At 39.7% G+C, this 144,179-nt stretch overlaps 2 protein-coding genes across 5 annotated transcripts; one reads left to right on the forward strand and one right to left on the reverse strand.

Moving 5' to 3' along the window:
- Positions 1-2,640: 2,640 nt before the first annotated feature.
- TSSK6 (testis specific serine kinase 6) lies at positions 2,641-4,875 on the forward strand. Its single transcript, XM_086465984.1, is given in 3 exon segments — positions 2,641-2,721; positions 3,655-3,750; positions 4,030-4,875. Coding segments are annotated over 3 exon segments (1,023 nt in total).
- Positions 4,876-22,135: 17,260 nt separating this feature from the next.
- MYO1B (myosin IB) lies at positions 22,136-117,919 on the reverse strand. Of its 4 annotated transcripts, XM_086466137.1 has the most exons (30): positions 117,785-117,919; positions 103,149-103,264; positions 83,236-83,330; positions 79,935-80,039; positions 77,074-77,120; positions 74,474-74,537; positions 65,312-65,410; positions 64,851-64,954; positions 63,847-63,994; positions 63,048-63,166; positions 62,149-62,235; positions 61,762-61,827; positions 49,981-50,085; positions 48,434-48,496; positions 47,492-47,692; positions 45,189-45,415; positions 44,820-45,020; positions 43,485-43,578; positions 42,905-43,054; positions 40,758-40,826; positions 39,024-39,110; positions 38,646-38,732; positions 35,890-35,976; positions 32,722-32,796; positions 32,179-32,313; positions 31,130-31,236; positions 27,483-27,615; positions 25,835-25,987; positions 24,797-24,924; positions 22,136-22,259 (listed from the first exon to the last, which is right to left on the reverse strand). In XM_086466137.1, exons 1-30 carry the CDS (start codon positions 117,917-117,919, stop codon positions 22,136-22,138), a joined length of 3,411 nt encoding a protein of 1,136 aa, XP_086322263.1. The 4 variants fall into 4 exon arrangements, with proteins under 4 accessions (XP_086322263.1, XP_086322264.1, XP_086322265.1 ...); XM_086466138.1 differs by lacking the exon at positions 38,646-38,732; XM_086466139.1 differs by lacking the exon at positions 35,890-35,976.
- Positions 117,920-144,179: the final 26,260 nt, after the last annotated feature.

A 144,179-nucleotide genomic window follows, 5' to 3' on the forward strand; every position in this document is an offset into this window, starting at 1 on the left:
CCAGCGGGACTCCCCACAGCCCTGCCTCAATGGATCAGGATGATGGGATCACAGGGGAGAGGGAGAAGTTTCCAAAGCTTACATGCTGTAATGGCCCTCTTGTTAGCTTGGTTGTTTGCCATACTGCATGACAGCTGGCACCTCAGTCCAGTAATTACACTGATGTAGCACTGCCTTGCTGAGGTTCGGCAAGAGAGCAGCCACCCAAAAAGGCACTGCACAGACGCGTTTGATTAACCCTGATGTTCAGATAGCAGACTGGTGATTTCCCAGCCAGGATTTTCCTGCAAGAGAAGACCTACTTATTAGTGAAAAAAAAAAAAATCTATGGGATGATGCAGAAAGAAAAAAAAAATAATACTCCTCTGTTATGTCTTGTGGCTTGTTTGTTCTTCTCTGGTTGAAGGTAGCTGTATACAGCGCAGAAGGTTGGAGACCTTCAGCTGCCTTAGCTTCTTGGCAAGGTTGAGTCACCCCCAGGGAACACCATACTATGTAATTGTAATGCACCCAGGACCCCGGCAAGGTTAACTCAGAGCTCCTCCTGGTTTTGGTGTGGAGCAATGCCCAGCACAGCTTGGTCTCTTGTGAGCAGTCCAGCCCTGGGCGATGCAGGACTCACCCTGGGTGAACTTACCCAGACAGGTACATTAGCTTATGCTGAGTTTAAAACCGGTGAGTTGCTTCTAGGGCACCTGGTATCTCTCTGGTGTCTCTGCGCTGCACGGCAACATGAATGATCCTTCAGGAGTTGATCAGCCCCTTGGCAGAGGAACCAACTGGGCGTCAGCCTGATGCACAACTGTGCCATCACAGTCGGAAAGCATCCCCAGAAAAAAAACCTTGACAGTGAGCTCCAATAATTTATACCTCTGCTGACCAGCTCCTCCTGCTCACATACCAGATTTAACAGACCAGTAATTGCTGCCTGATTTCTAATTACTCTCGCTTATAGGAGCAATGAAACAAGTCAATTCTACAAACACAGCTTTGATGCAAAAATTGTACCAGTAATCTCAGAAGCTCAGCATCTTTTTGTATGTTGGTACTGAGTACCTTACTAAAGTATATCGATGTGACCTAAATATGTATAACACAGGTAGCGGTACTTGAGGTGGAAGGATTGAAAGCAAAAGAGATTTCTTGGTGCATTTTTATACCAATAAATGTTGACCCAGCAGCTAACGAGGCAAAAATGTGTTTCTCTGAGATCTAACCACAGCACAAAAAGCTGAGCTCAGATACCTTTCCTCCTCATCCACCTGACAGTGACCTGTCAAACCCAAACCTCTCATTCATGTCTGTCTTTAGAGCTTTTTGCAGCAGTGCCAGGCCATGCTGCAAGCTGCGGGTCGGGAGCGCGGAGATGCACAGCAATGATCTCAACAGAAGGTTAGCCTGGAGCGTACAGGAGGGGGAGTGTTTGCCACAATAGCTGCTCCGTCCCCGCTTTCACCAGGGCTTTCTTCCCTGTCTCCTTCGAGGCGCTGCTCAAGCCCTTCAGTCCCGGGGATGCTCCTGCAGCATCTAACTGCGCAGTGCTTTTTCTGGGCTTAGAGTAGGGCTTACTGCGTCTGAAACTGTCCACCTCAGCCAAGCTTGCTGAAAAGCTCCCAAAGCAACAAGCTGCCTCGAGCAGATGGAGAGTTACCAGCAATGCAGGACTCCACAACATTGCTTCTTACCATCACAACACGTTTGTAGCTACCTCTTTGGTTTTTCCACTGCAGTTTGGACAATACCTCTTCTGGTTATGTTATTATAGGGAGCTTCAAAGAGGTTTCCCATAAATGAGGATTTTACCTGTAGGCTTTGGGAACATGCCTATAATGTGAACTCCCATTACTGTTTTAAAAAACACACCAAGCATCAGCCAAGCCCCCATAGCTAGCTACACACACATCTTTCTATCTGTCAGAGCATGTGAAGACAGCATTTTCCAGAGGTGTTCTGGTAGTAAGCAAGGAAGGGTTGCCTGGTCTAAGCGTTTTCTCATGTAAAAATGCCCACATTGATTCAGTTATATTTAGCCACCTCAAAGGTCTCAGCTCCTGCAAAAAGTCCAGCTCAGGCCTCTGCTGCAGTCACTGTGGTTATGACTCATGGGCTAAAGAGAAGTGCCAGGAAATCATGTGTGTCCAGCGAAATGGCTTTCTGTATCTGGCCTGATTGCTAGGTGGGATTTTTTTGTGTTTAAGTAACAGCAGTTTCTGAATGGGAAGTTCTGGAAATTACTTCTTTCTGGTCCACTTCAGAAATAAGAAACCTGGGGGCATTTATTCGATGTCCCAACCAGAACAGGAGCATTGGCTGAGTCATGTCCTGCACCTCTGCATGCATGTGGGACTCTCTGCGCTTGACCTCCAGGCGGACATCAGCCCCAGGCAAAGTCCTTGCTGTCAAATGAGGCCTCCACTCTCTTCAGAGGAGATAAGGATGGACTGAGGGCATTCCTCAGTGGCCAGCATAGAACCATAGAATACTTTGGGTTGGAAGGGACCTTTAAAGGCCATCTAGTCCAACCCCCTGCAGTGAGCAGGGACACTTTTAGCTGGAATGTTTCCAGGCAGGGTAGCCCCTGCGCAGGAGCAAATCCTCCATCATACAATGTACATGCCAGTTGCCTGGCTTTTTGACAGCATGCCTGCTGGTACGTGCCTGGAAACTGTGCTTCCACAGCATGTTGAATTTCCATACTGGCCTGTAGAAATAGCATCTAAGGTGAGAAAGTGGTTTGGTTTTGACCTGTGGCATCTACAGCAGATAAAACTCAACATGATGATTACATGACTTGCCCTTAGGAGTCAGTGCAAAGCACCCCCGTAGCACATATAGACCTATGTTTGGAGTTTTTAATTAATTTAATTTTATCAAGTGACTTCAGAACATTGACAAGATGGACTCACAATGAAAATTTTTTTCGGCCTTTGATCGAATCTCATTCCTCTTTAGAACTGATTTGCAGAATGAAACATATATTCAAAAATTAAAAATAGCATTTGGGTTGGTATTTAGGAAAATGGATGTTTTGTGGTCCTAGGCTCCTTTATACAGCTGGAAAGGAAATGTGGGCTCCACAGGGAGGACAGGATCCTCAAGCAGCTTAAAAAACAGCACAAACCAGAAACAACTGTTTTCGAGAGCCAAGGACCCAGAGGAAGGAGCCGACACTGGCTGGGGACACAGCCTGCAATGGGAGGGACGCTTTGCTCTGGAGTGGATGTTGCGACCCAGCCCAGCTGCTCTCTGCTTCTGCCCTGTGCTTAATTTGACTGTCACCTTGTGGCTACTAAAACTGACTAAAAGCATTTAAAATCTAAATTACAGAAGCTCTCCGAAGGATCTCTGGTCTCGCTTCTTCTCTGTAAGACTCCAAAATATCATTTTGAGAAAAATAGAGGGAGAGCAATTCCAAGTTCAAGAAACTGAAAAGCTGTTTCTTCTGAAAGATGCATTTAAAGTTCCCTGTCCACAGCACACGAAGTCAGAAAGCCTACCTACTCAAATAGCTCCCTGCACCATCATAATAAAAGAAGTAAGTATTTACAGCCAGCCAAGGTGGTGTGCAGTTAAGGACAGTAGGAATCACCCCTTTGTGCTACTCTGTGCAGTCTGATTTTAATATAACTAATACCCTGCATAAAACTTGTATAGGTCCCCAAATGGATTCCTCGTGTCAGAAAGATGGCATTTGAACTCTCATCATCCAAAAAGCCCTATTTTAAAAACTCAAGTGAAGAGGTGGAAAAGGTAAAAACTCAAAAACATCCACCTGTGCAAGTCCTCCCCTGACGTGTGCGTGGGCATGCCTGGGACACCCATGAGCGGAGGGGACCCACCAGACACCCTTGTCATCTCACAAAGGTGCTACCACACAACATTCCACCCCATCACCATACCTGGGTGAGCCCTGGAGCCCAGAGGCACCCATGGGACCATGGAGGAGACAAAGGTCAACAGCTGCCACACACCATATATTAAAGCTTTCAAATCCTGGAGCAAAACACCAGCTTTGATTAAGCCCGTCAGGGTTGCACATCCTGCCAAAAAAACAATGCAGGATAGAAGCTACTTTGTGAGCTGGGCTACTGGCTGGGTCACACATTAAGGGAGGGCAGCTTCTTCCAGGTGAAAGCGGCCACCTCCAACAAATACAAGGGCCCCTTAGCCATCAAGGTGGTGGACTGGCAACAAACACCCCCAGCCTTTGTGTACAAGTTTCTGCCCTGGGAGCTCTCCATCACGCATGAGATCCAGCACCTCAACATCGTGCACATCTTTGAGTTCATCGAGGACTGCAATGGGAAACTCCATATCGTGATGGAGGCAGCAGCCACTAACCTGCTGGAGCTGGTGCAGCAGCTGGGGAAGCTGCCCTGCGTCCCCAAGGCCTGGGATATCTTTGCACAGGTCCTGGGGGCTGTGCGCTACCTGCATGACCACAACTTGGTGCACCAGGATCTCAAGTGTGACAACATGCTGCTCACCATTGATGGCCACCGGGCCAAGCTTACTGACTTTGGTTTTAGCAAGGAGGCCAACAGCTACCCCATCCTGAGCACCACATTCTGTGGGTCAGCAGCCTACGCTTCCCCAGAGGTGCTGATGGGCAACCCCCACGACACCAAGAAGTACAACATGTGGAGCCTGGGGGTGATTCTTTACGTGATGATGACTGACTACCAGCCCTTTGGCGATATCCACATCTGCAGCATGCCCCAGTGGCAGAAGAAAGGGGTGCTTTACCTGGAGGGGCTGCCCCCACTGCCAGAGCCTTGCCAATCCCTCATTGCCCAACTGGTCCAGTTCAGCCTGGCCTTGTGACTCAGTGTGGAGCAGATGGCCAAGAACAGCTGGCTGAAGGGAGACATCTGAATGAGGAAGCCCTCCCCAGAGATTCTGGGAGAGCAGTAACACTTTAGCATAATCAGTGCTGTAGTGGAAAAGCATTTCTGTGGTTTATTGATCATTTTGGTTCCTGGAGTGCTGTACGTGGAGCTGATTGAACTTCAAGCATCAACAAGACCATGGGCTCTCAGAAGGTGGTCAGATCCCTCCACAAAAGGAGACACATGAGCCTGCTGTGGGTTGAGTTTCAAGACACAATGACCATGTTGAGCTAGCAGTAAGAGGAAAGCATAGGGCTGCGTACACCAGCAGTGGCTGCCTGACTGCAGGGGGGACCTGCACCCTGCCATCAGGCAGGTTGGGGCTTTCCCATGGAGCCAGCATAGCCAGGGCAGGGTGGCAAGGTGCAGCGTGCAGCAGCACAGTGCTTTATGTTGCCTGCTCCGTAGTACATGTAAAGAACACTGAAACTCTTGCACAGCTGCCCCTCTCTGCTGCTCCCCACCCTCTGCCACTGTATGCATAGGGCACTGCCCAGAACTGCAGGAGGAAAGCTGTTCTCGTGCGGGTCTTGGCTTGTCCTCAACCTTGTTTGCCACCAAACTATATTTGAGCTGGTGGGAGGGGAGAGGTAGTGGTCCTGCAAATCACTACTGCAGAGAAAATTCCACATTTTTTTCTATACCACTGTTTAGATCTCACAGTGACATTCACAGCCCAAATTCACAGCAAGATCTTTCCAGGCAACTGGACAGAATTACTGAGCAAAAGTTTTGGTGTGGGTTTGAAATCCACACCTTACATTCAACTACATCTTTCATATATTGATTCTTGACCACATTTGAAATCTCCACCAAAAGAAATGCGACTGGCCATAGAGAACCTGTAACGGGAAAGAGATAAAGATTCAAAGAACTGCTTTGCTAACACCTCCTGTCCATCTTCAACGTAGAAATTTACCAATTACTCCCAAAATCTACTACAGATCCCTACTGGCAAGTCACATTTTCAAAGGGTTAATTAAAGATAGGAGCTAGCATCTAAATTGTGTTTTCATGAGACATTTCAAATCCCTTTAAAATAATCTCCAATCTAGCTTCCACCAAAACTGAAGTCAAACAGAAGATTTCCAGTTGGGTGGTCCACCAGTCTTCATGTTTCTGGTGCTGGTGCGAGCTAACACAACACAGCCCTGGCAGCAGTTCCCACAGCTAGGCTACATCTTACATGAACAAACCAGTGCACATGGTTCTGCTGGAAAAGAAGGAAACATCTTTGGCAAAGCAAACATTTTCTGTCTATTAAAAGCAGCAGTTTAAGTAGAACAAGATGTGGCAGCAGAGCCAGACCAAGGCTTTTCAGCACGCAGGCTACAGTGAATTTTGCCACCCCCAGAATGAAGATTTATTTTGTTCTCCTCCTTGCAGCTGCAAAATAAAACTTCATAGCAGCAGCAAAGTCCAAAGCAGACAGAGTAAGGGATAGGAAGGGTGTCTTGGGGCCATTCATGGCTGGGGAAACAGGCTTGGGAAGGATCAGGAGGATGCTGGGGACGGAAAAGAAGGATAGAAGTCATAAGGATGTGAGAAGCGAGGAGGCGGATTTCAGGGCAGTGAGATTTTCAGCAAGGTTCAACTCTCCTTTTCCTACTCACCTTCCAACCACCCTGCTAGCTTCATGCCTCTCCAAAGCCACCACCTTCCTTTGGGACACCTCCCCAGTCCATACCCCAGGATATCCAGGTACCTTTTCATCTCCATCTCCTGCCTCACTCCAGGCCTTGCTTTCCTCCAAGTACCTCCCCACAACCTGGGAAGCAGAAACCTGGTGCCAGACCTGGTGCTACTGTATTGCCTGTCCTTTTGCTTTCTTTTAATTTTCTTTCGTTAAAGACAAAGCTAATATAAAATGAGTCGTTCTAAAACCCAGACCCTATTAATCTCCCCTCAGCACCACATTCTCCTAAACAACTGCATCTGTTGAGGACACGAGTTAGGACAGATGACTAATGTTTTGCAACGATGTACCCCCTGGAATGGCTTGGGAAAGCAGCCGGGGTTGCAGTGGCAAGTGACGTGAATGAGCCACACGAGGCTCGTACAGCTGCCCCGCAGCCCTCGCCTTCTCCACACAGATGGTAATCTCAGAAGGCCCAGCACTAACGATCTCAGAGCAGTCCTGAGACTATGAAAATAGTCCATTACAAGTCTAATTATGCAGATTAAAAATAAAAATTACAATTAAAGACTCTGAACCAATTCTTATCTAATTTGCATCAACGGGAAATCAGTTTTGAAGGAGAGCGGAACCAGAGGCGTTCAGCAGGCTGGGAAGGAGGCTCCTCGGCCGTGCCCCTGCAGCGGGGCCAGGGCTGCACTCTGTGGGCATCCCTCCTCTCCTCACTCTGTACCGGAAGGACCCCTGCGGTCTCTGTGTGTGCTAAGCCCGCCGCTTCCCTGGGCTTATTTCCTCCTCAGGAGGGTAGAAATGCTTTTTAACCTTCCTGGGAGGTGCACAGTCGATGGAAGTGCCCCTTCCCTGACTTCTGTCAAATGGGCCCTGCTATCCTAGCCATGAATCACAGCACCCTGCATTTATGGGAGAGCCCTTGAACTTTGAACGAGCACCCACGGGAGGCATAAACAGCCACACTGGGTTATCAATATCCTGATCAGTCCCACCGGCATCGTTCTGCAATGTGACTCTGTCCTCCTCAGGCTGTTTGTAACGTACTAGTGCGATACAATCTGGAAATGAAGGGTCCTGTCTAATACCAGCACCAAATAAATAACTTCTGATGGGGGAGCTGATCACCATGCAAGATACAACAATAAATATATTTAATCCTTCTTCAAGGACAAGGAGGGAAACATTCAGAAAGCATATGAGGCAGCTCCGTGGTATGCTACCATCTAGCTCTTGTTGGCTTACTACATGGTCTGAGCATCACCTTGTCCATAGCCCTGTTGTCAGCTCTTGTCCCACCCTATGTCACCCAACAGGCTCACTGGAAGGTCTTCCAGATATTTAGACCCATGTCTTGAAATCAGTTAGAGGGAGTCTCAAAAGGATACTCAGCAGAACAGTGTTTAGTATTTTCTCGAGATATTTTCTAAGCATCTTGAAGCACTTTTACCCCATTTAAACTGAGAAGAGCACTAATAATTTCAAAGACGTCTTTGTGACTTCTAGTATAGCTTTCCTTCCACTGCTTTTTTGTCCAAATTCAGCATCACCTTGCCTGAAATAAAGACTGCATTTCAGGCAAATGAGAGGAAGAGAGAGAATTCACTGCACATTGACATTAAAGCTCCCTTTTCAGCTAAGAAAAATTTGCTTTCAAGATTTTAGGTCATAGCTGATGTGTTTGATAAGCTTTAGGACTCATCTGTTTAAAAGGCTACATGTTACAAAACTCTGGAGATAAGTATATTCATGAATTGTGGGAAAACACTGCTAGGTAATCAAACACCTCATGTATTCCTGCATTAACTCTCGAGCTGGCTTTCTCAGGGCTGTAAATTTCTGCCCACAGCGAAGCTGGGCTGCCCAGCCTGCAGCTAATCACCTGCTGCAATTACCCTCGGCTGAGCCAGTGCGGGCAGGTTGGGTGAGAGACATACCTGAGTGACCCTGCCTCATTAGGAAGGCAAAGCTTTCAACAGGCAATTTAGCAAATAAATATACCTCACTCTGCTTGAATACATTAACCTTTCCATAATTGTAATCTTTAGCGCTAGCAGCCTTTTATCCAGCTACCCAGCATCCTCCCTTCCCTTTTCAGACCCCACGCTGTACCAATTTATGGGTCTCCATGCTTTTCTGTGCATCTTAACCCTTATCCAATTTAAGATCTCCTCTTTTCATAGTCCATTGCTCTGCGGGTCCCTACACTTACTTGTCTGTTGGAAGAGACAGGGAGGGAGAAAGAGGGCAGATTTTCCTGACTTGAGCCATTTGATTATAGGACGCATAATTAAAAAAAAAAAATCTAACAAGAGGTTCTTGCCAAAGGACAGGATCCTGAGGCTCTTTGTGCATATAATGACAAGAAGCTTTCTGTGAATGTTTTCATTTTCATAGCACCTAGCAAACATTAATCCTTGCAGTAGCACCAAATGGTAAATATGATTATCCCCCTGTTATAGTGAGCAGACTATGTGGCTTACCTCAAGCCAAGAGGATTCCACTTTACATTACAGTTCAAAACTTCCCTGGTCTCCAACCTTTTGGTCAGATCATGATTCTGTCTTGAAATGGTAATAAATTCAACAATATTTGATGGCCTGGAAAGACATGTGAATTCCCTCTCCCAAAACTGCTTCCAAATCAATCTCATTTTATCTCATAAATGAATGAAAGGAAATATACTACAAAAGCAGATGGATGGAGCTTCTTTTCCATGCTCTGAATAAGGGATCCAAATTTCTTAACTGCACTTAACACCCCTCAAGTTAAGGCAGCACCCACACTGTGGGATGTAACATGAGCCCAGGTTGCTCAGAGATGTTGTGTGGTCTCCATCCTTGGAGGTTTTGAAGGGCCAACCAGACAAAGCACCTGGTCTGATCTCAGAGCTGACCCTGCCTTGAGCAGGACATTGGACTGGAGACCTCCAAGGTACTCCCCTGCCCAAGTTACCCTGTGATCCCACAAACCCAGAATTCTGCTTTGAGGTGATGCCTATTATTTCTGTCACAGGTACACAAACTTCTCTATAAGTTTGACTGCAACAGTGATAAATAACTATATTTTCTAGACACATGAAAACATGGGACAGCAAGCAGTGCCTGCATCTGCCACTTACCTTTTGGTTATTATTGACTTATCTTACAGATGGCAAAATGACATAAGCACCTAAGAATGCAGCACACAGGGGTGAGCATGGTTGTTAGGTGAAGTTAAAGAGCTGCACAAGGGTGGGTGGGGTGTCTGTTCTCCTTCCTTCCTTCCTTCTCATGTTGTTATCAGCCACAGCAGCAACCAACAGATTCCTTGAAAGACATATGTGGTGTTATTTCTTTCTCTTAGATAACAGGTGTTCATTATATTCGGGTAGAACCTAAATATCACAGGAGCCCTATTGGGAGAGGTCCTGTGTACAGATGTCGTGATTGATCACCCCTGCTTCAGAAGATCTCGCCTCTTAAATGAGTGGCACCTTGGCCACAGGAGAGGACCTTCTTTTGGACTCTGCAACCCATAGGTGGCCTTACAAAGAACAGACCATGGGGATCTGTTTGCCTCACCTGGCATAGAGAAGCATTTCTGGGCAGCACAGCTCACAGTGTGCTTTACAATAGAAGTGATTCCTGTTAAAATAGTAGGAAACTAATTAAATGCCTCTTAGCAAACCAATTTAACACCAATAACGAGACAAGGTCAATAGCAGCAGCGTCAGAGTCAGCATGGTAGCTGACAGGTTCACAGATCACCTTGTACCCTCTTAGGAGTGTATTTACAAAGGGCCTGGATTCCACAAGATGCTGAGAGCTCTCAAGTTCTACTAAATGGTTGTAAAGCAAATAGTAGCTGAGGGAACTGATCGCCACCAGACAAGCCCTTAAGAAATCCCTGACCACTGCTCCTCCGTGTGGTCACTTTGCTTATTCTCCGTGTACTGTGTTGACCCACTGGAAATGTAACTGGCAACATCGTTTTTTTCCATAATACTCTGCACAGCACTATCATATCAGTACATTCTCCAGAGAGGGACAAATGCGCCATTTCCATTAAAACCTTAATTAAAAATACAGCTGGAGCATTCACTGCCGCTGACTTGGCTTTAGCTTTAACTCAGACATTGGCATCCCCAGCCTGTAGGGGTTTGAGTTCTACCATAAGTACAAGGCAGGGCTCGGTGGGTGGAGGCAAAAGGGAGTTTGCAAAAAGGAGAGGCAAGATTTGCACAGCATGCTGGCTGCTACATCCTCCTAGAAGAGCACAGGAAACAACCAACCTCACCCAGGGTACACCAATGAAACAGACAACATTCTCATTAATTACAAGCAGAAAACCCCAAAATACACATTATTGTCTCAAATATAATGATAAACCTTAGGTCCTTATTTGCATTACCTTGTTAATAGGATACCTATTATGAAACACCTAAAATACACAGTCATGCACATAAGCATCCAGTCATTTATTGTAGCAGTAGCTTCCTCTCTCTCTGTTTGACATATTTCTCCCCTGTCCAGAAAATGGTGCAAACTGCGCCATCCAGGGCAAACTATAATTGATGAATAAATCTTGAGGAAAGCAATTTCGCTTTCTGTGTATTATGCAGCCAATTACCTTTTCCAATACCAAGAGCTATGTTTATTTACTACTGATAGATCCAGGGAATTGCTGGAAGAAGGACCCATGGGAGGGCTGGAACTACTAGCAACCTTCAAATACATACACACAGCCTTCAAATAAATACAGGTATTTGTACAAATACAGGGAAAAATATCAAAAGCAAGTCCTTACAAACCTCCCTGTCAGAGTAGAAGGAAGCTACTACCAGCGAAGGAAGCATCAGGCAGAGGGGTGCCCCGGGCACAGGTGAGGACAAATCTCCCGAGCCCGAGAAGGGAGAATGGGGAATAAGGTGCCTGCAGAAGCAGCACGGCAGCAGGCAGGACAGTTGGCAGTGGCACAGGTGGAGCTGGGGACAGGGAGGCAGAGCTCAGCCAGCCTGGGCAAGCAGGACAGTGGCTTATGTACATCTTGAGGTGATCATGCAATATTTTCTGATTCAGCAGCATGGTTAACTATGAGGATGTGAGCGAGAGACATTACTCAGGGCAGAAAAATATCCAGGACATTCCCTAGAGGAAATTCCTGGTGGTGACTGTATCCTTTCCTGTAGCCACCATGTATTTTGTTTCATCTTCATGGCAGAAAAAGCAGCGTCCATTGATTTCCGTCTTTTGTTAGGCTATTTCAGGCAGCGCCTGGCAGGAAGACATTCATAGAGAAAACTGTGCTGGTGGTTTTGGGATGGAGCATCATTCTGTCAGCAGATTAAATCTATTACAAATGCTATTCTCAAGACATCACGCAGGATCTAAACTTCAGACCAACAGCTCACCACAAACTTAATTTCATTATGAAACTAGAGCCTTTTCATATTTTATCTATAACACTTCTAAAACATTTGTGTTTTTCATTGCACCCTGCTCCATTTCTTTGGTTTTACTCTACCCCTAAATTTGCTGCGTCCTCAGATTTTTACATGGGCAATGAACAGCTGTGCCTCAGATGCTTCACTAGCAAAACTCCACAGCCACACAGCTCCACAGCAGTCAGGGAGGACACAAAAATGGGCATCAGCTGATGACATACCTGACAGCGGGGGAGCAACAGAGGTTTTGGTAAGTGGGTTGGTGGATGTGCAGAATTTCACATTGAGCAAAAAGCATCACAGGAGACTTTGGCACGCAGGACCAGGACTTTAACTGAGTGCATACGTAAACATGCTGACTACCTCAATTATTAACTCTGCTGAAAGTTTAAATATTGCTAGTCTCCAGAATGAATGGTCAGAGAAAACAAATTGCTATATTGAGTTATGTTTGAAATCATCACCCACAAAAAAAAAAACCATCACAATGCATCGCTTAAGTTGATCTCATGTTTCCAAGACCTTCCCCTAAATTTTAAGTAAGTATACATGCCTGGAGAGGTGCAATTCATACCAGAATAGGACAGAATCTATAGCTAATTCCAATATCAGAGAAATACAAAAAACAGCACACAGAAGGGTAGTTTTTGTAACAGTGACATTTTTTCCAGTAGTAGACAGACTCAAATCACTTGCATATATTTAGTATCTGTCAAATGATAAGCTGTCACTGGCTAGCAAAGCACAGGCAATCTCACTCTGGGCACGCCAAACATTTCCATAGCTTGTCATTACCCATGGCTTTTATCATCTCTGCCACCAGGTTTGCAATTTGTTACTGCTACATAAGCAGATTGTAACAAATCATCTCTTCTCACCACCGAAGAATCCACTTCGACTCCTTGAACTATGAAGTTCTCAAGTAGGACCTGACTTCACCAAGCACTGCAGTGGAGGATAGTCCTGGGACACCCAGTGGCCTCAAGCCTTCTGCCTAGGGCACAATACACAGAGTACCCAACCCTTGTGCGGTGGTTGCCCCCCTGGTTGCCCACACACTGAAGAAGGAAGGTCAGTACTGCGCCTTGCAGTGCTGTGAGCGGACAACATTGGAAAGAAATCAGCAGTGGCATAAGCTAGGCATGGTCAGTAGAGAACTGCTGCTGTCAAGGATGGTCTATTGTGGTAAAGGGCTCTTGGCATTATCGCTGTGAGCCTTGTGAGCTGGCTTTCCCCACAGTTTAAAAAAAACGTTCTACAAAGACAAACTCATAACAACTAGTGACACCGGGTAACAAACTATGAGGTTCAAGGAGTGTGGGAGACTTTTTCACATTGATGGCTAGTGGTCAGCTCAGCTGCTGCTGGGGAGGCTGGAAACATGGTTGCTTGGAGCTGGTAGGAGGAGGAAGGGTCATAAGAAAAAAAGCTCACAGACCCATGGAAGATTGAAGAACATACATACAAAAAAAGAGCACGTTGCGTCCAAAGAAAGTTCAACAATTTTCCCAGCTCATTGGATTGTGGGAACTTTGCTTTTTCAGGGAATAACTATGCTATTTTTAGCATTTTTATTATTCAGTTTGTCACGAGCCGTCTCAGGAGACTATCAACAATCGGTTTCAAGCAGCATCTGACCACGAACACTTCTCCACATGTGATTTAGAACATCTGGAGCAAAGGAATTGGCTTTCAAAGCATACCAGCACTGCGCTGCTTCCCCACATTTCTTCTCCTTCCTTCCATCTTCATGTCCATTAGCAGACTGCGATAGAAAAAGGGCTTGAGAAACCAAGCTCAGAGGCCCTGAAAATACATCGTCACCCTGTATTTGCTGTAAGCACGCAGGGAGAGCAGACGCTGCCTGCTTTAAAGAGGAGCGCGGTTGGGGATTGCTGGTGGCACATTCCCCGCATCGCCGAGGTGCAGTACTTCATACGTCACGTCCCCTAAGACTGGGAGATGTGATTCTTGGCCTGGAGGTGGGCCAGCGTGAGGACTCGTGCCAAAGTGTGCACACTGCATATCACATCCACAGACCCAAAAGGAGGCACATACTTTGCTCCTTACCAGCTGCAGGCATTAGCTCTGTATTTGGTGCATGGATTTCTCCAGCAACCTCAGGAAAACTTTTCACCAGAGCTATCTGGCAGGTAAATTGTAAATTCACAAAGCAGTTGTTCAGCAAGTCTAAGGAGGGAACGGGAAGATTTGAAAAAGGAATCCAGGCAAATAGCAGAGGAAATGACATTATGATCCCAGCTGGAAACTCTGTAATGATCTGCTTGGTGTCTGCGCAGAAACCTGCATGAGAACGGGGAGAGGTTCTGGCCCCCGCAGAGCTGATGAGAATTTTATCATCAGCAAGAGGGGGGTGAAGGTTTCACACAATCATTAATTTTGTGTTCATCTTTAATTTCTCTGAATGATCCACATGGATGCGGTGCAATCATACAGTACCCTGCATTCACACCACCTTCTGCCTTGTACGTCTGGCTTCCCCACATGGCTTCCAAAAGCTGAGCTCATTAGGACATACACTGTGGTGCTACCAGTGCTCCCCAACCAAGTCCCATACAAATCCTGGTTTGTAACAATGAAGTCAGCACCGGGAGAGAGAGAAATCTTGAACTGCACTTTGTAAGGAGCTGCTGACGTTGCAGCAGGACGTGCATCTACTTCTTGTTCTCCTTTATATGTTTTCAAAGAACAGCCAGAAAAATTCAGGGACATTTGTCTGTCTGAAGTTAGAAAACCTGGGATTTTTGGCATGCAGTGTCCCCAGGAGGATATGGGGGCAGGAGGAAATCAGAACATGATGAGAGCCAGAGTGGGAAACAGCACTTTCAAGAGAGTGCGTGAAGTCCTTGAAACCTGTTATGACCGCAGAAAGCACCACTGCTATCCCGGCACGTGGTTTTGCACCGCGCCTGAGCTGGTGTCAGAGCTCCCCATGTCCTCTTCCCCCGTTCAGTCTCATGGGGCTGGGCAGGGAGTCCGCCCAGGGAGCTCCTGCTGCAGGGCGACTTCTCCGCCCTTGTAGCTCCTGGTGCCAAGCTCACCCCAGGGTCAGGGTAGCATGGCTGGAGCCGCCGGCAGGAAGGACCAGACCACGCTGCTGCGGTGGCAGGAAACGTGCTGGTTGGGCTCATGCTGAAACATGAAACCACAGCCTCGGTTTTACTTTTCCAGACGTTTTTAGGAAATAAATAGCTATAAATACAGAGAAGTCTCGGGCAAAAGGGAGGGACACGCTGGGGTAATGCGAGAGAAGGGAACATCTGGCAGTGCAAAACCAAGCATGAGGAGAAAGCCACACCAAGGAAAGCCTCTAAATAACACCACGGACTGGGATTAGCACAGTAACACAAAAATAGATCAAATCTACAACAGGCTTTGCTCCACCCTGGCTTGAAGGAGACATAGGCCCCCACCCATGGCATCCTGGGGCCTGACAGCTGGAGAAGACGCTCTCCTCTCTTTGGAAAGGGTTTCCTCACCCCCTTGTACCCTGAAGGTGGGACTGAAACTTGAAGCATGGATCTGTCTCACAGTCCCCTTTCCTCTTCCAGGTTGTTCTTTTGTTTGCTTTACCATAAGAAATCCTACCTCCACCTCAACAGATGGGAAAAAAACACCCAGGTAGGATCAAAACCCACATCCCAGGATGGTATGGTGCTCAGGAGCCAAGCACATGCAACACATCATATGATGTCAATACAGCAATGCGGTCTAAATACAGTATTCAATTAAAGGATGGTCAGGGAGAACATCTCTGTGCCAGTAATGGGCTGACTGTAAGCTGGAAACAATCCTACATCTCTGTTGCAATGAGTTCGCAGTTGGCTTAAAAAAAATGCTTTTTTCCTATATCAGAAATAGCTGAAATTTTTTATTATTTTTTGCATTATCCCCAGAACAGCTCATGAAAACTCTGGAACCTGCCATCATAAGGCCACAATCCCTGTATAATATTAAGAAGTTTGGGATGCAATCAACATTTAGGACTTCCACTGCAAGCTCATCCACAACTTTTGGACTTTATTATTAAAAATTAAATGTTAATCAATAGCTTGTGATGATTTTGATCAGACAGCATTGCTTTGAACACCTGCAATTGGAGTCTTCACTGTTAAACGTGCCAAGGTCTCTCCTCCCACAGCTAGAGCAGCATACAGGTGAGTAAAAGCACACCTAAGTATACTCAAAGCTATTTAATGCTCCTTTGCATCTGAATATAAATGAGTTCCCTGCTTTAAGCACCACAGTTTGAAACTACCTATTTCACATTCTGATGAATTCATTTTTCAGGCTACAAGAAGCATGTACAGCAACCTTGAAGGCTGCATGCCGTGAATCAAGCCAGCAGGGACATCATAACATCACTTCAAGTGGATTTCTCCTCTAACAGGAAGAGACAGAGCGCATAGCAACAGCAGCTTTTCATGTTTCAAGCTTCAGGTTTGCTTTTTGTCATAGTTTTGGGAAACACTCGTGATACTGATACAGCTAGCAAGTTAACTTGAAAGAGAACAAAGCATCTTTCATTAAAAATAGCTTTTGGTTAGAAGGTAAATAAAACATTTCCTGTATGTTCAGCTGAAACCAAGGTGCCATGATGCAGTGGTAGATAATGGAATAAAATAACTTAAAAGCATACTTTGCTGCTTTACCCCGGAGACATATGCCTCCCTTTATCACTGCAGAGAACATTAGAGGCAGGTGGGAATGGGGGCAGGAGGAAATCAGAATGTGATGAGAGCCAGAGTGGGAAACGGCACCCAGCATCTCTGAGACCACCCAGCATCAAGATACCAGTGGGGAATGGCTTCGTAATGTCCAAAAGCAACATTGCCAGGCCAGCAAAAATCACCATTCGTTGTGGCAAAAAGCATTGTCTCCCAGTTTCAGAGAACAGCCTAAAAGGCATTTGATGTTTCAGAGGGTGAAGGTGAGACTTGGCAGTGAAGTCCCAGGCGTCTGGGCAAGGACTCCTCCAGAAGGACTCCCTGCAGATCCTCATCACTTTGACATGATTCCAGGGCAGAAGATCCCTGGCCAGAGGAGTATTTAGCTTTTATCTTTTCTCTAATAATTAAAGACCATAAACAGTAGAATGTTATACAGCAAAGAGATCCTTACCTTCAGTTAAGCGCAGGGTGTAGTCTTGGAAATCAGTTGAATTGCTAAGAAGAGATAAGTCAGATTCTTTGGATTTCTTCTCATTCATGTATAAAGCCTTTTCTGCTTCATACTTCAAAATTTTGCCTAGTCAGTTCACAATCAGATGTCAGTGCCTTAGAAGTTTAGAATAAAGGACAGAAGGAATATGTTTCTAAAAAATCTTCTAGGACTCAATTTCATCAGTTGATCACAAAGTTAACTGCAATGGCCTCAAACTGTCCTAAATCACATTTTAAGTTAAAGTCTTAATACCCAACTCATCCATGTGTGCAAGGGAACAGCAGCAGAACTTGTCCTAGCTGATAACTAGATTAAATTGACATTCCTCTCACAGCCCCTATCTTTTAAATAGCACTAGTTTGCCACAGACAAATACAGCCAGACATGAAATAGTGATGTGTTTCCTTATAACCAACAAATTCTTAGGAGCACTTTTTTCCTCTTTGCATTCCAGCTAATTTTTTGAGACTGGGCAATGCAAATCCACCCTAACCTATGTAAATACATTTTTACAAGAATTATTAACAGCAACTGTATATTCACCACAATCCTCCATCCTCTATGTACTCGGCTTCAAAAGTGCAGAAATAAGAAATTCACCACTGCTGAATGAGCAAGTAGTGCTGTCAGTGTCACCCTGCAAGAGGGAATATGGCTTTTCTGTGCAGTGTATATATAGCGTGTGCTTAGAGCAGCGACTGCTCTTATGTAGGATGTTTCGGCAGAAGCAAGTGCTGCTCTGCCAACAGACGCTGCCAATGAGGGTTTTTTCCCCACACTCTAAAACTCCCTTTGTCTACATGTCTAGGAGGAAACTCCCCAGTTAGTCGTAAAACGGAAAGTCTCACTGTAGCTGGGACTGACATGTGAATGCTGTTCGCTTTGAGGGAGGATGCCGCTGCCTGAGTTAAGTCTCCTAAAACTACTTAACAGATCACACCATTTCAGCCAGACAGGTCTATAGTGCAAATTAGCAAATATTGTGCTGGAATGGCTACAAGATCTCACTACGTGCCAACAATCTCTAGTTACATTTAACTGGAAGGTCATGGGACAGTGACATAACATGTAATTATTTTAAACCACAGGATTAAAAGCAGTATCCAGAGAATTTTGATCACTTCAAGGGGTTTTACAAACATTGGTAAAGAATTGTCCATGTTGTCCCCCTGAATCATACATCTGTGTAAGCTACAAAATACTCCAGTAAAGATGGAAGCTAGACAGGAGGAAAGCCAGAACTCATCTGTTAGTGGTGTCAGAGATTACTTAAAACTCACACTTGTCTGCATCGTTATAAGTTGGCAGCACCCCCATGAAATGCTTCCAGTTCTGTCTTCGAAACACGTGTTTGTTGGGAAGTTATAACGTCCAAAGCATAGACATGTGCATCTCTTTCTGCCCATCACCATCACACTACAGAGCAATCTTTTAAAATAACCGCAACCACTTCCTATGGAATATGGAAAATACGTTGTTCTTCAAGATTAAGGATCTAAAAGCTTAACAGGGAAATTATGCCAACTAGGGAAAATTCCTTCATTTCATATCAAAATTTTGAATTAATTCTTCTTTTTTTTCTCCAGAACTGTTTAGAACAAGGCTGTCATTTTGGCAATGAAAACAAACTTGGATTAAAACTGAAGATGTTTTTTCTGATTTTGCATTTTAGTTTCTTCCATAATTTGTACAACGAACAAAAATATACATAAGTCGGAATAAAACTGTTGAGGATAAAAAGACAGAAAAAGATCACCAGACAAAACATATGGAATATGATAGGTTTGGGGCTCAAAGCCATTAAAAAAAAAAAATCACATTAATCTGTCTATTAATACTGTTCTTAGAGAATCGGTCCAAATTCTAACGTTAGGAAAGTTGAGTTTGCAGAATTTTCAGAGAAAACTATGTTGAGGAAAGGACTTACACAGAAGAATTGCACTGAAAAGGGTTACTGTGAATCACTGAGGAAGAAATGCTGCCCTTTAAGGAATCACATACAAAATAAAAATTTCTTCTCCTTCCAAGTCACACACCAGCGTTATGTATATTTCGCCTAAACCCCAGTCACCTGCTCTTTTTAGATTTGATGGCAGTAAGGAAGATACAGATATAGAGAAAGTATAGGTCTAGGGAGAGATTTTATTTGATTCTGGAAAGTATCATGCAACAAATCTCATTTTTTTTTAATGATCCTTGCCCAGCTTTCAGATGACAAATTTAAATTTACAAGTAAAAGGTTGTGTAAGCTTAGCACCATCGGAGGAATAGCCTTCTCTTTACAACTCCATTTGATAAGACAGTTATAAAAGAAAACAGAGGAAAAGGAAAAAAAAAAAGTAGGTGACCTTGCATTTTTATTTTCAACATCCTAGATACTTAAATCTAAACATCAAGATACCATGACTCTATCTAAATAATTCATGTTCAGCAAAACTTGCTTTGTACATTGAGAAATACTGAAGTGTCACATGGTAACTATCACAAAGTACCAGCTAATATGCAAGGTAAAAACTGTAAAGGTCCAGAAAAAGAAATGAAATGACAGAAACCAAAGTGAGGAATTTGTCACTCATCCAGTCTTTTGCAGGTATGGCTATCATGGCTTGCTACAAAGATTAAAAAAAAAAAAAAAAAAATAGAAGGGATGTGTACTGGGTCTGGCTGGGATGGGTCAAATATCCTAACGTTATCCTGCAATACACTAATTCATGGGCCAAATATCCAGGTGTACTTAATCTAAACTCTCCTGTTTCCTACCTGCAAGCAACTACAGGATTAGTTCAGACTTCAAATGTTTGTTTTCCTTACTTTTGTATTCATTTAAAAAATTTGCTCCTTATGGTTCTTACTGCAAGGTTTTCCAGTTAGTCAACAGTTTTACAAGCCCTCCAAATCTTTACCAAGTAGGAATTCTAATACAGAGTTATTAAATGCCATGTTATTATGTGCTGTCTTCTCAAAGCAATGAACTAATTGCTCTGAAGTATCCTAATTTTGCATTACAAATCAATACTAAGATTTCCTTCGTAAGCATCTCTAATTACAATACATGTAAAATTATTTAAATTTTATTAAATCACTAACCTGACTCAATTATTAAAAGAAAGGTTCAAACTAAGATCATAAAGAAGAGGCAACTTTTTGCCATAGTTTGGGAAATACATCTTTTGATTATTCCCACCTTTCAAGGTCACATGCATGAACTTTTAACAGCAACGTTAAAGCAACCAGTTAAAACCAATGTTTTGTATCCAAATCATAGCAAAATCATTTACTTTAATCCCAAAGCAAAAAGTGGTATAACCCAAGCCAGCTGGTTTTTTCACACCAAGAACCGTTAGCACTAGAACATCTATTGCAGTAAATGCCATTTTAATGCAGAGAGCCAACGCTAACATCGAACTAGCCAGAGGAGCCTTCGCAGCCATGAGCGCTACATCACTTTACCACAGGAGAGTAACGAGACTGAACTTTTCTTTATCTTTCCTTTATTTATGCTTGGACTTCCAGCACTGCACATCAGATACCCAGGGTCTTAATTTGTCCTATATCAGACTGCAAAAGTACAACACTTTCTCAACTGTCCTTGCATCAACAAATCAAACAGTCACATCCAACAAACCTTTCACTTAAGTAGTTGCTTCTATCTAAGAATGCATCTCTCCTTTTAAGGATTTCAACTAATGCTTCTGGCTTATAAAAGATTAAGTGCAATCAGTTACACTGAAAGTTTAACGCAGCTCTTGATTGTATTTTCTGTGCACGCATTTACATCAGGCACACAAGTTATATAAAATAGTTTGGAGTACAAAAATATGGTTATAACATAGGAGTACCAAACAGCACAGAATTAGAACAGCTTTATCACCGTAATACCAATTTATATACAGACCCTCAAATTAAGGATTTTTTAGTTCTAAGTATTCTTCCCAAATTGACAACTGTAGTGTACATTCTAAAAAACTGCAAATTAACAACACAAATCTCTCTTAACCCCTACATTGTCTACGCAGTTTGCACCAATCCTCTCTTGCACACAAAAATGTATTATAAATAATTTTGCACAAAATGTCACGTATGTTTTATTGCACATTGTACATGCCAATATCTAGAAGAAAGGCTCAATCCTTTCACTTGATAACTAGCTGTTTAAATACCTAGCGTTTACTTGTGTTATGAATACTATTGCATTTTTCAGGCTCTAATCTTAACTAATAATTTAAAAGAAAAAAAGCAGAACAGAAAATATGCCTCGAACTGTATAGCTTTTGGGAAAGAAACAAGCTTTTTAAACTTTACTGATTTCTAATGTATAAAGTCATTAAAAATATCTGATCTAATTAAAAAAACACTGTTTCAAAATTTCTGCACTTTTTACTGTAAAATTATGCATATAGCTGCTTGTATAATCATATATTCCTTCTGTTTTGCAGAATTAGATCTTCCTGTGCCGTATGGACTAAAAGATCGAGTTACATAGGTCCTAGTGTTAACTGCTGGAGTTAGTGTGTCAGTCTCCGTTCTGCCAGTCTCCCCAGCAGCGGCAAGCAAGGAGCCCGTCAGAAGACCAGAACAGTTTGGTATAAAAAGACACTGGGCACAAGTGGCCATCAAGCATCAAGGCCACATATAGTTCCTGTTAAGCAGACCGCTAGACTAAGGAATATGAGTAATTTATCATTAATACGTGGGTTTACGGTATGCTGAACTAAAATATGACTGCTAAACAAAAAGAGAATGATTAATGTATGACAGATATGTGCCAGCTGGTAAAAATGCCTCACTGTGTAAAAATCTGTATTTTGAGGGTTAAAACTTCGTCATGAACAAAGAGATTAAAAAGTCGATTCATCATATGTTTTGCCAAGGGTTTCTAAAGCTATTAGCCACCAACAGCTCCGGAAAGGTATAAAATCAGCGAAATCAAACAACTATAATTGCACTATTACAAAGAAACAAGTCCATGAAAGGGAGAGTCACCAGCTGCAGTTAGGGGACAGCCACTTCAAGAAGACGATTGTTTTTTCGCTTGCAAGTTGGGATGTTGCCATTTTTCTGGCTGCCTTGTATGAACTTCACACATACTTTGTCTTGTCTGAACTGGACCAAAAACCTAGGAGAGGGAATAAGATAGATTTTAGTTAAAGGTGCAAAAAAAATCACATGAGGAAAGGAAGTCTTTTCCTCTTGGTTCCGAGCATCACTCCAAAAGATGTCATTTTCAGGTCTGTATTAATAATAAGAGTTGGAGAATAAAAAAAAGCCATAGGTTATGGTGTGGCTTGAGCCTCCTTCAGGTAGCATGTCTTGATCCTTTAGAAAGAAGACTGTTTAAAACAGAATTTCTGAGGTACCAGAAATGCAGCAAAGACCATTTCCAGCTGCTTCACCGTCATCCAAAGTGACTTTTCTGTTTTCGTGGAAGCTAAATACTTCTATAGCCACATCAGCAGTGCTTTTCTGGTTTTTGCTTAATTTAGCATATCTGGCACTTTAGCAGCTCTCGTATTTCTAATCCTTAGGTAGCCTTTATAGCCCCCTGCTTGGCATCTGGGAAAATTCACTTCCTTCCCAGCAATCTCCAAATTTAGATATTTCCTACGGTCCAGGGTATATTAATCTGGGTTTGACTCTTCACTTTTACTGGAAGAGAAATTTCACTGAATGTGGAGAATCGCTTCAGAAAAAAAAAAAAAAAACAAACAAGACCAAAGCCCAACAGGCTCCTGTAGAGCCTCAAACTTGTCACTGATCTGGGTAGCAAGACTGAAAGCAATAAACAGGGCGGCACTGCCTTTTGGCTCACGTGCAGTGGCTGCTGACCTAAAAAGTCCTTTGTAATAGAGCAGATTTTCCCTTTTAGCATCCTTAAAAAGTCCTCAAGCAGAGGCCAAAAACTTCAAAGAATTTGTTCTCCAGCCGGAAACCACAAATCAAGCTGACGGCAGAGCTCAGGGGAGGAAGCGGCCTCTGCTGCGCAGAGCTGCCCTTCGGTCCCCCCTTCCTGCTGCACAGCCCAGACGCTCAAAGATTAACTTGTTCGGTGCTCCCAGCCATGCAAGCATCCGCAAAATGTAAGTAGGTCTTATAGCCATCATCTCTTGTCATCAACGCTGCGTTTTCCTAGACCCATTGTTTCAATATGATCTATACAAAAGGTATGGTCTTGCTAGACATACATCTGGATCAAAAGCATTTTTGCTTTTATCAGCTCTCTTACCCAAAAAGTAGTGTACAGCAGTGAAACTCAGGCCACATTTTCTTCTCAATTCCTAGCTGTGCTTGTATCTAATCTCTAGCTGGGAGAAGAGAGTACTGCTTCACCATCAACAGAGATGGAACTGCTAACAACTTAGAATTATTTAGTCTGGATAAACTCAACAGCAATACACACGTGAATGTTTTTAATCTGCAAGACAAGAACCAAAGCCACATCCCAAAATGCAAGACTCCCAGGAAGCAGTCTGTTTCCTAGACCTAAGGCAGTCAGGCAGTCCAGACTAGTGCAATGCATGCTTAAACTTTGGTTTAGTAGTTTATTCCTTTGTAGCCATCATTAAACTAGAAACTTACTGGGAACAGCCACACTCTTTAAGAGACTAAAAACACACACACTTGAGCAAATTAAATCACATCTGGTAACAGCTCAAAGGAACGTGGCAGACGTAATTTTCAAGGAAAAAGCAGAATCAGCCTTTAAATAAGCCTTAAATCTGAATAGATATAAACTGTACTTGCCGTCATGACTCTAGAATACAAGCAGTGTGGTACAGCCAGATAAAAGGTTCATGTTTTTCTGACAGAAATTTTATTTCACTATTGTTAAAGGGTTCCAAATTTTCTTCATACTGAAAACCCACCAAATCAACACTACTGAAATCAGGGGGCACTTCACACAACAAACTGAGTGCATAACGATGGTGGCCTAAGAGAGGGACTCACTCAGCTGGCTTCAGGAGTTCACAAATGCACACATTTTTATCCCACGGCTATAAACACTGCAAGTGCAGTCCTTATTTAAGGCCAAAATATGAAACTGCACCAAACAGAAAGAAATACTAATTTGAGATGCAAGTTTTTTATCAAACAAAGCTTTTTAACAACCCAAAAACCCAAAACAACAATAGGTGGTTCAAACACCATCAGCAGGAATTTTAAGAATGCATTTTTCACTTTCACAAAGAGAAGGTAGAGCTTTACAGACCTACATTACTAGCACCATCATTACATGTCTTTGGGGGAGAAGCTTTTCATTCTGTTTTGGTTGTTTTCACTAGAACTTGGCACCTCATGTCCACTCTAATCAATAAACATCTCACAGGAATACATGAACTTTTCAGTCACATACAAAATGATTCTCTCAAATGTAGCATCTCTTAATGATTTCTACAGCAGCAATTCTGCTTCATAGCCCTATCTGAAAATACCTTAAGAAAAGCACAATTTCTCTAATGATTTTCAAGGAAATGAGAGCCAAAATTAATATCAGAAATGAGTACACATTGAAAATTGGATCCTTATTTACAAGTATTCTGTCAAGAGAAAAGAGGTATTAGTTACACAACAGTGGTTTGTTTTTCTAACAGTAGGTATTTGACTTTTTAGCATGTTGCATTGAAGGAAACACTTCTAAGCAAACAAGAAACATACTCATCAGATATCTCAATGTTGAGCTTCTGTTTGGTTTGGCTGAGAGTAGTGCGGTAAAGTTTAGTGGCCATTTCAATAAGGTGATCGCTGCTGAGCAGGAAATCTCCTTTACCAGCTGCTCCTGAACCCTGAAACAGAAAGGAAAGTAATTAGGACTACCGAAACCTAGAATATGAAAAATACTAAATGCCCAAGGAAGCAGGAGTCTTCTCTTCCCAGTGCAGTGAAAGAACAGTCTTTTGTCCTGTAAATTAAATAGGGATGCAGTGCAGTGTACAGGATCAAAATGCAATTCACTATCAAAATAACTACAAACTTGTTGAGAAAGTAAAAAACCCCTTCTGACCCTAAAGGAGGGTCCCCTCCATTTGTCTTACAAAACTCGTGTTTCTGTATCCTTTTTCTGGCTACACTGCAGCAAGCTCATAGTATTTTCAAAAAGGAACAGAAACAAATTTCCAACACTAGTATTAGGATGAAGGTGGTCAGTATGAAAAAACACTATATGTAACATTCTTTAAATCCATTTGAGCTAGAATTCAAATGCCAGCTTAATGATTTTAGCAGAGCAGTGCTGACAGTGCAATGAAGCAAATATAGCACTGAAATCAGTTCTTTAGAACTGAGTAACCAAATTAGCTGTGCCATAACGTGGATTTCTTGGCATCCCATAAAGAAGAGAGAAATATTCTGCCAGTGCATCAGGAAGAATTATATGAGCAGCTAAAAAGGAAAACACTGCCACAAGTTATCCAAAACCAGATTAAAGGCCCATATTACACATTGAAAACTCCAGTTTTGAATAGGCTGCAGTGAAATACAAAGTCTGATTTTCACAAGTAAATGATCATTCATAATGTAATAACTGTTCTCATTTGGCTTCAGTAGTTTTAAATCAGTTTTTGCAGATATGTCAAAGTTCAATAAACTTCTAAACCTATGGGCTAACCACTACAATTTAATGCTACAAGATAATAAACAATTTTATATCACTGCATGTAAAACATTGTATTATTGTATTACAAAGTTATAACCAACCTCCTTGAGGTGTACTGCAAAGAAGCCATCATTTTGGGAGCTCATGGACACTTTGGTAACATCTCCCAGTGGAACTTCTGACTTGATATTGCCGGATTTTTGATCCGCAAGAAGAACATTATTTTTGGTTAGTAAGAAAATCCTGGAGGTAGCCTGTGAAAATACAAAACCATAAACCACTATCTACAAAGAGAGAACTAGTCTTTATTGAGCACCTGTTAAGACTACAAGCAGTTCATAGAGTTAATAAGCATGGCCCACATTAGCAAACATAAACATTTGATGTTCAGTAAAAGCTGCACTAAAATCAGGTCAAATTTATTTATGTGTCTAATTATAGTTTGAGAAGCTTAGCTCATTTTGGCACATATGCTTAGGTATAAACAGTTCCTTTAATTACTAACTCACAGTTATAAAACTCAGAAACTGAAACTCAGACACTATGAAAATCAGGATAACCTCATTTCTTATGCTCTGTCAATCCCCAGTCCCCAGGAAAACCAATCTATCTTTTGAGTGATAGCTGATTTAGGACTAAGCCTCACCATTTACTGTTACTCACTAAAACTGTGTTGCAGAACAACACAAATCACATCGGTTTTTTCAATGTTGTCCTCCTTTTATCTATTGGAATTATTCTTTAGGAGGATAAACATTCATATTTTCAAACAACAAATATTTTTAAAGCACAAAAATAAGATAAATAAGAACTTAATCTACATATAGTTTTTTTTCCTCTAAAATTTTAAATAATAAAATCTTAACTATTATAATTAAGAAGTAGCTGTCTTAAGCACAGAGAACCACAGCTCTTTTTTTTTTTTTTTTTTAAATCTTGAGAGTTGTAGCCTATGCAAGTACAGGAAAGATATTGTCTTCATTTAATTAGTTTCTTCTAAACCGGAAAATTAACTTGGCATCAACAACAAGCAACCTAATTTCACTCCTACAAATGCATAAATGAGATCTCCTACTTCTAATATTTAGATAGATATGGTGAAAACAATTACATTTACTAAGGGAGGATAATACTTCCTGTTTTAATAAGTATAATTTAAATGCAAACCAAGTTCTGTGTTGTCAGAGTAAAAAAGTACTCAGCATATTTAACGGCTTTATTCAAATGATACAAGAAACTTGCCTCTTCATTCCATTTTTTGGAATCAGAAGGCAGGCAAAGCTAGCCAAGTATGCCACTCACTATTTTAAAACATAATAAAATGTGATAATCGGGAGCTTCAACAACAGTATGAACTTCAAAGGGTTAAGTTTTCTAAATACTTGAACAAGAACAATGTTTTCTAACTTATTTTCTTCAGTTGGCAAATAGAAGATCTAAGTTTGGTACAGAGACTATGTTTAGTTGTGAATCAATACAATCTGTTACCAGTTGATGAGATGCCATTTTTGTTTGGGAAAGTCACTGAAAACTACAAACCCAAACAAGATTTTAGTAATCTTTATGTAAATCTAAACCAGGTATTTAAAATTACCATTTTACATAAAGCCAACTTTTCCGTCTTGTGCTTAAAAAAAGGCATTTTTAAAAATCCTCAGACTATCACATGACAGGAATGAAGTCTCCCTCTCAGTTCACTTATAACAAAAATGATCTACCCTTCTGGGTAAAGCAATTCCATTTTATTACCTTCCCATTAGCTCTATTGATCTTATTCACGACTTCTGCAATAATAATCTTTTCATCCACAGCATCTTTAAGTTTTTTGTACTTGGGGTTCTTGCTGATTTCCAAGTAAGCCCCTTGGAACGGCTGCCCAACACTGCCCAACAAAAAGACAAGGGAAACAAGAATTAAACATGAATTTCAGGGAACAGGCAAACCTCCTGAAACCATCATGTTCTGCTTCAGGCTTCTTGAAGCCAGGAGATGCACTAACTACTGTTTTCAATGACTCTATACTGCCGGAAGCTTCCTTAAGCTTTGAGACTTCTGCCAGGGAAAGTCATTTGCTGCTTCACTTTTAGCAAAAGAATACTCTAAACAACCCAGATACCTCTACTCACAGTTTCTACCTGTTTTAAACAACAACAATGCAAAATAATTTGCTATTGTCTAACAGAATAATTAGAATACAAAACTAAATGCAAAAAGGGTTCTTAACATGGTGTTCGTTTATGCAGCGTAATTGTCCTCCATCTCTGGAGCCCTCAGCACAAGAAAGACATATATGGACCTGTTAGAGCAGATTCAGAGGAGGGTCACGAAGATGATTGAGCGTGGCTGAGGCACCTCTCCTATAAGGACAGACTGAGAGAGCTGGGGTTGTTCAGCCTGGAGAAGACAAGGCTCAGGGGAGACCTTAGAGCGGCCTTCCAGTACTTAAAGGGGGCCTGCGGGAAAGGTGGGGGTAATCTTTTTAGCAGGGCCTGTCGAGAAAGGACAAGGGATAATGGTTTTAAACTAAAAGAATGTAGATTTAGACTGGATACAAGGAAAAAATTTTTTGCAATGAGGGTGGTGAATCACCGGAACGGGCTGCCCAGAGAGGTGGTAGAAGCCCCATCCCTGGAAACATTGAAGGTCAGGTTGGACAGGGCTCTGAGCAACCTGATCCAACTAAAGATGTCCCTGCTCACTGCAGGGGGTGGGACTAGATGGCCTTTAAAGGTCCCTTCCTGCCCAAACTATCCTATGCTTCTATGATCCTGGTTAGAAGCTGAAAACTGCAGCGCCCTGTGCTCTGCCCCAAGAGTCTTCAGGTGAGTACCACTATTCACTCAGTGTGTTGGTGTCGGCATTAATCTGTGCCATGCAGGCATACTACCTCAGCTGAAAATAACTTGGGAATTGCCACAGAGTATATATCTGTGATATACCAGGATGTATCTCTGATAGATCTCAGCACTTCTCCCAGGAAAAAGGGGGAGGAAGAGCGGTAAGAAACGGTATGTGCATTAGACACAGAATCTTGTATACATTAACAGCACAGCGATGGTGAATAAACAGAAATTTATTGCCAAAGACAGTAACAGGATTTATTTTTTTTTCCTTGCTCTGGAAGTATTTTCCAATTAAATGGGCCAAATTCCTATGGATATTGGAAACAAGTACATCCTTGCATATGCAATCAGTTTTGATTTAAAAATCACCCAGTAACGGTCTCTGTGAAAAAGGAAGTAACGGTCTCTGTGAAAAAGGAAATAAAACTTCATCAGGACAGAAATCTCTGCTCTTTCACAGTATTTCAGAGTGACAGACAAGAACTTGCCTTCAAGATCTGCTGTTGTTTGTTAAATGTGTACCAGCTCTTCACCAAGGCTTGTTGCACTTGCAAATCACCCCGTCTTTACCCACACCTCGGGGTTACACAGTAAAAGCTTTGCTATCAGTTAAGAATTGCTTTGTCTGGAAGTCACTTTAACTAATCATTTTGATTAAATTACAGTCAAAGTACTAAATGCAAAGCTTCACCAAGACTAGAGCCCAGGAGGAACTGATATACTGTGTGGAATAGCACTACCTTTGTAATTGCATCTCTAGCACACAGGGAGATGGGAGAGAAAAGGAAGGGTACAGGTACTTTAGTACTCACAAGAAATTCCTCTCTGTTTTTTAATTACATTATACACAGAAAATTAGCCACATCCTATGAATTGTTACTATACTAATTAATCAGAAACTTTATACAGTAATTTCCTCCACCCTTAGGCCAATAAAAAATGCAACAGGAGCTCTGAATACAAGACAAAAAGAGATGGAAATGTTTCTAAGTGAGTGCAGGGTGGAGAAAGCATTCTAACTTTCTACCATGTTGGAGCTTTGGGGTTTTTTGTTTTTATTAATTACCATTATGAAACCATAGTCACCAAACCAGTAGACTCCCTGTGGACTTTGTCCCTAATCAAATGATGACGACTTACAAGCTAAAACTGAAATGAATCAACAGTTACTTTCTATCACATATACCACTTAAGAATGTCTTGGATAAAAGTAACTCAGATATGTATTTGCTGTATAACATTTCATTGTTCAATCTTAGTGTAAAAAGTACCAAACCAAGGGTATAAATAAAATTTCTTCCTTCCCAAGGAGCTCTATGCTGATTGGATACATACTGACTCAAAGCAAAAAAACCTGCTTGCTCCTAGAAAGTCCAAGGGCAGCATCTTTCTCTTTTCCCAGCCGCATGAAAAGAAACCCCAAAGCAAATGAGGAACAAACCACAAGCTAACATATACAGCCATTAAATAAGTGATCTACTGAAGGGAAGAAAGAGAAACATATACTGAGCCCATTACAGGAAAAAGGAAATGTCTAAACAAAAAAAGAAACAAAACCCATAAAATGCACAACCAACCAAGCAGAGCTTGTCCATGCATGGAACTGCTCTCATCAACTCTTGCAGATTCCTGTTCCTCCCTCTACCAACCCTTGCTTCTCGCTTTACAGCGTGTTGTTCCTGCTCAGCTCAAACTATAAAAGAAAACTCTCCTGAGATGGACAAGACCTTGTTTACAAGAAAAAACACAATTTCTAAGCTCATATTCACTTAAAAAATTCAATTCAACTTCTTTCAAGGATGTCAGATCTCTATTTTGTCAGTTTTATTGCATATAAAAAAAAAGTGCATTCCTTAAGTAAAATCAGATACTGATGTACTTTCTTAATGCTAGCTCTACAGATAGTAATGACAAGAATTTATCGGTTTTTAAAAACTCAGTAATCTGAGAAACCAAAAAACTTATTTGCAGAGATTTCACATTTTTAAAAAGTCTCCAACTAAAAAAAAAATAAAATTCTAAACCAGAAATTAACTTCTAAGCCCATTTTGAAGCATGCTTTCAAAAAGCTATATACCAACGTACCTAACTCTTAAAGTATCTAGCCTTCCCATTAGAGCATTATGCTGAATGTACTAAGTTTGAACATAGGAGATTTCACTGGCATGCCTCATCTGGAAGTGACATTGTCACAGCCTTTCAGTTCACTCTACATTTATTAGTTGCAGGAACCAGCGTGATGGAAACTAGGGGAAAGGATGAGAGTCATTCCCTTCTACAAGTTCTCCAAACTTTTATGCTGTGAACAGGTCACAGGAGGTTAAAACAACAAAAAAATCATGGTTTCTGGACAGAAGTGCACAGTATTGCAGGATTTAGTGGCCTGCAACAACATCTAAATTAGAAGCAAACAGGTCAATCTCCAGGATTGTAAAATAAAATTATGGAGGGACATTGTCAAACAAGGAATATGCAAAATCTTGCTTAGTCTCCTAAAGCTATGTAAGGGTACTGCATTTATCGTACACTATAAGCAGCAGAATAAGTCATTACCTGGCTGGATATAAAGCCTTCTTGTCCTTGAAAAGTTCGCTTGCTTCCAGTTTTTCTTCATATATAAGCTTCTGCTGATCTGTGAACTGGTCTCTGTACTTTTTACACTAAAAAACATGATATATTAAACATACTAAAAAAATTATCCTTCCAAATCTGATCTGAAGCAGCAGCACCACCACAGACTAATGTTTGCTTATTGCTCAAGATGCACATTCTTTGTATACTTCTGAAGTGACTCAGCTCCATCCTACATGCCACTGTAGCCCAGTAAAAAACAGCAGAGGTGTTTTTCTTCTCACCCATTCTAGATACTTCTGAATTACAACAAAACCAATATCTAAACCATCTTGTTTAAGCATGTCGCATTTGAACATGAGCTTAATCTGCATGTTGCATTTAAACATAAGCTTAATCTATCAGATACCAGTCACTGGAACACTGTGCTAAAAAGGTTCACAGAAACATACATATAGTTCCACAATTGTGGAAGTTTGTGTAAACAAAGGAAAGAATAAAACAGCTGGGAGGATGAATTTTGCAGGCACAGAAAGAAAAACTGTTCCTTGACAATTCACAGAAACCATAGCCAACAAGATCAGCAAAATGTCTCATCAGCACTTAAACAGATTCTCGCCGTTCTCTTCATCCGAAGATCCAAACCAAATCTCAGCTAACCACAACTCATCAGTAAAAAATTCCACCCAGCACTTCCAATGTTGGTCTAAGAGTCCCCGTCCTGGCCATGGACATAAGTATTATATGCTACCAATTAACAGGCAACAGGCATACTGCTTTACTGTTAAGTCAAAAAGCTGATGGCAGGAAGCAATCCTCTCTCCCTTGCCCCAGAAAGGAGTAGGCAGGATAGTTATAACCCTTTGCAGGCCAAAGACAATACGATCGAAACCCATACTTCTTCTAAAGAAATAAAATCATCCTGGCTGGAACGGGAAGAAACACATCCTAAAAACCAGGCCCTTCATGAACAAAACTACTGAAAATCATGTGATGAAGTTCTATACAGACTGGACCAGAATGTGTCCTACCCTCCACAAATGGAAAATCCTCTTTAGTTCCTTGTGAGTTGAATCCAAGAAAAGGTAAGGTCTCGCTGGCCAGTTTTTATCTATTGGTGATAAAGAAGGCATCTTATTCTTCATTTCCAGGAAGTATTTTTGCATCTGTGATAAATTTGAAGCAAGATGTTTATTAATGTTCAAATACCAGAGTTATTGAAATAAGCAAGGAAAAGCAGATGCTCTGTGATTAAAAGCACAGTTACCAAACTGTAACTCCCAGCTTTCAATCTGAATATGGATTTAAAAAGCCAGGTATATTAAGAAATGCAGATCCAGATATCATAGAAGTGTGGCAAATGATTGGTTGGTACCATTCCCACACCTCTGAAACACTATCATTATCCTTTCTTTACAACATCAGAAAATTTAAGTTGGCAATTTTCCATATGCTTAGCTTGGACATTTCCTTAAAAGGACTATTAAGGCCATAACACAGCTGTTACTTTTGCTAGAAAACAAAAGTTTAAAACACAGAAAATGTACATGTGCTTTGTATGGATATATACATACAAGTCTCTGAAGGGTAAATTCATAAATTTTTCTTCCAGCATTGGCTCTGAAGAATTTCCTGTACTCTCTACGGACCTGAAAAGTTAAACAAACCCTCAAAGTGAATACAAAGAATGAATTTGTTTGCACAGGTATTCTTTTATAAAGCTTTATGGCAGAAAATACTAAAAAAAACATATAAACATGCAAAGTGTTCCCTGAAATACGAATACTAACTGGCTACACTTAAAATACATGAACCAGACTGTGGACCAAGAGGTCAGAATGTTACCTTGGCTGACCTGAGTACAGTCATTTGCAAATTTAACAGAGAATTTGAAATACTCTCCTCTGAAAAGGCAAGCTATTCAAATATTGTTGAATTCACAGTACGAATCTATTTTGATAGGCTTTCGCATAAAGTTAGACTGGAAAAAGTGAGGTATCAGTGATACATATTTTATTGTGCCTGAAGTGATGCTGAACTGATGTTAATTACATAGTTAACTGATGAACCACTTCTGATTTTTCTCAAGATTCTTAATACATAGATTTTTCTATAATAAAAAAACCCTGTATTTTTTTTTCCAGAGCAGACTTATATATGAAAAAAACCCTCTTTTCACATAAGCAGTCTTCATTCCAAAAGGAAAATAAGGTTTTGGTGCTTGATAAGAGAATCAACACAAAGTTTGCTTAATGTCAGCAAGCTTGATATTTGTTCCTAAAATACATTAAAAAAAATAAAAGAAGTGATCACTGAGAATCATTTTTGCAGGTGATACTCATTTTTAAAACATGCTTTTTTAAATGTAAGTTTCAGAGTACTTGTTCTGCCCTTTGTATTTCTGTCAGTGCTAATTAGCATAGTATCTAAATTCCTCCTTTCAGAAAATGCAATCTGAGAGAGCACACAACTGGTTTGCAGTTTTCTGTGAAGGCCAGGCTCACGTCAAGTTAGCTGAAACATCCCCCAACTTTTTCAAACTTTGGCACAGCCTGCAACACACCTGTTACAAGTTTTGAGCAAAAAACAGGGAAAACATCGTGGCTTTGCATAATTTACCCCAGAGAAAATTTAGTGGTTTTAGCTAACTCGCTTTGTGTTGCTGAGTTCACTGTAACCAGAAAATAAAGGGAAACCCATAGAGGAAAAACCCACATCAACTTCTAAGAAAAAACTTGTTTGGCTTACCCTGGCACATCTTCGGCCCCATACTGTGTCATGCATTTTAAGATAAGCCAGCATTTTGAAAACAAGAATCTGTCACCATTCAGAGGTTAAAACAACTCCACAGATAAATGGGTTTTGCTTAATTACACATTAAGATGCATCAACAAAACTGACAGCTGTCATCACTCTATGCAAATACAGCACATAATTTTTTCCTCCTCACCTTATAAGAAAAATTATTAGAGTTCTTGTTCACTGATTTTCTGTATGTGTACATCCTTTATTTATCATTCAGGGATGGAAATTAACACACTCAAAGCCACTCCAACCACAATCATCCCAAATCTCACCGTGTTCTCATAGACTGTCTTTAATGATGGTGCTTTATATTATTCTTCGTGAGCTGCATGGTGTGCAAATTAATTTGGAACAAAGGGACTAATATACACCCACACATCCTATTGGCGCTGCAGGGAAGCTGCAAAGCAAGCACTGAGAAATGCAAGCCGTTCCAGAAAAGCCTAAATCTGGCAAGTACCGCAAATGCTATTAAAATCTACTTATCATACAATTCAAAAAAAAAAAAAAAGACTGAAGAATTAATAATCTTGATCACTTGTATCAACTTTAAATCTTCAACTCCATATGTCATGGGTCAAAATGCTTTGCCATCAGACAAACAGAAATTGCCTGTAGAACAGTGATCTATTGGAATCACAGACTATGTTCTTATTCAGAAAAATCCACCTGTTTCGGGTGAGACAGAAGTGCCGCTTACACTATTTAAAAAATACATTGAAAAACCACACCACAGACAGGCAGAAACGTATTCCTGCTATAATGTGCCTTAAAGGTTTTGGATTCATCAGTTTTCCTTTAAATGCTGTTTGACATAAAACAGCCTCTGAGTTCTCAAGAGGCACATACTGTTTTAAAATCAAAAAAACAGACCCACTTTGGCAGTAGTACCTAAAGTATGATTCCGATCTGCAGAATGACTTCTTAAAATGGCTCCTTTTTATTTCCAGCTCTGGTTTCCATGTATGTATTGTAATGGATTTTTAATATACATAATATACATAGATTATATATAATTATATGTTTTGTAATGATTTTTCCCATTTCATCATTGTTAGAATAAGTATGAGAACATGAGAGCTGGGCTTTACTCTGCATTATCAAGCAAATTGTTCCCTTTTATACTTCTGCAGTCTACAATATCTCTATTAGCAAAAGTGACACCCAGCCAAACAAAACTGATTCAGATTTCCGTAGTTCTTCAGGACTGCATCTGTAAAACTACATTTGAAAACTGTGTTATGTAAATCGTTTGGGCACAGACCTGAAACATCTCAAGATGCCATTTTCATAGTCTATTTACGGAGTAGAACTACATTTTTCCAGATTACAAATGTGTTTTCTTTTGCCAACCAGTCCTTGAAAGCAAGGGGCAGAAAAGAAAAGACTCTTGTACATCTCAATTTTTCTGGGAATTCATGGCTGCCACCATGCAATGCCGTGCCCTAAAAAGGCTTGATGGAAGCAACAGGACATTATCATTAGCTTTACACCACGCCCTTGACACTGGGGTCAGGGGTCTAATGTGAGCAGCAGCGAGAGTCAAACAGCTCCACTCTACTTCCCATTTAAACAAGCAGAGGTCACAATACAAAAATACATCCTTGTAATCTTTCCAGATAGCATCTTTGCCAACGTAGGTCAGGTTTTTACGTCAACCACCACAATAGAGTCCCTTTAATCTGACATTTGCCTTTTACTTGAAAACTGAAATTCCTAATATGACAAAAAACACCTGATGCCTAAATATTACTGTAAATGAGGCATTTTCAGCTTATGAATTTTTGAGTAAAATCCATGACAAAATTTAGCAATGTAATTCTCTGTAAAAGTCATCCCTACTAGCAAGCCCACATAAATGCTTGTTTATTAAGTGTTAGTAAGATGCCACGCTTTATTGAGTTCATGTTGACAGATGGGAGTGTTTGAGAAAGTACCTTCAGTCCAAGCCAGTAAGCCCAAATGACTGCAACAGCATGCTTACGCCTAGCCTCCTCCTTCAAGTGTTTCAATTCCCTTCGAGCCTAAAAGGTTTGGATAGTGAAAAAAAGAGACAGCGCGATGCAGATAGCACAACGACCAGGAAAAGGCTTCTCCCAAATAGAACAGCCAACTTACAATCAAGATATAGAAAGACAGAAGAACAGCGTTTAACTTTTCAAACCCAACATGTCAGTGTGAATTGGTGTGAAGCCACATAGGAGGTCAAAAAAGCCTCCACTGCTGCCTAAGTGGCACATACAGATAAGAATTTTGTCAGTCTCGTTATTTGCTATCAGTGTTTCCATCTTCTTTTCCGTGCACACCTTGCAATCTGTGGTAAGTATCTCATCACTTGATCCTAATGGAGGACTTTGCCTGTGGTTGCATGATCAAAATGATGTGTATGAAAATCAAGACTTACTAAAATCTCACTATCTAGTCACTTCTTCCACTGGAAAGTGCCTGGGCAGAATAGAAATAACTCTGAAACTATGTATGTAATGATGAATTACTGGCACTGTATTGAAGGCTGTTATTCTGGAGGTTATTTTTTATTTTGATCTTCATGTACTTTAAAAAAAATCTCCAGCCTGGTAAATTATGTCTGTCTTTAGGGAACGAAGGGGTAAACCCCCAACCTAGTGCCTTCCTCATGTACAAAGAGATAAGCACCAATTTACATTTCATTAATCGTTCCCTTTTTAGGAAAGCAATTTACAAAGTATTCTAAACACAAAGGCATGTGTGGGCAACTTAACAGAATCTCACATTTTAGAAGACATAAGTACATTTGTTATTCAGTTATCTGATGATAAAAGTCAAGGAAAATGGAAGAGTTCCATTATTACAGGATCAGTCACAGCAGCTCTAGCCATATATGCACTTGTCAAGTTATATGTCGTCAAACAGACTTGTGCAACAGCAGTTCCCACCTGTGACAGTTAACATTTTTTGGATGCAGCTAGAAAGGTTAATTTGCATTAGATGTAGGCTCTCAAAGAATATGTTTTCACTCATCTGCTTGGAACAAAAAACTCCTACTATACAGCACCGTAAGAACAAGGACTCTGCAAAGCTAAGTATTTGTCTGTCTTGTGAAAAAGAAGGAAACTGAGTACTTGAAGTCTATTGCTCTTTTTTTGGGTAAAGCAATAACTTTCAGAAACTTTTGTTTTAAATAATCCCCTGGAAAAAGATAAAACATCACACCAATAACAAGTATTATCTCTTATCAGATACTGTAATTATTTTTCTAATCTTAATTCAATTTAGATTATAATATTTAGATAGAGATATTATTATATTCAGATTCTTTAAGGAATAAGGAGGCATTTTAAAACTGAATTCCTGGGAGCCAACTGATAAAAATAACTACTAAAACATGTTAAAAATTATCCAAATCTACTAAATATTTAAATGAGAAGCTCTATCACAATTAACACTATTGCATCCACTTTCTGGATGTGTCCTTTTTAATTCTAATGAACATCTTAAACCTAGGAAAGTAAATATCACTTCTGCAGTAGTGAGCAATTTTTTGGTGAAAGGAACTCTAGTTAAAAATAAATTACCAATGTATTGCATTTAAACAAACGTAGCTACGTAAATATCAAGCTAGAACTGAAAAGTTCCAATGTCTCTGTAGTATGAGAGAAATTCTGTACATGTTTTTTGGATTCCCAGGGCTGCCATTTCATTAGAAATCTAATAGAATTGTATCAAAATAGCGAAGGTCAAGCTCAGCATTATGTTCCAGATGTAATCTGAGCACATTTCTCCATATAGTTGGCAAGGTGTTCTGACAACACCACCCCTACAACCTAAATAATAACTGGAAAATATTTTAAACTCGGTGTATTTACTGAATACGGTTTTCAACTCAATTACAAATTTATTAATTGAAATTAAAAAAATTTTGACCTCTAGTGAACAGCATTTCAAATGTTCACATAACCCACAACTGCAAGCTGGGGATTAGCAAGAATCTTTCAGTGGGACTTTGCTTCTGAAAACAAACAGCTGATGCTGGAATTCCTGGGATTTTTCTAGGGCTTTAAGTTTAGAATTGCAAACTAACATCATTTTCTGCTAAAAGATCAGTTCATAAAACTTCACTTTATTTGTACTTACTGAAATTTTCTTACTAGCTCAAATCACAGCCAAAGAATCAATTAAACCAATTAAAACTAAAATTTAGTAAAACTTAATAGCGTTGGTTTGAACTTGTAAATGAAGACTGTCCAGGGTGCAGAATACACAGCCTGGTGAAGGTCTCAATTGGATCACTAACACACTGTCACTGAAAGCACTTGGGGGGGCGGGGGGGGGGGGCGTGGGGAAGGAACAATACACCAAAAACCCCAACCTTCTCTCCCCTCGCAAACCATGCTTTGCATACTTGCATGTAGTAAATGCATTTCCTAATTTGAGAATACTGTAGTCTAGTCATTTTTAATCTAGTCAAATGGCTTGTTAGTGCAAATCACTACTTGGTTGCCATGCAAAGAATTTCCTACTCTATTAAAAACTGACATACAGAATGTTGTCAGATTTATTAAGTGCGCCATGAATGGAAATGGAAGGAATCAATGATCATGCTCTATTATTTTAAAGTCAATTGTATTAGTCATTAATTCTCACTATTTACTACTGATTAAACGTTGATATTTTTGGGTAATGAAGGGGGGCATGTGATGTGTGCATGAAGTACCTTATATCCAAGCCAGTAAGCCCAAATAACAGCAATAGCATGTTTATTTCTAGCCTCCTCCTTCAGTCGTCTCAGTTCCCTTCGCGCCTGTGATGCATTTGAAAATGGGATATAGAAAAGCTTAGGAAGGAAAAGGTTATTGCAAGTTCCCAATTGTGCAAGAAAGAAAGAAAGAAACCAGTCACTACTAACAACAAATATTAAAGTATGTCCCAGCTTCCCAGATTGCACCAGCTAAAACATGTTAGCAGCAAAAGAGAAACAAAAAAAATCAGCAGTTTAAGCCACTGAAAACATTCCCAGATATCTTTATCCTGAAAGGCCTCCTTCATTCTGTGTAGAGACAACTAAGTGCACAATTTGTTGCCATTTTCTTACCTGGGTACCATGCCAATAAGCGGCAATTATTGTGGCAGCCTCATTACAACGCTTCTGATGCTTAAGTTCCCGAAGAAGTTTACGAGCCTGTAAACAATTGAAAACACTATTTTATTCAAAAAAGTCCTATATTTTTAAATGATTTTAAACTAGGGTTCTGCAAGCTACAAATCTAGGGAAAATGAAAAAAAGCCTCCAAATCCCCAAGCAAACAAATTCAGCAATGCTACGCAGCCTAATATTCACTGTTCCAGGGAGGATTCTGTGCACAAATGACAGCTTGGGACTGGCAGTTCAGGAGGTCTCAGTTCAATGTTTAGTTTTCTCCCAGATTTGCTGCACCACCTGAGATACATTGTGCACTGTATGTCTGTCTGCACAATGGCAACAATACTTTTCCTCCACTCAGTATATGTCTATAAATCACAAGTAAATTGTCTGGCTCTAGGTCACACTAAAGGCTGCTGTCACACCAGGTTTTTATCCATGGCAGTGCTACCACAAAAAAGCATGTTCTCCAATGACAAACAGAAAAACGTAACTCAAGATGAGATGATGCTTTTATCCAGTTTTCTTGAAATAACACTCATGCGAAAGGACAGCACATCAATAGTTAAACTGAAAGGATATTTTTAACTCATTTGAAATAAAGACAAAGTAAAAAACAAGAAAAATAGTGAAATCAAATTACACTAGCAAATTACGCTGGCAAATTTGAAAACCTTCCGAGCACAAGAGGGCTGTTTACACCTATAGCCAGTAACTGCAGCCCCTTCCTTCCCTGTTTGACAGGAAGGGAACTGACTCCAGAATTAAAGGTAGTTCTCCCCTAAATAGAGGAGAAAGCCACATTTAGTGGGGTGGAGAAATTTAATAAGAAAACAGAGGAGCCCAGGGACATTTTTTCTGAAGCTGGACAGCAGTAGTTGCTTTAAGCACTGTGGCTGCTTTCATGAGAGCAGTTAACCTCATTTTTACCTCTTATTAAAGCATCACTCCTTAAATCCCTACTACGGCTGCAGGATTATCCCTTCACAAAGTACAAACCTCTCAGAGAGGAAGCAAAGTTGTAGCACATTGAGGCAAGCAAACGGCAATAAAGTACTTGCTCAACACAAGCTGAGTACAGTTCGCTTTCATCCCTCTGCTTAGCGCACAGAGGAGAATTGAAGATTTAACCCAAGAAACATACTGCTCAGGTGACCCAAACTCTTTATTTAAAGCCTGCTTTCAATTTTGTTCATTCTTTGAGAATCCTGTTAACCGTAACATAACCACCACCAACCACAACTTATTTCTTCAAAACCAGTCAAATGGTACCGTTTTCATAAGCCCCGTGGCAGAGTCCTGGACCATCCCACTCTGGAGATGCCCAGCTGCATGGTTAGTGCATACCTAGGTCTGCTCTGAACACCAGACTCCCTCATTCACACTCCAGCCCACGTAAAGAGGGCGCCTCTCTCCAAATTCTCTGGCAGCAGATGCCCCAAGGATAACCCAGTAGCATAGTGTGGTCCCAGCCTTCCACTTGCACCATTTCCAGGGATTTATAGTCGAGGCTGCATGCCTCACCTCTTTTATGGCAAACCCGAGTGTTTAACAACGGCTACGGCACAGCCACAGCTCAGTGGACAGGAGGCATGAAAGCCAGCAGGCTTAGTGCACTTGGAATGTGTTTTCTGACCTGCTCCTTACCTCACCATGCAGACATAGCCGCAGTAACAGGAAACTCACCTTCCATCCTCTGATGTAAGACTGTACTACAATAGCCGAACTTTTTATCTTCTGATACTTTTTTTGTTGCTGTATTGGAAATAAATATGTGATGCTTAGAACAGAATATTGCAACTCTAAAATACTGTATAATAAAACTTTCATTACTAACATTTGAAAATATGGTTAAGGATACAAGCAGTAAATGTAAAAAGTGAACAACTTTTGAACAAGCAGATCAGAGCGTCGATTCTGTGTTCAACTCGAGGGGAAACAAAGCACATCAACAATGCTGCATGGACAATGTCACACTCTGTTTACAGAAACACCAAGTTCATGGTCAGCAGCACAGAAGTGACATGGATTAAATACTAACAGTAACAGCTTTATTTGTCTTTCCCACCAACAGAGTAGCATACAAACCGTCACAAATGCCCAGGTTTGTTGGCTAAGCTTTTTACCATCTTTTCATAAGACTTGTTCTTATGGGACCACAGTCCCGTTATAATACCAAATGCTGATGATAACTTCGGGACAGGAAAAAAGAAAACCCATGGATTCCTGAATGACTTGCTGGAATATTATCCAAGTATTCCAGTTTGAACAATAAATTTCCTGGACAGCCGAGCATTTTCCTTCTAAAAAGCTCAGTTGTCCAGTAGACTAGTAGTTAGCATAATACTAAGGGAACAAGAGTTGACAGACTTTGCAATAAGGCTTTTAGACTTCACGCTCAGCCCACTCAATTACAGTGAAGAACATCTCTGTAAGAGAGCTAGAGAGAATCCCCTCTAGGCCACATTCATGCCAGGACTGACATCCATCATGCCTTGCAAGAGAACAGACAGGCAAGCGCCTACAGACCCTTTAGCCAAGCCTCCAGCACAAGGAGTTGTCAAAAACCTTTGTTCATGCAAGAGATACCTTATGAAACCTTCCAAATCACAGTGCCTAACAGTCACGTTGGGTTAGACAATGGTGCCCTCCATCTACATAGAGAGGCTGAGGAAATATCTCTATTGCCACCCGTAAGTAATTCTGAGGGTCTTGCTATGACTGAAATTCTACATTCAAAGACAACTGCTGCCATGTTTCACCAGTGAACCAATCAAGGTCTACAGTTAAGGAATCAACAATGATGTGAACTTGGTCATTTATTTGTTTTCATTTCTTTATATTAACAGTTGTGCCAATCTAGCTCTTGTAACTGCAACTTTAATTCATTAAGATAGTATGAGATTATAATGAAGCCATATGGGCACAATACAATTTGGTAATGCTGTTTGTAGAAACAGTGCATTCAATCACAGAAATTCAAAGAGAAGAGTCTTTACAGTAACAAAGCATTTATTCATACTTTTTCCAAATGATCTATACTTCTCTCTAATTATCCAAGATAACGGAGCCAAACACTAGCAACTTTCAAGATGATAAACAGAAGTGTTCATCAACGAAAAACAGTGATTGTCAATTCTGCAACTTAAGTTTTAAAACCAATAAATCTTCTTTTATCATAAGTCAATGTTGTTTACTAACTGAGGAAAGGACGTGAAAGAGTCATTTAACAGAACTGTTTAGTTCATGACACAGAACATCCAGTCTACAAACAGATTTGAAACTGTTCTAGAACTGTATCAATAACAATACTCAACTACAAGTCTTATGAGCTATAATTAAAATAGATCCCTGGGACCCTCCCAAGCGGCATTCTTGAGCCTCAAATGCAAAGGTTCCAAATAAGGCAAAAATACAAAAAGCCCTAGGAATGACGAATTCCACAGAATTGCACATGTATATTGCTAAACATTTTTTACACATTAACCATATGTTTTGAAAGCACTATAAGTGCCAGGCAGCACAGCATGTTAGCTGAATGAAAAACACCCTTCCCAGCTGGGCCACGAAATCCTCCTCTCCCAGAGCTAAAAGACTCTTGGTGAGCTTTTTAATTATTTAAGCACAAGCACAATGCAAACACTTAATAGCGGTCTATAGAAAGCAAATTTTCTTTATTCACATTATCGGTACTTAAAATACTGACATAAAATGGAATTCTTTCAACACTTCTCCATATATATCAAGGTTATATGAAATATCATATCATGGGTACATGAAAAAATGTATTAAACAATGAAAAGAACCCCCATTTAGTAAGGATAGTATCTTACTGCATATCTCCTGTACCAGGAAGCAACCACAATCTGGCTTTTTTTCATTAACAAGAAGCGTGTGCGGCACTTCCAACCTCTATAAATCTTCTCAATTAGAGTAGCCAAGTCCTCCAACCGCTGCTTTCTCAGATCTTCTAGTTTGAAGAGCTGGGTGTGGGTTTGGTATTTTTTGACATTGGAAGAAAAACAGCAGGGGAGAAGAGACCAGAAAAAACCCATAAGCACAGCTATTGTAAGAGAAATCTCTCATTTATTCAAGTCCCCCTTCAGACACCTTTTGGTTTATTCATCTCCAGAGCTATAGGTAGATACATGAACAAGGTTTGTGGCAGATACCCTGTCACAAGTCAGCGCATGAAAGTTACACTACATTCAGGCTGACAACTATTTTGAGAGTCACACCAATTTTAATGGGTCTAACATTAAAAAGTGCCTTTTTTAATGCTATATTCCATGGAATACATCAAAGTGCTGTATCTAGACAAATCTGTAGTAACCAGCTAGTGAATTATGCCATTCGTAACAGACTATAGTCATGAAAGATGGCCCGATTTTGCAGAGGACATTTTTCACTTACGGTTCTTGGGTTGCGGATGAATATCTTTGATCTACCAAATGAAAATTCTTCTTCAGGGATTTCCAACTCATTAAACAGTACCTCTACTCCAGCCCTAATAAGAAGTAAATGAGCTTAACAAACATGACTCCCAGCTCTAAAACTTCTTAGTTTACGTATTCACAGATCAATTTCTGGAAGGTATATGAAAGCATATTTTAAATTCTTAAATAGTGCTTGACATAAGAAGATTGAAAACCTAAGTCATTTACTCACTGGTTATTCAGCTAAAGGCAAGAATAATCACTGTAAAGATTCAGAATAATCTGATGAAAAAAGAGCAATTTTTAATATAATAGCATCAGCAATGGCCTATTTTTTTCCTCTTACATCTATAATGATTTTACTTTAAAAAAAAAAAAAAAGGAAAATGAAGGGCTTTCACACTAATGTCAGAATATGAAACAAAGACTGATGAGTTTGACAAATGCTAATGTTCCACACACTACCAACTGCATTTCAGAAATGTCAACAAAGAAGAGGGGAAATTGCACAGATCTTTGTGATGATTGTAACAATGCTATTGTTATCAATACTGCATTTCCACCATTATCTTCACAACCTAAAGATTTAAATTGTAGCTAAAGATATTAATCTATTATGAACAAAATTTAAATCATGTTATCGGTGGCCAAGAATTAAGAGACGCTCATTTGCCTACCCAAGACACTATCTGTAAAAATACACGTGAATACTATGCAATTTAAAATTATATATAAAATACAATTTATTTGCAAGAGGTATTATCTCATAGTTGTTCACTAATCTTTATGTAAAATTATTCTTGAAAGCAGAGGAAGATTGTGTGACTGTCAAAGAAATGGGCGTTCCCACACTTTGGAAGTTGGTTATTAAAGAAAAGTGTCCTTTCAATCATTCCAGACCTCCCAGTCATTTTGATTTCATTCCAGTATCTCTCTCACCCTTTCTTTCAGGCCCAAACCAGTAAAGGCTGCAATACATTTTAAATCCAATGTGCTTCCCTTGCTCACATGTAAAATCTTCTCCATTAGTAGATCAGTTCATCACTAAAATCATCTCCTTTGCCAAGGAACTGTAATTTTTAGCCTACTAAAAATTATAGGTTTCCCAGTGAATGAACTCATCCAAAATCTGGAACAAGATGCTAAGCAAAAACATACAGGTAAAACACTTGAGCACGTTGGCCTACTTTTTACTTTATTTTTTAAAACACTTGAAAGTTCATTAATTAAAAAAAAAATAAATCAGAACATGTGGAAGACAGTAATTTCAATCATTGGAACAGGACAGGTAAGAATACTGATGTTTTCCTACCTGGCTGGCCCTCTCCAGTGAGGCCACGTCTGCTTACACAGCATTTTGTACCTTTCCAGGCAAGGCTCGTATGCCTGCCTGAATGCATAACCTGCCCTTCTGACCCGGACGTTCTCCAGAAGACCAAGGTAGCGGATCTGGTGGCACACCAGGGCATCATTGAAAATGTGTGCAGCCTTTTTGTCATTGGGTTTGATGCATCTGGAAAGGGAAATGAAGAGGGACACTTGTTTGCAGTCCTGTACATGTCAACTACCATTACTGTGAGTTTAAATCACAGATGTCAATAGTTTATCCTTGGCTATCAAGATTTTTTTTTTTTAACTTCACCAAACAAATTCACCAAAGCTTTGCCACAGGGTAATTTACCTGATATAGTTTGGATTTTTTGTCTGAAGATTTTTCATCAGGGTAGCAACCGAAGCCTTGAACTGTGAACCTGCTGTTGGTGGTCTCTTTAGATTGATCTTAGCAGGGTTACCTTCTGGGAACAACGCTTTGATAAGAGAGTGACTGGCCTTCCACATGGCCTGAGAGAGGTCACGGTACAGAAGATCATTATTTTTGTCAACAAATCCTTCCACCTGGTACATAACCTGAACAATAAAGAAGAGTCTCATCAGAGCATGTTTTGAACTATAACATAGGCCAGTTCAAAATTGATCCAAGAAATGGATTTCTGCTTCTTTCTCACTATCCAAAACAAACAAAAGACATTTCAGCTTTTAAAATTTGACATTTAGAAGACTTTGTTGGATAAAATTTCTGTGAGCATACTACCTGAGAAAGATGCATTTTCTCACACTGCTAATGGTTCTTTGTGCTGATCAATTCTGGTTTCTGAAATGGAAAAAACCCTTCTTCCATGATAACTCTTATAAACCACTACTTGTTAATATTCCAAAACAACCTTTTTTTAGCTGACAAAAGGTTTTCTCCCTCTCTTTTGAATCACAACAGGAAAAATACCCTTTCCCTTCAAAGTACTAATGCTTACATTATTTGTCTAACTAAAACAAGATATGAAATATCACCTCTTGATATCACAGCAGCAAGCAGCTATCTGTACAGTCCTCAGGAGACTGTTATTTTAATGGACTTTTACCAGGAAAACAGTCCAACACCACAAGTATGAATGCAAAGCTCTGACCTGCAGCTGGAAACTCAGGAGGCATTCAGGGCAACCTCATGTAGATCTCAGATTACTACTGGCTTTTTTAATTTTTGAGGGTAATTGTGACAAACTTAATTGTGACAAGTCATCTGGCTGGTAATACAGATCCTTCAGCTTCATGATTTGTCAGTTCTGTGTAGATATGTACTATGTATACAGAATATTGAATACAACTAATAGTGACGTAGCCAGTATTACAACAGCAAGTGACTGGGAACTCAGGCAGCATTTTTCTTTGGAGTACACATTTCTGTTCCTGACAGGTGTGGTAAATGCCACTATTGAAAAAACTGTTCATATAAACTTGTATATATTTCATAAAAAGAGTGTCAAACTTATGTTGTCCAGTGACTAGATCAAAATGTTCTCAGCTGAGGATGGAAAAACAACATTCCTCCCAAAACAGGCAGAATTCACTGACTGCTCTGCTGGGTAAGTGAATGCCAATGACAACTGAAGACCCCCACTGCCTGCTAAGACACAATCTGTTTGCAGTCCTTCTCAAAGTACTGGGGTATTTTCAATTTGCTTTGAATTTTCACAATCAAATATCTAAGTATTAATCCCCAATAGATTATATGCAATTACAAAATCTTCTTGGCAAATACATAATGTAAAGTTAATGAATGGCTGCCTCAAAGGCTGAGAGTATGATATTTCCAGAACTACTTTGAATGCTATTCAAAACTGTAAGATTGAGAAAATGTTAAAAACTAGGGAAGCAGTCAACAGTCCTAGGAAAACAAAATATTTCCAAATATTCTTTACTCTGTGAAATTAACAGTTCAGCAGATTCAAACAAGAAGTATAGTTTCAACCCCTACATTTACTTTTATTTTTTTAAATATTCTTTTTACAAATTTAATTATTTTTATTTCCATTAACAAAAAGTCATACTGAATTACACAACAAAAACTAAGAGACTTGTATTTATTCACACTGCTTATGTTGTAAAAAGCAAACACACTTGCAAGCCTTCTGTATAGCTTTCTCTTCCATCTGTTTAAACACACAGACTGTCAAAATAAACTTGGTTCCTTCAAATGTACAAAAACTCCACTTTCTCATCAATGTGACTAAGGACTTAAGCTAGTTCAGTGGCAAAGAACACGTTTTCCAAAATATCTTACCTTCAAACATGGGTGAATTTTTGTCATTCTAAACAATCTTTTATTTCCACAGACATAGCAGCACATCCAGGTCACCACTGAAGCATGTGGGACATCTTTCTCCTTTGATGAAAGGAGAACTGCCCTTGATTTCGGCTAGAGCAGCATGATCTCTGAAAACTTTCCAGCCCAGATCATGGATTTTAGGCTTAAGATGTAAAAGATTAAGACAAATCTGGATTTTTTTGATCAACTATTGACTCAAGCAATTCTCCTCCACTACTGTAACATCATTTAATGGACGAAGAGCCTCCTCATTGTATCAAGCCTAGGCTTCAAACAGGTACAACACCCTCCACACACCATGTATTCCCTGCTTCACCAGGTACCTTGCCAGCATAATGTTGAATCCTGAAGCAGCTGTGAGGCAAGGTGGTGTCATTGAGGAACCGGGAGCACTTGCTCATCCTGCTTTCAAAATGCTGGTGAGTGGCACAGACTTGGTTCAGTTTTTCTAAAAAGGTGTCATCAGTAACAGTTCCTGGTCTCAGGCATTCTTCATCTAGCATGGCCAGGATTCCAGTTTGGTTCTGAAGTTTCAAGACAAGAGGTTTAGTGCTCGTTTCCACCACATTTCCATCAAGGCATAAAAAGGAGACTGTTCTTTCCTGTTTGACTTCTGCTACCCAGAAAAATGTTCTTCAAGCCATCTCAAAGTTTGGCTCTTTTCCTTATCCCTATTTCCAACAGATTTTTACTATCTGCATTTTTGAAACACTGCTTCCGAGATCTGAATCTTGAAATTCATGTTGGAATTTCGTGCCATTTACTCAGACTGTAGAAACTCCAACTTAACTGGAAGTAGCCAGTTTATGGGTAAAACCAGCATCAATTTTATGTTAATGGTTAAAAACAGTTCTTTCCCCGATTGTTAAGGAATTTTATCTTTCTTGCCGTGCTAAGTCCATAGGAAGCCCCCTTATTAGCTACAAGTACTTTCTGTACCTAAAACACTTAGTAACAAGTCACTGAGTTTTCTAGTTTCCATATAGAAAGAATGCAGCATGCGATATCTGCTGTTGAAAACCACACCAAATGTAAACATTTAAGAGTTGTTTGGGGTTAGGTTTTCTTGCATAGGTGCTGCTGAACGACTCTAACAAAGTAACTTACAGCCTTATAAAAAAAATAATTTTTAGTAAAATAAACTTTTACCATACAAAATAAGATGACTAATACAACGAGTGGCTTGTTTTATAAAATCGTAGTGCGTGAGAACACGTACAGACTTTACAGCTAAATTTAATGAGAGATTCTTGAATGTAACTTACATTTTCTATTAGGTCACAAATTATAGCATTATTGAAGTACTCAATATGAGTCCATTCAATCCCCTGTAAGAAAAAAAAAAAACCAAACCAAACTTATGAACACAAAACAATCAAGGGAGCTTTTCTTTTAGGCAATTTGAAGTATATTCCAGTTAACTAAGGTACTACTCTCAAATTTAATTCTATATGCTTACAACATTTTATTTATTAAGAAAGAAATGCGATCATCTACTACTAACATTATCTACGCAAAATGACTGTCCTTGAGCGGCTGCCAAACCCGCTCTCCATTCCTTTCCCCCACCCATGTCAGCTTCCCATGCACTCCCCTGGCACTCTGCCAGCCCCCTCCCCAGCACCGCTCTGCTTGCCCTCCCACTGGGTACAAGGAAATAAGCCCGTTTCACTGCAAGCATCTGAGACCAAAATTTCTAAGCTGTTAGTTGTTGGGATTTTTTTAATGGGAGGAAGAAGAGCACTAAATTTAGATAAGACCATCTGAAAAATCCAGAGTCTGGCTGTTGTTCAAGATACTCCTAATATTCTATTTTTTTCAAATATAAGAGATAAAATTTCCAGGATGAGATGCCAATGCATCAGCAGGCAACACTGGTAGGGCAAAAGACTGGAAAAAGAAAATATTAATTTCATTCTTAATTTGCATTCTGCAGTACTTAATATAGTTTAGTTTTTTCACAGCATTTGAAACATCATTCAAGAACCAAATTGCAGTAATAATGTTTCAAGAGTTTCACCACCGAATGCAGAGACATGCCCAAATATCATATTATCCTCAGAATTATAAGGAAGGAACTTTATTTAATTTTTAAAAATGTTTATCCAGCAAAATGGTATCATCCAATTTGAGTACATACAGTGTATGCCAGTTTGTTCAGCTGTGAGTTGGTATTTTGTCCAAGTTCTGTATGTCATGGAGAGTACTGCTAAAACCTATTAAAACTTTAACCTGATGTTCACTCACAGAATAACGTCAAATACCAGAGCCTGGGCTCCAAAGCAGAGCTTAAATTTACCCATAAAGCCAGCGCAGTTCCCTTCAATACTTAACTGAAAGAAAACTAGAACCAAAATTCTGTTCATAGTTTCTTTTATTTTGCATGCTATTGTTTTACCCACCCAATTCCCTTTTGAAACAGGATTAGCTGTGGCCGCTGTTGGGGTGTATCCCAGATACTGCTGCATAATCCAAAACACAGACTGTAGGGTAATGGCGCTAATACCAGACAGTAATACTAGTCTTCCAATAAATTAATTAGCCCTTGCTCAGAACTGCCAGTCATTGTCACCAATGAAAGACAGTTGGGTCTGGTTTTTACCTGGAGAACTCAGTAATATGAAAAAAAAACAAACCCAACTTTTTTGCTTAATGTAACTACCACATAGTCCTACACAAACATGCTTCATGCCAGGTTTGTGGTCAGAAAGTGACTCTGTTCCCTAAAAGAGGTTCCAGCATGCATGCCTGTGTATCTTTACAAGGACAGTGGGAAGGTGAGAGGATAAGGAAAGATCCATTCAAATATTACCTCACGGATGTATTCCTCCTGCTCTTCTTTGAGGGTAAGTTCAATGAAGATCTGCTGCAGCTTCTCGTTACAGTAGTTGATAATGAATTGCTCAAAGCTGTTGTCCTGTCAGATAAAACATGTTTGTGACAGCTGTTGTGTAAACACCCTGGAACTCAGCTGGAGTAAGTTACTGCAGCAACTGCAAGTCAACAAGCCTTTTTATTAACTACTCCTTCCAGGTTTTTTATGTGATGTGATATTTTATTGAGATTAGTTTGGAAATTTTAGGCCAAATCCTTCCTTGAGGCTTTCCCCATTGGGAGGGGCAAAAATACTATAGGTTATATTCATGACGCCTCTGTATCAATCCCTTGGGACAAGTCATAAGGGCCCCTGTCGTGCCAGGGAATAAACAACAGAAGTTTTGCCACCACTGATCTGTTTCCATATGTAAAATGTAGTCTACTGCAGGTTCTGATAAATAAAATTATGACAGTAGCATTACCTCTTTTCCACTCGGTAGCCAATAAAGCATTCTATTTCACTATAGATCTAGGCCCAAGCTGCTGTTCTGGTAGGAACTGAGCCTGGATTAAGAGATTATTTGCTCCAGAGGTCAACCCACCCCCTCCCTGCCAACAAACCGCTCATGTAATTGCCCCCTGAAATGATGGGAATAAAAAGAACTTTACGAACCAAAAATCCTCTAAAAGGCAAATTCATATAAAACAGGGTTAGGGAGCAGAAGGGACCAGGGAACGGAGCAGACCCAGAAGGAGGGCTGGGCAGCGAGCAGGCTGCTCGGTGTCTGCAGCCACAGCGGCCTACTCCACCCCAGCTGCACGGCAGGATTGCTGCAGGAGCAGGGCTATGACATTACAGCAGCACACTGTGGTTCACCACTTCATCTCTGTTATCTTAAATGAGTGCAGTTTGGAGGCCAGGTGCTCATTTTGAGGACCAGTTTAAAATGCCCCTTTCTAAGAAAAAGGGAACAAATGCTTCATTGTTTTTTTCCAGTGCTTGAAAAAGTCATTAATATTGTAAGAATTCCATACATGTACCTGTAGAAATAACTGCAATCAAGAAGTAATTTTGGATATCTGATGCTGGCCTTCTCAGCTTTAGCATTGTGGGGTTTCCTTTCTTAATTACTAGTCATCAAGAACACTTTTGTTATTTAGGAAGCTTGAAAATGTGCAGAACAAACCATTATGCCTTTTTACACTATTAAGTAAGTCTGATAATACAATACCTGTGAAGTTCACATTATGGTGATAAAACTTTTATGACTAAGGGTAACCGCAATCATTTAAATGTTTAAATTAAGGATCTGGTTGCTAAATAAGATTAGGAACACACAAGCAGATTAGAAAATATTGAAGTAGCACAGATTACTTTTATCATTTTAGTTTTAGATAAAGCAAAATCATAGCTGATCACCAAACCTTCTCAGCCACATCAAACTCTGCCCCTCACACCAACTGCAATTATCAATCAGAGATTGAGAAACTTGCATAGGTCTAGATGAGAAAGTTAAAATTTGGCATGCATCGAAATCAGCACTGCAAACAAGTCATACTTACTGCATTCTGTTGCAAAAAGAAATTACATAAACTGCAGTCAGTACTTATACTAGTTCCATAACAGCACAGAATATAACTATTAGCATTTATTTAGCATACCAAGTAGATCAGTCTTTTTATCGGACTTATATTTGTCTGTCAGTTAAAATGTTGAAGTACTACATAAATTACATATTACTTCTTTGTAGATGAGTGTATCTTTAGGTACCATCCAAAGATTATTAAATAAACCAAGGGAGTGAGGCACATCAGAGTGTAACAGAACTGCATTCTTGCATTGTCACATCTCTAAATCACCCTGTATCCTTTGTCTCAAAAAGCCATATATATATAACCTGTGGTAGATAAATCTCAGTAAAGGGAGAGGAGAATGGGGAAGGGAAGAGAGAGTACTGGAGAAAGAATGAGTAAAAGTTTATTTGCCACGTTCAGATAAGGCCATCACTTTAGATACATTGAGTTTGGAGTAAAAGGCTGCCAACTGACACATCACCTTGACAAAGAGGAAGGGTAAAACACACTCTGCATCCTCCTTCCAGGCACATGCCACCCAATGCAGAAAGATTGTTTCTCCAAAAAATCATGTTATTCCATTGTTTCTCCAAAAAATCATGTTATTCCAATTACAAGTACTACAGGACTTTTTGCTCACATATTATACACAGTCTTTGCCTTCAAAAGAGAATGGAAACTGAACTGCAAATTCAGCTAAACCATCTAACTAAAAGGTCATTAACAATATAGTAAAGTAATTGCTAGATGCTTTCCCGATTTGATATGTATCTGTGATATCTATGGTTTGCCAAAGAAAGGCAAACCAGAATCCACAGAGTTCTTCACGAATCACTCACTTTAAGCTATGAAATTCTATTTGACATAGCCAAGCCACTGAAAACTGCTATTCCAGGAAAAAAGTCATTGAAGAGCAGTAGTGATTTTGTTCTTTATGTACCATACAAAGGAAAAGGCTAACAGTTAATTATAGCAAAGAAAATAAGGAAAAATGTCTGGAACTACTGAAATTCTCAAAACGCTTAACTCTGAACAGACCAGAAGGCATTCAGTAAATTAAACACACTTCAGAAAGAGACATTTCCTTTTACAGGTTTTAAGAAACACTGTATGAAAAATCAATTAGAGTGTTTATCTCTGAGCAAATCTGAGTGAGGCAACAGATATTGTGAATTTATTCTCCCTTATTGTATATCTATAATTTTTAATGATGTGAGGGCTTCACGAAGCAAAGAATGATCACAAATTAACTGTCCCCCAAAATTTTAATGAAGGCTCCTAGAAATTAACGACAGAGCTAGAAGGAATCTAAAGGACTTTTGACACTGTTTTTTAGAAGGCTGTACAGAATGATTAATATCAATGGTAGCATATCACTAAACCCATTCAGGAGAAAGGGGCTGGAAGGACCCAGCTGTCAGAGACTGTACTTGCTCTTTACACTGACCATTAGCATTAAGCGACATAAAGGTTTGGACCAACACAGAAGCAGCAAGGTCAGACCCAAAATTTCAGGAAGAGTTAGTAAATTTAAATATTCTTTGGAAATTGTAGGGAAAAAAAAAAAAAAAAAAGACCAGCACTTCTTGAAGTGTCAGCTTCTCTTCCAAGCTGTAATTCTGCTACTTTAATGTTGAGATCATCACTTCAATCCTTGCATTTTTATAGCAGCATTTCAAACTATCCCTTTGAAATCACTATGGAATACAAGGGACCACCTTTGGGGAAGAAAAAAACCACTCAGTCTCTCAAATTAAATTAAAGGTGCTGGGAAACAGAATGTCACCCAAGATAGGCCTAAACTCACGTCAAATTTATAGATACAGATCAACCAACCAGCCTCTGCTTATCCTCTCAATCTTCTATCAGGTGCAACAATACATTTAGACAAGTAGAAAAATTTACTGACAAAAAAATCAAAGCCTATACTTCACCATGTCACTTCACAAATAATGATGTCTTGTTCCTACAGCTTTCTTTATCAACCTTCAAGCTACCGGGCATCAGGGTGGCATTTCATGAATAGCAAATTTTTGAACTCTAAAAAATTCTGCTCCATGCAAAAATATAGTGCTTATATACACAAGCAGATCACGAGGTTGTACTCGCTCAGGTTATTAAGAGTCAACCATGAAAAGATAGCAAGTTCTAGGTTTGAACGTGCTATCACATGAATTACATACAGGTGCTTGAAAGTCTAAGGATTTTTTGTTCCTTAATATTTTACCTAATTTCTTCTTTGTAAAATTCCACTCATGCGTATCATGGAATCATTTGAAAGAACATATATGGACCTTATATGTTGTTATATCAGTAAAATACCAATAGCAAACTCGCAAAATAGTTCTGTCAAAAAAAAAAAAAAAAATAGGCTGAGAGTCTCTTACTGGTCTTAGACAGAAATGTCTCCATATGCTTACACTGGCTGTTATTTCTTGCATTAGATTTATGAACACAAAACATTTCAATCAGAGCATTTTCCTATGAAAACCAGCTATCTCCTAATCTTCTCTCTCCATAGAGAATTCAAATTCACTTTTGCAGACCCAGACTCCAGAGATTTCCAGAGACACTGAGGCAATTAAGATAGCTACTTAAAAAGGAAAACTGGATACTTTTCCACACTAGTAGGTAGGAATAAATTCTTATCTTCCGCTTGCCTAATAAAGTCCTACTTTAAGTGTTCCATTTTCTCATGTCCTCTCCACTGTTTTCCCCAAATCAAGCATATGTTGTTGATCCAAATCTACAGACTCAGCTATATCATCAGTATCAGACCTATACAAGGTGTTTCACAATATTTCCTCTTTCTTCTTAATCTTTCATCATACCAGTTCTTGTTGAGAGACAATTCAAAAATCTACATATTGCTCAGTCTACAACCATATGACAAAGAGGTGTTCAGCAACACCTTTTCAAATCACTTATATGAACACCTGCAACTAAAAAATACATGAAAAGTACTTAAAGGAAAAGCATAGTTTAACCCCAAACCTAAACTTTTCAAGTTATGAGACTATCTGTTGAAATCAACAAAACTAATGCCATAAAAATGAATTTTTTGATCAGTAGGGTGGGTGGGAAGACATACAGAGATTGATGCTTTTGCTCTAACACATACAGCCTCAGATGGTAACTTTTTTCAAGATCCACACAGCTCCTGGCATGAGAAGTCTCTGACCTTCTCCTAACATAGGAGACCTCAGGTAGTTCAATCAGGCCCTTGACTACTACTGAGGCTCCTAGAGAAAAAGCCAGATAGCAAAACTAACGATGATAAAACACCAACATACTGGCTTCACTGAGATGAATGGTGGAATGAATGGTGAAACCAAGCAGCAAATGTAATTTATACCCTACTGTGGTGTCTGGGAATAGGGATTTTTACATATGACCACAGAAGCATACGAGTTTATGAGATGAAACTAAGAAATACAAATACTAGAAAATGAAAATTGGCAAAATGGGGAAAGTGCATTTAAAGAAAATTTAAAAAAACCATTATTTTTATCTTAGAAAGCAATGAGCTACATGTGACCGAGTTACAACAATTCTTTTTACAGTTTTTGCAGTTAGTGAAGATATGTTATCAATATTTATCCCTTACTTTTCTGTTTACATATACAAACATCCAAGTAATCACACTTAATTGAAAAACATCTTACGTAAACTAGAATAAGCTCTGTGCTTTTGTGTTAATAACTCTATAGGCAAAGAACCAGAGAAGCCTATCATTTAATTGTAAATATTCCACATATATGTAATCAAACTATGTTTCAGTGTATCTAATGGAAGCAAGAAAGATACATGCTGAAGCTTCAGGGATCATCCTTTCCCATATTTGCATAGCACAACGAACTCCAGTCCTTATTGATGCTACTGGCACTAGTAGAGAACCGGGCACCCTGAAATTGACCTTGGTCTTAGCTGTGGTGTCTGGACAGACAGATCTAAATCAAATTTGGAGTTAAAAGGGCAAGAAACTACAGCGAATCCAGTGCACATATTGCATGTGCGATCCCCAGGGAAACTCAGGTACAATCACTCCAACAAACTCAACCTGATAAATTACGGTCCTGGAACAACAGGAATTACAAATAGGCAAGAACCTACTACATAATCATACTCATTTCTCTACTAAGACAGAATAGCTGCTGTAGGGCAAAACATTATTCTCACAACCTGAAGCAGAGCATTTGTGTATATTTGCTCCAGCACTTCAAGTATTTCCTTTGTTGAAAACAGCCAGCCAATGGGATTTACTTCATAAACCTGTGTTTTGCAAAACAAGCCTCTCTAAATACTTAAATAATAATGTGATTCATTAAATGGGGATTAACTTCCCTGGATGCACCTCTGCTTCTGAGCATCCTAGCACTTAAAGAAATTCTTGCTTTAACCGTATTTTAAATCTCCATAGCACCTAGGATTCCAAGCAAGGGTCCCTCTCTGTAAAGCTCCCCTCTTTCATAACACCTGCCAGCAGATGTAGTCGATCAATTACAGATTAAAAATTCAGTTCTCCTCTTTCACACTAGACTGTGCTTTGCCCTGTGCAATTAAATTGAATAGAGGGCCGGGTACACACATTTTGGCACTGCCACACCAGTATATGATATGCTGATGGGCATCAAAAAAGGGTTGAATAATTTTGAAATGGAAATCTGTTGCAAGGCAGAGGGTCTAGAAAGGGCAGCTGGAAATTACAGTCTGGAGCTTTAGGCAACTGCTAGAGCAGATCGCAGATAACAGGTATCTATGGCTGAGTTAGAGCCAAAGTCAACACATGAAGAAACGGTCCCCAAAGCCTGAAAGAATGAAAAAACAAAAAAAAAAAATAAAAAAAAAAAAGAAGATAAAAGAAGATCCTGATAAGCCGACTTTCTCCGTATGCTTTTTTTCCCTCTCTAATAGTTGTGCTTCTAGCAAATAACTAGACCCTGCTCCAGTAAAATCATCCTTTGGGGGTTGGGGAGGGAAAGTCTCTGGGCCAGCAGCAATCTTTCAGAGCTCAGCGTGCTCTTCAACTGTAATTTCCTCCATGTAACGAACAGGCTAGAAAAAGGCAAAGCAACTATTCAGTAACGGGACCAAGCTGCCATATAAGTGGTAAAAATGGAAATACCTCCCCAATTTTTTCATGCTTTAAACATCTCAGAAAGGTATTTTCAATGTTTAACTGCTTCCTTATTTGTTTACCTCCCTCTAAAAACAGATTATTACCACAACTATGAACAAGTTAATATAATGAAACTGCATTCTTCATATTTCTAATGGATTCCCTGAATAAAGATACTGGTATTTTATCAATGACAGTTCATGTAGTACATGCGGTATGACTAAGCTTCTTTCCATCACCACAAGGGACTTCTACACACAAGCAGCAAGCTAATTGACATAAATAAATAGAAGCACTATCAAAGTGCATCACAGACTGTGAGAAATGGACCTGGCTTTACTGCTGGGTGGCTTGTTTGGCTTTCCTGTTGCTGGTATTTTTATTTACTGCTGGGTTTTATGCAGAATGTCTTTGCATGTTCCTGTGTACCTGGAGCAAAAGGAGTTGGTCAGATGCTGTCCCGAAAGACAAGGCATTCACACGACCTCAGGTCAACCCTCAGAAGATGTCCGAGGGCCCAATGGAAACAGTTCCTCTCTTCCTGCAGCCTTCACTTTTGCAGCTCTGTCCCCGGCGCATCCTCGCTTCTCATCAGGCTAAAATACACGGAACAAACTGCTCTGCCAAGGGATTGAGCAGAAAGCATTCACACTCTTTGTCTTCTCAGGGCCTGGCAAGTTTCAAGAACAAGCCTTGTTTGGCAGCCTTAACTTTGATAAAACTGCACTCCAAATCATTAGCTTTGTCATATGGACCAGCTACATAGTGGTGCCTGAAAATTCAGAATAAAGCCTTTAAGCCAACTAGCACAGACAGACGTTTTTATCTCTGAAGGCTAGGCAAAATGAAATATTCACACTTACTCATTTTCACATATTCTAGCCCACCCTCATCTACACAACAGAAAAATAAATGTCCAAACCAAACAGAATGAGTCTTCTGCTCATCTCTGTTGAAACTTGCCAGGTCCTCAGTCTTCTGAGGCCTTCTACAGCCTTTATTTCTTTTTCATAAACCCCACCCCTTCCACAAACATACTCCAACAATTTGCAGAGATGCAGAAACCATTTCTGCCCAAAACCAGAGAATCAAACATGGAATAAAATGGGACCAGCCCTAAACCTACCCCAGCAAGTCTGCAATCAAGCTGGTTCTGAAATTCCCAGTGCCACCAACCATCACCTCTACCCCACCTAAAATCAGAGTCTAGACTGCAGACTGACTATGCATGTAGCCACTCAAAAATGTGGATAAATATTCTTGAAGCAATTAGTGTCAGGCTTCAATCTATTGCTCAAGCTCCAGTAGCATTACACAACCAACCCAGTCCTGTAGCCTGCATTTTCACCCTAATCCTAGTCCCTAAATCCTTGCCCATAGACAATTCACACAGAGACATCCAAGATTTCAGCATTTCACTTTCAAAACATTCAGTCCCAGAATACAGCTTGACACAAAGGGCATGGCAGGATGTAAAACTAAACACAGCTTTACAGCGCCTATTTTGTGGATTGTTTAGCCCAGCTTGCTGTTGACATCTGCCAAACCCACAGAAGATGAGGATTATTGATAGATTCAAATTCCCTAATCCAAATGTTTGGATAGCTAAGGTCTTAAATCTGCTTTCTTGGATAGCTTTTGGGTCCATCTGAAAAATGGGGTTTGTGCTTGATAAAAATACCAGTGGAAACCAAATCCCAAACAGTATATGCCATCATTATCAATATTCCAGTATCTTTCCTTTGGTAACTTTCAAGAAACCTCCAGTTACTTTGTAAATTAACTTCATCTTAAATTACAGAAAATTGCAGAAATTACAGTGGACACTATATAAAGTAATCTTTCAAAAACAGATGAAAAAAATCACATTTATATAAACTGCTATTTGCATATAATAGAACAAGACTGCTATTGTCATCAGAAGGTGCAGAGTAGGATCTTTCAGAATGGTAAATCTGGATTTCTTTACTCTTATTACAGGAGGATTGTAGGATAATCTAAGGAACCACCCAAAAAAGCATAAGACCAAAGAAATATTGTCTGCCCTGCCCATTATGAAACAAAACAAAACCCTCAAACATCCGTAGCAAACTAATGTTTTTGCAGTGGAAGCAGGCTGTTCTATAACATATACCAATAACTTTTAGGTGAGAATCTCAAGCCAAAACAGGAAAATTAGAATATCATTACTTTATTCTTTCAGTGATCCTGATGGGTAAGTGTAATACTAAAAGAGAAGAAAAAAAACCCAACCAACCAAACAAAAAACCCTCCCACTCCTCAATAAACACGTATCTTGCTACTTATTTCAATGGTATTAAGCTTCATGTGTAAATATTTAGCATATGTACAAAAACCTCCTACTACACCGCCTGTGTTTTTTGATATGTTCTGTCTCCAAGTTACAAGGACACTTTAGGTCAAAGAGCATGCACTAATGATAAACCTATCTGCTTCCTGAGTAGAAACATGATTAAAGTAGGCTTTTTTACCTTCAGCATATCAAATAGCTTACAAGTTTAAAAAGCACAAGTTTACAGATGAAGAAGTCTTTCAAATACATTTTTGACAAAAAAAATTCTTTGTAGGGATGATGTCAGTTCTAACCTTCAAGAACAGACATGGAAATCAAAATGTGACTTAAGAATGAGGTTTAAAAGGGAACTGCACACTTTTAGGTAGAGGTTTTAAGTAATTTGCAATTAGATGGATATAGCTACTACCATTAGCTACACTTCAGATAATATTTTGAATGTTTAGCTATCATGTTTACAAATGTACCACACAACAAAACACTCCAAACTCCACTATACATTTTATGCTATAAAGATGTTATTGAATTTTCCTTGAGTAATGGTATTGTACAGTGTTAAATTTTTATTCATTTATTGATTGTTTTAATATGATTAACTTTAAACAATATCTTTTCTGTGAAGCGGTTACATAAATTCCCAATAATAATTATTTTTCTGTAAGCATTTGTTACAAAACTTGACATAAAAATATTTGGCAGGCATCCTCTGAATTGACCTTACTACATGGCATTCATTCAAGCTACTACAAGATGAGTTACACTTTGCCTGTAGAGTGTTCACTACAGAATTCTTTTACTCAGCTTAAGGATTATGGCATAACATCACCTTTTGTTCCAACTAGAGCTGCACAGAAAATTCATTTTGTTTTGCCTTGAAAGAATATCTTTGCTTTTGGTCCAATTAAGTCAGCAGTTTCTGATTATAAAATTAACCTGCCTGGGAACACAGGGATGGCTAAGTGGGTGGTACTGGAAATACAGCTGATTCAGGATTTTCTAATGGATTGTTTTTCTGTCATTCACTCTTTGAATTACAGTACTGCCACGCAGTCCCAATACCAGTAACTGCACTAGTTACCTCTAGAAACCTAAACCAATCAAGTTTCTTTTTCAAACATACGGTATAGCACAAGCCATGTATGTTCCTGGCATACTACCTGACTCCTGTCTTGAATGACCAGAAATAATTCCAGTATTTCTGTGATGCTGAACCAAGCTGCTTGGCTACTGCTCTCACCACAGGTCTTAACTCATGAGAAGAGTCCAGTCTTGTATGAATGGACAGATGAATTTGATCCTCAAGTCACAAGGCAAACCTTTCCCACCTTCTCCAGCAGAACCAATACTCAGCATTTAAAGGAGTGACCAATAACTACCCATGTTATTTTAAAGCTGTTGAGTTTGTATGAATTAGGAAAGCTACACTGTAATTCAGTAAGAAAGGCAAGTGAAAAGAGCCTTGTTTTTTTCACTTTTCTTCTGCAAAACTACACCTCCTGTACTCAACTACTTACTTATGACCTTCTAAGATGTTGAACTCCTATTAAAAAAGAAAGTTACCTGCAAGAAAACCTTGTCTCTGGAACACTATCCCACAAACGCAATTACTCAGTTGGCTTGTGCAAGTGCAAGCTTCTGTCTCCCACCCCACCCCACGTGTTTATCCTCAATCAAACATAAAAGAAAAAGCTAGTGAAGAGTCTTGCCTGAAGATGCCAGCAGTATTATTCCAGTGTTCATCTTTCCAAAGGTACGTCAAGGACCAGCTCCAAAGAGATCTGGCACTGAGATTTCCATTCAGCCACCTGACCACTTGCAATATATTTTCATAAATATGCTCTTATGTTTAATGCAAACCATACAACCTAGTTTAGTAAAACCTTGAACCAAGCATCAGCTTTGTTTTTCCCCTTCATAGAGGTATTTTGATTCACACATACTTTGATATTATGCTTCTGAAATAAAACTTACATCACCCTCCCATGTATAATTACTCCTTTCTGGACTATTCCCATCTTCTACACACTCCCTGGATTTTCAAGAGGGATGTAGGGAACTGGGTAAGGATTGAATGTTTTCTACTGATTTTTCTCCCCAGTTAAGTTTCTAGTTTAAACACTATACCAATTCCAACCAAGATCTATAAATCTCTTTAAATAAACTGTCAGAATAAGATTTATGAAATCTCCCTCTCCCTTCTCTTCTCTAACCCAACTAAAAACTCCTGATTGATTGTTTTTGTTTCAAAATACCACCAGTCTGAAAATACCATCATAAAGAAACAGCAGTGAGCCACAGATCGTTAACTAGGAATCAGTACAGAATATTTATCTAAGTGAATTGAGATGAAATGGAATATAATTCCTGATTTAATTTTGACAGGAAAAAGCATTTATAGTTTTTGTTGAGTTTTTTAAAGGATACAAAGCTTGTTCAAAGACATCCACAAAATGCCTCAGGGCAGAAATGAAAATGCCAGTTACTCTAATGCTCAGAACGTATGTCACAACAAAATATATTTAGTTTACCCATCATAAATATTTATGTACCTATGGTGTAAAAAAAACAAGTGTGGCTTTCATAAATTTTTGTTTCAATTGCCAGACATTTTAAGATATCTCTCTTTGGCTTATTTTTCTAGTGTTTTTTTGTCAGGAATGACACACTTGACTCAAATTACGTGTATTCTGATTACAAATTCATGAACTACTCTATTAAGCTTTAGTAACAGCTCTCACGTTAAAAATTTATCATTATAAAGGTCTTACCTCAAAAATTTCAAAGCCATAGATGTCCAGCACCCCCATTACCTTCTTTCTCACTTTTGTTTGTGCCTTAAAAAAAAATTAAACATTGAGTCAGTCATCAGTACACTTCATACTTGCGAATCAAGAAAACTAATGTATGTCATAAGCAGGCTGTCAAATTCTATAAACTAAAACGTTAAGCATGGTTTCCCAAAATACACTTAAGGTGAATATTTTCATAAGCTTATAAACAGAGCAGACAGCAATTTGTTGAGCTGTGATACAGTTATTCACCTGTACCATGTGCAACAGTGTACAACCAGGAAAAATGAAATTGTCAAATCCAGTTTTACTGCCCATTTTAATTTAAGGATTTCTATTGGTTTATTTACAGGCACAAAACGATACCTTAATGCTCTCATTGATTCTGGTAACAAGCCAAGAAAACAGTCGACTGTATAAATTCTTAGCCAGAGCATCACGAGCATAATAAGCCTAAACAGAAAAGAGAAGAAAAACATTACAAATGCTGGGCTAATCCCAAACTTTTTATGTTACTGACACATCTTACAGGTGCTATGAGCAGAGTGAGAATGGCTCAGGCAGCAGTGCCTCTGCCTAAGCAGGCACTGGAGCCAGACCAGTGGTGTGAGGACACTGGCAGCACCAGCGGCTTGCTGGTGCACCCCTCTGCCTTCCCAGCCGCAGGCTGGCTGGAACAAAGGCCACAATCAGGGTACTTCAACTCCCTTCCTGCTCATCCGGGTATCCTCTAAAAGACTCACATCACCCATCCTAATCCTAAGCAAAGGGACTTGAGCAGCTGTGGCAAGGGAAACAACATTCCTGCTAGCCTGAGCTGATGAGACACAGGTGGCAATCACACTGGCTCCGCAGCATTACAGAAAGATCAATTCACACTGGTAGCAAAAGTTTTTCAGCAGCAAAAGTTTTTCAGCAGCCCTGGGCGTACAACTCACATGAAATTACACCAGTGTCTCTAAACAAAAACAGCCTGCCACAATACTTTCAATACGCCTTTTGTGCAGAACTGTTTCATTTTTTCATTCTCTGCCACATTTTCCTATCCTTCATCTTTCTGAGGTAATTCACATACAAAAACAAAACACCCAGTATATTTGAACACTTAGAAAATGCTGAAGAAAAAACACACTTATGCTAGTGATATGTTTTATTCAGTACAGCCTATTAGTTGTAGTTTTCATTTGGGCAGTTATAGTTTAGTCATGTAGAATAAATTGCAATTTGAAACAATTCTTTCCTTTAAAATGAGGACCCCTTTTTACCTGAGCCACATTTAGTGTTGTTGAAACTTTCTCCTGCTTGGCTTCAACCGTCCGGAAGCTGAAAGCTCTTTCCAATACAGACTGGTCTATACCCGTCAACTCACAGATTTCCTTGAGCTCTAGCATGAAAAAGGAGAGTGTAAATATAATGAATCCTTTTGTATCATTGCATTTTCTTCCCCAAAACTATTAGCTTTTAAGTACTTCACCATTTTCCCAAAACAGGTTTTCTTCAAAAGAAGTGTCCCCCATCCACACCCATTGCCCCCTAGCCTACCAAGCAAAGTTTTTAAAGACATGCACAGCATGAGGAACCAGAGTTATTGGTTTGAAAACACTTTCTATCTGGTTATTTCTGTGAAGAAACTTTTCTTCCATTTATCAAAGACTATTTTTCATGATGAAAAATTTTCAAATGAAAATAAATGAACTTCGAAAATGTATCAACTGCAAAAACATGACCGAATGAATCTGACATTACAGACAGAGATACCCACTGCAAAAGAACAAAAAGCCTCCACTGCAGAATAACCAAGCAGTTACAGAAAGGCATAGCACCATTTAACATCTCAGAAGAAAGTGACAATAAAGTGGAAAAAAAGAAAATAGTCATTTTTGGAATTTCAAACAGAGTGACTGAAATTGCACAGAATTCAACCCATATCTGCCTGTGGGTGATTTTTGGAAATGATCTAATTTAATTCCTCTGTAAGGATATTGTATGTCTACAGAAACTACAAAATTAATAATGACTTCAGACAAATTAGTGGTTTTCCTCCCATCACTGATCTTATCTTACCGTTTTTATCTTTGATTTTACTTTCATCTAGGCCATTCACGCGAGATTCAGGCTTAAATTCAATATTTCCCAGTTTCAGAACGGCTGCCACCACTTCAAAAACAGACTGTGTTTCATGATCCATAAACCCAACAATCTGCATTGCATTCTGGAAAGGGGACAGACAAAGTTATGAAATAAAAGAATCTACATTTAGATAGATCATACTTCAAAATGCCCCATTTATCTCTATTAGCGTGAATTAGAAATGTTCTATGAACGCTTTTGCTGCAAAAAGAACATGATATAATTATTATGCTTAGATAAGTAAGATTTTTAATATAAAAGACAGGTTAAAGAAGATCTGGTAATCTAGTCGGCATGTCATTCCAGCCCACTTCTAGAATTCATTCAGTTTATGGGTTTCTAAAATGCAGTATTTTTTTTTCTTTTAGCCACTTAATTTAATTTATAACCCAACCCAATTTTTCACAATCAAATGAACAGGTACTGCTGTCTTCTCAGTCCACTCTGTTGCTCTAAAAGCCTGTAACTTTTAGAATCTAAATTCACATACATGGGGTATCAGGGTCCTGTTTTCTTCTTGTCCTTGAGTACAATCAAGTAAAAACATCATGGTAAATCATCTTGAGAACCATCCCAGCCATGTTTTTCTTTCAACTTGGTCAGCATCACCAGGCTGATGAAGCTCAGTTGTATAAGCAACTAACTAGACAACATAACCTTTTCCATGAACTGATCAAGGGGTCTTGGCTTTCTTTCTCCCCTTCTTTTTTTTCTTTTTCTTTCGGTCTTCTCTGTATTCCTACTAGAATACTCCAGAAAATTGGTTCTTTGTATCTTCTAGTTGTAACTAAGCTACCCCGTGCAAACACACTATACCCTTGCATGAAAAGTGCTAGCACTCAGAAAAGACGTCCCTCCTAGCCCAGCGTGAATGGCCAGACTGAGGGCATAAGCATTGAGCCCTTTGGAGTTTACACCCAACCCCTGTTCCTTCTTACCCTAACTGTTCGGAAGTTTGCAGCATCATCCACTCCATTCACTTTGGCAGAATCAAGGCCCAGGTAGTTGTATCTGCTGAAGTCCCGCTCCAGTTTGAGTTTGCCTAATAAATCAAATAAAAATATCATTAGTAACAGCATTCTTGTCAGTAGCTCTTTTATTCCAGAACCAGTATTGTCAAGAAGTGTTATTATTAGCAGGACTAAGTTTTCTTCAAGGATCTTTTAGTTTCAAGGCTTCTGAATAACAATAGGCTTTCTTCTTTGTTTATAATACATTGCAAAGCCAATTCTGACTCAGATATCTGGATAATAACAAATCATATATTTTCTTCAGGTATTACTATTGCCACTACCACCAATAATTTGAAAAAATTAATCCCACAGAAGATGATGTGAGTGGAACAGCACATTAAATACAAATAACTCATATCTCAAAATGGCACAAGGGCAACACTTACAGAGGAAGTCTTCTGATGCACCAGACAGTATCTGATAGAAAACGTGAAAGTTTCTTTCACCTCTTGGCTGCTTAACAACACGAGACTTCTCTAGCAGATCTAAACAAATAAACAAATTCTCACAGGTCAGGGCAAGATTGTTCAGGCAAAACCCTTTAATATGCATATAATCCCCATCTTTTTCCACTTCATTGCTTTATATCATTATCAGCAAATTAAAAGATGATAAATGGTAGACACAAACCTTACCACAAGGTATCACACCAGTACATAATTCTTAAGTAAGTTATTTGAGCAAGCTGTAAGCCCAGTACACTTCTAAATGCCGCAGTCTATGAGATGCAAAGAAAACTCAGGTCAGGAAAGCAATGAGCTCAAAAGACATCAACTGATTTATAGTACCACCACAAAATTAAGATTTGGTGGGAATGATTGTATGGGTGAAGGTTTGAAAAGAACTGAAATGTTAACAAGCTAAGCAGATGAAAGATGGGTAAATGAAAGGGGGAAGCCAAAGAAAGAAAGAATTTAAACTTGATAATCATGTAGCACTTTGTGATCCTCAAGTGCATCAGACTATGAAATAATTCCCAGTGGGACTGAGAGAAGCTCCACCATATGACAGTTGAAGTGAAATGGAAAAGCAGCACTTTGAAAAGCACCACTGCACTGATTGAGTAGTTTGACAAGAAGATTGCTTTGTTCACCACCATTAGTGATGAGTGCATTTCTAAGCCTTACAAATAAGGGCAGGAATCCAGGCAGACAGAGAAGCAGACTGACTTGTAACACATGGCAAATACTTCAGACTCTACATCATATTTACCATGGAGGTGACAATACAAATGTTGCTCAGCCTGTACTGCACTGAAAGGCTGTGGTCCGCAGCCCACTGGGAGAGGGATGCAATAAGAGAACCTCTGGACAGGTATCAGTGTCACTTGCTGGTTTTGTAAAAAAAAAAAAAAAAAAAAAAAAAAAAAAAAAAAAAAAAAAAAAGTGTTTTTTCCTTCTTTTCTCACTGGCACACAAGAGCTCCACACCATTTTTCCAGATAGCAAACCCACAGTTCCCAGTATACAGTTTCTCCTAAGCTATGAATATTCAGTGACATGAAGACAGAGACATTCAGTGCTTCATTCCAAGTGCACAGCAAAGGAGATCCCCCCTGCATCTACCACAACACTCTCTGAGTGGGGATAAGTTCTCCCTAAGCTGTGCCCATGCAAGAAGAAAGCCCTAAAAGAGCAATAAACCACAGCTTGCATGTCACCCTTCAGAAGAGCTGCCAAAAAGTTGAGATGAGGTTTCACAAACGTGAAGGGAGCACCAGTTTGTTTAAGGACATTAAGGTTGCTAAACACTTTCCCTGCCTGACTACTATAGTATCTGATGTGTATTCTACTACACCTTTCCTCAGATTTCCATTTCTGCTGAAATGGAGCCTGTTCAGTCTTAGCAATCCTGAAAGTCAGAGTGCAGCCACCCTTGTGCTGCAAACCCCCCCTCCAGCCCCACCATGGAGAAGCAGCTGGGGAGCGGGTGCCTCTGTGCCGTACTGTAGCCTCTGGGCTCCACTGGCTTTCTGGCATATCAGGGCTTAGCCCAAGAGGGAGTGTCTGCCCTGGGGTTCACTCCACGAACAGAAGAGTGCAACAGGGTGTATTTGTATTTTCGCTAGCTACATGCAGCATATTGTGCCTGTGTTGCCCACTGTAATTATCTAAGCTTATACCCCTTCTTGTGGAATAGGAACCAAAGACCAACCCGCAAAATTATACAAGCTGTAGGATGCCCTCCTCAAAATAAACTACAGTGTGACAGATTAAAAAATTAATTTGTGCTCTAATAATTAGCCAGTGACAACAATGACAAAATTCAGATTGTATTATTAATCTTCTGGTTGGCTTATGGTAGGACGAGTTTCAAATATTTTACAGACCAGCTGAACTATGTTATTCCATAAACATGTAATTGCCCGAGAGAACTGTAACCAGAGCAGCAGGTGACAGTGAACAGAGTTCCCAAGACCCAGATTGTACAAAGACAAATATCTCTTCGCCGTCTAATGGCTTGTGTGACCACGTCAGAATTTTAGCCTGGTTGGAATAGACATTTGTGTTTTTATAACTGAATAACCTTATGGTCTCCTTCTTTCCAAAGTGGCCCTGTTTCAGCACCTGGAAGGTTTGCACATCCGATGACAAAGCACACCCAAGATACACTCAAACAAGTGGCTGTCACATATTGTCAGCAGCAAATCTCTACATTAGGAAGGGGCAGGTTACAGATTTCCACTTATGCTTTTTCCATTCTATGGGCATCTTTCTTCCCCGCCCCCCTTTTTTTTTTAAGCACAGATGACTAACATCGGATGGCTGATGCTATGTTGGAAAGGCATAGATCAGAAGGTAGTTCCCACCAGCAGCCTAGTGTGCAACCTCTCTACCTCTGACTTATCTAAAGTTGAGGTTCTGCTCCTTGAGCTGTGGTTCAAACTGGGAGTCATCCTAGTTAGTTAGCCTAGTGGATACCTGATCCTCTCTAGTTTTTAATTCATTATTGAAAGGGAGAGGCTGGTCCACCATCCAAGTGTTAATACTTGGGCCAAAAAGGCAAGGTGAGCACCAGGCAGTTCAGAGTCATGCTGGCTGTGAAGGTTCTCCAGTGAAGTGTAGGAACAGATCGCAGCCAAATTTAATCTCAAAGAAATAAACAACTTCAGCTCCCACAGTGGCTACATACACTTCAGGAAACAGCTGTATTTTCAAAGGATATTGAAGCAATGCGGTTTGGCTTAAAAAATATTCTACATATAAATTTACTCAGATGCTGTCATAAAAGCCCAGCCACATACCCTGCCAAAATATTATATGTAAGCCTTCAGCAGGTTTAACAAAGAGCTTCCTGAGCATACATCAAATTAGTGATGTTAGAGATAACTGTCTTGGATTTTTCAATGCAGTTTATCTTACATATTTTTAAAAGCAACAAAGTTAACAGTCAGCTTTGCAAAGTCCCAATATTCCATATTCTGTCGGCCTTAGTAATTGAGGAAAAAAGCTCCAGAAAGCAATTACTGACAGAAAATCAGGCATTTACCTTAATAAAGCAGCTGCTACCAATTCTTTTAAAAGCCATATTCATTCTCTGTTTTTTTCCTTTTCTTTCTGTTCACGTGCAGACTGAAATCAGACTGGTAGAAAAGGTCCAGACCATCTGCCCTACTCTTAAGAAAACATCTTCCCTTTGTTTGCCCTAATTAGCATTTTAATAAATCCACCAAATACATTTTCCTTAAAGCAACTGCTGAACAACCAGTAACTTCTGTGTTAACTCTCACACGATTACAAACTCTATGGATCAAACAGTCAAAAGAGAAGACACAAAGATGCACATCAGATTTCTGCACACATCCACTTGGCAATTCTGTTTACAGTGGCACATGTGTACAGATGGTGCTTATCTATATGAAAACTCACACAAGCAAAAACCCCAATTACATTTGGTTATATAGTCTATATAAATTATGTACAGAGACTATATAGAATAAGCTAGGTAGAACATACAGAACTACATATGGTGTATTTATGGATTAGGTATTCTTTCTGTGTTATCTAACAATGCTTCTGCTGCTTGAACTGAAACATTTAACGTGTGCATCAAAGAAACTGTAAAAATTAAATTGCTTTGGAAAGGTCCACCCTGGAAACACTTCTTAAATCATATTGTTTGAGTATCTTTAAATGCAAGAGATCTGTGTAAGCATCCTGGTGAACCATTATACTGAACTTAACATGAAAGGAAAAAAAAAAAAAAAGAAAGAAATTGATGCTGAATACTTCTGCAAACTGTAATGTACAAATTCACAGGCTTTCCTTTCAGTTACTTGCTCACGAACTTGACCAATGCAGAAAAATTTAGGATAGTTGCATTTCTCTACATATACTAGAAACTGAATCAACATTCAAGAGAGGGCTAAGTGAAAACTAAAACAAAAAAAAATGATACTACCGTAGTACATCCTGAATAATCCAGGAAAAGTTTATTTTAGTCAGTCTCTTCAGCCGGCCATGACCAAGCACCTTTTTAGCTATTCACCCAAAGTTACAGAACGTTTTCTAGTCATGGAGCCTTATCTCTAAGGCCACATTATGTTGTTATGTTTTCTGTTTTCCTACCTTGATTCTTCAGCTGTCATCAAAAAAGTAAGTCACTGATGAAAAAGAAAATACAGTAGTGGTTTCTCAGGAACTTTTCCCCATTATTCCCATCAAGTTTACAAAAATGTTCTCTTGAAATAAATGATCCATAATTGTATCAAACAAAAACTACTATCTGGGCAGTATGTGCAGTGAAAATACAATGATTGCACAATTTTAAGAGTATTAAATCCCAATTACTCAAGTGATAAACCATGTTTAAAAATGAGCTGATCAAAATGTTTTGTGTTGTTTATTGTTTGGGTTTTTAAACACTTCCTAGTTTAAGCAAGACAATTGCCTAAACAGTGGCAACTGTGCTAACAGGAACACCACGGGAGATGTTGGAACAAGTTAAGATTAAAAGAGAGTCAACAAGACTGAGTATCTCTTTCCATAATGCCCAATTGTAAAATTTGTGTAATATTTCCCTAAGCAAAGGAGATTACTATCAGCAATCACATAACTAAAACCAACAGCCCAAGTCGTTTATTTCTCAGTAAGTGGATAATTACATTTGTCTTTTAAAACGAACAAACAAGTTGTAAAGAAGAACAAATTGTAAAGTTATCACTTAGTTAATTTAAAGAAGTTGTTGCTTTAGAGAAACACAGGTTTCTTTCATGTTGTTGCTGGAAAAGATGGCAAAACAGGGCCCTTTCTTAATCACTGGTTATTTGGACTCTAAGTATACTGTGCTGGTTAAAAAGGCTTTTCAAAAGCAGGCATTATGTATACTGTACTTCACCTGCACCACTGTTGTCTTCTAGTTAATCATTAAATGACTGAAGGGCTTAGGCAGATTAGGGAAGATCACCTAATGCTAAAAGGTAGGTATCTTTCAATGGGAAATTCCAAGTGAAACGTGAAAATTTAAGACTTACAATATCTTTCCCAGAATATTTGTTAAGAGCCCTACTTTTCAAAAGCTCTAAACAGCTGCAACTGTGAAACATTTTGGATTGTACTATGCAAAATCATTTCAACCATAAAATTTAGTGTACACAAAACCAGTCACAAAGCTAACGAACCAAGTGTGCACACAAACATTGCCTTGAGTACCAAACAGATGTGGCATCTATAGACAGTGTCCTATGTTAGAATTGTACAAGTTATTGCAATTAGCACCTATTACTTCAAAAACAAACATACTCATTTTTACATATAATACATATTACTCTATAATTATAGGTGGGAAAGAGACTACTATTCTCCTTCTTCCTGCTCTTAGCCTCACTAACACAATAGTTATAATAAATGGAATGCTAAGAATAGTATTGATTGTTTCTGTAATTAATTTCCACAGTATTACACCCAGGTGAAAGCAAGTTAATTACCCAACACTCCAACTGCCTTTCCTCACAAGTGCTCTGAAATAAACACTCGGAGCACATAAATGCTGACCAGACTATTCACTGCAACAGCAGCAACTGTAAAGGCCCTGCAGGAGGACAGAAAGAGCAGATACACCTCATACTCAATTCAGTGAGAGAAAATGTAAATGCAATTTACCGGTTTGTAAACACATTTTAAAGCAGCAGCATACCTTTAATCGGGAACTGGTGTTTGTTACAAAACTCTGATGGGATGTCTACGGTCACAGGTGACAACACAGCAAGGGTTTAGCGTTCAGAAATGCTCACAAGAGTAATTTGGGCTTCCTAAACCCATGCACATGAAACAGGTCAGCCCATGAATGGATGGACTGGCTGTTAGCTAGCACCAGGACTGTGCACCTCACCTTACATGGATTCCAGCATCTCCCACCCATTCAGGAAATAAGCTGGGACCATCACAGAAAACTAACTAAAAGGGAGGACTCGAATGACTCAGGCTTACCACATACCTCAGCTTACTCAGCCTTCTTCACCATCTTGCTCACCTCCATGCCTCAGTTGCTGCTGACATAGGATCAAACAAGTACAACACACACTACCTGAATTAATTTTTCTTTTGTAGTTTTAGGGGAAAAAATTCCTGACTGAAGTAACATACTTGAAGTTTGTATAAATCACGTTCACCTCAAATTTTCCACTCTGTTTATTTTTGTGACTGTACACCATGCTACAGAAATATGTCAAATGCCTTAGAAATCAGTGCAGTTGGAAGCTCTGAGTAGCCATGTGACGTACATGTAGTGACTCTAGATGTCTTTTACGCTGTTCAAACATAAAATTCTTCAGTTTAGGAACGTACCAGTTCTGACTTAATAGGTGTTACTAAACCCTTCCATTGCAATCCCTTCCATTTTATTATTCCCATTCTAATTTTACTCAAAAGGTTTACCCTTCCATTTATGGCATACTAACCATTTCAGAACTACTAGTTCCTGCTAAAGCCAACCGACGTTTCCACTCATTGCAAACCAGACAGGACGGACCTGCAGTATGCATTATCACGGTAATTTTACCCTCTAGCTCCATCCTGTGAAAGGTTCACTTGTAGGTTAACCCCTGTTACTCAGAAGTAAGAGCTCATTGAAGGGCATTAGGAGTATGGCCCAAGGAAAGGTGCCAATAGCATCAGCTGCTACATTAGAGGGTCATGGGCATGTGACTAGCCTGTCACAGAGCTTCATAGCATTTCAGAGTAGGACAGACCAGAGCATTTCAAACAAGACCTTTTAGCTTAATAGGTCTCTGCTTATCTTTACCAGCCTGACAAAATTCGTAGCTTATCTCCATTACCCTTCTTGCCACCAAAATACACCAGATGTTCACTGTGTCTGCTTCCAGCCACCCACAGGATGAAACACAGCTTAGCGACATAGGCTGTGATCCAAAAAGCCCACTACCTTCATTGATGCTTGGAAGTCAAGCTCATTGGATACAACTACTAAAGTTTCATCGAAATATTATGCTACCACCTTCACATCATATTAACACTGAACCAACAGATAGTCAGAAAGGAAAGAATATTTATGAACAAACTAATTATACTTTCCCTTTTAAGGACAGGAAACTTCAGTACTACTTGACAAATTAAGAAGACAAATCCTAAAATTGACTAAAACTAGAGTAAATGTTGAGTGGTGTAAAAGGGTTTAAGCCCCCAATATCTCCAGAACAGCGATAACTCACAACAGAAACACTTCCATTGCAATGCAATGCTGCAGATGTGTGGAAAAGATCCAAGGCAGGACAACAAACTTGCTTTGAAACTATACAGAATTCAAACTCTCTTTTAAAGAGAGATGGATGGACTATGAAATTTTGCAAACCTTAAATCGAAGATGAGCTACATTAACACTCAGCTTCAGGAACCCAGTATTTACCTGTGATATATCCTGTCAAGTACGGGTTTTTCATAGTTCAACAAATAACATCTTTTCCACAACAGGGCTTACACATAAGGTCTTTATTTTTAAATTTAAATTCATCTTCTCACTCTTTGATATTTATTAAATGTAAGAAGACAGGAAGAATGCCTAAAATAGGCACCTTTTAGGAAGATCTAAAAATACATCTGCCCTTGATTACATATGTCATCACTTCATTATAATTACTCTAATGTTATAATTACAACATGCAAAGATTTGTAAGGCAGATAAACTATAGAGTAACTATTTGGACCGCCTTTTGATATGACACAATATTTCAATTAGATGACTCAGCACAGTACTTTCAAAGACAAACTGCTGAATTGTCCACTCTACAAAGGAGCGTTCATTTTTATGTATCTATTTTGAATGTGAAACAAAAAGAAACAAACAACACAGCTACCCTGCTAGAACCCTTTTGTTCACATTATTGATGTTATTGATGAATACACTGAGTACGTTTGGCCTCTGATTTCACTGACTGCCAAATGTCAAAGTTAATAAACAGCCGTAAACAAATAGTGACTGCTTTGAGTTTCAAGATCTACTATGCCACAAAAATCATGCTTTCAGGCACAGTTTCAAAAGGTGACCTAGTCCAGAAAAAAAATGTTTGCCCTATGAAAAAAATCCAAAACCTAGTTTTATGTGTAAAATTCATCCCAACGTTTTAAAAGGTTTATATTATATAGAGAGTACAGTTCATCTTGGATGACCCCCATTATTTCACAACCAGTAAAATGCCAATGGAGTCAGAAGTCAGTCTTTAGAAACAGCCACGGATTTGGCTAAGTGGGAAGACAGGTCAAGGTTAGGTCAGTGACACCTAGTATAGTCACTCACTGCCCTTCTCCATCTCTTCTAAAAAAAAAAAACAAAAAAACAAAACCAAAACCAAACAAATGTAGCTTTATATAGCGCAGAAGAGCAATTTCTTTTAAAAGCTGCATTTAAACTCTTGAAAGGAAAGCAAGTCAAAGCATCCTGCGCTGGCATTCAGTTCCCAGCCTCTTTCTTCCCAATAGAGGCTGGTTAAAATTTCTGAATTGCTATAGATTTCGTAGCAGCATCCTCACCAAGGCCACCTTTGCTGCCTTAATCTCAACAGCTGTTCACCCGCTCTCATGATAAGCCTTTTCCTGCACTGTGAGGCATGTTAAAACCAGTACAGAATGCTTTGATCCCAAAGAAATATATCCACCTCATAGTGATCTCCAGCATATGCTGTTTTGTAAGAATGATACAAAGCATCTCAGACATCACCTATCATAAATACACGACCCATCAAATCACATAACACAACTGATCCTAGGGATTCAAGTATAAAAAGTGTCTCGGATATCTTTATCCATCTGCTACCAGCTTCAGACACAATATACAAACCCATGCACATTACTCAAACTTTTAAACAATACAGTACATTCATTATTCATGCTTACTTCTTTAAGTCTGTTCTCACTTACTCTAAGGTACACTATTCAGCACCAAAACAATAATAAAATTAAAAAGCAGAATTTATCACATAATGGAAAGAGATTCGATCAGACAAATGCAGCTGATCTTTTCAATAATTTAACCATCTTCCTTTCTGAACAAAACATTTTAAGCTGTTAATACGCTGGTAGCAAGAGTAATACTCACAGTTGCTTATAACTCCTCCAAGTGGGTCACCCTTGAAATCAAACTCAATATCCATGTATTTCCCCTGTGAAAGCAACATATTTTAAGACTGTAAGACATTTTTAAGAAGTTAGTTGGTCATTTTTACAGGACAAAAGAGCAATCTGGCAACCTCCTATATACTTCACCAAATTTCAAAAACCAGAAAATGATTCAAAGCCTCTAAGACAACTGCATTATCACAGCCAGAGATTTTAATGAGAATAGATTTAATCAGGTTTGTAATGGAACTCGGTAATTTGCTCCGTTTCTAAGCTTATATGAAGAAAATGCACTTTATATAAACTTTCACCAGAATGCCAAGAACACCAAACAATATTTGTGGCCATGTAGGTATTACCGTGCTTATCAACAGAAGAATGCAGGAAGAAATTATCTTCCATGCAGACTTGTTTTCTCACTGTAAAATCTTCTTGGATCGTGAATCAAGGCAGCTGAAGGGTAGCTGCTCAGTTTGGCTTGAAGGACTGGCTGGCAACCATTACTGTTAGTAATCATGGGGTGTCTGTCCCTAAGTGTGTGCCTGCCTTGTAAAAGTGATGGATTTTTCCCACTGAACTCTTTCCCTCATAACTCAGAAGACCAGAGGCAACAATTAACAGATCGTCACCACAAAAGCAATTTCATTTTCAAATGTACTGGTGCAATGTGTTTCCTTGACTTCTGTTGGCTTTTCCACATCACAGAAGATCGCTCTGGTCTTTGCATCATTTTAATTTATATGACAAGTGTTTAATGTAGTAACAACTACATTTAACAGTGATAAAATGGACAGACCCATACTGTGTAGAAAAGGCAAAAGCAGAACAGCTCACATTGGCAAGGAAGTTTAGAAAGATAAAAACTGCTGGTAGTAATTCAACCACATTCCACCAGCCACGCACAGAAATGATCTCACCACCCTCTGGTGCTTACTTAACAGAGGACAAAAACAACCTATTGTGAAGAGAAGCTTTGTGTTTATACTTCCTTATTCACCGCATGTAGGAAGAGTTTTCTTTTTTTTTTCTTTCTCTTTTGATTTTAATTACAGAACATAAAATCCAAGCACTTTACATGGACTCCCTCAAAAATATTTTCTAATTTTGTATTTTGTCAAAATTGGCTTGACTTTATCTAAACTATTCTTCTCCTTGCTGGCAGCTTAGGCAGGCTAGATAGGACAGTACTTGTACTTTCTTGTTTGAAGTTAATTCTAATCTGATTCAAATTTCAGAGATAAAGAATTAAATCAGATAATTAAATTCTGATTTCCCAAGGACTGGGCCAGCTGTATGTTTCCAAAAGTATTTTTAGCTTTGTGCTTATAAGCAAGGGCTTGAAAGGTGAAATAGTAGTTAGTTGCACTTTGTACTGGAAAGACTTCTGTTTGCAAATGGCACCTCTTCTCCTTTTCGCTGTCTCCTCCTCGTTTCTGTAGTATGTCATCTCATAGTTGCATTTTTTCCTACCCTTTCTATCAAAAAATAATTTTTACAGCCCCTCAAATTTTGGCCCTGACCTTGTGATGAACACCTTTTGCTCTGTTCACAAGCAGGGGCGATGACAGCATTCATAGCCATGAGGAACAATATCATCAATCTTTGAGAATCAGAAGGGAAGGAGAGAGAAGTGTCCCATGTGGAAAAAAAAGTGCCACAATATCCCAGGCTTTTATCCATTTGCCTTTACTCACAATGCAGCATTTCCCCAGTGTAATAATTTGTCTTCTGTGGTCTACCTTACACATCTCACGATATTACTCTTCTGCACACAAGTGAGCAAATTACAAGGTTGCATTCAGTCTTCTGATTTTAGCAGGACAAACTATGATGAGCACTCACAGTTCTGAACCTCCCAACTTTAAGTTCAGCTGTTTGGGGTTGGGTTTTTTTGACCTGAATTCAACCAGTTAATTATAAAGCCTACCAGCAAAAAAGTAACATTACAAATGTTTATATTAAAACTGAAGTTTTAAACACAGTTTGAAACATTATAGAAAGAAAATGAGAACCTGACATTGCAATTGTAACAAAAAATGTATATATATGGATGGAAAACAAGATCATGCAGAAAGATCGACCGGCTAAGCAGACCAGTTGCTAGGCATATGGTCACGGACATTAAAGCCACCAGTGCCAGAAAATTAAAGAATCCAGCTATGCTGTAATTATGTTTTCATCCAGTCACAGACTTGTCACATCCTCATTTTTTTTTCTTTTTTTTTTTTTTTTTAGCGTTTACTTTGATTCTCAATAGAACATCAGAAACCAACAAGATTTCTGACAAGGAGGCAAAGCACCTTTTAAAAAGAGGGGTGACTGCTAATAATGCACTACGAACAGATTGGGGAAGGAGAATATGCTCAAATGTACAAAATGAAATACTGATTGCTGCTGAAGTTGTTTGCCTTCTCCAAACACCACGATCCTCAGACAACTACAAGAAATTTCTCTCTCCAAATTATTCATTCCTTCCTTACAGATGCCTTGATGGTTGATACAAGATAAAACAGAAATACCCAACCACATAACATGCTCCACTGAAAGGAATTCAAATACAGCCTTGAAGAAAATACTTACAAATCTAGAGGAGTTGTCATTCCTCACTGTTTTAGCATTTCCAAAAGCTGGAGAAAGAGAAAAACAAATATGACAACCAAATATATTAGGAAAAAAAAAAAAAAAAGCTAAAATATCTATGACTGTTTATATATTTCAAGAAATAACAGACTTCCGAGAAAATACCCTGTTCATTGTATGAGTCACTGGGGATAGATGGAGCATAACAGATGTGATCACAAATGAGAAGTCACCTCTGGAAGTCCAAAGAAATTTTGTCTCAACACTTCCTTTGTTTAAAAAAGTGAAATATGAGCATACAAAGGGAAATGGCTCCAAGAGTAAACTGCACCTGGATTGAGCCATATATCCTTGGGGTTTGAATCATCAAACTTAAAATTTTATTACCCAAATAACTTTAGATATAGCAAAGACTTCTTTCTTTTCAATTCAGAGAAAGAAATGAATCTTAGTTCCCAGAACTGAAGATGGTAAAAGACAGAGGCCAGAACTGAGGAAATCACAGAATGACACTTAAAAATCACATGGTTTAATCAATGCTTTCAAACTATTTATGCTATTCCAACACATTTACCCTAGCTTAAGCTGAATACTAATTAGCTGAAATAAGTCTGATTCACAAGAAAACTTCAGCACACTCTTCAGCTTGATCTAAACTAGCTTTTTGAATAGTTTGGGTTTATTTTCTTTAGCTCAAGTTTTCTGATGATGAGAACTCTCCGAGAAAGGACTTCCGAGGGCTACATTCAGACAGGCAGCCATCAGCTTAGAACACAGGCAGGACAAGAACCCAGATGGGAGGACAATTCAAGCTCTAAACATCACACATTGTCAAAGCACGCTGAGTCAAACAGAAGTGTCCCCTATGTTATTAAGTACAGCACTCCTGCTCCAACAGGAGACTTTATTTATACCAGTATTTATTTATATAGCATATATGTTTTCAAAGATCAAGTCAAGTCAATGTTTTTTGGACAGAAATAAATACATGCTTTTAGGCTTCAGCAAACTTGCATGAGTAAACTTATTCTTGACCAAAGAACTGAGGCCAAAAGGAAAAGTTTGTTGCTCCTGAAGGCGACGGATAAGTGAAGGAATTGTTTTTAAAATCTTTATGCCCTGCAATAAATCATCTTTTCAACAACCAAATCTCTGAGCTGCATTTTCTTAAACACAGTGCTGAACAGTAGAGTCATTTATAACTACACAGAATCAAGCACAAACGTTCCATTATAAAGCATGAGACACATTACTCAGTTTTCGCTTAAGTTCATTGTTTCTAAAAGTTAATTTACAGTAGCAACCGTAGCTAAAAAAAAAATCCTGTAAGATAAATTACACATATGTAACATTTCTGTCATTTCCTTGCACTGCAGCTCAACTGAAACAGAAATACATAAGCAAAGAAAAATAAATCTAACCACAAATGCTTAATTTCTGTCTAAAATGTATATAAGCAGCCAGGCTTACTCAGCAGCCTCGTGGAATAACCCAGCATCCTACCTTCAAAAAAGCTAAATAGGTAGGTACCAGTGCACCAAGTAGAAAAAATAATAGCTTAAAATGATAAGGGACTCTTCTGTAAGCTTACTGTGTTCCCCTTGCATTAAAACAAAGATTCACAAACCAACAAGAAATCCAATACATTTGGCAGTTCCTGTGAAAAAATCTACCTTTCGCAAGAAAAACCTTCTTACTTCCCATACTATTTCAGTCTAAATCTGAAATCTGCCCTCCAGAACAGTGATCATCAAAGAAAGGCTTATCCAGCACTTTTATTAACCTTAAATTTTAACATTTATCCTTTCTGTACAAGTCTTTGCTTACATTTTTTGTGTACAGTCATTGACCACATTTTACCCATCCAGTTCACCGCTACTCTCAGCCTACTTATGCATGCCCTTCCCTTTTTTTTAATTTCCCCCCCTCTTCTCACTTGTGGAGTGCTTGCTCGCTATAGACTCCAAATCATTGCATATACCTATAGACAGCTAGGCAATAAACAAAATGTTGACACTCAACAGTCTTACAGACACTGCATATCAGCTGGCCATAATGCAAAATTATTGTACAGCAGTCATGAGAATTTAACTCAGCAACACAATAGCTTAGATAACTGTGGGAAAGACTGAGACAATAGACCTAAATAAGTCAACACCAACTAAGGCACTTCTGAAGGCAATTATTAGACAATGGGACAAAACTGCAAGCTTTGAGGATCATATATCCTATTTCCAGGAAAAATGAAGATCCTGTTTCTGGCAGCCAGCATCTTTAAATTAAAATGACTAATTAAAAGGTGAAAAGTCTTTCATGGGAGAGCAGGAAAGGTAGTTGTCAGGAAGACAGGCCAATAGAGTCACCAGACCCAGGGAACAATAAGTCTCAGGGAACAACAGGCATGCATATGGATTGGCTTAGTTTTTTCTAAGATCCATTTCTTCACCCTTTTTTTTTTCCTAAGAGAGAAATAATGCTTTACAGAGATTGTTTGTTTCCTAGAGACTATAATATAATTTGGAAGGAAACGAATGAGAGGGACTGAACTGAAGTCAATTCTTTTGACACAGCCAAGCATCACCAAAGCAGGGTTAAGAAAGGGTACACCCCCAGAGAACAGCAGGAGGAGTCTGGGAAATATGACCTAACCTCCTAAGCTCTCGCTTCATGAGGGAGTTTTCAGTTTTCCTCTCAAGAAGACTTCTCCGTAACTGACTAAAATCTTGTAGCTGTCTCCACAGAAAGCATCTCCTGTGGTTTTGGACACCAAATAACAATGAAACAACAGACAGTTTTCCAAACCATCTCAGCAGGAAAGCTGATACACACAGGGGTAACAGACTTCTACATGAGATTCTTACCTTCAAGAACTGGATTTGACTGCAAAAGTTGTTCTTTTACTTGATTAACCTCTGCCCCTTTTCCACACACAGCAGCTACATATGACATGACAAGTTTGCTCGCCTCTGTAGGTGGAGAGCAAAATAAAGTGGTAAGTATTAGTAAACAGGCCATAAAATGATTTGCAAACTTGACATTTTCACCATGCCAGACAGGAACCGTAAGCACATTTCACTTCAGTTTTCTTCTACGTTGTTGCACCATCTGGAAATGAGGAAGGAGCTCATCCTGCTATGAGACTCACGCCATTACCTCAGCAGCCCTATTGAACTAAATAGCTAGAGCTCTCCCAAGCTAAACAGCCACCAGTGGATATAGTACATTACCCGCTACTTTTTCATTTAGCCTTCATTCAGCATTCAGTAAGGAAAGAACATTATCCCTAGCTGACACGTTGGAAATGTTTTAATCTACACTGAAAAAATAGGCCCAAGCAGTTTCAAGGTGCAAAATTCAATCAGTTTATATCAGCAGATACACAATACCACAAGTGTAAACATACAACACTATACACATGTAATTACAACTCTAAAGTACGCTACAAGTACATGAATAACCACGGTTCAACATCACAGAACATTACGCAGTCTGTTTCAAAGTATAACGAATAGAGAAAGTGAAGCATTCATATAAATAATGAAACTAACTAAAGGTACAAACTTTTAACGAAGTCTGGAACAATTTTTGGGCTCATACGGTTGTCAATCACCCATATATAGACATAAACAAATACTAAAGAATCCATCCAACCCTTGTATTTTTGTTGGTCAGGACAAAGAGCAGCTGAGAAAGGATTCTGTTTATAAACAGAGTCTGTGATGTTTAGTACAATGCAAGATATACAAATTTGAGGTAATATCAGCTAATATACAATGTAATTACTAACAGCTGGAATCCCTATGAACTCAACACATTGGTCAAAAAAAACATTACCTGTTCTTCAGAGAACTGCTACAAATTTAAGGGTTTCATTTCAGGAAAGAACTGACAAACAAGAAGTTATCCCTTGGATTTTGATTCTTTTCTATTTAATCAAACTTGTTTGCTAGTATTAAATTACTATCCCATATTATAGAGGAAACTGAGCAAACCTGTAACGCAGGAAGCAAGCATGTAGCAAGAACTATAGGTGCGTCCATAAGACACACACACCACACCACACCCCATCTCCTTTAATCACACCTTAAACCCAATTCTCATTTTTAAGAATATGTTCCCTTCAGAGCTTGGAATTACCAAATTATTTTATGTTAAATATTTCCTAAAACAGTCAACAACTTTAAGTAGAGCTACTCAGTCACTAAGAGAAGAAAGCATTGAAGCAGAAAATAAGGTATTATAAAACGGTATGCATTAAAACAACACACAATGACTTCAAGATAGGCTTTGAACACCACTGAAAGAAAATAAAGGCCTTTTCTTTTATTAGGAACTCTCTTTGGTCCAATAAAGACACCAGGAAGGGAATGATTACCTTAACATCTAAAAATATTTAAATACAGCCCTCATTCTGGTAATGTACCATGTTTTCTTGCACAATGTTACTATAGATTAGCAATATAAACATGCTGTGAAACAAGAACAAAATTTGAAGTAAATAAAAAACCTCAACCAATGAGAGTTCAGTTTCAATTCTTCCAGCCCAAACATGCCAAATGTTCCAGCTACCAAAAATCTAAAACAGTTACATAGGTTCTGTACCAACAAGTTTGTTTCTTCAACTCCAGGAACTTCCTTCCTGACACCCCCCCCCCCTTTTTTTTTTTTCCCCAACAGAAACCCAACTTCTCAGCTAATAGCCCCATTTCAGCAACAGTACTTACATCAAATGTTAGAGCGAGAATAGCAAAGATTCCAAGTCGATTACTGACTTGAATTTCAAACCCTGTATTATTCTGTACTTTTATAAATTAATTATTCCTTTATAAACAAGGAATAATTCAATATTATATCCCATATGGCTATCAAAATTACAGAACAGTCAAAATCTCTACACAAATCTGAATCTACCAGAATATTCTTTACAAATAGAGACATTCAGAAAATCAACCATTGCTGCACCTTTCAACTAAACTAAATGAGTAAAAGGTGGACCTCAGTTGTACGAGTTGCCTGATAATTCACAGTTCCTGAGGAAATCAAGACATTAAGCAGTATCAGTACAGAACTCCTTTCTAAAGTCTGAACTCCTAGCCAGAATCTCTAACAATCACATAAATAAGAACTTTATTATTTTAATACACACTTTTACTGGACACAGATGCATCTTCCATGTTACTAAACTGAAAAAAAAGGATTATATTACAAGATTTCAAGACCTCTCAACTGGGTGCCACTAGTCACACACAAAAAAAAAAAAAAAAAAAAAAAACAAAAAAACAAGAAGATGAAGCTTACACTTCACATTTTCACAAAAGGCTTGGAAAGCAACTTCTTGTCACCCACTTTAAGTCTTGCTCACTATAAGCATACGAAGCTCCAAATTTTCTCATATTAAAAGGAAAAAACTCTTAAATAACATGGAAACAGATGTACACGTTGCTACCTGCTGACTTTTTTGCAAGTCACCTCAGTTTAAAATTGCTATTTTAGAAAATAACTGGTTTCTTTCTTTTTTAAGGTCTGTCTAAAATGTTCTGCAGTTATGCAATCCTTGCTTGATTTCTACCATTGCAGTTTAAAAACTAGCAGTCATTTTCAAGGCTATTTCAGCTTTGCCTGAGAAACACAGTGTTCTGGTACACAAGCCAATCTTGGAATTGCTGCTGAGCACAGTATGCAAAAGACTGATGAAATTTCCAGAGTAATCAGCTACTATTATTTATTGTCCTTGGATAAATGGCATGATGCAGTTTAAATGTATACATTTATTAAAAGACATTCAAAGTATCAAAGGACTGTCTTCCAGTCTAGAAGACCAAGAGCATCCAGTTTTCTACATCTTCATGTTTCCCACAAGGAAAGCCTAAAAGTTTCCTTTCCCTTGCAATACTGTGTCACAAACCAGCAAGACTCTAGTATGACTCTGCCTACTCATGAGGATACTGTATTAACATGTGATACAACTGCATCAGAGTAACAAAGTGAAAAAACACTAGTTTATGCAAGCTCACACCCACAGCAAGTGTGACAGCATTCGTTTTCTGCAATCACCAGACAAAAAGACACCTGTATCCCTCAACTCTTACAGACTCTAGCATCACTCTGCAAGACTCTGAATAACTCTGAATGCTTTCAAATAAGATAAAAACTGCTTATTACCTGTTTTTCCAGCTCCACTCTCTCCTGTAATAAGGATACACTGGTCTTTGTCCTGGTCCCTTAAAGATCTATATGCTTCGTCTGAGAGAGCAAAGCTGCAAAGAAAGAGTCAATTGGGAATTAGATTTTAAAAAATACCAACAATAACTACAATCTGTCTCTCACATCCAGGCAGGGAAAACAAACAAACAAACAAACTCAAACAAACACACCCCACCCCCACGTGCTGATGTTCTGTAAGCGGTGAAGCATTTACTTTTCAGAATGTAAAGACCCACAGAAGCAAAATGGATACTTTTTCTCAGTGGCTTATTTAGACTTTCTCCAGGAACAAGCAAACATAACCTCTAATCGTTTCTTAAGAAGCAAGCTCAAAAAAAATTCACATAATTTCAGGGAAATGTACATAGCTTTCTTCTTCATTCAATAACGAATGTCATATTTTTCATTGAACAAAATGCCATCACATCAACAGGACGTATTCTGTCTGAAGACATTTAAGAAAAAGAAACAGGAAAATCCTTAGCACTAAGGATACCATAAGCTGTGATTTCTACTCAAAAAAGTACGAAGAAATCTCAAAACCTTATAAAATAAGAAGCATTTTAAACATTTGGATATTAATGGACTTTCGCATAAACACGCAGAAGTGCTTCCCAATAAGTGTGTTTTCTTAACTCAGTAAGGGTGATGTCATGCAGTGAAATTAAAGAATATAGTAAGAATCAACAGCTTGCTTTATTCTGCAACAGTTCAGGATATTTGCATTCAGCTGATAACTTCAAACAGATCAAGTATTTGTTTTGAATAACATAGTCATATAGTGCTTTCACAGGCAGCCACAGCCCCTTTATAGATAAGCAAGTTCTTTGTCATGAAAGTAGTTAGGGGTAGCATGGACAAAACAATGCAAGTAGAGAGAGCCACATAGAGCCTTTTCTAGAACTCCTATTGACACAACTTGAAAGCTTCAAATATTAAACCTACACATACTCAAATTAGTTCATATTTATTTCTTTTTTTTTGGCTACCACTGTGTCTTAGCTCAGGCAGTTCTTCATTCTGGCTTTTCTCCCCCAAAAAGTTTATGGAGAGCATGTCCTATTGTCTCAAATTTAATTATCACATACATGTATCATACCATTTATACTTCCTCATCTCTCATCAGTATTAGACTCATCTCATATTTACTTATTTGGGTTTTGCTTTTGTTTGCTTGTTTGTTCTTATGGTTGCATCACATTATCAGCTCAGCCATCCCGCAAGAGACCAGCATACCAAGTGAATGGTATTCTGAAAAGGTTGGAAAACAGGTAAATGAAATACCTTACTGCTCCTTTACTACTAAATAATCACATCTTTGTGCCTCTCTCAATCTCTTCTCTCCTGCAGCACATCTGCCTGTCCAGGTGCAGGATGAGCCCAGGGCTCCGTTTCCCACAGCTTTTCTTGCCAACTTGCATTATCTAAGGCACTAAATTACAGTTCTTCTCTCTGCACAGGTGGTTGGACCATCCACTTTAGAATCACAATCAAAGGTCATTAACTCCTTTTCACATACCATTGAACCGAAATTTAGACTGATCTCTCAAAACTTAATACTGCTACAGTGACTGAAGCATTCGAACTCAGTAGTTCAACTGGAGGTGAAAATGTGTTTACGCAAAAGTAGCAGTCTGTAATGCTTCTAGCACTACAATAAAGTCAATTTGTGATGTGGCCAACATGCTGGAGAACTAACAAAACAAAAATTAAAAATTATTCTGCTGCTGCTGAGAGACCATGACACAATTTCTGGCATCTACTTTACTGACCGGAATCCAAACTACAGTAGCAATAACACTTTACCAGACTCTCTTACAGGATATATTTAGGAAATGAATAATATTTGTTGAACGCAGCCACAGATATACTTGTAAACTGAAAAGTACAACGTGCGGCACTCAGAAAAGCTTATTTCAGTACACATCACATTCCATTTTGCAAGGAGGGAAAAAAAAAAAAGGCAGTAGGATGAAGATGAAAGAAATAAAACTGCACTGAGCATTCATGGGCCGTGTGATAAAACATTAATACTAATGTCGTGGTTTCTATGGGTTTGTTTCAGGAAACCAGCTTTCAGCAGGAAGGTAAGACTCTGAGATGATTTTCAAACCTACAGACTGGATGGCTCATTCTGTGCCTGCTGTCCTTCAATCAACAGCTATCAACTACCCAGTATTTCACTGTTGAAACAACTCGGCAATAGTTTCACGGCAGAAAATGAAGTCAGTATCAAGCACTGAGAAAGTATTCTCCCTGTTGATATACTGAGTTATGAGTTAATCAGCTTAGCAATCTTTCCTAATACACTGAACTGTAGTTTCCCAACAGCCCCTGCCAAAATATATTTTACTGCTTAATGTATGTATTAACTCTGCCTGTGCTGCATAGTTAAAAACACCAAATCATGCTTTTTCTCCTCCCTCAGCAGAGAAGCTTACAGCCTAACAATACTGCAGCAAGTTGGAGAGTGGGATTTCATCCAGTCTAGGTTTTAGCCAATCTAGTTAGAGACAACATACACTATCTTTTCCTCCAATCTACACAATCTGGCAAAATCTAATACTTCACAAGTATATCAAATACGATAAAATTTGAAGACAAAATACTATAGACAAAAGAAAAAAATAAGTCAACTCATTTCAAAATAAGTTTTGCATACGCACTTATCAGAAGTTACCAGTAGAAGTGTTCTAAAATTTACCTCTGCCATTTCAACCACTGGTCCAACAATTCAACTGAAGGAGGCATAACCAAGGCTATAGTTAAATAACTAAGATTTCTTTGTCTTTCTGACACTGCATAAACAGCATTAGACACATTTATGTCAAAGCCTGGACAAAGATCTTTATCTCAAAGAAAAAGACACATCTATTCATTTGTAATGGCGACTTTCACGGCACACCATTATACCTCACAGCCCTTCCTATCTATTATCGCCTCCTATTGCAGCAATAAAACAAAACAAAACAAACTTTGAGTCTTGTGGTTCAAACTCTATTTGTTCCAAAAATTATACCTTCATGCTATTTCCTATGTGTTACACACACATAAAAATTCCGTTTAAGGTCATTCTAGTTTAACACATTTTAATGATCCATAGACCACAAAGAATCCTTCTATTCCTTTTAGCAACATTAAGGTCTGTGAAGTCACCATTTGCAACTATAGGTTTAAACAACACACCACTCTTTGAGCCACCTCACAATTACAGGGCCTAAGTAAAATTTTAGAATAGCTTGTAGTTTTAAAAAGCAGTTATAAACCATGTGGTTTGAATTAGCTAGCGAGTGTCAGCAGTGTCATTTACCATACCTTATAATAAGCTCTCCTTTGATTTTTAGGTTTTCATGAAAGATGACGACATTCTCCTACCACAACAAACACAGAAATATTTACTGGAGTTCTCTTTTAGCTAAGGCTTAAGTATAGAAGCAATTTGAAATCAAAACGCCACCCACACCTAGCTCAGTAAGAAGGCTCTGCTTTTTCATAGCACAGCTTTTTCAGCCACGTAGCTCCAGATGGCTAGATCAGTCACAAAGTCCTAACCCAAAAATTCTAACAAAGGGAAACAGCAAACAGGCCTCCAAGGGGGATTTTCAAAGGGCTCCAGCAATTTTCAGCAGCACAACAGCATCTCTATTCTTTAACAAAACACCAGGGTCAGGAAGAGACAGAAGCAAGGCTCCCACCCACTCACCCCCAAAACAAGCATCAACTGCTAGCACTTCATTTGAACGCTCAAGATTGCATCCACAATTACATGGGGGCAAAACCTTGCCCTTATTGTCATAAAATCAGCTCACAACAGCAGCTCTTCTACCACCTTTTTCCTTTAAGCCAAAATCACAGGGATCAGTATTTGCCAGCTATCGGCACTTCTTTCTGCTATCATTTTCATTCTTCCTCTCATTTCCCTTAGCATTCTCAATCAACAGTAATCAGCGCTATCTTAAATTCCCTCCAAATGCTTTACTCATGCACTAATAGAATCAATTCTCTTCATCCCATCTTCACTGACTGTTGCTTTGATTCTGAGGGTCTTAGTCTCCAGTTTAAAACATCTATTGCTTAATCTTAGCTCGAAACTGCCAACTCATTTACTACTTTCAAAGAAAATGAAGAAAACCTCTTTTCTTGACCATTCCAATTCCTCATGAAGCACAGCCCTGGTACCACTTCATTGCTGCTCAACTGTGTTTATAAACACACTGGTGGGTTACTAGAAGTCAGTGTTTATCAAAGACCATAGATCACGCCAGACTAAAAAGAACAGCACTAAAATGTAAATTGTACATATGTTTTAATGTAAATTTTACATAAAAACATAATTTATATTAATTCTTTAAAGTTTAATTAAGTACATCATTTAAACTCCTTTTTTTTTTCTGAATGCACAGAAGTACTATGTTACAGGGTAACAACACACAAATTATTTCCTCCTCTTGCAACCTGCAGTGGGAAAACATCAGAATCAGTTTGGTTTGGTATAAAAATTCCTAATGACCTGAGCTAGGAATGGTGGAAGCACATTTTATAAAGTGCTTTGAGGTTTTACGTTATAAATCATCACTATTTGCTATATATGTTCTCCCCACGCATTGAAGCTCAGTGGAAAACTCACCATTCAGGAAAAACAACTATAAGAGATTACTTACTGTAATAGCTTGTATGCAGAATCATTTAATCTAGTTGCCCTAAGGATAAAAAGTGTACTCCCATTTTCCTTAATTACAAACTGTCTCATGATCAGCACTTTGACACACTTGAAAAGAAAAGGTTGATTAGCTTGCCATTGGAGTGAATAAAGTAACAGCTAAATTGATGGAGGATCGGCTAGGATAGACCTTCACAAGCTAGCAGCTGCTCTTTGAAAAATGCCAATCAGGAAAAAAATAAAACAAGTTTAAACACCAGAATAGAGAGATGTGCTAGGACAGATGGAAAGCCTTTTCCCCTATTCATATTCTCCAATTTTATTTTCCTGGGGAGCACAGAAACCTGTTTTATCAATACTATGTGGCTAATATACATACATACAGCAGAAGGGTACCTCCTGTGTATGTTTCCCCACTTTGCTATTCACGTTAGCAACTGCGCGTTATTAGATGCAGAATAAAGCCCAAAGCTGTGTAAATCAGCCCATTTGACTCGTAAGAAGCAGCTGTAATTTATGGAAGGGAAGGGAGGGGAAAGAGGACAGACAAAGCCACTCTTGATTTTTGAGAGTAAAACACTTTAAAACACAGGGTAATATTAAGCCAGGGAGATTTATTTTCTGTTCCAGGAGACTGGGAATATAATATACTCTTCAAAGCTCATATACACACTGCAGGTTTAGCAGACAAGTTGATTCAGGCCAATATTCTGAGGTCTGGACATAAGAAAATGTTCTTTTTGAAAATCTTGCCTTTCTCAGGATGAAGCAGATTTCAAATATGTCCTCAAATCTTTCCTACAGAGAGGTCCACCCAAATGCTTCTTCCCCAAATACTGTGCCTGCACTACCTCACAGCTCACCACAGCCTAATCTGTCCTCGATCCTTTTCCCTCTCACAGGATGACACACATTTCCCCTCTCAGCAAGCAGGAGGCTTTATCAGTTTTGATCACTTCCTTTTTACTGACTGACAGTCCAAAATGAAATTAATTTTTTGAAAACCAACAGTGGTCTTTCCCCAGCACTGTACACAAAAGCCAAAACACAGCCTATGATTGTCCACCTATTTTGACAACATCTAAGGCATCTCTTTAGAGCTGCACATTAGTACAATGGAAAACAAGAAATGCCTTTTACCAGGTGCCTATGACCCAGCTGTTGCATTATTTTCCTTCAACCAGCAGAAAACAGGATCTCTGAAGTTGAGGATGACCATGCCACTTTCTAATCCAGACTACAAAAATAAATCCTCCCTCTAAATTTTAGTAAACACTATCAAGCCCAGTAAGCATGTCTTGATCACATTTAACAGCTCAGTCCTGTAAGCTGGCAGTGAAGTATGCTCAGTAGACTGGCAGGAGAGTGACCTGGGCATGGGTCGAAGGTTGGGTCCTCCAAAGTAATATAGTACGGTAGTACAAGCCGAGTAGCAGGCAGAGCTTTGGTGCTGCAGGTAAACAAGCCGACAGGTCAGCCTCCTGTCCTGGTAAGATACGTTAACCATGGAAACTCACAAGAGCATACCAAATTGAACTAACGTGGCCCAGTGCCAGCTGTACACACTATAAACACCTGCAGTTACAGAAAAACAACAGGTATAACTTGTGACATGGTTTGCCTAAAGGGAATTAAAATAGCGAGCTCTTTTATTTGGAGCAGCTGAAGTAAATATATACATAAACCAAGGTGTGGAGGGAAGCAAGTATTTCCATGTCATCAGCCTTACAGAGAGCAGCTTGGCTTGGATTCCCCCTTGACTAGTCCCATTCCTTGACATGACACCAGCCAGCTGGATGCCACATAACCATCACCTCCTCACCCATACTAATACTCAGACCATGGATCCAGCATGAATGGGTAATGCCCATTTCCAAGGCACAGCATTAACCAGATGAGTTTATAACCAAAACAATCTCTCACCCCACACACCAGGCTGCATTATCCAAGGCAGCCAACCAGCTCCTACACGATCACGCAGAAGGACACAGCTGGGCCTCTTACAGCAAGTAAGACCTACTACAAGTCAGTCTGTTGTAAAGCGCACTGCAAGGATTTTAAGTTTCTTGGGGGAAAAGGCATTTCTGTTTACAAAAATATTGATTTTACTGGGCTATGATATCCTTGAAGGGAAGTACAGGAGGTGTTTTCTATTGTTTCATTAAAAACCATATTTAATTAGCTGCAGTTTATTTCCTAAGATAAATCAGCACTTGCATGCTTGATTTAATGACTGCCTAAACCAGCCAACTTCTTGCACTCAGTGGTTTTACTGTACAAGCTGAACCTCTTTGGTAGCCACACTCCGCTTCAGAACCAAAATGATCCTATAATTCCACTAGGGACGTGGTTTAGTGGTGGGCTTGACAGTGTTAGGTTAATGGCTGGTGTTACATTAAGAGTAAGGATGTGACATCTGCCTGTCAGAGCCCTCTCAGGGACTTTCACTGAAGCAGTTTTGCAAAATTGCAGATACAGATAATTTATTAGAGTGACAGATATAACAGGTGTGGAATTGCCATTGACAAATGCACTTACCGCAACAGCACTAATATACTATAATAATGCTGGCCATGTTTTCCCGGGTATTCTTTGCTGGGGCAAAGGCACAATTCTTATCAAGAAGGTGTCCCTATCTTGGGTGGAGGAAGAGGAGCACAGCCCATTGATGGTCTCTTCTAGATCTTCAGTCCCTTTCTCCCAATTTTTACCCCTTATTCTCCTCTTTTTATTCTCTAATTCTCTGTTTCCCCTCCCATGGGTCACATATAGCATGATTCAGAGTTAAGTGACATAGTTATATATGTATTAGAATCAGGCAGGGGTGATAACTGTAATATTAATTTCCTAGATAATTAAACAAAAGTTTCACTCCTGGGCAGTACAGCCTTCAGAGTTTTGTGCTGAAACAGTCTTTCTGCATGCTTTAGCCAAAACAGAGCCATCTTGCCTCCACAAGGCTCCCTCTTTCAGCTATTATCTCCGCTCGCAAGGTTTCTAGTAGGGAGAAGCAGACATCAGCACTCTTATCCTTTTGCTGTTTTTTGCCAGATGAACAAGTTGCTCAGATCTTGTCCTTGCTCTGTCCAGGGCATAATGACCTTACAAGCCTAGCATTTCTCTCCAGTTGGACTTGATGATCTTAAAGGTCTTTTCCAACCAAAATGATTCTATGATTCTAAGCTCCAGACTCTTCCATGAAGTGCCAGCCTCACTGCTCTACACAAGCCTGCGAACACCTGTGAGGGAAACAGTTTCATAGCACACAAGAAATGCCGGTGGCGAGAGGTTTGTGTTTCTCCATGAACCTTCTGAAGCTTTGCAGTGCCTGAGGTTGGGCTAGTAAAAATTGGGATTTCGTCCATTAACAAGCACATTCCCCAGTTCAAATGGAGTATCAAGGGGTCAGACAGCTGAATGGGACAGTAAGGACAGAGAGGTGCAAACAGATTTTCTTTGCTGTGAGAGTTTAACTAGGGGACACAAAAATTTTTTAAATCACAGAATCACAGAATGTTAGGGGTTGGAAGGAACCTTGAAAGACTACCTAGTCCACCCCCCCTGCCAGAGCAGGACCACCTAGAGCAGGTCACACAGGAAAACATCCAGGTGGGTTTTGAATGTCTCCAGAGAAGAAGACTCCACAGCCTCTCTGGGCAGCCTGTTCCAGTGCTCTGTCACCCTCACAGTGAAGAAGTTTTTCCTTATGTTAATGTGGAACCCCCTGTGCTCCAGCTTGCACCCGTTGCCCCTTGTCCTGTCATTGGACATCGCCGAGAAGAGCCCGGCTCCATCCTCCCGACACTCACCCTTTATGTATTTATAAACTTTAGTGAGGTCACCCCTCAGCCTCCTCTTCTCTAAGCTAAAGAGACCCAGCTCCCTCAGCCTTTCTATTTTATCTACATACTGGCAGATTTGAATTGCACCTCTGAGCTCTTGCATATATGTGGAAATGAAGGGTTGGTGGGACAGGGAGGAAAAGGGGGAGCAGGGGAAAACAGTTATTCCCTTTCTGTGCTGCAATATTCAGACTCTCAATATTTTACAGAAAATTGAATTAGTTTCTGTACCTAATACAGCATGTGTCTGAAAATTATGGAAGTTCACTGGTGAAACACACGTGTTCAGTTCATGTCAGCTTCTATATAAAAGAAATCTTTTTCTGCAGAACAAGACATACTTTTAAGTGTGCTGCTGCACTGTGTGAACAGCATACTAAAAGTAAACTCTGCAAATAAAACTAATTCATCTTGACTCAGGTGGCTGAGCATAATACATATTCCATCAAAATGAAACATTAAGAAACAATTATTCCTCATTTTTAAAACACTGATTGTGGCCAAATGCTAGTCCTTGCAATTATCCAAAGCAGGCCCAGAGTACAGGTGAGGTGAAATACTTAGAACACAAGACTCTATAATCCTATTAGAGGAACAACAATCATTATAGCTTGGCTTTTCCTGTACAGATGGGAATATACTTAGTTGCTTTTTTTCCTTTGCTTTTTTAATTTATTTTTTAAATAGGATGCATCCTTATAGTTTGAGCTCGTCCAAATTAGCAGCAGAGCACAGATGCTCCATGTAAAAATGCCAGTGACTTTTTGATCTCACCAATGAAACCACAATAGGGCTGTACTGGTTGCAGGGTTTTCCTGAGGCAGAGAGGGGACCGCTACTCTTATGGTTTCATATGGGTAAATGTTTAGCAAACAGGTAGTGTTCCATGTTGCTGCCTCTAAAAAACTTACTCCTGCTTAGCAAAAACAAAACCCTGCTTTTATTTGCAGCCCTAAGAAGCATCACCCTGAAGTCAGAAGGCAGAAATAAGTCATTTCCTCCTGATGCACTGAGAGCAGAGATATAGCAAGTCAAGTTTAGGCTTCCACAATAAGCATGAATTGCTACCATATGCTCACGCAGGGACTTCTCTTGCTGCAAATAATTTTATTGCAGAAGTATCAGTACTCTCAGACAAGCTTGCTCCACGCTGCTAACTGGAGAATGCAAAATAAATTTATTGCTTTATTCTAAAGTAATTATATATGTTTCAGTACTCAGGGAAAGATGAACAGTGAAGTGCGGTGTCCAATTTCACATACTCACTTTGTAGAAAGAGACGTGCTTTCAAAGGACTCATCTCACAGGACAATAGCACACTGTAGCACAGCAAGTCCAGTATGCTACACATACCTAAGAGCTGCAGCATCTCACATAAAAAGATACATCTTGGAGTGACTTCATAGCTCTGCCTGGCGAGATAGGTAAAGAAACATCAGCCATGCGCTATGCAATAGACTGCAATGGAAGGCAACAGTTTGCCATCAGAAAAAATATCAAATGCTCCTCCAAATTCATATTACAATATTGGAGAAGTAAAAGTATTATCACATCATGTAAGCTAAAGTAAGTTGCTAACTATCAGATTTGAAACCTAGGCTCTGTAACAAAAGTTAGCGTGCAGCTGCCTGCAACTTTATCAGAGACAACAGTGACAAAACTGCCAATAAAAGTAATTCAGTTATCTGGAAAACTGCTGATGGGCAAAATCAACACTATGTAATTACATAGGTATGTTGCCAGTTTACCCAAAGGAGTTACTGATTTTTTTACTTTTGCCAGTAACTCCTAAGTCCTCTTAAACCAAGTAGCTTGTTAAGAAGTTAAGAAGCCTTACACAACTTGGGTTTTGCCTCCCAGCTCTCTTTTCCAAATCTCTCATGAACCCCTGGACAAAGCAGGCACTAAAGCTTATCTGAGTTTCTGAGAGCTTGTTATCGCAGCTACAACATCAAGCTAACGTGTCTATTCAGTCTATAAAATGGCATTTGCTCAAAAGTTTGTGTGTGAGATTTATGAATATATATCCAATTCTTCTTTTTTTTTTTTTTTTTTCAATGAACGGTCAAAGCAAGAAAAGAAAAGCCTTCTTCAGACTGCTCAAATACTAGGCTTCAGTTCAGTCCATGTGGACCATTTCCAGGGACAATGTATTCCATCTACATCCTTGGTTGGTCTCCTGATACTCAAGGAGGATGTCAACTGCACATATTTTTCTTATCCTATGGATACATCCTCAGTAAGCATCACCTTGGAGTAATTATGATCAGTTGCAGTTTGAAATCCACAAGGTTCAGCAACTAAAAATCATTTCTGTAATATATATATAAAGGAAACTGTGCACACAAGAAAAATGCATATTTGAACTAATTTACTGAAGGGACCACAATTAAAACCATCTTTGTAGTTCAGAACTTTGTTTGCAAACTCCAGTCCCAGCTCTCTTATCTATTCAAAACATAAGTAAAAGATTATTCAGTGTGCTAGACAGTAAATATTAAGACTGTGTATTTCCTGATTCATAACATGAAAAAATTTATCTTTAATAACCCAAACTACATTAACCATGATGTACCCAGAGCTGAAAAAAAATCAGAGCCTTCACATAAAGTCACCAATAAGAGATTCAATGGAAAATATTCTGCTGCTAAAGGTGGTACAAGAGTTGGAATTTTACTGAAGTTTCTTTAAGGCTTTAAACATTAGCCTTGTTTATGCCATATCTAAAATCCTGACAAAGGCTCCAAGCATAACAGATGGATATTTCCTGGTGTGTTACAAATTGCTAAAAAAAGAAGAAAAAAAAAGACAACCATTAAACACAATGAGACACTCCCAAATGAAAGGATGACAGCTGTTCTTAATTGCAATTTGAAATCCCAGATCTTAAGAGAGTACCAAGCTGCCAATTCAGGAAAGGCATAATGAAAATTCTGGTCCATTTACACACACGGCATAAAATTGGATTTCTCTCATTTCTGACAGGGCCTCTATCTGCCCTTACTTTTCAGCCTGCATTTAAGAAGTGAAACATGGAAGTGTCTCCTTTATAAGCACTTCTTATTCTTTTCAGCATGCAAAAAGTCCCAAAACTCTAATGAAAAGAAAAATTAAGCCATCTGATGCTTTTTTAAAAAATCAAGTTACATTTAAAGTCACAAGAAGTGTTCAAAAATGCTTTTATTTCCAAGTCCTACCATAAAATCAGTCGATTTTCTAATCGGAAGAACTCCATTTTGTTAAGCAGCACAAAAAAGGCTAGTCTTAGTCCTAACCTAGACATACAAAAGAACAGCTGGAAGGAAAATTATTTGAAGTGCTGAGAAGAGACAAAGAGCATTTATGTATTGAGAAATTTGGAGAATAAACTGAAAAACTACTGCAGGTCCTTTCCTTTATTTAATTAAGCGCCCACTTCATTCACAAAATTCAGTCATACTGAATGAACTCCCAAGCCTTTTGTGTATATCAGAGGGATTCTACACAATATGACAATGCAAATTAAAAAAAAAAAAAATCCCAGCATTTTGTATCCTAAAAATATAAATGGCAGAGTATGAATGCTAGTCAGAATGTTCCAGCTCCAGGAAAACGAGAGAAATTGCGAGAGAAATTGCATCTGGCAAAAAACTTAAGTTTAGATTACTGGAGCATTAACACACACCTCCAACTATTCAATGTATATTAAGGTGCTTTTTTTGCCCACTTTTTTAATTATTATGTTTGCTCTAACAATCTAGCCAAACCCCAAACTTTTTTATGCTTACAAATAAACACAGACTACAACTAATACACTCACATGCAGAAAAAAGAAGAGAGATTGTCACAGGTAATTGGAAATATTTGACTCTCAATCCCTGACATGACTGGGACATCAAACGTGAAAGTATGCTGCGTACAGAGGTACAAGTAAATATTTGAAAACAGTTCTGAAAATAAAGTTATTTTGTTGAGGCTCTAAGCCAGCAGTTAGTTCATGAAGGATGCCCCAAGATTATTTGCCTTCGTACACCATGACGACAGTTACAGAAGCATCTGGAACAGATCTAGAATTAAGTATTTCCCTTACAAACTCACTTACGTTTTAAAGGTACCCAATTCTTGCATTTTTGCAAGCTCCTTCAGAAAATCCACTGGACACGTGAATGTGGGCTAGCACCACACACAGCTTTCCAAATGAGAAAGTGATGGATACCAGGTGGGTCCTGCCCAGAGAGGGGGGCCTCTGGCAGAGGGACTTTCAGGAGCTGTGACTGACAGTACTGATACAGCTGTCGAGACTAAAATCATTGTGAGGCAGTGGATCCGGTGCTTTTGAATAATTTGTCATGGCAGTATATGCTACTGTAGCTTCTGAGAGACAGAGAGATGCTGGAGTGCAAGACCAGAAGGAGAGTCTTCTCTGCCTCCTGGGGTATTTTGGGAGATGGTTTTGTCTTGATGCTTTTTATAACCCTTGCACTCTATATATTCTCCTTCCTCGCCTAGGAAGTGTTTAAACGCCACAACAGCACAACCCACCTGGACTCCACACTGCCAGACTGGCTGATGTCTGGGCAAGCCTGTGTGCAGGCAACTCTGGCAGCTCCACCCCACCTGCACTACAGGTCTGCAAGTACACACAGCATTGTCAGCATTGTACGTTTTCATGTTGGAAATTCCATGTCCTGGACACTTACAGAAGAATGACAGCATCACTGCCATCAAAAAGAATTTAAAGGGCCTTTTCATTTCCTAATTTAGGTAGCACTACTTACAGGGCTGATGGAAAGGCTCATTCCAGCAAACATTAGAATCCATCTTAAATGTCACTCCAGACCATTTTAGAAATTAAAATAAAGCACAGCACTCTATACATTGCTTTTCCAGGCTGCTTATACTTCTTGGGTGTTGGGTGCATCTTTTTGAGCCTCCTTAAAACCACATGTCCTGCTATAAATCAGTTCCTGGATTATTATGCATTATCACAAAATTTCATTCAACCTAATACCAGCAGCTAACAAGCAACTACTGTTCTTGTCAATAAGACTATATTCACCTCTGAAGCACTGGGGTGAGATGGCTGCATTATGCGCTATCCAAACCAACTAAAATAGCCCTGCTCAAATTTCAGGAAAAAGCTAAACGTACTGTTGAATGCAAGAGAAACCTTGCTTTATACCCTAAGCCTTCAAATTCACAAACTACTTCCAAAACGCTCTTCAGAGAATCAGACAGCCATTTCAGTATGGCCACATCACAACTGCCTTCCTCAAAACTGTGTTTTCTGAGAAGAACTTCTGAGGTCTCCTACCAAGTGTAAAATTTAGGAAACTGTGCATCCCATGGGTGGCGTGCCAGCAGCCTGCAATTGAAGAGGCTCTTCTCAGCCATGAAGTCCTTCTGACTCTTGAAGCAAGTGTGATGCTTCATCCCCTTTTCATCTATATACTTGAGGGATTTACATTCATGGATACACCATATCCAGTGCTGCCTCACTATAAAGGTTAAGAGAGTAATAAGCCTGACCTCTTCCAAAATAAGACTTCAATATTCTCTGTAGGGTTCCACCCCCCACCCCCTTCTTCTTTCAACTCATTCCTAGCATGGGTTTAACAATTAGGTACTGGCAGTCCTCCCTAATTGCTATTTATGATTTCTGTCAGCCATAGATGTTCCCTCCCTGCCCAGTGGTCAATTTTGCCAACTAACCCCTGAAGTGATCATCTTCCCTTGACTATAAATCTCTTCTGAAAGAGCCACTCTGCTGAGCTACATGAACAAGTCCAAAGGCTGAGTCCCTGGAGAAGTCAGGAATTATTAGGAACAAGAACAAAAGGTCTGTGAAAAGGGTATACAGCAAGGTGAACAAAATTGGGGCAGGTGTGTGGGGGGGTGTGTGTGTGTGTTAAAAAGAAACACCCCAAAAACCCACCCAAAATGAAAGCAAATGAAAATAAAGAAAGGACAAACTGGAAGGCAAATGTTAAAACAAATATACTGGTGCAGTGAAGGACACTAAACTATAGCATAGGCTCTCACCCCACCATCCCGTCCTTCAACAAATAAAGGCAGCTACCATGTATCTTAAAACTCTGCTACCTATGGGGAAAAGCTTAGTTTTACATATAGGCAAAAACTATCCTTCACAGCTAGGGCTTTACCATGCCCTTCAGACAAAAATATTTGCTTTAAATCAAGGAGGAAAAAGAGTTACTGCAATCTTGGTGTTTCCAAAGCCATGTAATCCTGGAATACCAACAAAAAAAGCCAGAAGCAAAAATATAACTTCCATATTCACTGCTTACATTGGCTCAAAACTTTAAAAGGAAACAGGAAATTGTACCTATTGTCAGAGTAATTGCAGACATCTGCAGGATAATGATTTGTCTCAATAATTATTAATATGATGATCACTGAAACGGGGAACATTAATGAGTTCCTCATTCTTGCATTTTAATAGGCATCAGGTTGGTATCTTTGTGCTTGTATCCTATATAAAGGCAAGCTGGTTTTTAGGAGTCGCCTGCAAAAATTTAAGTCTCTAAATTTGAAAGCTTTTAATGCAAAACTGTCATCTCTTCAGAAATATTTGACTTAAAAGAACTAATAACAATAAAATATACAGCCAAATTGCCTAAGTGCAATTCAATAGATGTCTTGTACAAGCCTTCTCCAGATATTTTCCTGCTGTCCCAGTTATTCACCATAAATACTTCAGTGCACAGCTAAAAAAAAAAAGAAACAGACATTGACTCTGAACTCTTATTTGCTTGTAGCTTACTGTTAGCAGCACAGTGGCCACTTTCTATTTTGTCCCTCAACTTAAAATAATCTGTGATTCTTCTAAAGTGAGCAGGTAAGGTGTTTCAGAACATAAAGGGGAGCAAAAAGGTACATGCCACCCAGTCTCCCAGAGCTGGAGAGCCGCTAGTAGCCAGGAGCCAATGTTAAGATAGGAAATGCAATAAAGCACCTACTCCGCAATCCCTTAAAGCAAATCTGTTACTGGTAGGAAAGTGATACAGCATCACAGTTACAAATAAACTGTACGATAAGCTATTTGTTTCTTATTGCCTTCATTTCAAAGATGCCAGCAGCTGCCTTTGAAATGGTGGAAGTCAATGTATGTTAGCAAGACAGACAGCTCACGTCTGGATTACCCACAAGGTAAGCAAAACAGCAATTACATCAACTGAAAAAGTAATTACATCAACTGAAAGAGCAGAACAGAAGGGTAAGGACTGCAGAAATCAAGCAGCCAACTGAACACCGAAATGTCATACTCTGCCCTGTCAAGTCAGAGACAAGTCTGATCCTGCCTTGCAGATAAAGACAAAACCAGCAAGATTAAGAAAACATTAGGAAAAAACCAATTAAAAAGCTTGGTAAACTTCCTATTACAGCTACGCAAATAGCCACAGACTATGAGAACAAGCATTCCAGGAGACCTAGAAAAGTAACACTTTATTACATGGTGCCACAACAACAGTGGTGTATTTAGAGAGGAATGAACTATTAAAGTAAAATCTCTTTGATCACATTTTATCAGGTATAACACTATCTAAAACCACCCGACCACAAACTTTCTCGCAGAAATTTAGTTTAGCTGCCTATTCAAATTGTGTCCTTGGCCTTACTCTAATTTCCACAGATCTTTAAAAAGCGAAACGAAACAAAACAACACAACCAAGAACCCCATCCAAACCCTGCAATTAAGTATTAACTAGCATCATTGAAAGAGTCAGTCACTCTCACAGATGTTCTTGAGGAAATATAGAGTGGAAGACTAGATGTTCACTCCCCTCCTCTTTCAGGTTAGGGCTAAGAAAATATGTGAACAGATTTTTCACTCCCTTAAGTATATGTTTCCTTCAAAACCACAAATGGAAAAAATCCTCTCTAGGTATGGATTTCTTCCACGTCATTATATACTTCTCTCTCTTTTTCCTTTTGTTTTCATTTGCTCACCAAGCCTGCTATTTTATTGGGATAGCTGGCATGCTCAAGCACATCCTCCTTTCTACCAATCCATCACACTGAAACACTTGCACGTACCTCGAGCATAGACAGAAGGTTATATGAAACTACTGGAAAATAACCAAAACAGGATTTAGATTCCTCATTTCCCAGGAGCTCCCACACAGAGCCAGAGCTCTGGGAACATCTCACGGCAGTCTGCTCCAGAGACGCTGACACTTAAAACCTGGGATTCCCAAACCTGGAGGTTCTCTCCAAAACAACAGACCTTGAAGAATATGAGCTATCATGCCAGCAGTGACAGCATGTTTATTTCTGACAGAAGAATCTGGGTGCCATACAGACCTGGTTTCTATAGGAATCTCAAACCAAACCACTGCCAGAAATTTTTTTGCAATAAATTGTTTGCATTTTTCTAGCTAGCATTATTAACAAAATTAGATTGATTATTTTTACAAATGAGATGCTGAAATAAGAAACACACTACGTATCATTTTATTTCTAGACACACTTTCTAGGTGACATGAATTAGTTTCCTTATAAATGGTCAAGAGTTTTGCTTTGCTCAGGATTACACAACAGAACCAACTGTCTTCTACCAAAGCACACTTAAATGGTACAGCGGGCTTACCCACAATCAGTTCTGAAGAGACCATGGCTCAGCACAGATTTACACATCAAAGAAAATTAAGTATGTATATCTCTACAAATCAATGTAGGGTTTTTTACCGCCACGTCAGAAGAAACATCAGAAATTGCAATTTGTCTCACACCATCTCTTCATTAAAGCTCCTGAGCAGCTAAACAGTAACACCTTGAAGATTACAAGCTCACTGTGGAAGTGTAGCAACCTCCCCAGATATACCTGAACCCTGCTTTTAACACTGGCCTGCTACTCCCAGATCAGTCAACCCTAGAAACAGCTGCAAGCTCCAAGGCTGGGATGATGCCAGCTCTGACTCAAACCCAGTTCTTGGCCCATACTGACCAGCATGGTAGGCAGGTGCCCCATTGGTGAACAGCCTAGGCTTGGCTGCAGCAGGACTATACAGCCACCCTGTAAGCTCACCTCATGGTCTATTAACCAGCATTCAAGTACCACCTCCATGTTCACAAAATGAACAACTGGACTGGCATGAATGCTCAGGCTACAGCACAAGGCACTATACACTAAAGATGACGAAAAGTTGTTTAGGTTTGTCAGAGGTGGTGTAAGGCAGTCTACGTAGCACTTGTGTTATAAATGTACAATATCTGAAAAGTATCTTTTAAAGATGGTGAGAAGTTAATTTAAGCAGAGACAAAAGTGACTGTCTTGATTCTGAGGTTCTCATAAGCATCTACAGACAGGTAGGAAGGGAAGCAAGGTCACCATAAAGTAAAATCATTTTATATTTCTACAGTTTATAAAGAAAACACTGTATCTGTAAAAGTAACCGTATCAAAGATTATTTCCTAATCCTGTATTTTTAAAGGTTTTTTTGTCTACTTAGGAGGTGTGAGAAGACAAAATTTTCATACAGAAACAATACCAAATAAAGAAAATTTGTGGAGAGATCATATCTAAGACAAATTAGTCTTACACTTTTCATGACTTGGCACTCTACCCAAACTTGCAAGGAAAATCTATTACTATGATGCAGTTGAGATTTTCTGACATAAGTTAAAATTCAACATTTTCACACTTCAATCTACTACTCTTAAAGTGAATTTCTAGTGTTTGGACTCCAGAAGTTCTTGCTCTGAGATGACAGCCTGACCATACAATTATGTTTATGAAACATTTTTCTACCAAGACTCTCATAATACATACAACAATGAATGTTGACTATTTCTATTCTGGAAAAACATCTCTCAAAAGAGATGGAAAAATGTGAAGATCAATATATTACCATGTACTTGATTCAACATTTAACCAAGTACATAGTACTGACTTTCAGAATGTCAGACAAGCTTTAACTCCTAGATTTTTTAAAAATCCTCCATCATATGACAGCAAATTTTATGGAGATGAACAAAGTTAGCAGAGCAAAAAGTTCTTTTAGCAAGCAACTGCGCTAATTTAACAAGCAATTGTGCTTGCTAAACAAAACTGTGAAGAAAGAAAACCTGAACATAGCCAGACTTCAGATCCAAGAGGGCCAAGAATGACCAGAACCTTATTCAATCTGATTAAGTGGCTGTTTGCATTTCAGCCAATGTTACTAGAAAAGTTACAGATGAAGTGTGAAGGCAAAAATCTAATCAGACAAAATAACTTCCAGAACTCTTCTCACAGATAATTTCCTTTTAACCTAAAAGCTAACACTGAAGGAAGATGCATAAATTTATGGCCATGTTTAGACACTTATCTGACTGCTGATCACTCAAGTCAGTCTCCTGAATATGTGACTGCAAAGTCAGGTGGCAACCTCACACTGGAAACACTCCTCTATCCCAGCATCATGCCAAGGAGAGGAACAGCTGGCTTTAATCTCACCACTACAATGTCTAACAAGATAAAACAATTACTGCAACATACAGACCTTGAAGACCAGGTCCCTCATTTTCAGCCATACCACCCACAACTGTGATCAAAGTCTTGTCCTATTACGGACAGGGCTTAACCATGTTCCATTATTCTCAATAATTCTGACCAGGCCCAAATCATACTGGTCATGTCGTTCTCTATAACCACAAGGCAAGGCCCCTGACTTCTTTGCAATATGCACCCCCGTACAGGAATTACAGAAGGCAAATGAAAGTCAGAATAAGAGATTATACCTACTACCCAGCCTTCTATTCCTATATGTAGACTTGGAATTTATGTCATATACAAATCATATTTTACAATATTTTATGTTTGTATATATGCTATATATTTTAGCCTTAAAATTCATATTATATATTTATGGCACTCTGGCTGCCAGCACAGAGGAGATCAAGCTTTTATTTTCCTACAGTTACCATTCAGACATATCCAATACGTTTCTGCATTCATCATGAGGGTTTTTTTTCATTTTTTGCATTGTGCAAAAAGAAATTAAAAGTTTCAGATATCAAAAGTAACACTATATGACTCAAACATATTTAACACCTAGAGGCTTTCACAAGGCAATCTGGACTTTGAAAGAACAGATTTCCTTGAAAACAGACTGCTTTACAATGCAGTAATAAAGGCTACTGCTAACAATTACAGGAAAACGTTCCGAAATGCACATACCGGGATCTAAATACATGAAACAGAAAGAGTAACTCATCTTGACTTCTCTTTAAAATAAGGATGAACTAATAAAAAGTCATTTCAGGGGAGTGGTGTTGTGATTTTTTTGTTTGTTTGTTTGCCTTAATCAGCACAGACCTTTTGAGGAAGAAGACAGCTGGTACCATCTGTTTCAGGACAGAATGAAAACTAAAACTTCTTCACTTACATGTGAGGACTGAGTTCATAAAAGTTTCGGTTTCTGTATTCTTCCACTTTCTCTGGAGTATAAATGGGTAGAGATCTGTAGGGGTTTATTGATATCACCACGCTGCCAATGTATGTCTGTTGAAGGAAAACAAAAAAGTTATCACGGATTTTTATTTTTAACATACTTTTGCTGCTTACATATTATTCTGCCATTTAATACTTATGCAAAAACAAACAAACAAAAAGCCTAATTGTAGCAATGAATAAATATACACATACACTCTGAAACACCTTTTAGATCTCTCTCAACAATCACTGTTAGGTACCAAGTAGCTATTTACGCCTAACAAAGTCTCTTACAAACATTTTTTAAAAGAAAGGCCAATCATACAAATTTCTGTAACTAATTCAGGTGGGGGAGGGAAAGGAAAAAGGACACAGATGTTCACAAAGAACTGACTCCATGTGCATGGCAAATGTCACACAAGCTTTGCTGCAGACCTTGGGCACTCATACAAAACCATGTAAAGGAACAGTTGGAGTTTGACTGTGCTCCCTCGCCCGAGGAGGAGCCTCATGCCACCTCTTTAAAGCCTTCAGTACAGAAGAGCTTCATAGAAAAGAAACCTGAAGGGTAATAGCCTCTGACAGGTTTCTGTCAAAGTGGAGGTTTACTGTCAGGATTCAAGTCAGTGGAAGCCCTGCTGTGGTTCCTCAGCAGACATGAAGTCTAATTTTTCTTTCCAGATTCTAAACATACTTGCCATTACTCCTGGAAAGCAGACGGAGTAATGCATTGTTTTACTCTGTTAGGTCCCATTCACTACCAAGCTGAATGAAGACTAATACTGTACACCATGATGACGATGTTGGCACGCGACACAACTAACCTGCCTACGGCGGCATGCCCCACAGCTCTCTACACCTCACTCCAGCTGCAAGGGGCTGCATTCAAATATACCTGAGTGGCAAAAAATGCCAAAACCCCATTCCACCCCGCCTGCAGATACTGATCAAAGATTAATTAAACCCCAAGTGTTCGGTATCTCTTTCCACAGCCATGAAATAAATAAATAACACCTGATGAAACACAACTTTCTAATAACCAGGGACTCCCTGGGAGGTGTAAAGGCTGTACACAAAAGCCACAGGTTCCCATTATTTGGATTACATTTGCTAGTAACTATCAGTACAATGGTTTTCACATAGATCTATGATTTTAAATGGCCTCTTTGCAGGGATACCTTAGCACCTCGCAATCATCATTCAGATTTCTCCCCACAATTTTTCTTACAGGGAACTGCTGTAATATGCATTTTTGAATGGGAACAGAGGCACAAGGAGCCCGAGTTACCCACCAACAGGTTCAGCAGAGCACTGAACTACCTCCAGAGCTGCAGTCACAAATTAAAAATACTAATTGCTGCAATCCTTGCCGATCTAACTTTCAAGCAATCTTCTGCTAACTGCTAACCAAATTTGGTCCTAAGCAGAAAGCTAGGAGAGCAAGATTTCACTTTTTCCATAGCACACATATGCACAGGCAAGCTGTGAACTAACATGGCATTTTCCGTTCTGTTCAACACAGATCAACAATCTAGACTGCAGTAATAAAACAAGTAGCATGAGGCTTTCGGAGACTCTTGTAGCTCATCCTTGTAGCGTTTACTACCCACAAAATGAAACAGAAGAAGCCACTGCTGACAATTCCTCACACAACTGCCGCTACAATGAAACACAATATTTCACTAATTGGGCTTAACAGTTCTAAACAACGCATACTTTCTCCTCTCCTTTGGAACTGGCCAGAAACCTTCTGCAAAACACTTCCTCCCATGCATCCAAGCCCAGAGCAGACCAAATACCCTAGAAACAAGCTAGTTTCACACCAAGAGCCCACGCAGCATGTTGCGAGGGGGAACAAGCTTGAAGGTGCCTCACATCTTGGCAGACAGGTTGCAACTCAAAAGAGGGACAACTCCAATCTTCCTCACATTGCAACCTGGGAGGCAACGGCCCCCCTGAAAGGCATTCAGATACAGACTGTTGAAAAAATCTCAAAATAATTAAGATTTTTGCTTCTTTCAAACACATGCTGCAGTGTGTGTTCATATGTATTTTCTTCAAATAATAATAAAAAAATTACTCTAGCTTTGTGGTCATCCTGCCCCCTAAGGAGGAAAGTGTTCTCCATCTATGTCTAATCTCTTCGGCTGAACAAGAAGAAAATGCAAAAATTGCCTTTCTACAGTGTTTACTTTGCTCTCTCAACACATGTGACTTTGGCAATTTGCAAGCCTACAGATCCTTGGCGAGAATAACAGATAACCAAAAGTAAGAAGCCTTCTAGTCTTCAAGTGCGTGGATACTCCAGTTAGGACTCTTTCCTGATAAAACATCAATATATTAACTTGTTTCCTCCTGCATCTTAAGAATTTGTGAATTCAGCCTGTTGTGAAATCAGTACTGGAAAGTATCAGCAGAAGAGAGATGAAGGCCAGATTCTTAAAGATTATGTTTTGAAACAAGAATTCTTTGGAACTCAAAGACTTGCCCTTTTCAGCTATTCTGCTACCACAATAGCATACAATTTAATTGGTAAGTTCCTTGAAGTACCCCAGATGCCAAGGTAAAGAAAGATGAGTGGAAGTGAAAACCTTGATTTTTAATTTTGATCACAGGCATTCAAATGAGATTTATTTAGAACCATCTCTTCTAAAGAAGACCACAGCTAAGTATTGCTTAGATGGTGTATTTTGGGAATTCAAGTCAGCTGTTTATTGTCCGACATGAACAAATACAGACCATTTCCTAAAATACCAATATTTCAAAAGGTCAACTGACTATATAGAAACAAAGACACACCCATGTCCATTTTAAACAAGCCAAAGCATGCCAAGAAATCTTTGGGTTTGCTGCAAAGCCACTTACAAGAACTAATACATCTCCTCTTCTAAATATGCCAATATCCCAAAGCTGATGCCTAATAGCTACTTGCTACTGGTGGTCTGTGAGATTCTGCATAACGGGGATAAACAGGTCCAGAAAATAGCTTTCCCACATAACATCTGCCTTCCCACCAGAACTCTATTATAAACAAACAAAATAAATGGCTTAAATCCTTGAGCAAGCAACAAATACAGAAACATTCCAGTGCTGAAAGCAGAACGCCCAAGAGTAGTAGGAGACCACACCAGGGCACCCCAGGGACTAAAGAGATCCTTCATTTTCCCTGTTTAAGGAAAAAAAACAAAACCCCAGAAGAATGTCCTCATGATGAATGCACAGAATGCGGTCAGGAGATCTGATTTCTTTATTGGCTTTGTCATTGTGTCATTATGCAAGCTTGGGCAAGATCTGCTCTCTCAAGTTTTGCTAACTAGAGACTCTTGATAAGACCCCTTCCTTCAAATTTCTACTTCATTGCAGTAACTCACAAAGGCAAATTCTGCCTCCTTGGCGTGTTTGTCCAGAACCCAAAACAAAAGTCTCTCACTCGACGTTTATCAGTGCATCTGCCACGTAGCACAGCAACACTGTAACGGGCTAACATTTCATCTGCAGAAAAGAGCATTCAAATTTCTCAGGTCAAATGACAACACATTCTGCATTCTTCACCAAAACAATGCATACAACTTATTCCTGTTCAGTAAACACCCCAAGCAGGAAGAAAATTCTAATTCACAATTCAACTGGAAAAGCCGATAATATTTGTTACATGTCACTTCTAAGTACTGTTGGAGATGCAATGACCAAGATACTCTGATGTCTGATTTTCTACCCCTAGGACTGAAAGCCAATGTAATCGCTTGGGGCAAGATATTATTACTAGTTCAAGCTTATATGCACCTTGCAAGGCCTTCTGTGCCTTTCTCACCCAAGCAGCTTTAAGTCTGGCTTAAGAAGAGGCCTGAAATAGCAAGATGATGTGAGGCTCCCCTTGCTTGGGAGAAACTACAGGCAGCAGCCTCTTTTCAGCCAAGCACTGGGGAAAGTTATTGCTAGAAACCAGCAAACTGCCTGAAATGCCTGTGGACCTTTTCAGCTGAGAGGCTGCAATAACCTTACAGAGAGCCCGGCAGAAGTGCCCAACACACCTCTGCAGCCAGGATGCACAAGCACTGCGGTGAAATCTGATACACAGGGAAGAGGCACTACAGGCCAGCTTGAGAACAGGAGCTTTTAGAAGACCACTAGTAGAGCTTATGGGAGAACATTTCACACTGTGGGACACAGTATATTAATAAAGCTATTTTTCCTCCTTGTAAAGTTAGGCTTGCAATACCCCAAAAGCCCAGAAGAGAGAAGATTGAAGCTGCAGAAGCCAGGGAACGTTATCAACGCCAGTTGAGGCTGCAGCACAGGAGCAGGAGCTGCAGAGCTGGGGCTATCACAATAGCCTGCTCCATATCTTTAAAAGTTTTTCTGGATCTGTGGCATCCTCTGCAAAGCAATCTTCTGTAGAATTTAACATCATTAAGCAGCTACACAGATTTGCTACAAACCTTCTAGAAGTGTATTCTATATCACTTTTGGCAGTTTTGTTAGAAACAAACCCATACTTCTTACCCATGGCAGCCTGTTACAGTCCAAAAAAAATTGCTGCTGCACACAAGTCACTCCTGCTGTAAAATGCCCAATTGCTAATATATCCTGGAAGTGTGCTGAATATCCAGGGCCCAGTAAGGTTGTTCTATTTACTTATTTTTTAAACCCTAAAGCATTAAAATAGAAAATAAATGAGTTCTAATAAAAAAAAAGATTCCTAGCGTGGATACTGATTCTTCCATTTATGCAGATCAATCCTAATACTTCAGATATATATAATGCACATTTCTTTAATATTAATTATGCTCGAGTGTACTGGGTTCCTATCATTTTGAACAGTTTTGGATCACACCACTAAAACAACTCACTGAAATGAGAGACTGAAGTAAGATCAAAGAGAAGTGTGACTAGATTTTATTGGAACAAATCCAGAACCAAGGTTCGGGCAGCACGGTTTGCTTTGTAGGGGGGAGCGCTATGTTTTGGTTTTGTGTATTTTTAATGTGACATATGCAAAATTATACTTCTAATATAGTACTCATTTTCATTTGTATTTGCCTGAACTACTGTGGTTCTGGATTTTGCCAGCTCATAAGCACATGTGCCGCTGCATGCTCAGAATAGCTGAGGCCAAGGAGATGGCACACGCAGAGGAAGCCTGTATTTACATGTTCTCAGTTTTCTGAACCGTCTCAAACTCAAACAGAACCTGGCAAATTTAACACTGCAATGTTACTCCATAATGAAGTTTTCTCATTTTAATAAACATTAGCAGATAGATCAGTACTTTATTAAAATATCATCTTTTATTTGAACAATCATGCTGTGTGCTCAAATTTGTATTTCATTGTGGTTGGCCACAATAAAATAGCTAAACCAGCTTCTCATCTATTGTGTTCTTCAGGTCTGAAACACTCACAAAGTTGCAAGACACTACTTTGAAAATAATAAGGAAAAGAGTAACATCAAGACTAAAAGCAAAACCACCTCAGACCATTATAACTATTTCTGGGGCTTTGATTTACTGTATTACTGTGTATAGCAATGTAGGCATTTTTATAATTTCGTGGAGAGGGTTGGGCTGGGTACTTGAAAAACACAAACAAACAAACTAACTAGGATTTCATCCTGTAATACTCCAGGGTTTGCCTGCACTGTTTCATGACAGCACACACAAAATAAACTCCACCTGTGAACCAAGCCATGCAGCTGCACTTTGTGTTGAGCCAATGCCTCCTGCTTCAGCAAGCTTGGAGCAGGAGCAGAGCCTCCAGGTACCATCTGTAAGTGACTACACAGGCCCAACACCAAGATCCCCAAAAGCAATGATCAAGTGGAAAGAACAGGAACTAATAAAATTTGACTTCCTTGAATAGGAGCTTCTGCGTGGATTTTCCCATGTCCAGTAAGGGCTGGACTCACACTGCATCACACAGCACCAGTTCTTAGCAAAAGAAACTTCTGTGCTTTGGCTCCTCTCATTAGTATTTCCCTGCAAATACAGCATCTCTACAAAGTTCCTGATCAGCTCTAAAGAGGCTACAATAATCAGTGAGTTACTACAGATAAGAAAGCCTTTTTCCACCCCCTTCACTGGAAGGGAAACCAACGCTAAAAATTTACTTTTCCAAAAGCTAATCTGCAGTACACTGAAAATACAAACCAGACTTTCACATGTAGTCTTTCCCACTCTCTCTTTCCATATATAACAGAGAAACTTCTTCTCCTTGATGCTATTCTTCACTGCAGTTTCAATAGAGTGCTTTCTAATTATGTTTGTACCAGTGAAGAAATATAATACTGGATTTCTGAACAAACACAGCCTATTCCTCAGTATGATTAAAACTCTCTTGGTCAATACCACCCTCTAGGACATAGCATTTGGACCCCAGAAATATAGTGGACAAAGTCTGTATGTTGTAATAGAAAAAAAAAAAAAAACACAACATTTCCAGTGAACTATTATATTTGCTTAATGCAGTTATTAATCATGATAAGCAACCTTGTAAAACCTGGAGAGGACAGTAAAGACTGTAAAGAAAATCACATAGAGCACTGGACAAGTTCCTGAAATTTGGAGGGGGCTATGGTGTGTGAACAGAAATCCAGCAAAAGAAGAAACTGGGGCAACAGTATCCACAGTCCAAGCAAAACCATCTTGTTGCCAGGGGAGACAAAATTCAGCATTAGTACAAATCACAGTCATGTACCAAATACGTTGATGGCCGATAAAATGACTCAAGAAACTAAGCTCAAACAGGTAGAAGTGCACGCCTATATCCCAAAGCAAACAATCATGACACAAGCAACCCATGTCAAAAAGGATATCAATGCTGCTAAAATATTCTTCAATACAGGCTTGATCTTGCAAATCACCGTGCAAATAGCAGCAGTCTGAACAAGCTACAGGTAACATGCACTGGCCAGGATCATGCCCTTAATCGTACTGCAACCTGTTTTAGATCTGAACCCTGAAGTAAGAGCGGAGTGTTTGCCAGAGAAAGACACCCACATGGCAAGTTGAAACAAGCACTTAAAGGGGACGCATGTGCACAGATTATCAGGTTTCTCTTCAGAGTTTCTCGAGGGCACAGAAATCTCTCCTCTGCTCAGTGAATATTGCTGCTAACCTCGCGATCATTATGACAGACTCTAATGTTATTAACTGAGCAGATTAATCAGCCATCTGCCTCTGACTACATTGTGATGTTTTTACATAAACAAACAAAACTCCTACGCAAGATGCAATTACAGATGAAACCTGCAAAGTAAGTGATGAGGAAGTTAACCCGAAGCAGACACAAGAAATTTTAAGGCATTTAAATACTCCAGAATATCAGTCCTTGCTCACTTTCAAAAAGATAAAGACTTGTTTTCGTAAGCAAACAGCAGCTGGAGATTGGATATCATCTATGCCAAGAAAACACTGTTGAAAACATTAGCAGGAGCATTCATTCCAAAATGTTTCATTATTTCTGTACAAAAAAACATGGGGGAGAGGTCTCCTGCCATGCCACAGCCAAGGCTAAGCTATGTTCTTCAGGGCGAGAACCACAGGTTTACAGTACTTGGACACTTTTGCTTCTATTTCTACTATTTGCTAAGCTTTCATTTATCTTCCCTTTATGTTTTTATTTCATATAATGACCACTGAAACCATTAGTAAATGCCCAAATGAAAAACTGAAAAAACACACAGCATTTTGGGTCAGAACCCAAGAGTGTAAGAGTCCCTAGGGCCCTACGGGAGGCGTTCCCTACATCTTTTCTCTTTTTTCAAAAAGCGTCACATCAGAGGCAAAAAAGAAAGTGTGTGTAAAGAAGACAACCCCTACACACAGCCCACAAGATGCATGAAATTTTCTGTGATCCTTATTCATGTTTTCTTATTCCTTTATGCAGATACTGCATACAGCCCTACAAGTAAGCGCCTCAAACACTATGCTTAGCATCATGGGAGCCATACAAAAGGAAAGGAAACTAAGCACTGCCTTGAGATAAGTAACTTGCCTCCAGTGAAGGACTTCAAGGTTAAAGGTAACCAACCTGCTGGCTGTGAAAAATCTCTATAACTTGCCTGGAGTCAGGAGTAAAGTTTGTTTTACCAGAGCAGACTGATGCGAAGGGACAAAGGACCAATGGGGTTTCTATCTAGATAACAAGCAAAGCAAGATTTACAGGGAGGCAGAATACTACTTCTTAGACCACAGGCTACCACAGGAAAAGATGTGCCTTGGGCATACAAACCCTTCTTCACATCTGAAGTAGAAGCAGCAGGCTTCAAGGCCTTAGCCCATGGCAGCTGCAACAATATTATTACTGCAACTCAGTAGCTTCCCTCAAAGAGGGGAACTGTTGAGGCACTGCTGGGAAAATTGCTCAAACCAACACAGGCATCCCCCAAGGGAGGAAGAGAAGGAGATCTGAGGAAACTCGGGTCCCCTGGGCTCCCATCACAGGCGGATGGCTGGCTGCTCTGCTCCGGCTCTCAAACCACCCTGCCTTTTACGAAACAACTCAGTCACCACACCTGCCACGCCTCGAACTCCCAAAGGAAGACCAGCAATCCATGCTGGACTCACTGGATAAACACAAGTAAATACATTGAGGTACAAGACAGCAGAGCTGGATCTGGGAGGGGAATAGACTCTTCTGCGTATTGCTGCAGGAGCAGCAAAGGCACAGACCTGCTACCGACAGGCATGCACGCAGCTAGCATGTACCCAGAACCACAGGGGACAACTCTTCAAAACCCAACAAAGGCCTCCATCTGGCCCCAAAAACAACATACTAAAGACCAACATCATCATGCTGACATCAGAAGGTAATGAAACTGAGAATAAAATTGAATTTCAACAATTACTCGATCATATTATACTGAAGATTTTCCCAGCAAGCTGCATTTCTGTTTCCCAATATCACAAATTGTTCTTCACAATGACAACAAAGTTATATGGAGGGAAGGTCACACAAGGCCAGTGCAGATCAAGACAACTGGTCTCATTCACATAATTCTGTCCCCCCACCTCTTCTTCCACATGTAGCATCTGAAACACCAGGTATGAGTGCAGAAGGAACAAAGCCACTATGCTTGACAGCAATTCAGTAAAATCCTAAATACTGTAAGGTAGCTGAAAAATGGGTGAATTGATAACATAGACAGACACAGTGGAGTAAAGTCAAGTCAGAAACAAAAAGCCTACCCCTAAAATATTAAAACAGAGATAACAGGAAGCAGCTCAGTCTGTGAAACGAGCACACTACAATAGCCAGGCCACCAGAAGGCAGCCACAAGGATGCTACCTCAAACAGCTAACACTGAGTTATTACACTGGAATGCCAAGTATTTAATGTTTCAGTGATAAAACAACATGGGTTCAGTACCATAAAACTGTTCCTGCCCAAAGCAGCCCACGAACTCCACGCAGAGAAAATACAAATTAAACACTGACATCAGAGAAAGATTCTGTTTTGTTGTAAGAACAAAAAGCAAACAAACATTTTGTTGTAAGGAACAAAATGTTGACCTCTGTGAATTTGGGAAGACTTCAAGAAACCACATAACTGCAGGGAAAAATGTGCAGGGCAGCAGAATAAAGCCGGATCTGGCCTCTAAAGGCCGACTCCCGCGAGCCTACGCACCTCCACTCCCCTCCAGACTTCACACCTCCCTTGCCGCTTCCACACGCCTCACAAAGCAACAAACCCAGTACAAAATTAAGTTTCAGACTGATGCATGTACTACAATTTATCCCAAATGTCTACCATTCATGAGTGACTGTTAATACACATATAGACAGATGCCCCCCTCCAATTTGTCAGCATCCCAAAATACAAAAGAAAAATAATTACTGAGCTGGATTGGCTGAGATTATTTCAGATAACTTAATAAAAAAAGTTCAGGGAGGGAGTTCAACAGAATGAGTCAAAATTAATCAGTCACGAAGAAACTGAATTTTATTAATGCATTTAAAGTTTTCCATGTGGTCTCTAGGTCACACATTGTAACCGCACAAACTGCTCCCTAGAACTTTCAAGTAATCAACATTGTGATTTTCTCTACTTGCTAACTGCATTGCCCATCAGCCACATTTTAGTCTGTAAAGTTAAAGAAAAACTTAGAGGCTTTTGTTACTGATATTTACAGAAAATAACTTTTGTGAAAACACGATGCAAATCTTATCAGGGAAAGGTTTAAGAATTGGAAAAAGAACATAGTAAACAATTATAGCTTTCTAATGAGATTTTTCTTGGTCAGACATACCCTAGACATTTCCAGACATGACTAAACTCCAAGATTCCCATTTTCAATTAATACATGTATGTTACCCAATGAGCCCTTCCCCCCCAAGCCACTCAGCATATTACTGCAGAATCTGATGGCCTTTAGTAGAATATTTGGCCTAACTCCAGCTCCACCAGTCCTCATGCTTATTTTTATAGGCATGGCCTCCAGCTTTGCACTCTGGTATGCAACCTAACACCCAAGTCCATTAAATTTTCCACCAAATACACATAAAATTGAACAACAGGTAATCAAGCTGTAGTCTGTTCTCTAACTGCTAGGAGTACACTTATTGCCCTGTTGCACCACAGCATCAAACTTAGCTAATCTTCTTGAAGGGCTTATAGCGACCAGACCCAGGAGGGTACAAGAGGACCATCAGGGGATCCAGATCTGAATGCTCTTGCAAGAGGAGCTCTTACAAAGAAGATCAAAGATTTCAAAGGGGTAAATGAAGCTGGCACAAGGATCTCCAACATCAAACATTCAGCATCAAAAATAACTACTGTGAAAGAGATTATAAAAGACAAAAATTGTATTCTCTTCCAGTGGAATGATCCCATTTATCTTGTCATCTTTGGCTATGGGTAGAGGTTTGGCATTGTTCACTGATAGCTCTGACTTGCCCATTTCATAGAATCATAGAACAGTCTGGGCTGGAGGGAATCTTTAAAGGTCATCTAGTCCAACCCTCCTGCAGTGAGCAGGGACATCTTCAACTAGATCAGGTTGCTTGGAGCCCCGTCCAACCTGACCTTGAATGTTTCCAGAGATGGGGCTTCTACCTCACCCACCTCTCTAGGCAACCTGCTCCAGTGTTTCACAACCTATATTGTAAAAAAATTTCTTCCTTATTATCTAGTTTAAATCTACCATCTTTTAGTTTAAAACCATTATCTCTTGTCCTATCACAACAGGCCATGCCCCCATCTTTCTTATAAGCCCCCTTTGTTGGTTTACCTATCAAGACTGGCTAACAAAATTATGCAACGTCTGGACAGCTTTACAGCATTTTCAAAGCTATCCATGTTACAGGTCTCATTCCTCATAACCAACACTTTTGAAGGTTATAACTGCAACTCCATTTTAAAACTAACATATGTAGCACAGATATAGTCATCAGTCTACAGGAAACTGCTTAGCAACTAGTGTTGAGTAAGGCCTGGTTTACTGCTGTAGAAACATTCTAATCTGTTCCTATGGCTTCAGTTTGACTTGGGTTTTTTAAAACTTGGACACATTTAGTAATGCCTACCCAGGAGCACTGACACGAGGGCTAAAGTTAATCCCACAACTGAGCCATGAAAGACCAATCCATTCCTACTGCCCTCTGAAAGGATCCCAAGAGGTCAACTTGTATATGTTGCTTGTTAGAGCCAAAGAAATCTGCAGTCTTTGTTAAGCACCAACAGTAGCTCTTTAATAGTCCAACTTGGTTTCCCCAGGATAGCATGCAACTACAGATTTTACATGGCAAAACACACGTTATTTCCAGATGCAACAAGGGCTTCATTGTGTTCATCTGAGTCTAAAAACAGAAACACAAAGTGTAGTTTTCGTGAGTGAAGTTTGGGGAGAAGAGAGTGGGTGGCAACAAGGAGAACAGAGAGAAGCGTTTGCACTTGAAAACTAACATGGTTGTTACAGGGAGCACTGTTCCAACTGTTACTGTTTTAGAAGTTTTCTAAAATATGCAAGTAGCATAACATTTGCAAGGCAGCAGAATTCAACTGATATGGGAAGGAGATACTATTCCTCAACTGATTTGGTAAATAAAACCATGCAGCACCATAAAGTAATGTGTACACTTGGTAGCAGCATGTGGCACAGACATAACTTCTATTCTCTCCACCACTGATATAGTCAAAGTTTTAATACTTGCAAAGATCTGCAACATTTTTTTTTGCCTTCAGAGTGTGGATTCACAAACAGTACTTGTAAAACCTTAAAAAAAAAATAAAATAAAAATCACACGATCAAACAAATCTGGAGATAAAAAGCGTAAATGATAGTGTAACAAATGACACGGGAATGATTCAGCAGGAAAAAAAAAAAGAAAACAAACAAAACCAAACAATGAAAAATACCAAGAAAAACATCCTTTGGTTTCGGCAGCAGTTTACTCTTCTCAACAGCGCATGTTTAGGTATTAGGCTTTCCCACCTGCAAGGCAAAGGATCCTTTGCCTTTCTAGAGAAAAGTGACACCTTGTATCACCTGCCAAAGCACATCATACAGCTAATTACATTGCACGCCAGTGCCAGGCCCAGCCGAATCAGAAACTGAGGAAAATACATGCTTCACTGTCACCATCTGAAAGAACTGTGTGTTTGAACATGGTTGTCAGCTAGCACGTAACAGCAGATAAAAATAAAACTGATTACCCATTCGTCATTCAAACTGATTTCTTTCAAGAAAAAGCTATCCAGTCTAAATTAAGCAGAAACATGTCATTAAATACCTCGCAATCCATAGTAGTTTACAGTAAAAAAACAAAACAAAGCAAATCCTTGAGAAATCCACTCCCATACATCCTATAGCAACCCTTAATATGGCTGCATAGTCTAGGTTACCCTCACAGAATAGGTTTCTATTCTTAATGCTTTAAATAAAACTGTCAAATACGACCCAAAGATCAGGCAAGGTAGTACAGCCTTCTTCAATCTCCAGGCAAATAGCTCCCTTTCCTTCTCCTTCACATTTTTCTTGAGCTGAAGTGGAACGAGATAATTCAGTATCACCCACTTCTACTGTAGGTATTAGGAATATAGAGTTTATCCTAAAATTGATGTGAAACATATTAATTATACAAGCCACTGACTGAAAAACACCTCTGAATCCCAGAAGGGGCAGTCCCTGCAGCTGTTGAATATGGAAGACTTGCCAGAAGCAGCAGGAAAGAGAAGCAGAGAAGAGTCTCCTATCTACCTGCCTGTAACAAGAAGGAACAGACTACATCTTCAAGGAACAAGGAAAATTTAAGTCACAAATTTTTGGAAATGTAACTCTAAAAGGTATCAGGAAGATTTCTTTTAACCATTGTGGAAGAAATCTTTCCACAAATACAGGTTGTTTTGCTTTTTCCTCCAACAAGGTTTTAATGGATACTGAGAGTCCTTGTCTTATTTTAATTTTCTGGTTAATTTGTCAGTCCAAACTTAAGGAGCAAATAGGTAGAGGTGATACAACAGCAGATAGGTGCAATTCTCTACTACCAAGCTAACGCCTACAGAAAAGGGAACAGGCGTAGCTGAGTAGGAAAATTACTCAAGAAGAAAGATGCAACAGACAATAAACAGATGTACAAAAGCACAGATTATAACTAAGGGACAGAAGAAGCAAATAAAAATAACACAGATCCTCTCATACTGGAGAATGGAAAGGAAAAAGTACAATGAAACCACGACGGTTCAAATGCTTAGTAAGAAGGAAAAATATAGTCACACTGAAAATTAAAAGAATGGGAGGGTTAAGTTATAATTAAGTACAGAACACATCTATTTGATTGTAATAAGCTGCAGGCACAATTGCTTTGGCTTAAATATTTCAGCTTTACTCTTAAAAGACTTATCTTTCACCTGCGGTCTTAGAAAGTCTCTACAAATCATTAAGTTCACGCAGTCTCAGCAGTACAACAGATACAATACTGTGCCCATTTTAACAAAAATGGAACAAAGAGAGATGAAGCAGGAAATGAAAGGCTTAACTGGAATCACAATTTGCCTCTTCATTCCCTGCCTGTGTTTCAACTGTCAGCTCACAACATCTCTCCTATCGATCATCACTCAAGAGATTAATATGCCTAAAGATTTTTATTACTTCCACATATTTCCAAGCTCACTGTTTCTAGTTCAAAATACAACCATTCTAATAAACATAACTTTTTTGCAAATCAAACATAGCAGGCAACATTTAAGCTAGCCCTAGCATATTCCAAGCATGTATTGTTTCTACATCAACCTGCTTCAACATCCTAGAAGTGCCTTCCCTGTAACTGAATTATTTGTAACTGCAATGTCCTCTGACAACAGGGGTATCAAAGTCATTGTCATCATCAGTTCTGGAACTGTTTTTTATGAAAATCAGAGGTCCACCATGTTGTGCAATGGGGAAAAAGAAAAAGGAAAAATATCCCAGATGGAAAAGATCAAATGCAAACAATGCAGTACAAGAAAGACTACAGCACAAGTAAGGTTTAAAATATCCCTAATACAATAGATTATGTTCAGGCATTCAGTCTATGTGTATCCTTATAAACACACACATATTTTAAGAATGACAACATAGCTCCTCATAGGATGCAATTTGTTAACATATACTCACATATACTTCATTGTGATCAAAGCGCTTTTTCAGATTATTGATGAACGAATCTTCATTAAGCGGCTCTAAAAGAACCATATCTCCCACCCCTATCATGTTGTCTAAAAGTGACGTCTTGACCTCCATTTTGGCCATTTTCTCCTGCAAAGAAAAAAAACAAGAATAAAACAAAGAGCAAAGTTAACTCAAAATCATTCTAACTGTTCAAAGGCATTATCCAGTAACACTATTTAAGTTACGGATTCATTTGTAATTTTATCACTTAAGGGAGCATTTTCATTGGGCAGCAACATTCCAAATGATAAGTGGAGACTCCGCATCTATGTAACTGGAGCGGCAAAATGCAGACCCTGGGCTTAAACAGGGGACCAAGATCAAACAAAGTAACCAAGTCTGATAAAGGAAGTAATTCAGACAAAGAAGTCAAGGTCAGGCCAAAACTCAACATATATTTGATCCTCTCAGCCTTTTATCCTTCCAATCCAAACGCTAGAGAAGATTAACTGAGCTCCTCAACAGCTCCAGTCACACAGTTACGGCTTTCAGCTTTCATGATGAGACTGAAAAATGAACATATTAGCAGTGGCAGCCAGCAAACGGGGAACCAGAGGCAAGAGAACAACTTTGCTGACAACACAAATCAAGAACCAGCTCCAGCTACACAAAACAACAGTTGAACTTCACCTATCAGCTGTAACCTCTCAACTATAAAATGCTATCAGGCTGTCCTTGCTCCCCCCCATCATCGCAGTGTATTTTAATTCTAAATCTTTTTTCTTGTTTTTCAAAACACCTTTGAACAACTACTACCTTATACAATCAGTGTTAACTTGCCATAGTACCTATCCACCAGATAACCACTTTAAAACAGGCAAAGCCTTTTATCTCTTGCTGCTGTCCACAGCCACTGTGTTACTACTGTGTTATTTGATTTTTTGAGCAGTGAGTGACATTTGAGGGATACTAGATCAAGACTTCAATCGTGTTTGATGTTTTTCCAAATTCAACGAAGAGAAGCACAGCTCCACAGGCAGCTAACGGAAGCGATACAACAAGATCCCCAAAACCTGAACCAAGCCTGGGAATTACTAGAAATTCACATGGAAATGCAAAAACAGTGCTGAACTATGGTAACCAACCAAAGCTGAGTCAACTCTGCTAAACAAACAGAAGTGCATTTATTTTAAACAAAACCACTGGACAAATATTTTTGCAGAGAAAGATACTTTTATTCTTAAAAGTTCACCCCTCTGAATCACCAAAAAAATTTTAAACATTCACAAAAATCTTTTCAGAAGTATCACTTCAACTTCTGCATCCCATTAAAACAAATTCTTTAAACTACCAGTCTTGTTTCAATGACCTAATTACTTCCCATACATCTACTAATGCTCAAATAATTTTTGAAGCCTGAAAAAAATAAGTCCTTCTCAATTATGGAACTTATTAAATATCGGGTTTGTAGTCAAAAAAAAAGCCAACATAAAAATCCTAATATGGGCAATTTCAACCTAAAATTTAAGTTTTAAGTAGTATACCTCATCTACCATTGTGGAATTACATACCATCTACCACACTTCATGCATCACTGCTCGGGAATTTCAAGACCAAGAGCAGCCAAACCCATCAAGAACATTCATGTATTCCCAAGCTCAGAGGCACGTTTTGCAGAAGAGGTGCACAAAGGCATTATATCTACTACTAAAAGCTGGATCAGAAAGTTGTATATAAACATTAATTTATAAATATATTTGAAAAGTTCAATTTTATGGTTGAAGGTTAATTTTCAGCTTGGTTTTTTTCCCTACAATGATTTAACACCATACAATGGTTAAAATATTTCCATCAACTTGCGAGCTAGAAAATATTAGAAACAGGGGACGAAAAAGTTGGACAACATGCCTAGACATCTTGTTTAACACAGACTTCAGAAAATAATTTGCAGTAGCTTAGCCTTTGCAAAATATTCATTAAAGATCACTTTATACACTGACGTATGATTCAAGAGTATTCTGCCATACCAATGTTGCTAATCCCCACTTTGGTGGAATCCAGTCCTGCTCTGGTCTAGTCAGTAACAAAGGAAAATCCAGCAAGCTTGTGGGATAATTTGGTTACCTATCTGAGGTAACACGTTGGGGAAAAAAAGGCACTGTTAAGAAAAGCCAACAACGTTTAAACGTACATTAAGTAATTAGATTTAATCAATAATTGAATTTAATCCACCAGAAGAATTTAATAGAAGATCAATATATACAGCACTTTCAAAATACCAAATACTAATTTTAAAAGTAGCTTTTAAAAAAAGCCTCAAAAATCAGTACACTACACAGCAAAAAAACCCTAAAAATAATAATCAAAAAATAATCAAACCCTTGCTACATTGCAAGACTGAACTTCAGTCAAGATTTTTAGCAATACGTCACTAAGCTCAGAAACTCAATCCAAATCCACGTCCAAGTATTTGTTTGCCATACAATCAAAGACGCCTTGCAGCTGGAAATCTTTTCCCATCAGTGCTGGTGGCAGCATGCTCACCACAATTTGGAGAACAGTACATAAATGTAAGCAGTTTCTACCTATACGTTTATTTATGCACCTTTAAAAAGACGAACATTTCTCAATAACCAGAACTGTGAGAGGGGTGGGACCTAAACACAATCGCAGTGCCCGACATATCAGTAATGACTGAAACCACAGCTGTGCTGGTGAGAGAGCGAACACCAGCACAAAGCAAATCAGGTTCAAGGAAAGAACCAGAATAGGTTGGGTCCCTTAAAACAAGGACATATTCAGTGATTTTCAAATTAAGATGGCCAAATGGGGGAAGACAAATGGAGATACTGCTGTGAGGCTCTATTTGAACTCTGCTGAAATTTCAAACTGGAAATTCAGTAAAAAAATACGTGGTACTCCCTCGATTTACCTAATACCTTGCTTTTGTGACTACAACATCTTATTTTGTTGACATCAAGAAAAACAAGTGTTGTATAAAAATTACAGCTGCAAATTATTAATATAGCAACAAATTAGCTCAGTAAAAACTCCAAAATTCTTCTGCAGCCTGCAAATCAGATTCTTCCCCAAAGATTCCCTGATCTCTCCCGCACGCACTTACCACTTGAGTCTTCTCCCAAACTTACCCTTCTTATCCCTAAAGCAAGCATCAGCAGCATTTCAGAAATCTCCCTTCTCTCTGGTCATTTGTCAAATCTGTTCTTCCTCACTTTGATCTCATATCTAAGCCTTAATTCAATGGAGAAAGGAGTGAGAACGCTTTCAACACGTTTCCATTCTCAGAAAAATAAAAACAATTATTCAGTAATCCTCCACAGCTTGATCTGTTTTACGTTGGACAACATGCTCGGAAGGAAAAGTTCTGGGCATGCTATATCTGTAAAATGCTTTTATCCACATGCTCCCACATTATGTAGCCTTTTAAAACGCAAACTGTTGTATCTACTACTTGCAATGCCTGGGACTGCCATCCAGCTAGCCGTTTGAATCGAAAACCTTCTTGTCCCTCTTGGCCACATGAATGGAAAATTAAAAATTACACTATTCCACAGCTACAGCAGTCTTATCAGTCAATCTGAAACAACAGCTAATGAAAACTATAAATAGAAGATGATACAGAGAATAGGCAAAACCCCAAAAGCCTTGTACAATTAAGTTCACACATTCTCTAAGGGGGAAATGAAGTAATACACCGCTATTGGCACACAGCATGTCATGGAATTGTCTAAGGTTTTCCACATCACCCTCATACAGTAAAACAGCCAATAATTGTCAGCAGCTTCCTACAGATGCGCAGTCCTTTGCACACGTTTGCATTTGCTGCACTGGAATTATCACTGGCTGCAGAGGTGGCTTGTTTTTCTTCTTTTGTGGCACTGCAGCAAAAGGACAATTTCCCTACCATCAAAATCGACACAACAGATATATTCACATATGCTTCAAGCTCTGACTATTAAAAAAAAAAAAGCACCTTTGGTTTCACTACCAACAACTCACTGTAGAAAATAACCACCTTCTTCTTTTATAAGAGTTAACAGGGACAACCGGCAACATCAGTAATTCAATAGCAGAGTTCAAACTGATTTCATGTTCACGTTCTGATCCTGAGCCCCTGTCAGGCTGTAATTATGCTTGCCCACTTGTTCCCTGTTTTCTCTGTCAGGGAGCAATCAGCCCACACAGAGCAGGGACATTGAGAGGTCACTGCTGCAAAAAGCAGCCAGGGACACAGTGTCATTACCTGAACAAAATAAAACCAAAAGGGACTACAGCCATCTTTTACTACTCACGACAAGCATAAGTACCAATTCAGCAAGAGGCACAATTTAAATTTATCCTGTTCTGCTGCCCAACAAACCCTACATATCACTGGCCTCTGAATGATGCCCAGAAAGCACAAGTTCATTGGAAACACCTTGTGCTGGATTGCCAGGTAAACTGAGGTGGGCTCTGCAGCTGAACTATTACAGTGCCGTTTTCACTTAAAGCAAGATTTCCTGACATCAGCATCTACAAAAAAATGTTGACATCATCCAAAGAAAATTTTTGCTTTCCCTCCAGACCCCCTAACTTTTTCAGTCTCTGGGTGCTACAGGGGAGCAGTGCACTCAGCATTTCCTATCTGGTCACTGCTGCCTGGTCACTGTCTGCTAGGAACACCTGCACCCTCCTGCCCAGCTGCGCCTGCTCACAGATGTTGCTCTGTCACCATCAATGTGCTGAAGAAAAGAGTGCGCAGAAAACAGCATTATATCGCAGCCCACAATTTCTTCCTGAAAGAAAAGGGACTTGAAAAACCTGACAGATAGATTACAGGCAGGAATGCTAATAAATATATTGCAACAGCAGTAAAAGCACTCTCAAAGAACTAAAACGCTTCCTCTGACTTCTCCATCTTTCCTTTTGGTTTGGCCAATGTCTGAGTATCTTCTGAATTCCTTTTCCTCCCACAGTGCTACTGAACAAATAGGTGTTTTCCAAACTGAAAAAGTTTAAAATTTGGGGCTTCTGAATTAGCTAATGTTCCTCACATCTAACCAACCAAGCAAGAGCTACTACTTGAAAGTCTTGTGCAACTTCTCTTTATTTTCTGTAGGCACTGAACATTACCCATGCATACCAGATTCCTTGAGTAGTTAACAACAAACAGCCCCGGTAAACTGCAAAAAGTAAAATGGGGCATTACAGGGTATATTTGTATTAGGACTGCAGGAATGTTTGCATTCAGCATCAGCTAAATGGGAACAGTTCTTGAGCAACATCAGATTAGGACACAGTTGCTCGCCAGTGACAGCAATTTAGATGACAGATTTGTCCAGCAGAATTCCATAGGAGGAACAAATGCTCCGCTGGCTCCTGCCACCAAACGCCACGCATTTAGCTAATGATTGGGCAATTTTCAGAAAGAAACAGCCCACTTAAAGTACTGCTGAACAAACAGCTGCAACCATGTGAAGCAATGTCATCTGTTAGTAGTTTAACAACAGAGGCCTAACTGCAGTTTAGAAAAACTGACTGTAATAATTAGCATTCATTAGGAAGTGTACAAAATGCTCGCTGGGACATTCTCTTACTAACACAAACAATGGCTGAAACTTTCTTCATTAACAGGACTCAGGTCCTTTACAAATGCAGAGGAGAGGTTTGGTGGTTGTTGCTGGAGTTCTTTGGCATTTGTTGAGGGGGTATTGTTGGGGGGGGTTGTTTTGTTAGGGGGTTTGGGTGTCGGGTTTTGGATTTTTATTTTTTTTTACATCAGCTTGGTTACAATCTACATTAAGCAGTAATTCATTGTTATCAATCCCCCATAAATCAGAGAGAGGCCTCTTTTGTGCCTCTGTTTACATACTTCATCATGAGACTACGCACCACACTCATATCACGTAAAAGGTGCACAGTACCTCACCACAAAACCAAAACAACCTGAGCCCTGTACGCAGAAGATACAGCTTTCCCTTCCCCTTTCCTAATAAAATCCTAATTTATGAGCCTGAGGGAAGGAGTGAGAGGCTGTGCCTGCATGTCTCTACGGCTACTTTCTGTTACTTCTGCATATTAGTTTGAGTAACATTAGCGTGGATATTACCTGCTGTAAGAGACCGTGGGGTATATATATCTTTATTCTACTATTTCTACTTTATACTCGCAGCAGTATAGATTTTCAAATTACTTCTAATAATTATTTTGCAACCACAACCCAGTAACTGCCACCAGTAACTGCACTCAGCGGTTGATCTATTTCCTAAGTCAACTTGCAGCCTTGCTTTAAGTCACCTAGGTCAGTCATACAGTCACGCTAGGTTTTGGAAAAAATGTTTGGGTCTTTCAATGTTGCTAAGGCACCCTTCTTTAGCATCTGCTAAAATACAATCTTAAAAAAAAAAAAAAATAAAAAGATGTTTAGTATTCCATTTTTACCCTGCAAAAGTGCCTTTACATTTTGGATTATACTGACAGGCTTCAAAGATTATAGGTGTGGAGTAGCCTTTTCTACAAATGGTTATTCTGGAGGGGGTTTTTTATTGGGTTTTTTTGTTGTTGTTGTTTTTTAAATTACTTCTGTTTGATGGGGAGAACATCTTGGGCATTTTCAATGAATCTGGAAATAGATCTTCCCTAAGAAGGCTGTTCACAGTCCAAAATTCTGGTTAAATTCCCACTGACTTCAGCAGAAACAAAATCCATGGTAGTTTCCTACATTTGGGCTTTTCTTAGCCATTACCTAACCACAGAGTTTTAGAATCATTCCAGGTCCAGATCCACAGAATATTCAGGAATAAAGGGGGTCTCTTTTTGGCACATACCTTGCTAAGATTCTCTTGAAGCTTTTTCAAAATCAGGAGCAAAATGTGACTGCAAAACCAAAAGTTGTCAGAGGTCCTGCCTTCTTCCCCTAAACCTAAGACTAGATTTCAGACTGACAGTGTTCTTCAGACAACAAGATTTTTTAAAAAGTTGTCAGTATAGAACATGAACACAATGAAAATGCCCTAATTCTTACAAAAAAAAAAAAAAAATTCATGAAAATTCACTTTTACTACTAGATATCTGAACTCCACTAAGCAGAGGGTGCCCTTTTAAACTGATTATCTTCATCTTTCAAGCTGCCGCTTAAAGTTTTCTGCCAATTTTTCGGGATCCTGCCCAAACCAAAGGTTATGTTTGCTTGGCTGTTGCAGAACAGGGGCAGAAAAACCAAGGTAGTACTTATTTATTTTGGGGGATCTTCTTTGTTTGTTGTATGTCATATGCCAGTAGGTTGCTACCACACCAGAGCCTACATTCAAAAGACCCCCAGCAGCAGATCCTCACAAAATACTACTTAAAAAACAGCCCTTGCAAAATCAAAATGTGTCTTTCAACTGAGATTTGAAAGACGCTCCTTTGCAAGCAATCCAGCAATCAACTGTAATCTAGATCTTTCGTTTATACTTTTATTATAATATGGTTTTTACTTTCACTTCCACACAAGCACATAGGCAGAAAGCAAGCCTTGCTTTCCTCCACTCAGCACGTGAACACACACCCTTGGTACAGCAAAAGAAATCTGCTCATGGTGGGGCAACTGGAGTAAATACCAATCTATATCATGTCAGTAAGGTGGGTATTAAGAGATGTCTTAACACTACAGGGTTAAAACACCAGAGTACACACTAATCTTCTCAAATGCTTGTGTGCATTACTTGTTAAACTGTCGGTGGTAAGTCTTGAAGATATGCAGAATGTGAAATAACAGAACAGGTAACGTTGCAGCTTCACTCAGCTGTCAACAGCAGAAGGAAAAGCAGCCACAGAAAGCTGTCATGGCAGCCACTGAACCAGACTTAAAACTGGGCACGGCAGGAACTTCAGGAAATCCAGATCCCAGAAGAGGCATTGGTGCCCCTATCTACGCACCATCAAGCCACCCATGATAACTGAGCATACCTGTAACTCCTAGAGCAGCCCGCAGGCACCATCAAACTCACGGAGTTACCCACAGAGCAAAGTCTAGTTTTTGATGCACCCATATTCTCTTCCAAGTCTGGGTTAAAGTTAAAATTTGCATGGCTGAAAGCACTGTTTATTTCCACACCATTCCCCTTCCTTTGCCATTTAAAACAGAAGGAAAAGAAGTCACCCTAACACCACCCCAGAGATCTTATTCTTGCCCATTGCAATTTTCCCCTCCTGGAAACCTCACTGACAGACCCCTTATAATATTTGCAAATAATATTTGGAATGTTTTTAGACTAGTATTTTATAAAAATAAGACAAACCATGCCAGCCATACATGTCCTGGTTTATGCATCTACTCTCTCATACATGCCTAAGTTGAATTTTATTCAAAGGACAGAGGAGTAAAGGACAACAGAACAGCTAATTTCCCACGTGTCTGTAAAAGCAGGCAGGAGAGGAGTAAATGTCCCATCAGAGACATGGGTTGCAAGGAGAACAAACACCTTAAGCAGCACAGAGCCATTGCAGAAGAATGGCTCCACAAAATTCCCTAAACACAGAAAAGCTTCAAATGGAAATTATTGCTCCTTTGCAAATGAATCTGTCACAAGAGAAAAACCTGCAGGAAGTCAGACTTGATTAGTCCCATTTCTCCCAGGACTAGCTGCCAAGGTAACAGAACAGTACAAGGTTTCACCGTACCATTTGCCATCACTGTCTATTCTGCACATCAATTTCTCTTCAGCAAAACACTGATACTTCCAAAACCCAAGCTAAAAAAGAACCTCTCTAAAGGCAGAGAAGGCTTAGATAAATTATGTGTACCGTTTAGACATGTTCGCTTGTCTCAAGTGTTGAACTATAGCCACAGTTTTGTCATTTTCGCTACCAACAGTCATTTCCAGTAGGACCCCTGAAACCACAGGATGAAAGTCATCAGTTTTTAAATCAAGGTTTGTCCAAATATTCCTATGTATCTCTTATCAAGAGATACTTCAGATAACGGGAGCAGTTCAAGAAGCTGCACTGCAACACACAGTGATCACTCTTGTCCAGATGTCCACAAAGTTAGAAGCCAGCAGACTGTTTTTACTAACATCTAGCATGATAAACAAAGGCATTGTCAAATGAAATTTAACACTTCACAGATATAGAGAGGGACACCTTCTCAAAACATCAACAGAAAGCACCTCCCTCCCACAGAAGGAAACCAGCTGGTCTCATGGCAGACAAACCCAAAGGATACTTACTCACAGGTACTGAGTTTTCCTCACTTTGTTTCAGTGAGAACTATCATCTGGCAGTTTTAGGAAGGAAAAAGAACTGTTCACATGAGATAGAGGCAAGCCTCCCCTGTGTCAGAAACCAGTTACAAGGTACAAGGAACTCCAGCTCTACCCTTGCTTGCCAAAAGATTTTCCAGGGTTTCCTCCTGGAGTGAACTTTGTTTTAACCAGCCTTGCACTCTTTGATCACTGAAGGTAATCTGCAGAGTCCTTTTAACGCCTGCAGCCCGACAGTCTGTGAACTGAACAACAGCAAGAGTAACTATATCTGTTCTGCATGTTCCAGACCAGTGCCAAAACCACCGTATCATACAATCATGATTACTATACTGCACTACTCCAGAGTGCAATTTTTCAGCCTTCTAATGTTTCATGAGAAATAGTTCCTACAGTGTGCCTAATTTCTAGCCTAACTGTATTCATGGTCAGCTAATATCCACTACTACTTGCTTGTGCTAGTTTCGGTTTGTTTTTAAATTTAAATGTGTTTTCTCCCTCCCAGGAAAATATGTAGACAGGATCACCTCACGGTCCTCATTCTGAATAAATCATAGCCAGTATTGCTCGTTTTCCTCTCAGTGGCTTCCCCATCCCCCTGACCATCCCAATAGCCCTTTTCTGCTCCCACTCCTGTTTGGGCCCATCTTTACCTAGCAGGCTTAACCAACACTATACAGAGGATTCCTGGTACATCATGGCAGCGACATTTCCTCCCCAGGACCAGGAATATTCCTTCAGAGAGAGAGGGATTCATTTCCACCTGCATCCCCTCCACTATTCTTTTTCCTTCTCCAAAGTTTCACCTGGAATCAGCACTTCCCTAGCTTACCCTGCATGACTAAGCTCAACTGCTCCATCAGTCACGGACCTACTCTCACATGTATGAATGAGGAAGGGTCTCCAGACACTCATGTAACCAACTGGTTACTGGTTTAGCTTGTAGCTTTAACTACTCCCCCAAATAATCTGCCTTTCAAACCCTACCATCTTCCTTCTGACCTCTCTCTAATCCTCTCTTGACGAAAATGTAGAGCAGCTGGTACTCCTGCCACAAGTCAGACATCCCAGGTATTCCTTCTTTTACATCAAATAAGCATGAGCTCCACTAGAAAAAGCTTTTTTCTCTGCCCTTGAACATGAAGCTCTAGCAAAGCTATTTGGTGGATGGTTAACTGGTCCCCAGAGTCCCAGAAGAAATGGCACCTCTTCATCTCTCAGCCAGCATCACCAGTGCCTCTGTTAAGCTGTTTATTTGCTTCCGCAGAGGAAAAATGGAAAGGATTAATACCAACTTCACTCCCTTCAACTGCTCTCCTAAAAGCAGAACTAACTTCCCATTACAGTGCCATCCAAAGAGTCCCTATGCAATAAGGACTTTAAGGACACCTCTTTGATCTAAAAGGACACCCTTAACTGTCCTACAAATTGTTTTAACACAAAGACATTAAAATACAGAGAGTAAGTGCAATTTCCTTTGCTCCTGCTTTCCTAAGACAGAGAATCCAACATTTTATCACCCAGCAGTTTCCTCATTTCATTTCTGAGGTGCAGGTTTTCAAAGGTCAGTGGAAAAGATTAAAGCATAGTATCAGGACATTGCATGTGCTCCATTGTGTATAAAAACTGGTTACTTTAAGGCCAAATCTTTACGAAGATATTCACACAACAGTACGCTCTTGTAGAAATGAGGAAGAACAGACTCCATAAAGAAAATACATATGAAAGAGTAGAAATATTTCAGGATGTGACTGCTCTGTATCTGTTTTTCTTTCCATTGTAGTAAACCCTGCAGTTTAATTATTCTTAATTCAAAATACTCCCATTAGCACTTTAGAGCAAATTACAGAAAAAGAAGCAGAAAGCGAAAAGCAAGAGAGCTCACATACAGAGCATATTTGTGGGCCCAAGAAACTTGTACCAATGCTGACCAGGCTGCGGTCACAAACTTTTAAAAACTGCTTTCTGCTGACAGTAGGGAAAACGAGTCTCTCCCTGCTGCCTGTATTTAGAAAATAAGGAAATCTACAATAATCAGTAATTCTGATAGTTCAGGACCCAGCAACCCTTCTATTACTCAGCACCTATTCCTCATAATTATCTCCTCTTTTTCTCCTTCCCACATGCTTTCTTTTTCCCGGTTTCTTTTGTTTTCATGGTCCCCTTGCCCAACAGCATAAGGATTTCTAATACAAGACCCTCGTAAGGACTGCTGCCTCTACAAGAGAACAAGAGAGAAAAGTTTATTAGTACGCCCACACCAAAGGAATTCCAAGGCAGCACCGCACAAAGTCAGGGACAAGGCAACTACCTAAACCCCAGGATACACCCACTTCCCACCCCTGCAACAGAGAAAAAACTTTGTGACAGTAGATGTTTCTCGCCCTTACTCCTTGGGACTCTGGATATTTGGATTCTTTATCTTGGGCCTTCAGCTTGTCTGCTGAAGTGTTGAATCTGGCTGCTTAGGCTAGAGGCCACCTCTTGATTGGTTTAATCCCAAAGGCCACAGCATTAGTATGTGTGTTTCATGCATGTGTGTGCACATACATCTTCCACTGGAGAGAAAGATGCTGCTCTTGCCTCTGGAGTCCATTATTCCTGTTAAACTGGCTGCACAGAAGGATTCCCCAACCAGTTTGTATCTGAAAAGAGGACTTGATAATTCTTCATCTCTGAAACTGTATTTTGAAACCTCAGTCTTTCCCACTGAAACACTTTCATTACCACAGTGACTTTGCTAACAGACTTAACATATATCAAGAAATGGACGCAAGTTTACTTGCTGATATCAAATGGGAAATTTCCCAGTAACATGGAGTTGGGAGATACAAAAAGATTAAGTGTCTACATAGTTTTCTCTAAAAGCTCTGCCACTAGCTCTTCGTATGGAAAAAGACCATTTGGATGGTTCTAGCCACGTGGCTGGATGATATATCAGTCTAAGATCTCGAGTCTGCAAGCAACTCCAAAGACTCTACAGTTACTTAAAAGAAAGGTAAGCAAAAGGTGAGATAAAGCTTGGTTTCACAACAAGTTTCTTCAAATACAGAGCAAAGCATCACAAATGGCAGGAGTCCCTGAAAACAGCCATGCATACCACAAAAGCTCTACTCCAACTCTACTCAAAGAAGATCCTGTCACTGGCCAGGCTGAGGATCAAGCCACACATTCCACAGTTACCTGTCTCCCAGATACAGGATATGATTGCAACAAGCATGATACACCAGCGGCTTCTGGAGGATGGGGGACAGGTACCAGAAGTAAGTAGAGGCCACGTGGTTAGAGAAAAAAACTAGCTTGGCAGGAGACCAAAGGCAAAAATTATGAGAAAGTATGGAAAAGAGTTAACATCACTACTGAGGTATGGAAGCTGCAAACTCCAGACAGGGTCACAGAAAGTCTTCCTTTATTTGCTCAGCAAGCAGACATACTTCTATTCAACAGGAGAAACACCTATTATACTTCTTTTATATACTTTTATATAATGGAAAAGTTTGGAGAACCTCACCTGCCTCTTCCCTCACCATTCTCCCCCAGGATCGGGCTTAAGTCCAACAGCAAAAAAAAAAAAAAAAAAAAAAAAAAAAAAAAAAAAAAAGAGATCCTGGTCTCCACACTCTGTTCAGGCAATAAATCTGGAGTCATATAAACCAAAAGAGCAAAGCTTTCACAATCTACAAGCAAGCTGGGGCACAAGTGTAAAAGGGTGAATGTTTTGAGACTAATGCTCAAACCCACCAGCAAAGATTCACAAAACAACCCTTGTTGCAGTTCCAGTATCCTCTTTAACAGCTACTTCACAGCATATGACAAAGAGTTGCAGCCCTTTCCACCAACCCACCAGCCGAAAACAAAAATCTTATACTTTTTTTTCCCTTCTCCATTCTAGGAACTGCAAATCAAAAGAAAACTAATGTTATTCTTTACTGCTTCTTTATGACAAAGCATGCCTTGATGTTAGTTAATACACCAGAAATCAAGCTCTGGTTTCCTTCTTTTTGAAGGCTATGAAGGGAGAGGTTACATAAGGATGTAATAGGAGCTGTTACTTCCTTTCCCAGTTAAAGAGAAAAAGCTGTGGATCAGATTACAGACTCAAGGGCTGGTCATCAATACTGCAGCCTTCCTAAAGTTTTTGCCAGCAGTCCCCCAACAAACAGAAGAAGCTACTTAGAAGGCTCTGAGAATTTAAAAGACTAAGTACATAGCTACTGGGGGTGAAAAAGTATCTATTTTTGCCTTTCATCAAACCCAGGAAATTCCCCAAGCTTGACACATACAGTCACTCAATTCACCATTTTCCATTTCAGTTTGCTCTTCATTAGCACAATAAAAAGAATGAATGAAATATAAGGTAGGATTTATAGGATGGTCTGACATATGAGCTGCACTAAATAAGCTTAGCACACTGAAAGGGCACTTAACTTTGGCGGGTATGTTTGTCCCAGATCTGACCACATACAGCAAGCGAAAGGAGGAAATGCAGTGTCCAGCTTGGCCTATGTGAGCACTGAGCTGTTCTCCAAAAGTCCCACTTGTGCTTTTCTTCACCTTCCTCTCCCATTCCCAAGCCACTGCTATTACTGCTGCCGAAGGAAGATGAGATCAGACTCCAGCACGAGGAATTTCTGTTCCCACAGAGCTCAGAGAAACCAGATGATCTCAGAGGATCATGTGAAGCAAGTCCATGACACTTCCATGAGGCAGAGTATCTCCAGTATATTGACAGCAGTTTCTTAAGAGTGCACAGTGGGAAAAATTAATGGCTTTGCTTATGTTTCCAACTTCTTTCTCCCACTTCCTCCTCTCATTTGCCAGACTTTTATTTTCCCTTCCCCCAGAAGCACTAATAGGCTTGCAATGTACATTTGCCCTTCTAAAAGTAATTATATCAAGTCTTGCACAACAATTGACAGAGCTAACACACATACCTAAATTAAACTACCATCCCCTGGCATCATTTCCTCACAGAGTTCCTCCCCACAGATGTGATATAACAAGGTCTCTTACAAAAAAAAGTAAAGGAAAAAAGGCAAGTTTCTGTGATCTAAGACAGTTTCATGAGGTCTTTCACCTTTGCCTTGCAGAGGATTCAATCTGTTTGTGGTGATCATATGGAGCCAAAAGCTTTTCAGATGTCCATCAAATACACCACCTAACAGCACATGGGTGTTTTCAGAAACATCTTCTTTCCTGAGGATGGGGGGAGCTTGCGGTAACCTAACATGTCAGTAATTGCTACACAATGGTAAAACACAGACGTGAGCAATGACCACTGTATGTTACTCTGGGAGTAACAAGAGTGCTCCAACCATTACACCTTCACACTGAATCAAGCCAGAGGCAGTACATTGCATTAAGCACTAAATTAAAGACATTCTTAAACTCATGCCTGGGACAACTGGAAATAAAAACACATGAAGAGAAGAACGTCGTTACCTTTAATATGTTTAAAAGCAGACAAGCACTGAACTCGACTTTAACAGATGGGTTGGACTATTTCTGTTCCCTGACGCTTTTGGGGAAAGCCTTGTTTTTTACACAGGGCTTGACAAAGTGATGATTCATCCAGGGAAGGATGGGCAACTTGTTGCCAGCCTTAATTCACAATTAACAATAGGACAGCCAGATATGGGAAACTCATGATTCAACACAAAAATTGAAGAGTCAGCCATTTTACCTGATCTTTACATTTTCCAGTGGTAATTTCTAAGCTGGATATATTTAAAATAGTTTCTTCAACAAACATTTTAAGAGTAGTTAGCTTTTACTTCATTACTGTTAACGTTTGTCCTTTAGGATAGTGGTCCTGATTAAATACATTGCAACTGACCTAATCACATCATCTGAAATTGCGAAGGTTTAAGTTACTCAAAAAAAGCAAACAGCACGCGTGCCCACGGCCGTACGGGCACAAAGGTACCATGGGCAAGACGAGCGAGCGCCGCAACTACGGGCTTGGTGACCGTACCACCAGCCCCACTGCCCGCAGGCCCTGCTAGGATGGCCATTGTTTTGCACGGGGGAGTCTCTCCACTCCGAGGAACAAAGGGATGCCCTTCCCAAAACACAGCGGCAGCAGATGTCCTACACCGAGTCCCAACTCGGCCCCCATAGGCACAGACAGACAGGCCGAAGCTGGGAGGCTACACTAAGCCGTCCCCTCAGTGGAGCTCTCCGGGACAACGACCCTGCCCTGGAAAGCCCTTCCTCAAGCCTCTTCTCCAAGTTACCCGACGGCAGAATTCATCGCACTGCTGCTCCAAGTTATCAGCACGCTTCCCACGGCCCTCCCCTATCCCCACGGCCGAGCCCGCTCTTTTGAATTAAGCGAATCTGCGCATACACGGTAATTATTTTAGACAAGAAGAAACAGATGCCACGGTCCCTTTCCAGAAAAAGCACGCACACATTCTTATTTCAAAGGGTAATCTCGGCGTGCGTGCACACCAGCGTTCATGCCTAAATTAAGCCGCCCAAAGCCCACAGCCATCCACCAGATAGATATTAACGAAAGCCACAACGCCCGTAAATCGTCCCAAAGCCGCAGTTTTGCCTCGGGAAGGGACGCCCCGGAGGCGGCGGCGTTCCCGTGCTCGGCACTCAGACCTCGGCACCGCCGCCCCCTCCTCGCGAAGGACCCGGCGCCGAACCCCCACCCCAAGCCTCTGCAGCACCGACCCCATCCCCATCTCTGCTGGGGGCGCGGCGGGTCCTGTCCTGTCAAGTCGGTACTCCGCGCCCCACAGCCCCCCGGTCCCGCACACCAAGGGGGGCCAGGGCCGGCGGTGCGGGCGGGGGTGTGTGGATCCCGGGGGTGGCCGTACCTCTGCCGCCGAAGGGCGCTGCCCGCCGTCCCGCAGCAGCCCGACGCCTTCTGCCCCAAGCCGGCGGCGGACGCTGCCCTGCCGAAGCGGCGGCGGAGCGGAGCGGGGCGGGGCGGGGAGCAGCCCCAGCCCCGGCCCCAGCCCCGGCCCCGGCCCCGGCCCCTCCCCGCCTGCGAGGGGCGGAGGCGCCACCGCCCGGCAGCCCCGGCACCGCCCGCCCGCCCCGGCCTCGCAGCGCCGCCCGGCGGGCACCGCTCCCCGTGCCCGGCGGCTGCCGGGCCCGCCCCGGGGCTCCGCCGCAGCCGCCCTCCGGCTGCAATCCCGCCCCGGCCACCCCCGGGTGCAGCGGCGGGTCCCCCGCATGACCCCGCGGGGGCCAAGCGGCGGCAGGTGCTCCAAGCCGAAGTCCTCCTCACCCGATGCCGCCGGGCGCTGCAGGGGCGGGGGGTGTTCCACCCGTCCCGGGCGTTGTACCACTCCAACCTGCATGCAGCTGCAGTTCTCCAGTTATGCCCTGCTCGTAATTTTTTTTTTTCCCATGTATAGTTCACCTTTAGCCTTCAAAAAGTAACCATAAAGAGAAACTGACCTATTTTAGCGTGAAACCCCACATCCCCGACTAGATTTCTGCAACAATATTTGCAGAACCTCCTCAAAACATAGCAGAATTTTAAATGTAAGTACCCGAAAGTATTTACAGCAAGCTTTGACATAACATACCTTATCTGCCCAGTCCTGCCCCTGATAAGCACATAAGCCATCAACAATGTAGGGCGACTACCCCATTGTGTGAAGGGGGGGGGGAGGAAAAAACCCCCAAGGGCTGTATTCACACTGTGTTCTCAGCCATTCCCTGGCCCGAAACTAGGTCTGAGACATTTTTCCCCACCCCCATGAAAACTCCCCAATGCATAGATGAGACAGGGGAATATTTAGGTCTTCATATTACACTCACAGACTTCCTGGCAAAATACTCTGCATGAAAAGTTTCACTGCATGTGCTTTTTCCTAAGAAACCAATTACCACATTATCTTTTTGTCATTTTTTTGGTTTTTTCATGTTTGCAAGTAGCCTTTTTCCAAGCTGCATCATTTTTAAAGAGCAATAAGCTTCAATTCAACTACAAGCTAACCCTACATTTGATAGGTAACAATGCAGAGGACCTGAACTGCAGACATACAACCAACTCTTCACTATGTGGAAGAAATCCAGCTTACATCACCAGATTGAATATGATCAGAACCATACAGTAAAGATGCAAAATGCCTTTTAAAAACCTTTCTCATTAAATTACATCTGCTATTTCAAAGCAAATACTATACTTTCAGCTACATATGATATTCCTTGGTAGTCCTGCATATAGAAAGAGATTGTAGTCTCACACAGTTTTTCAAATCTGTAACTATACAAATGTTGGAGACAGCTTTCGGATGAATCCCAGGAGCTAAAGCCCTGCAGCTCTGCTGATTCATGGACTATTGTATTATCTGTAGATTTTCAGAGCAGATGCTTAGCTCCTAAGATTTGTCTCGCCCTTAAGTTTTTGTATCTGTAAAAATAATGACTGCTTTCATTAGAAGTGGCCAAAAGCTGCTTCAACAAAATATTTTTCTCATTGAAAAATCAAAGGCTTGGTCAAAATTCCATTCTATGGAAAGTGTGACAAGTCTGATGCAGGTGTTCTCAGGAAGATAATTTAGGTTTGGGGTGGTCTGAGAGAGACACAGGCAAGAACCATTCCTGAGCAGCACCACAAGCCCATCCTTTCGTCACATTCTCCATTCAGGTGAGTGCTTCGCTCATGACTCAGCTTGCTGTTCTGGGACAGATGTATTGCATTATTTCCCAATTAATGAAAGGCGAAAAAAAAAAAAAAAAAGTAATTTCCTTTTACCCCAAATCTAAATGAAAACTAAATTCAAGTTTTTGTAAGGAAAGCAGTTACGGTCCAGCTGACACTATTTATCAACAATGCACCCAGAACAGTGGTATCACAAGACAGTGACATTTCATGGAGAAACTACTTATTTCAACTTTTTCAACACATTAAAATTATCATAAGTCATTGCATTGGCATGAACATAGAAAGTTTTCTACCTCAGAGGTCAAAATTCTCCGTTCATCCAAAGAGACGAGTCAACACAGGAAAAAAACAGGGTAGTTTTCCTTGCATGGTGCTACCGCTGTGCTTCAAAAGGGTTAACGGTGGCTACATCTCAGGCATACTCTTCATGCCCATTTGATGCTTAGATTCCCATAAATAAGAAAGTCCACCTGTAACAGTTGGTGATATTTGGTAGCATTTATAACAGGTAATACTAAGCATCCTCATGAGGCAGCCGTGTCCTCCAGGAAATGAACAAAAAATATCCAGCATTTTCCCCTAGCCTTCCAGCACTCCCTTCCCCCCTTGTTTCAAGAAGATAGAAGATACCTCATTACTTATCCTCATTCTGAGACAATTTTCCATTCTCAGTCTTTATAAAATGTGAATTAGCAGCCTATCAGTATAATTTACACTCTTTGCTTTGTAGACTAAGCAAAGACAGAAGCATCGTTCTTGAAATCTGTTTTCTTTCCCTAAAGCAAGTTAGTGCCACAAACTAACAATTCAATCTAGATTTTTTTTTCTTTTTACTACATCTACTGGACTACCATAATTACCACTGACAGAATCTGCAGTAAACAAAAAACAAATCTAAAATAAACTAAAAGACATGCCTGGTCACAGATGATCATGCAGATACCAAGAATTCCTGTCTTTTCAGAAATGGCTCAGTTCTTAAAGCTAAACAGTATATCCTGGACCATATAAGAGACCAAATTATTAGTATTCAACACACATTCAGGGCTCTTTTGAACATTAGGTATAACCTAGAGGATATTTAAAGGGAATTTCCAACTACTGAATCATTAAATATGCTTTCTTTAGCACACACACATCATTCTGAAAGGGCAGAGGCTTCTTTTGGCAACAGCCTACAGCAATTTCAGACAGAAAACGGAATGCGGCTGCATCCCTGTTTTGCAGGTCCCAAATCACGGACTCACCAGAAGCTGTGGCAGACATCCTGTACAGCAGAGCAGTTTAAGAGCTGCTTATTTACAGATGTTCCTTTTTTTTTTTTCCTTTTCTGTTTTTTTTTGGATGTTTCCACAGGGTGGATTATAGTTTCTTGATTACAGCCTTAAGGCCTACATCTTCACAAGCCAAGGAAGCCAGATACAAAACCAACTGTAAAACCAGTTGTTGCTAAGACTGCAAGGGCAAAACTGTGGAGATTTAAGGTCCCATTTAGAATGACAAACCATGAATCAAACACACAACAGTCCTTGGATTTGGCTAGGACAGTCCCTGGCAATTAGAAGAGAACTAGTTAATGGCTAGAAGTGCCTCCTAGCCAGTATGCCGAGAAAAGAAGGCAAAGAATAGCTGAGCCAGCCACTTCAGGGAACAAAACCAGAACTTCTGTGAACCATAATTTGTACTGCCTGTCAGGATTTGCAGCAAGGCAGGACAGTTATCTCAGTTGTGTTGATGGCTCCAGGATGAGGTTAGCTCACTAGAAATACAGAAACATCTGACATTATTAGATAAAATTGAATAGGAGATAGAAGTGCTCTCAAACGCGTTTAGTTGGTTGAACCATGTATTTAAATACCATAATTAACAAATCAGTACTTAAGACAGATATTATTATTTATAACTTAAAATTAGTTTTCAATAGTTAAAGATAAAATAAAGATAAACCCAATCCCTGTTTTTCTTAATCTTTCTTTCAGACATCAAGGATAGCTACTGATTGACATGATTTATTATTTCATATTTGTTTGGATATACAGTTCTCATATATGGAGAGATTAACTGAGATCGTATTATTCCTATTCATAAATGAGGAAATTGGGTCACCAAGAGTGACTCAACCAAAAAAAAAAATAGCAGTTTCTTGACTGTGAAAACACAATTTAGAGGGCCATGTTTCTAATCTCACGCTTAGCTACAAAAAACAAACTTAGCCATTTTTCCTGTACTCAGTAAGAAAATTCTATGCATTCATAAAACATTCTAAATCAGTGGGACTGACTGCATACCAGAAGTTGTGGGAATATACCCTACAGTAGTTATAATACTTTTCCACTTCAAGTAAAAAAAAAAACCCAACCAGTATTCATAAGACAACAACAGGAAATCTTGCTCTAACACCGAGCACAGGGATTTAACAATAGCCTCCGGCTTCTTTGTCACAGAAAACAGCCACAGGTTTGAGCTCAGTCTGCACACAAGTGAATGATTCAACACACAAACTGCCAGTGGTCCAGAGAATTCCAGGTTTGTGACTGGAAAACCAGAAAGCAAAGACTGTACATGAACACAGCTCATCCTTCACCCACTTGTGGCAAATTAAACTGCATACAAGTTAGAACGAAAAAGCAGTGGCTCTGCACGGCCTGAAGCTGGAATGCTCCTCAGGTCCTTCGGAAGGCATCAGTTAATTCAGTACTAAGATAGATCATTTGCCTTCTCCAACTGTGGATCTTATACAGGATTTGTATTCCCACCTATGGGAAAGCTGGCAGCTCTCCATTTTGCTATAATGCCTCCTCGTTTTGCCAAACAGGGACTTTCCCTTTTAGTCCAGAACCAGCAATATGCCTTCAACTAGCATGGTATTTTCTCCTTTGCAGTGAAGACCTGTGTAAGACAGCTTGAGGTTCTAGATCTAGAATTCAAGAGAAGAGGTCACCCCAGGAGAGATTTGACCCTGAGTGTTGGCATTAAGCACAGGACAGGATCTAAGAAGCAGCATTCACTTTTTTGCGGCTAATTCAGGTTTGAAATCAGTTTGGTGCTTGACGCAAGCTACCAAAGTCCACCAACCTAACCTGTACGTTTCATGCTAACGGTCTCATGATAGCCAAGAAACCCCTGGTATGGAGGTGGCTCGGCCCCCACCTCTTGCCGTCACACACCAGGCTCTGTCTAGTAGCTGGGTGCTCCCTGGAGACATCAACATGTTCAGGCTTCTCAAAAGGCACATCTGGAAAAGTCCCCCCTATCATTGTTAACACTGGTGAGATCGTTACATCAGCATGACAAAGTTACAAAAGCAGCATGTTTGAAGTTTCATTTCCACAAATGCTTCCTTTGAAAACACATTTAAAAACTGATTTGGTATAAATCTGGGGGCAGCTGATTCAACTCAAGAAAATTTCCCCTGAAAATGTGTTTGTGTGCCCTCCTCAGCAGCCAGCAGGGAGGAAGGATGGCAAAACTCCCAGAGAATTCAACACTAGCTGGCTCTGCAGCTCCGTGAGCCCATCGTACAAAGGCGCATCCCCAGTCTGATCAGTGATCTCAGTATCTGGATCCAATAGCCACCAGCCAGAATGAACCTCAGCACAGTTCATCTGCTCTGAAGGGCTGAGCACCTCCCTCTTATGTACTTGGGCGATTATTTTCTGGTTTCTCTTGCAAGTACCTGGGATGCACTGCACAGAAAAATGGACACCCCAGGGAAGCAGATAATGCATTGTCCAATGGACTCACTAGCTGCTGGATCAGTACACTGAGTCATGAAACCAGGAGTCCCCAAACAGGTTTTCTTCTTTTAGGGTATTTAAACAAACCACATACAACTTTCCCTGCTAACCTGCCTTAGTAACTCTGCTTTTCAGTTCAAGAGTAAGTACATCAATTAAAACTAAGAGCAGCACAGGAAAAAAAAAAAAAAAAAAAAAATATTAAAAACATAAGAGAGCTACAAGAACCTTGTGAACTGTCACCTTGTTAATTCTGCAAACTTGGAACATATTTCAAGAGCTTAAGGAAGGTAGGTAATGCTTGAAATTTCAAACTTCCTAAATAATATTTCCCCAGCCACCCAAAGCCCAAAGGATTGTATTGTTGATGTTTCAAAGCAGGAGAAGTTCCCATTTTTCCTAGCAGAATAAATTAATCTTTCCCCCTTCTGTAAAAGAAATATTTTTGAGACATAACTGCATGCATCCCTTCACAAGCACCCCCTCAAGCAAATCCTAAAAACAGTAATTAGCGGAGGGAAAGGCCCAGCGTCCTGTGAGATTCAAAAGTTCATGTCAGATTAGTCCTCACATTAAGTGGCAACGGAAAAAAAATCTTCAGTTTGAAACCATGTAGCACTATGGAGAAGAGTCTCTGTGCATCAAAAAACACATCACCAGTGAAGTGTTCACACTGCGATCTTCGTCCGTACAGGGATACGCAGCCTGAAAATCTTTGCAGCAGGGTAATTATGGGTATTTTTTTCCCATTTTATATACTTCTCACAGAACTCTGATTTTGTAATGTATGTGGTTTTGTGGATACCCAAGCACAATGTGACATTGAGATTTCTATACTGAGATTTCTAACCACACATAACATCTGTTTGTGGGGATCCTCCTTCCCACAGGCGTATGAACGTAGTGGTGACATGGTCTTGTGCTTTGTGCAGTCCTGCTACCAAGGACTCTGCTTAGAAAGAAAACTTGTACTTGGATTAAGGATATTGGACTACAACTATTCTTGCAAACAAAACTACCCCACACAAAGGTATTGGAATTAAACTGTAGGTATATGTAAATGTATTTCCAGAATAAATCCAATAATATTACAATAATAAATCCCGCATGTCACATATAGAGGCTGAACAAGTTGCTGCAGACAGGGAATGACCATTCCTGTGTGGCAGTGTGAAATGATGTGAAATTTCTACAACATATTTATCAAGACTTCTAATGAGGAGTTATGCTTTATTGTTATTTTTCCCTGCTATTTGAAACTGGTCTGCAATTTCCACTAGAATTTGAAAAATTAAAGCCTACTTCTTATAAAAGTAATCAACAGAATGCAGTGTTAGAAAAGAAGTTGCACCACTTAAGCCAACAGAAATTTAGAAGAGAATGACCTTATAAAAGTTCTCATCCTAAATGCTAACAGTGAATGCTGTCTAGGCAGTTAGAGCTGAGGAAGTTATTATGCATGCAATTATCTTTAGTTAGGTATGATTCTCTCACCTTTGTGATTTTCTTAAATAAGAGCTTAAAGGGGAACTGATTATGCAAGTTTTAGGCTGCAGATTCAAAACGTTTTTGACTCCAAGCAAAAGTGCAGATCAATGCACAATTCAGCCAAACTCTTCGCTGGCTATCCACCAGTCTATGAATGGTAACGACAATGTAAGCAGTATAAACAATAAAGAGAAGTGCAGCATGGAAAAATCAATAGCTAAAGAACTCAGATGTTTCTAGAAGTTCCATCTTAATAATTTTGTAAGCCTGAGAGCCTTTCACTTCCCCTGCTAGCTAAAGAAAGGAGATCAACTTATCTAGGGCACACAAGGACAATTTTTTCTTCCAACTTAATTGCAAGAAAAGCCCATGGAAGGTAACCTTGCTGTGAACGATGTGACTGCACATGCCAGACAGTTGTTGCCAGCACCAGACTTGTTCTTACGTTCCCCAAATGTTAACTACTCACCGGGGATTATGTATGTCTTACACACAGGGAAATAGCAATTTCTTTGTTCTCCAGCTTTATTACAACATAGTGAACTCTTTAGGAGTGCAAATTTTTGCCAACAGGAAGCAAATTAATAACATATGTATATGGTATGTTTCTGCTTCCACTATAGGTGAATGCAGTGCTTGTAAGAAATGCCATTTGCAACCTTCCTGAAGCAAGGATCTTGAATCCAGCCCCAGCTACACCAGCGTGAACCCACTATGATTCTATTGGAATAAGCAAGGCAATAGTGATGTAACGGATACCTCAGCCAAACTTTTAACTCTGTACAAATAGAAACAGAGCAAACACCAATGCAACTTTTCCTCTACACTGCCTTATTAACTCCTCATCAGTGCAGTTAATCAAGCTATTCCATTACCTGTTTGAGTCCAAGAATACACTTTATTAAATGCCACCAGATTAATCACTAGTCTCTCTGTCAAAATGTAACTTACATGAACACTTCCAGCATTCACTGATTGTGTATGATTCAGCTATTCTGTGATTATTATCCTGTGTAGTATATAGATTCTCATTTTTACATAAACAAAGTGTACACATTGTAATAAAATTCTATATATTTATGGTGTTTGGTCCTGTACATGTGTTGTCCTATAATATGTATTACAAATCATTTGCTTTCCTAGATCTCATCAATAGACGGCCACAGTCTGTCTATTCTTCAAAACATCCACCTTGTTATTCCATATTCAATCATTAAGAAACACTCTTATTCTGCAAGTAGTAAGTCATCTTTATCTCCCATCCTGGTTTAACTAAAAAGGCCCTGCTACTTTTTGAAGGACTGTAGCCAGTGAAGTGTATAAGCCATGTTCATGTTTAAGTACTATTCCAAATTAGTGCTTATCTGAAGCAGAAGAGCTGGGCTGAAACAGGCTTTGAACACTGGAAATACACTCTGTAAAATCTATAACAACTGCTTAACAAAGATGACTATTCTTGTTCTGCACACAGATGCACAGGCTTGGTCCCAACTGTCTTATAAGCCCTGGGTATTGTGCCCACTTCCAACACAGGGTAAAAAAAAGGTAGAGAGAAGGACATAAATTAAAACCCTGTGCCAAGCCATTTTGGGGATATTACCCAGCAGACCACCACAGGTCTGAACATCACATTTCACACGCATAAATAGAGATGTTTCTAACCGACACTTACTAAACAGGCAGACTGGCTACTTGCTTTAGACAGCCCTGAACAAATACTAATTGAAACCATCTGTAGGACACATTATCTCTGAAGTAACTAAAGATGTTCAGTTGACTTTGGACTAAATTACCAACAGTTGCCACACAGAAAAGGCACATTCACATAAGAAATGATTTACTATTTTAATATAACACACAACTAGAAAAGACTCACACATGACCCTAGGTTTCTATGATTATTCTCTATAGGAAAGCACAACTGAGAGAGAGAAAATAGAAAGCTGCCATTTAATCTGTATAATTTGTCTGCGAGCTCTGAAGCACCTGCTTAAGGGAAGAATTACTCTTTTGGCCTTAAAAATTAATGAGAGAGGTTCCTGAGAGAAAGAGATAGAAAAGGAGCCTTTCCTCCAGCACATCACCCATCCCAGGAGCCAGTAGGATTTAGATGTGTTGTACTTAGTAAAGCGCAAGGATTTTTCCTGCCATACAACTTATAAATACTGGGAAACTGATGAGGGAAAAGGGTGCCTGCCCCTCTTTACCCATCTCATTTGCTTCTTAACACCTATACAAAAAGAGTAAGAGTCCAAATTGGTCAAAGTTACTTGCTGTACTTCCTCGTATATCTAGCAGTTACCTGAGCAAGGACAATGCCAGAAAAATTTTCACTATAGGCTGCATGATGAGGGTTACCACACCATACTTTACAGGGAACCATTCTGTGTAATGGTTTAGCATCATACTAAGCGTGCTGTCGAAGTCACCAGTGTGTCAGCATGGCCACAGAACTAAGCAAGCTGTTGAAACACAAGACAAGCAATGTAAAAAGGCAATGGAGAAGGAGATACTGAGGATACATATGCTATTCAAGCCCTTGAAAAGAACGCTCATTGCAAAGGAGTTTCTGTGATCCGATGAAAGGACAGATAAAACACATTTGCTGTGGTGGAAGAATTAGGGCTGATAACTTTATCAAGATAGCATACCAGAAAAGATAGAAAAGTCTCCAAAAGGCTGGCTTCTTTATTGCAAACAAAGCTGGTAGACTTCAAGTAAACCTACGTAGGCTATGGTGGATGTTTTTGACTGTAGGGAGAAAAATGAATGGCTTGAGTCCAGAAACTGTCTCTGCCTACATACAGAACTAGGTCTGTAGGAGATCCTTATTCAGCATGTTTCCTACAAAAGACATTAATTTACATTTTCTTGTTTAAAGAATAGATAACTTTCTCCATGTGAGAAATTCCAGCAGATACAGGCTCAGAGGAACAAACGAGCACTGCAGAGACCACCACACTTTTTACACAAACACTCACCAATTGTTGCCACTTTGAGATTTCAAAGCTTATGAGGAAAATGCATTGGATTCGTTTTGGTTTGTTTTTTTTCAGAGTAGAAACTAGGATATCAACCCTTATTAGTCCACAGTTGCTCACCTCCTGACAGTGCAGTTTGAAAGGCACGAGGCCTTAACCAAGCTCAGACGTAAGGAAGGTTTTCTTTTAAAGGCTATCAATGTTAATGAACAACTCAGTCTTGTTTAAACATTCAGACTGTGATACAGGCAAGTATCTGAGTTTATCATGTCCTCAGTCTTTTGAGCAGCCAGATTTTATTTGCTGAGCATTGGT

This window comes from Leptosomus discolor, chromosome 5, assembly GCF_034619465.1.
Source record: "Leptosomus discolor isolate bLepDis1 chromosome 5, bLepDis1.hap2, whole genome shotgun sequence".
Taxonomy (NCBI): Eukaryota; Metazoa; Chordata; class Aves; order Leptosomiformes; family Leptosomidae; genus Leptosomus; species Leptosomus discolor.

Coding starts and splice junctions, on each gene's coding strand:
- MYO1B (XM_086466137.1), bottom strand. CDS start 117,919: ATGGCCAAAATGGAGGTCAAGACGTCACTTTTAGACAACATGATAGGG. Junction 61,828..62,148: donor GAATCAATGAGAGCATTAAG/GTATCGTTTTGT, acceptor TTTTTTTTTAAG/GCACAAACAAAAGTGAGAAA. Junction 25,988..27,482: donor TCAATAGAGCTAATGGGAAG/GTAATAAAATGG, acceptor GTATTTTCACAG/GCTACCTCCAGGATTTTCTT.